Source organism: Lissotriton vulgaris, chromosome 1_1 (assembly GCF_964263255.1).
Source record: "Lissotriton vulgaris chromosome 1_1, aLisVul1.2, whole genome shotgun sequence".
In the NCBI taxonomy this organism is placed as follows: Eukaryota; Metazoa; Chordata; class Amphibia; order Caudata; family Salamandridae; genus Lissotriton; species Lissotriton vulgaris.
Window position 1 is genome coordinate 101,493,588 of NC_141685.1, and position 144,179 is coordinate 101,637,766.

At 46.6% G+C, this 144,179-nt stretch overlaps 1 protein-coding gene and 1 long non-coding RNA gene across 3 annotated transcripts; both read left to right on the forward strand.

Moving 5' to 3' along the window:
* Positions 1 to 9,775: 9,775 nt before the first annotated feature.
* LOC147737592 (uncharacterized) lies at positions 9,776 to 86,449 on the forward strand. The gene is made up of 3 exons (XR_015299748.1): positions 9,776 to 9,887; positions 56,473 to 56,651; positions 86,138 to 86,449. It is a non-coding gene; the product is annotated as an uncharacterized LOC147737592 (long non-coding RNA).
* A 939-nt stretch (positions 86,450 to 87,388) lies between these two features.
* On the forward strand, positions 87,389 to 88,983 carry LOC147737593 (uncharacterized). 2 transcript variants are annotated; one of them, XM_086934948.1, is made up of 2 exons: positions 87,405 to 87,616; positions 87,692 to 88,983. In XM_086934948.1, exons 1-2 carry the CDS (start codon positions 87,440 to 87,442, stop codon positions 88,631 to 88,633), a joined length of 1,119 nt encoding a protein of 372 aa, XP_086791074.1. In that variant the 5' UTR covers positions 87,405 to 87,439; the 3' UTR covers positions 88,634 to 88,983. The 2 variants fall into 2 exon arrangements, with proteins under 2 accessions (XP_086791068.1, XP_086791074.1); XM_086934942.1 differs by having other exon boundaries at positions 87,389 to 88,983.
* The last annotated feature ends 55,196 nt before the right edge of the window (positions 88,984 to 144,179 follow it).

The window sequence follows — 144,179 nt, forward strand, 5'->3', positions numbered from 1 at the left end:
ATTGGTTACTGAGCCGCCCTGCTGGCTCCCCTTCTGCTCCCTTGCTGAGAGAGCTGCATTGGTTACTGAGCCGCCCTGCTGGCTCCCCTTCTGCTCCCTTGCTGAGAGAGCTGCATTGGTTACTGAGCCGCCCTGCTGGCTCCCCTTCTGCTCCCTTGCTGAGAGAGCTGCATTGGTTACTGAGCCGCCCTGCTGGCGCCCCTTCTGCTCCCTTGCTGAGAGAGCTGCATTGGTTACCTGTAAGGAAGAGATCCTTTTTCAAAATCTGTTGTCTCACTTACAGTGCGCTGAATGGCAGAGGCCCTAACTATCTACAAAAGAAACTCACCTTTCATACACCGAACAGAGATCTCAGATCCAGTACTCTAGGCCTTCTACAGGTTCCTCGTATACGTTTGAGTCAGACTGGTGGAAAAGCTTTTTCGTATCTGGCCCCAAGATACTGGAATAAACTACTGCTGTCCCTAAACAAATTCCATATACAGCACCTTTAGGAAACCACTAAAAGCATTCCTGTTCGAACTCTGTTCTGACTTTAAGTCCTCGGGCCAAATTTCTAGGCGAGCGCTGAGATGCCCCCGGGTGAGTCATGCGCTATAGAAATTAACTTAACATAACAACATACATAACATGCCTGAATGTAGCTAAACCAGAACCCCTAAATGTGCGCTGCCAGCTTTGCTCAGTTTGACTTCTAATTATTATAGCAGCGCTTCAGCACTTGACAGCTCAGGAAGCCATAAAAATGTGTGTCTTTGCATTTCAATACGGTGATGCAGACCACCACTTCCTTGTAAATATGCCCCTTAATGAGAACAGCCTGACCTATTTTATCAAGAGACAGAAAATCTTTTAATTTCAGAAGATGCACCGCCTTGATGTAGCATTGCTCCAGGAAACACACCTGCACCTATTGAACATGATAAACTCAGAAGGGATTGGATGAGTGCGGTGCTACATGCCAGCGGGATCCAGACCACCCTTAAACGCCCATCTACTCCTTTGGAACATGGCGAGAGTGGGTTGGACATCTTATTTCACAAATCTCTGGAGGTTTGCACACTGTGGACATGGTGGGACAAGCCTGGGCAGATATATATTTTGCCAAGGTTCAGATTCTCAAAGAGTCTTTGTGTTTGGGCTTTTTCTATGCCCCGGCGGCTGACCAAACTCCTGCTCTCCTTTGGACAGCCAGGGTATTCATGAGGGGGGTGCTGAAATATGGCACCTTGACAAGTCCAGAAACCAAACGACCAGCCACTGAGACCGTTTCATCCTCTCTGACATTATTGATGATCATGACTTGATGGATCCATGGTGATGGACGCACCTGAAGGACGCGGACTATACTTTCACCTCCTGCGTCCATTGTAAACCTTTACTCCTTGATCCTCCCAAACAGTACCTCTGATCATGATCTTCTGCTACTCGACCATAAACTTTGATTGTTGAAAACCCTTCAGGCCCGTTGGCGTATGTATACAGCACAGTATAAAGCCCCTGAAAACAAACACAGACGGTTCCAATACCTGAGCCAGTACTTGGAGGAGAACGCTGGGTCCATCTCCTCTGCACAGGTGCTCTGAGAGTGCAGGAAGGCCGATGAATGATTTGGCTGCCTACAAGTGCCACTGTGAGGCATAACAGTGTTGGTTGACTGTCCTTGAGTTTTACCTGGCTCAGACGTATAACGCATTGCTGACACCTGCTCTTCTCAAGGAGCTGCTTGGGGCCAAGTATGATCTGAACTCCCATAACACAGTGGAGGACCAGAGGGATACGCTCTGTTGACGATATAGTAAGGGACGGTGAGTTGCCCCCTTTGCTACTCTCATGAGTGATTATGGGCTGCCACAATCGCATCACTGACAGTATCGACAGCCTATGCATAGCCTGCGACACATGCTGGGTGCTCCCCCTTATGATCTTAAGGCTGCCCCAATGTTTTTTTTTTTTTTTTTTTTTTTGGAAAACCTTTATTGTGCATTTATAGCAGTACATATACGGGCCTACAACCCTCGGGCCGGCCACGAAAAACTGTAGCAGCACTGTCGCAAGCAATACAATGACACGGTAGCACATAACGAACATAGGCTATGATCATGAAGTTACACCATTAATTAACGTGATATCGCGTCACAGGAGCTGTAAGGTTAATTTTGAAAGGTTTTTTTTTTCTGCAACAATTAAAGTCCAACATTGCTGTTCCATTATAAAATACAAGATAAGGGTAGAGAAATAATAAGACAGGGCCCGTGCAGGTGTAAACACATCGGTGGCGGTATGTTCACCATATAGATAACGATACAAAATCAGGGTCCCGCAGGCAGCATAGGGGTCAAGTACGACCAACAGGGGTATCAGGATCAATAAGCTATCTGGTGTGCACCCCCAGCCACCCGCACACAATCGCAACACAGGCCCAAGGCAGGAAGAAAGAGAGAAATCATAGAAAGGAAAAACAAGGCACCATAGAAACCGAAAATAAGAAAACCCTACCCCCCACCCACCACCCTACACGCATGCAGAGGCTACGGCCTACCCCCCCCCCCCCCAGCAGTGTGTCTGTCGCCCAGTAAACCCGAAATTTAGCGTAAGAAAGAGAGAGGAAAGAAAAAGGAAACACGATAGTGACTGAAGTATGAGAGTAAGAGAAGAAAATCCAATCCCACTCCCATAAACCAGAAGCCCGGAGGAGGGCCAGCAACATTATTACCCCGGCTCCCAGCCCACACCTAACCTCCCACCCGACAACCACGACCCACCAGAGACCATGTCAGATGTAGCACAGAACAAGCAGTTATACCAACCATGTAGCCTCCCAATACATCGAGGGACAACCCAACCCAAAATGCAATCAGTTAAATAAAGAAAGCCGCAGCAGGGACCCCTCCATCCGCACTCACCCCAAGACCAACCGCAAGCCGAACCCCCATCCCTCAAGCAGAAATCAGCAGCTGTGCCCACCAAATACAACCCCATGCTGGTCAATACAAGACGTCGTCAGAAGTTCCAAAATAGGTCGAAAGTCCCGATGTCCGGCAGCTAGGCAAGCAAAGTCAGTACAAAAATACATCACCCCTGGCCTGAGCGTTGCAGTCCGTCCGAAAATGGCCACCTCGGGAACCATGCCGAAGGCGAAACAAAGGGACAAGATGGCCGTCCCCAACGAAGAGAAAACCTGGAAGAAAGAGGTGCAGGGCCCCGAACTACGGGGGGACGACTGACAAAAAGGGAGGGCTTCCCAGCACACACAGGAGAGGATAACACCGACTGGGGAGAGGATGAAGTTCCAGCAGCAAGAACAGCAAGGAAGTCCAGCCGTCGGGGTGTCAGCAAACCATGTGGAAGCAGTAATGGCGGAGGCTGAGCATCAGAGTACAGGGTGGAGAAAGACAATGTATCCCCCTTCGCGTCGGCAGACAAGTCAGCAACACTGTCGCCAAAAACCATTAGCTCCGTGGCAGGCGCAAGCTGTAACATAGTATCCGGGCCATGGATAGTTGCAGGCAGCTGGTGTCCCGGTGCGGAAATCACCTCCTCGAACTTGCGGCTCAACTCTCTAGCAATTCGCCGACATGTGGAACCCAGATCCACAAGAGCCGCCAGGATCTCCATACGAGTCGGGGCCCGCTGCGGGGCCTCACAATCCGGCATTTGGGTCGTTGTCCCCGGAGAATAGGAGCGGGGCGGTGCAGGCAAGGCAGAACAGCCAAAGGACAAAGAAGCAATCATCTCCCCAAGTCCGCCATCTTCACTACGGCCATCCGGAAACAAAAGGGAGGGGGAGAGAGACGATCGAAAATCGGGATGCTGCAGGCGGGGGCGCCGGCAGGGGAGCAGATCGCAATTCCGAGTGGCAAACAGCAAGCGACCCCTCGCCGCTGGTCTGAAGGCGGCCCCCGGCGCAGGCGGCACCGCCAGCCGGAGCCGAGGCAGCCCTCCAGCCGAGCCACTCCGGAAAACAAAGGGGGTTAGGGGTCCCAACCCGCCAGCGCCCACCGCATCCAAGTTCGGAGAGCCCCGGGTGAGGAGGATGACCCCGCCGTTGCACTCCACCGGCAGCGATTCCAGTTTGAGGTACGGTGCCTTCCGTGTCAGTCCTCCCAACGCAGCGTCATCCCGCAGCGGCCATCAGAGCGAGGTCCAGGGGGACACAATGGCGAACGGCTCGAGTTACCGTATCGTCGTCCACACGGCCAGTAGAGCCCTCGGAGGAACGCGGTCGTGATCTGCGCGTTAGCGCGGTCGTGGCGCCGCGGCTGATGATCAGGATTGATGACAGGATACCGGTGCAAGAATAAGAGGCTCGCGGAGCTGGGAGCCTACACGTCCGTCCTGTCGGCCATCTTGGCTCCTCCCCCGGTTGCCCCAATGTTGAGTTATACTCTGATGTGGAAAGGATTCAAGGACACTATGGGCCCGATTCTGATGCGGTGTGGAAAGCTTCCAGACCAAATGGGTTTGGGAATGGTTTCCAACCAAATCGGATCGAGAGAGTCCAACCAACCGAGTATGATGAGTCGGGATGCTTCCAGATATGATTTAGTTGGACTCCCATTGACGTCAATGGGAGCCTATGTTCCTAACCTCATCTTAATCGGGCCCGAGGTCGGAATGCTTTCCTAATCGCATCGTAATAGGGCCCTCATTGGTAAGACACGTTCCCGATCCGATTTGGACATAGCAAACGCCATTAGGAGGCCTTCCTAACCACATCAGAATCAGGCCCTAAGGTGAGATTGTATGTTACAGCTGTGGACAGCCTTTTTTAAAGCACTGCTGCCTACAATCTATGCTGTTTGCTGGAGCAGAGGTTGGGCCTCTCACTCTCTGAGCAGGACTCCCATGACCTTTGGAAAGATCATGGCAGTATACCTCAGGAGGTCAGGTCGAAATCAGTTATTTCAAGTTCCTACCCCACTGGCACTGACGCCGGAGTGGATCTATAAAGCACATATGGCAGACGATTACAAGTGCTGGAGGTGCTGATGGTGTAGCGCACTCGCCTGTGACATTTTGCATTTCCGGTGGACTGTACAGTACTTTGTGCTACTGGGCTCCGTTTGGGCAACTTAATGACCAACCAAGGGGTGGCACCGCAATTCATGGCCCGTCACACTTTGCTTCACAAAATGTCAATATTCCAGGATTTAACACCCCATGGTAACAGTAAGCTGGCTACAACCTTCATAGTGGGAGTTGTTTTTTTGGGGGGCGACCACGGGGCCTGGCACCCTGACTTTTCTCTCCTGTTTCCATGTCCCTTCCCCTCCTGTTCCCCCTCGTCCTCCCTCCATGATCTTCTGCGGGATCTTCTAGGACTCATCACCTCTATCTGGAGATGGTATTTTATTGATCATTTTTCCAGTTATCAATGCCGTCTCACCAGTTCTAGATAACACAGTATCTTGGATTCTGCTGAATTGATAAACTTCAATCCCTGTTATATGCTCATTGTGTATGAAAAGTCCCCAAAAAAATTGATATTTAAAAATGTTACAGGGAGTGGTGTCACTTAACATTTTACTTTGACAATTCCAAAGGAAGAGACATTACTGAATTTATAGACATGATCAGAACAAATGTAAAGTGATAAAATTAACAACCAAGTCTCACTAAAATTGACATTCAATTTAACAATCCACTGAACTGTGTGCAATACTCATGGTGAAATATAAGAAAAGTTTTGCCACTAAAATGTGGGACAGAGAGTCTGCTCTGTGCCGAATAGTCACTTGTGAAGTTCTAGTTAATCCCATATTTTTGAAGAATGAGCCAGGTTTGAGGGACACTTCAGACCGACCTCCAAATGTGTGTGTCACTCGTGATGAGTGAGGTTTGAGGGCTATGATGTATGCACGATCAAACTAATGTTGCATTACGAGGCATTCAAGGCTGCTTGCATGACAATGCTACAAAGAGTTGACACACTCACTAATCAATGGTGTATTGATGACGAGCGTACTGTGATATAGGGGCCTATGTAAAGGAGTAGAATATTTTCGAGTAATGAAATGCCCCTCCCCTATTCTTCAGACCTGTAACACCCACTCATTTTTATGATACAATGCAAACTGTGTGAGACATTTCTGGTTCATACTTGATATCTCTATCTTAGGAATTAGTTGTTTCAAAGATAAATTGTTTTTTTTTGTCAGTGCATCTTTGTTGAAAGACTGTAAACAAAACGACAAAGCCTGGAAGAGGCCGCTATCTTAATATTTTAGGAGACAGTTGTGAGAAGTTGGCCTGATATGCAGTGCTCACTATTCTAGTGATCACTATGTATCAGTCCAAACAACCCTTATTGATGATTGGTTGTAAGTCAACCTATAGACCAGCTATCCTAGTAGCGTGGACAAGAGCAGTCTTTAGGCTAGACTCTAGAGGGCGTGTTAAGCCAGCTGTTATACCATCACATATACCCCTTGAACACCAAGTGAAAGGACACCACACAAGTTGTTATGAAAATAAAAGTATATTTATTTAGAACACAACAACACTGGACTCTTTATGAGGACAGGGTGCTAAGCACAATACAAAGCTCTTAGGAAAATACGCAAAGTTGCACAAGTTACACAAATGCCCTAGGGGCACAAAAAACCATATACTCTAAAAGTGGAATGCAAAATTAGTAGCAGGTAAGTACTACGCTAATAGGCTTTGGGATCGCTAGGACTTGACTACTGAACCTTCAGATTACTAGCAGGAGGCCTAGGGAGATCGGGTGCAGAGTGTGCACTCTCACGCGGGATGCGGAACAAAGTCTATGGTTGCTAGGAATTACAAAGTTAGTGTTATCGGACGAATCCGACTAGGTCGGGCTGAAACGAAAAAGGACCTGGACCCTTGGATAGCAAAGCTATGCTGGGGCACCGAAATGCTGAGTTTACCTAGCCCAGGGGCTGCGGCTGCATAGGTCTGGAAAGACGTCGGGAATCCTCGTTGCAGTCTATGGAGCCTGAAAGAAGAAGTTGCTGGCAGGCGACCAGTGAAGAGATTCGGATGGATCCAAGCCTGTATCGAAGATGGAAGACACCTGTAAGCAGAGGGGACCAAGTTCTGAATCACTAGCCAGTGATTAGATGGGCACCAGGATGGCACCGGATGGAGTCACCTCGACCAGGTGAGTGGGCGACGCTGGGCTCTGCAGTCTCACGGACCAGGAGGCATTGTCGGCGACCAGGATGGAGGTGCGAGCTGTCCCACGATGGTATCTGCTGTCGACGTCGCTGGACCCAGATTGGGGCAACAAGTCTTGGCAAATGCAAGCCCACGCGGTGGACTCAAAATGGCGTCTGGAGTGGACCAGGAGGGTCCGGGGCGCTCCTCTGTTGGAGGGGAGCAAGGGCCAGCCTGGAGCAACCAGACCAGCAGTGTTGATGTCGTCGTTTGTCGTCGGGAAGGCCGCAAGCCAGCGGGCTAGTAGCCAGACAACGCGGTGAGCAGCAAAGAGCAGAAGGGCCCCACGCAGATCTCGTGGAGGCTGGGAGGCTGAACTTCGGTGCTGGAGCTGCTCAGGGTTGGGGCTTCTCAGACCCCAAAGCACTCACTCGAGGATCCCTCGGCGGTCGTGCTAGGCAAGCGTCGTGCAGTCTTGAAGATGGCCGGTCCCTCGAGGTCTCGTCGCACCCATGGATCTCAGCTGAGCTGACGATGTGGGTAGAGGTCAGAGGTGCCAGGGAAGCCGGGTCTCATCGTGCTGGTCAGTCTGATTCCGGAGGAAGGACGTGCAGCAAACCGCAGTGTTCTTGGATGGTGCCTGCGGGTGCAGGGTGACTACTCCTTAGTCACAAGGGAGAAATCTTGAGAAGAAGTCGAGAGTTCCTTTCGTAGAAAGTAGTTTCAGGATTCAAAGATGATCTAATTTGGAAGGGGGCCCGCTCCTATCTTTATACTAGGAAAAGGGGCTGGCACGCGACTAGGTCCTGCCCACAAGTGGGACCAGGAAGGGGGGTGGTTACACCCCTCTCCCATGCCGGACTTTCCCCAGCTCAGGGGCTGGTGTGCCCCTGGAACTGGTTCTAGCCGGCAGATGCATAGTGAGCACCGGGGTGCCACTTGCAGTCACCTTCCTCTAAAGCCCTGCCTACCCAGGATACACAAAACCCTGTCTGGGATAGTGCTAGCACCGCCCCTGACAGGAAACCCTTTGTCCAAGCCTCCCTCGCTGGAAGGACTCCCAGCAGCAGGAGGTCAGACTTGTGTCTGTGGTGGCAGCATCCATTTTGTGATGCTGAGGCTCGAGTTAACTTTAGCCGGGGTTCACAGTTACATACATGTCGTGTCCCTCTAGAAGGGTGGAATGCTAACCCCGTCACCAGAATTGGCGAGGGGTTAATATTCCAATTCGTATGACACCTTACTCGACATGTTTTGATAAAGCGATACCAGAGTTGGCATATAACCGCGAGGATTATAATGCACTTAAGAGTATATGGTATGCGTTATCATGGAACAGCTATTAGGACTTGGTTCCGCAAGCTGCAAACGGGCTCAGCTCATGCCAGAGCACCATCTCACATGATTCCAAGCACTCTGCCTTCAGGATTGTTAAGGCCTGCCATAGGAGTGACTGATAGGAATCTATGTGTCCATTTTTAGGGATAGATATAGGTATACTATACCTAAAGCAAAGGGTGATTACACCACTTTGCCCCAGCTGTCGTGCAGCCAGTTGTGTCAGATTTAGATGGCCAGCCAGGGGTGGCATAATACATGCTGCAGCCCCTGGTAGGCCCTGGGTACACCTATGCCCTGAGTTACAGGATCTGATAAGGTGGCCCAGTACCAATTGGTAAATGCACCTAAGGTACACGTGTCAATTTAGTGAGAGAACAGCAAGGCTGTGGGTCTGGTTAGCAGGCCCACAGCCAGAGAAGTCGTAAACCAGTGAAGCAAAAAGCAAAAATCTGGGGTGATCATAGGATTGCAGACCCTACTCTCCTACAACAGTTGTGCTCTTAAACCAGAAACTCAAAACCTAATTAGAACCTACAATTCAGTCTTGTTTGAGGATATAAAACAGTATCAAATATAAGGAATAAGCCACAGACATAGGAAAATTAGAAATAAGCTGTTCCTTCAATTGTCGCTTTGACACAGATCTATGCCTCATTGTCACTGATCTGGTGTTTAAAACTCCATGGTATTTACCTCTGTTTTCTTTGCCATCTAGGACTTTGTGGATGTGAAAAACTGCAAATAAATTATTTAAAAGAATAAATAAGCTGCCTAGTTTAATTGCAAAACTGACCGAAATACTTATATATTCTTTAAAATACCGATATATTCATTGAAATACAGATATATATTCATTAAAATACAGATATATATTCATTAAAATACCCATATATTCATTAAAATACAGACTGTCACTTCCATTTGTCACCTTTCTGTAAATACTCTTAAGTCCTTTACGTCAGTGTTTGGAAGATGCTCATCTGAAGTGAAGCTATAAATACTTTTTTACAGCAGCCAAGTGTGAGGCCCTGTACTTGAACTGTCTGACCCTTAAAAACATTCACGTCTGTGACATCTGAAATCCCAGGTCTTTACAGGTATAACTGCTTGTTTGCGTGAAATGTATTCACTGCTGGAGCCTGGAGGCGGCGGTTCCGTCAACGGCCACCAGAGGGCGCTCCTCGCCTGCTGACAAAACTCACTGATTTGCCCCCTGTATGAAAGGGAGGAGGGTTTCCTCTTCCGGGTTAGCGGCGGCAGAGACAGCACCAGCAGCAGCGGTGACATCCTTTCCGGCCTCTCCTGGTGTGTCCAGCCTGCTGCAGAGAAGGAAGGAGCCCTGTCTGGTGGGCAGTTACCTCCATCTTCAGACCCTCACAGACCCCAGGAGGAGGAGAGAGCCTGGACAGTTTTCTGCTCAGGTAGGAGAGCTGCCAACTCACTTGCTGCTCAGCCTGAGTGGGGAGGAGGAGAGGAGAGGCCTGTCCAGGGGTGCAGAGGAGGAGAGGCCTGTCCAGGGGTGCAGAGGAAGAGAGGCCTGTCCAGGGGTGGAGAGGAGGCGAGTCCTGTCCAGGAGTGCAGAGGAGGAGAGGCCTGTCCAGGGGTGCAGAGGAGGTGAGGCCTGTCCAGAGGAGTGCAGAGGAGGCGAGGCCAGTCCAGGGGTGCAGAGGAGGAGAGACCTGTCCAGGGGTGCAGAGGAGGTGAGGCCTGTCCAGGGGTGCAGAGGAGGGAAGGCCTGTCCAGGGGTGCAGAGGAAGAGAGGCCTGCCCAGGGGTGCAGAGGAGTTGAGGCCTGTCCAAGGGTGCAGAGGAGGAGAGGCCTGTCCAGGGGTGCAGAGGAGGTGAGGCCTGTCCAGGGGTGCAGAGGAGGAGAGGCCTGTCCAAGGGAGAGGCAGAAGAGGTGAGGCCTGTCCTGGGGTGCAGAGGAGGAGAGGCCTGTCCAGGGATCCGAGGAGGTGAGGCCTGTCCAAGGGAGAGGCAGAAGAGGTGAGGCCTGTCCAGGGGTGCAGAAGAGGAGAGGCCTGTCCAGGGGTGCAGAGGAGGTGAGGCCTGCCCAAGGGAGAGGCAGAAGAAGTGAGGCCTGTCCAGGGGTGCAGAGGAGGAGAGGCCTCTCCAGGGGTGCAGAGGAGGAGAGGCCTGTCCAGGGGTGCAGAGGAGGTGAGGCCTTTCCAGGGGTGCAGAGGCCTATCCAGGGGTGCAGAGGAGGAGAGGTCTGTCCAAGGGTGCAGAGGAGGAGAGGCCTGTCCAGGGGAGCAGAGATCGAGGAGATGAGGCCTGACCAGGGGTGAAGAGGAGGAGAGGTCTGTCCAGGGGTGCAGAGGAGGAGAGGCCTGTCCAGAGATGCAGAGGAGGTGAGGCCTGTCCAGGGGTGCAGAGGAGGAGAGGCATGTCCAGGGGTGCAGAGGAGGTGAGGCCTGTGCAGAGGTGCAGAGGAGGAGAGACCTGTCCAGGGGTGCAGAGGAGGTGAGGCCCGTCCAGTGGTGCAGAGGAGGAGAGGCCTGTCCAGGGGTACAGAGGAGGAGAGGTCTGTCCAGGGGTGCAGGGGAAGTGAAGCCTGTCCAGGGGTGCAGAGGAGATGAGGGCCGTCCTGAGCGGTGCAGGGGAGATGCCTGTCCAGGGGGAGCAGAGGAGGCGAGGCCTGTCCAGGGTGCAGAGGAAGTGAAGCATGTCCTGTCCATGGGGTTAAGTGCAGGCGAGAATAGAACAAAAGAGAGCAACCCTGCCTTATGATATAGTGGTCCCAAAAATGGGATCCAAACAATATAATCGGGGTGATTTATCTAAGAGCCAGCATTGCACATAACAAGAAACGGGTCAATCCAAATTTACTCAAAGAAGATTTTTTAAGAATATATATATATTTTTTCTATTTTTTTATCTTCTTTGAATTAATGTAGCAAAAGGTACAAAAATTGATTGCATTGTTTAAATCCACATTATATTTGGAACATCAAAGACACACATGATAAGGGGAGAGATAAAAAAGAGGAAAATTCATCCTATGGCATAGCCTACCCAGTAACATACCACACTGCATTCATACTCTCAAGCTTACTTATCACTCAACCTAGTGTTCTTTCATTCAACTTTCATTCATTCATATAGTCCTGGTGTTTGCAACACAAAGATGGTAAATTTGTTGCATAAATCAGAATGTTATTCCAGGAGGCAGATGACATATAGAGGAGTCCTGATGAATATAGGTCAATATGCCGAATTCCTGGAAAACCCAGGCCGACACACGTTTCGGTGACTGGCCAGTGGGGCCACACCTTCGTCAGGGCTAGGGGTTGTTTACTGGGAGGGGAACAGGTATAAAATCTGGAAATAAAAACAGTATCTTAGATTGTTGTTCAATGTACACAATACAAGTTTAGATTATACAAACATGCATTTTCTATTTGTTTAATACATTTTACATTTTTAGTCAAACATTGGTTATTAGTATGATAACTGTGTGGTTGACTTCTTGTGGCTGTGCAATGCCAAACTACCTAGTGACACTCCCAAAGACAGACTCCCCGTCGGGTGAGGTCTGTTAGAGGCAACTTGATAACCTTGTCTAAGTGAACCATTGATTACATTTCATGACACCTCTTATATTCAAACTATTTAAGCTTCCCTCATACATATACACATTCATTCTGGCGCGCATTGACTGAGTTTCCGCAATTGGAACTCTGATCCATAGAATTGGATTTAACTGTTGTTATAGCGATCAGTTATAGCGGTCAGGAGTTTATTTTAGGAGACCCAACCTCTATTTAGAAAATATCATTCACAATCTAGTATTATACTTACATAATGTGTGTCAGAGCAAGGGGATTACTGGCATAATTCGTTTGGAGGGTAGAGATTTTCAAACTTAACAAGGAAAAAGAGAACACGATGTATTTAAGCATAACATACTATTCCTCAATCTTAAGAAATGTAACTGGTAAGACAAAAAATATTGAGTGATATATTACCTATATAGGAATCCTATTATTAGGGGAACAGATACTCGTGGCCAGAAGACCTAAGGACAAGGAGGATAACGCTCTCTGGTTCCATTCATACTGGGTACTGGGTACTGTAGTCCTGTAGTCAAGATAAAGTTTAATTCAATTAGAGCCTGATGGATTTGATATTGGTCAGGGCACTGTTTCAAGTAAGGAAATCACAAGACGACATGGGTTTTTTTTAATTTTCTTTTTTTTAAAAAAATAAGTTGTAATTCAACCCTCCATTTTTACTTTCAGACACAGTATTGAGATATGGACTCCAATGTTTAGTTTTGAATACGTTCGAAAACGGCCTGAGGTCCTGTGATCCTGTGTTGCAGGAAGAGATAACAGTGCAATTAACGATTTACCTGAGGGGTTCTTGAGTCTGCTCTCCGATGAGAGTGTATAACTGATAAGATTCCAAGGGACAGGTATGTGGCTTTCGGTAAGGATTCCTGACAAAAAAGAGGAGGGCTGGTTATGGCCATGATCATACTAGGAACGCTGTCTATCCTGAAACCTAAAAGGCTAAAAACCAAAGGTTCCGTTACCTAAATGGTAAAACCGTTTACCGGAGAGCAGTTAAGATCGTTCTCACGGAGCGCTGTGTAGTAGGCACAATTCCGTAAATGGCGGGCGAGTGGTTGTGGGTGGGGCGTTGCACCGTAGTTACTGCTATGTGAGCGGCGAGCGAGTGGCTGTAGATGGGAATTCCTAACGGAAGATAGAAGACCAATTATATATATATAATTTGACTCGCAATCTACAGGAGTTTTGCGTAAGCAGCGGGATATCGGAGTATACACATACCTTAGAGTGGTAGTGGATCGTCCTTCAGTGGGATTCCGTCGACTCCACCGGTCGACCGACCGCAATGGAAGACAGGGCTCCACCTGTTTGGTGCCTGTTCTCATTTAACCCCTTAAGTGCTGCCTCGGGGCGTTGGCCGACGGCAGCACTACCTCCCCAGTGCTGCGCACGTCCATTGGACGTTCATTCAGCACTAGTTCGAATGGACAGCGCAGCACTGGGGAGGGAATTGCGCGGCAGCTAAGGTGTTAAATAAGCAGTTCTCCGCGCCTCTGGTGAGAAGGATCAGCTGTGCTAGGGCAGTGAACATAAATGACAGACCTAATTCTTTCAGTTGGCGGGCGGCGGCCCTCTTGAGAGAGTAAACTCTTATTTTTTTATTTTTTTAACAAAATTGGGTTGTTTCGGTTCACTATCTATATAAATCAAGTTTTAATTTAAATGGTCTTGATATTTGCATGACGTATATTAGGAAAAACACGGCACCAAGGTATGCCATAGTTTTGTTTTCACTTGTGCGGGCCTCATTTAAACATCGGGGAGCCAGTCCATTGTGTTAGTCCACTTCATAATCACCCATATAATATTGGAAATAAGTCCAATATAAGAATTCTGCCAGATAATAAGATTTTTTCTCCCTATTTGCTTTGGATTTCTTAAATCCTGTAACCTGAGGTTGTTTTACAAGAATGCCTGGTGCCAAGGACATTCTTCGTTCAGTCCCTTAGTTACAGCATTCAAGAAAAAAATCCAAAACACTTCTCGTTTTTTTCGTAGGCCCACAGGATCAGTTCCTGGGCAGGCCTTTATTTTTTCCAGGATGAACCAGCGAAGTTCCAGTTCTTTGTGTTCTTTTTCTAGCCAATGTGCTACAATAGGGGCTGCGATTTTTTTGTTCCTGATGTTTGACTTATGTTCCCCTATTCGCACTCGACATTCTCTGCCTGTTTCCCCGACATAGGGGAGATCGCATGGACACAATATCAAATATATGATATTGGTGGTACGGCAGTTGGTCATAGTGGCATTACGTCGTACTGATACCGTACGAGTATTGGTACTGACAGTTTCTCCCACAATGGCCTGTGGGCAAATATGGCATGTCCCACATTTGTGGTTGCCATATATAGGTCTTTGATGTTCCAAATATAATGTGGATTTAAACAATGCAATCAATTTTTGTACCTTTTGCTACATTAATTCAAAGAAGATAAAAAAATAAAAAATATATATATATTCTAAAAAATCTTCTTTGAGTATATTTGGATTGACCCGTTTCTTGTTATGTGCAATGCTGGCTCTTAGATAAATCACCCCGATTATATTGTTTGGATCCCATTTTTGGGACCACTATATCATAAGGCAGGGTTGCTCTCTTTTGTTCTATTATCAGATTCTTTCCCCCCAACAGCCTGCCCACATCCTTAAAACCCATTGTGGAACCCCCTTCTTTCACTAATTAAGTGCAGGTGAGGCCTGTCCAGGAGTGCAGAGGAGGTGGTACTGTAGTGTAGTTCCTATTATCTCCATAGGCATCTGCGCATTGGAATAACATCAACAACAAAAGACCAGTAACTGAGGTTACCAAGGGTCCCCTGCTGACAACATTAGACTTAAGGGGTTTTGCCAGCTAGCTCAGAGGTCACTAGAAACTTTCTCGAATGTAGGATGAGGTATTATAGTGCCTATTTAGACAAGAAGAGATTTACCTTCTGCCAACCATAAAACATGACCACTTTGTATCTCCATGAGTTAGGAGTAAATCTCCAGTCGTGAAAAACAATAGAATCGGTTTTACTCACTTAAATATGCATTCTTAGTTTCACTCGAAAGTGTAGAGAAAGAGAGACGGGCGTTTTCAATAAAAGGTGTTATTTATTGAACAGTCTGTTTTCTCACACAGGAGAAGTGAATTGCCATGATAGCAATACTTATAATAAAATATAGTGCATACAGTAAAAAGAGTATTATAAAGTAATACTGTAAAAGCATGTTATCGTTTCTTAGCCATAACATGCATCTAAAACATATCCTAAAATCTATACAATAGAAAGCTAACAAAAAATAGCTAAGCTAACTCAACTGATTTAATCTACCTTATGCCTACCCCGTGTTCCTAACCTAAGTTGTGAACGGGAAAAGATAAGTGAGAACCTCAGTTAAGTTAAATAATTTCTCTGCCAGATTATTCTAAAAACCAAGAATCATTCTCTGTGGCTAATCATCTCCATACCTTGTTTCAGAATGTGAGAGACTGGAATCTCTGAACTCGATATCCCGGCAGCCGGCTGTGGCAAGCAGGGAACACCGGAGCTGGATTTTCTCGGCTGGAGAAAAAGGCAGCTTCTCTCTCAGTGCGTCAAGTAGGAGGGTCGGCTGGGTTCAGGTCTCGCATCTGCTGGGCTTGGGACGAGGTCAGTCGATCAGCTCCAGAAAACCACCTCGTGTTTGACTGGACCAACCTGGCTGCTTTTATACTAGTTAGGTGACTGGTTTGACGCACAAGGTTGGACATATGTACGTCACTAGGTGCTTGAAGTGCGCAATGCTGTCCAGGGGTTCGGGACAAATTAAACATGAAGTGCGTAATCCTCTCCAGGGCTTCTGGACAAATCAATACTGGAGGATTAGGAGTTTCCCCTGAGGCTACCGTATGTTTGTCATGTCCCAGAGCCGGTTTGTATTCTCTAGGGGCCATGTAGTCAGAGTTTTGTTCCTTCTCTTGGGTGATCTCCCTCTTTGTTTAAATTGTTTCTCCCTGGGTGTAGTTTTTTTATTACTTTCCCATCTATTTTTAGGAGTATTTGAAGTGTTTTTTACAAACGACTTCTCTGTGCTATCTGGTAGTTAGGGTTTTAGTGGTTTCCCACCCAAACTATCTCTACCCAGTTCTTCATAGCATTTTTCCATTATTCTGGCTAGTTCCTGGGGCTGATCCTCCTCATCTATTTCTCTCAACCTATGGCGGATTGCTACAGATGCTGCTTCACCCCTTACATTAGCTAATAATATAGCTGATACCTGTTTAAAATTTTTCAGTAACTTCATACCTAAATTTAAGGCTGCTTCAGGGCCATATTCATTCTGAATTTGCTTCAGAATGTCTGGTATTACCACCATAGACGGAACACCATGTGTTTTTGTATAGATTGAAGCAAAGACTGTACCCCAAGTGTCGCAGTCTTCCTGATTTGGTGCAATTCCCATTGGTAGACAAATGGTCAGAATTCTGTGTTTTTAATGAGGTGTACTATCAGGAAAAACTGCCTCTATTTGAGTGATTTTTTGTGCTAGCCAAAATGGTATTTGTTCCCGTTTAGTAGGTAACTTTCCAATTACTGACTGAATTGTTTGTGGTGTAATTTTATTTGTAGTCCCCTGATGAGGGGTCTGTTATGGGAGTCCTATTGTCGGGTGGACCGTCAAAGTCCTCATGACATATTGGACTAATTGTCTGTGAATTTTAACTAGTTCTTCTAGCTGGGTAATCACCTCTTCTTTAGACATTTTCCTTACGTCCGGATGAGGTGTGTAGCCGGCTAAAACTGGCCAAGTTGCTCCCGGTCTCCCTAGTGGACCGGGCCTTGTTATGTGTTCACAGTGTTGTAGGGCGCCTTTAAACCAAAGCTCGTGCTGTTGGTAAGTTAGTGGAATCTCAATTTCCTCATGGGGAACGTGTTCCGTTGGAGTATCACCTGGTTCATAGTATTGAAACTCTTTTGTTATTTGATTTACTTCTGGGAATCTTATCCAGGAATAGAATACCTCTGTCTGCCGATATTCGTGTGCCTCCACTACAAATATGACTGTCCCGCCTTTCGGTGTTACACCGTTGTTTATTAATTTGTAAGTCAAAATTTTCCTTATATTTATTGGAATAAGTTTTGCTTCCGCATTAGTTTGTAAAATGCTATCATCAGCTTCTATTAACCGTCTAGCAAGATCTCTCGAGTTGGTGATTTCTTCGTCCGACTGCATTTTTTATTCAGAGTAGGATTCAAGGGAACAGAGATTAGGTGCACAATATTTTGGAACACTGTATCCTTCAACGCTGAATAAACCAAGAGCGTTCCTGCAGGAGTTTTTTCGTCCTACTCGACTCTGGCGGATATTTCCCTCTTACCCACTCCAGACGTCTATGGAGTATTATGGATAATATAAGGGGTTGAGTGAAAAAGCATGAGCGAGTAACCCTATTTCTAGCGTTAGATTATCGCCTTCCTTGGAAGGGTTTAATGAGTCGGCGAAACCGCCACCTCCTCTCCACAGTTGCGTGGCAGAAGTCCGGGCATACGAAGTATGTTTTTTGACCCCCTGGACCTTTTTGCTTCTGGCCTGGCCTTCTCAGCAATTGCCTGTCTTAAGAGGAAATTGCCGAAATAGACTAAAATAGCCCTTGGATACCCCCTAGCTTTGACTAGGTGTCTTAGAGTAAGAGGGACATGGTGGGCTCGTTGAAAGTCCCAGTTCTAGCTAGACAATTCAGGGAGAGAGTCACGAAAAAGTTGTATTACGAAAGAGCGGGAGTCTCCCCCTTCAATTTCCTCAGGGATACCTAGCACGTGTAGAGTATTCCTACGTAATCGATTTTCTATGTCCTCCAGCTTCCACCTCACATCTGATAGTTTAGCCTCATGCGCGTCAATCTGTTCGTGATTTTCAGCCGTCTCAGACTCAGAGACAATTCTAGACTCTAAATCTGTCATTCGATCACTAAATGTCCCAACTTTTCTTGAGAGTTTGCGCACCACCCCTTGAGCCTAACAGAGAGCAGCTTGGGCCTTGCGCCCATCATGAGATGTCTCCTCTCTGTGCGCCGCTATAGCTTGAAGTACAGTTTCAAATGTAGGTGAGGTTGAGCTTTGGTATGTTCGGGAGTCCGAATGTTGTGTTATATTTACAAAGCTTGGCGGTGTTAATGAGGCTGTGAGGTGATTTGATGGCGTGTAGTCCCAAGCTAGCTCTGCTGTATCCTGATGGCTCTTTCTGCGTTTTAGGACAGTTTTTTGGACTGCTCTATTCTCTTTTGCACTCATTTTGTCATCACTTAAATCACTCAGAGGAGATCCTGTTTCATCAGACCACCCAAGTTCGTCCGAGAATGAACAAAAAATCGCTCGGATCTTTATCTCTGTCCGGGTCAAAATCGATACATCTATTGTTAATTTTAGCTGACATAGAACTCATTGGCTCCGTCTGGGGCACTTCTATATGAATTGTGCTGTCAGGCATTTTGCGATCATCTGTATGCACCTGAGTATCTATAGGGATAATGTCATCGATGGCTATGTGGAGGGGAGTAGTAATTTGTTCAGCCAAGTCCGCAGGAGTTCCACCCCCTTGTACCTCCACACCCCCTATCCCATTCATGCTTGCTTCAACCCCAGCTGCTGTATCATTATGTGTAGGGCTTACTGTGTTAGCGTCAGTTGTCCCCGTTATCACAGTTATCCCAGGGACGTCCGCGTCGCTGCTTTGCTGGTTACTCTGCTCGTCCACCGCCTTCGCCCCCTTCAGGGCTGCTGGTGTCTGTTGAGTTCCCGGCTGACTCCTCCCACCTCGACCCGGAAGAGTTTTCGCAGGCGTCTTGCGGAGGAGGTCAACGACAGAGGGGGCAGTCAGACTTCCCGTCCGCGTAGAAGTTACACCCTGCTTCGGTGTCTTAGCTGGAATGTTTTCGGTAGCTCCTGGGGCAGGCTCTGGAACACCGCCCGCTTGCCTCACAGGCTCCGCACCGTCCCGGACAGCCAGTCTTGCCGCCCTTGCTTTAGCAGCCGCCACCGCCGCCGCATTCTTTGGTGCCATGACGCTTTCGCTGACAGCCACGGCACCCCTCCGCTCCGGAGCTCCGACAAGGTACGTCTGACCAGCGGTTCTCTGAGACTTGTGGCTGCCGCTGTACAGGTATCGGATCACTACGAGACCAATTAGGGATCCTAGCGTTGCAACTTGACTCCTGATCAGCACTTTTGTGTCGTCTATGACCACGTTCTCCAGAATCTCCATTGCTCTGTTATGGGGTTATTGCATTAGTGTATACTCAAAAGTTCGGTATAACTTCAGCGGCGGGTTTGGAATTACTTCTCAATTTCATTTTAACCATTTATGCTGCAGAATCCGCATATTTTCTTAGACCTCAGCACTGGTCTGTGCGCACTGCAGTCTCACACGACTTCCCAGTTGGGAAACCCAGTGATCACTCTCCTCCAGTTCTTAGGAATTCCCACCACACAATTCTTGGGGAGAAATTAGACCTAGGTCTACCAAATGCTGATGCAACTTTTCATTTGTGCAATTACTCAAAATGTGTTCCTTCATAAACAAATTATAAAGTCCAGTAAAATCATGCACATTGTGTCTAGTTAACCAACCATCCAGTGTCTTTACTGAGTAGTCTACGAAATCTATCCAGGATTGGGTCTGGGTTTTGTGAGCCCCCCTGAACCTAATTCTATACTCCTCAGCAGTGAGTCCAAAGCCCTCAATCAGAGTTTTCTTCATGAGGTCATAGGACCCTGCTTCTGGCCCAGAAAGGGCCAGAAGTCTGTCTCTGCAATTACCAGAGAACAGTTCCCAGAGACCTCTCCACTGGTTTTGGGTTTGGCAAACATACCAATCTTGAGAGAGATCGCTATGCAGTGACTATAAGTCGGTTCGAAGGAACAGAGAAAGGGATATGAGGGAGGAGACCTGGGAAGGCCTTGATCAGGCGGCTAGGACATACAATAGCAGAGATTTTTAGAAAGCAATAAACACTCCCTATTTCAAAAATACTAAGGATCCGACACTGTAGGTGAAGAAGCATGGGTGGCACACTGTGAATTTATATTCACCTCAAACACTGCTCCTGTGGTGCCCTCTAGTGACACAGATACTAAATTGCAGTTTGTTTTTTTTTTCACTCTCAGAATTCAGAAGAGGGTTGGCGGCCTGTGGTTGCTGGGAAAACCCCAGGACCTGATGGGGTGCCGATAGATCTTTTTCAGGGAAACCAAGATTTGAGGGCTCTGCTGCTAACAAATGTTTTTAACAGCATAGTTATAGATGGGCCTCCACCTTCCTGGAAGCATAGTGTAATTATTCTGATATACAAAAAAGGGGACTGGGAAGCCCAAAGAACTATAGGCCTATCTCCTTATTGGACACAACTGCCAAACTTATGGGTTGGTTCGTTTTATTCAGGCTGGACGAGTGGACCCAAGAAACATCTTAATGCAGGTGCAGTATGCCTTCCAGAGGGAAAAAGCCACTACAGACCAATGTCTAAACCTGTCACTATGTATAGACAAATATACCAGATCGAAAGACGGGAAAATCTACATGGCTTTTATAGACGTATCAGCTGCATTTGACTGCGTGAGCCATCAGAAACTTTGATATTTATTGGAGGAGATGGGGATTGATCCACTTATAATTAACTTTATCCGCCAACTATATTAAATGCCACTGCATGTGTCCCGTATGGCAAAAATGGGAAATGAACCCGCCCCTTTAAGATTGCTAGAGGAGTTAAGCTGGGATGTGTCCTCGCCCCGTTTCTTTTTTTTCCAGATATACAAACAGGGTTGAGGCAGCCCTCTCGGGCTCATCCCTGGACGTGCCCGTGTTTGACACCAACCCACTACCAATGTTAGCTTACGCCGATGATGCAGTGTTCATTGCAAGAATGGGGGAAGCTCTCCAATGGCTCATAACAACATATGCATCATTCATGGCTTCGCTGGACCTTAAAGTAAATGATACAAAGTCTTCTGTCATTATAGCAGAGTCTGGCAATGCTGATAAATCCCCACACTTCCATATGAATTGCCAGAAAACAGAAGTGGTAGAGTCCTTCCCATACCTGGGAGTCTTATTTGATAAAAATCAAACTTGGGAGAACCTGGTATCGGGAAGAGCCCTAGGAATGGAAAGGAGTCTGAAAGCTATTAAGGCCTTCTCCAAAAGTTAGACGCTAGCCCCCTTGACCCAATTAAAAACATTTCTCAGGCCAAAATTAAGGCAATAGCCACATAAGGGGCAGGAGTCTGGGGTATGGCGCCTACCGGCTGTCTCCAAAAACTTGAAGATCATTTTTAAGTCCCTAGTGTTTCTACCTTCCACTTATTCAAATGATATCTTACATATAGAATTGGGGTTACCTTACATGTTACATACCATTAGACTAGCACCAATTTAATACAAAACATATTTAAAGATTGTTTAAAATTAGACCATTACAATAAGATCAGATGGCTGAGTTATGTGGAATCAGAATTAATGGCAATTTGGTTGTGAGAATTATTTAAGGATTAAACGGTATGCAGGAAGATTTCAAAACAGAAATTAATTGAGATTTTTATGCGGAGGGCTCATTATCTTCGCAGGGAAAGGAATTACAGAAAAAAGACTGTCCTTGCATATCATCTGATTTCCCCTAGACCAGAGGGAGGATATTCCTATCTAGCATGAACCACTACGTGCTGGATAGGAACTATTGAGATTTTGTCTGACTCTCCTCCCCTTGATGTTAGGTTATACGGAGAGAAGATTCAAACACTCAGATTAATGCTGTGTCCCTGCGTCAACCATTCCCCCCCAATCTGACCTGCACCTAGTCTTGTTTTGTGGGTTTTATAAAACAGGATGAGAAGACATTATCCTTCCGATTTTAAGGCGCCCCAATTTTAAACCATGCCAGGTGGCACGTTACTTCTTTAAATCTCTGCCTGATCCCGTTGTCTGTTTTTCGGTAGCCACCTGTTTGTGGGCCTGTATGAAAAGGAGAAAGGCGCGAGGTTGGTTTTAACTAACAATTATATGCAGAGATGAGTAATTTGATGTAAACTGACTGGATTCGGTCAATGAGGCACATGATGCACTTTATGAGATAAAATGTCCTGTAAAACTATTTGATGTTCTTTTTAGATAATTCTACTTGCTCTAGGATTTTAACTTGTTATGAACTGGGGCTGGTTGCTGATCACTGATTTAAATTGTGCTTTTATGATCTGTATTTAAGAGATTGAATAAAGATTTTATTGATTGATTTTTTAAATGTGTGTCTCAGAGTCTCACCCTTCTGTGCTCCCTCTCCCTGCTGCTTAGAGCTGCTGCAGCAGTGTCCCTGTCATGGCATTGAGGCGCTCATGCTAATCCAAGGGCCGGGAGCAGTGTCTGTCTTCAGCGCATGCGCAGCTGTTAATGCAAGTCCGTCTTTAACCCCCGCTCCGATGCGGGAAGCAGTGTCTGTCTTCAGCGCATGCACAGCTGCTAATACAAGGCCCTCTTTAACCCGCGCTCCGTGGCGGGAGGAAGTGTCTGTCCCCAGCGCATGCGCAGCTGTTAACCCATCAAGACCTCTTTAACCCGCGCTCTTAGTTCAGTCCTGGTGTTTTCTGTTTTTCTGAATGGAAGACGGTGTGGACGGTCCCAGTTGCGTCCCCTCTCGGTTGGACTCTGTAGGCCGCGCTTCCCTGCGGGCCGCTCAATGACACACTCTTACAGTTTTATGTGCTTCGCTATGTAGCAGGGTTTCCGTTCTCCCACAGAACTGTGCACAGAGATCTAGAACCTGGGTGAGTTAGGGTGACCCAAAACTCACCTTAGTTTCAGAAATCCCTTTACCAAGCTAGCTACAGTGTCTCATCAGTAGTAATAACTTACCAATGACTTAGACAATCCAGAACATGAACTTAGGGTACCTCAGGTATCGTGGAACACATGAACACTCTTTCGTTTTATAATCATTGCAAACCGAAACTGGGAGGCAAAGAACACACATGCAAGTTTGAAATGTTTATTTTTCAATGCAAAGTTCTCAAACGCAGTATTTTATATAATATCAACATACATATTATAAAAATCAGAGTTAGCAGCATAGTCACTAATCCATAGTAAGCAAAAGGTGATAGCATGTTATGATGCAAAAATCTATAGAATTCTGTATCACCTATATTTTGCGCACCCTATTTAGCATATTATATTATATCTAAGAAGGTCTCATTTGGGTTCTAGCAGGGCGGGCCCATACCTCTAAATGTCAGTAGGAGTAGATCACATCAACAGCTACCAGCTCTCTGCATGCGAAGCATCAAGTGTGTTGATTCATTCCCTGTAACTCTATCTTAAACCCGAGTAGAGCCCAATGTTGGCAGCAACATTATTTGAGTTATGTCTAATGTGGTGCGAGGATCAGGCCTTCAGCAACCTTGTGTTAGGTTATTCTTAAAGGGTGCAGTTCTCAGTGTGCAGACATTTGTACCAAGTGTACCAAGCACGACTGATATCAGAGCAATAACATATTATTCTCAAATAAATCACATCTTTCGTCTAGGTTGAAAGCTACAATAACAATTAGGTGTTGTGTGCAAACTGAAGCCAAAGGAAAATATGGTGTTTAAACATTTAATAAACATATGCTAACTTAACACAATATATAGAAACGCAGTTACCATATGCCACCCCCCCAATGATCCGAGGACGGTCAAAAAAGGAAATATAAGCCAATACTATATGAGAGGCAAAACCTGAAAGCAGAGTTCAACAGTGTTGAGCCAAGCTAAATGTATATAAGTGTATATATGTTTTCAATAATAAAAAATATGTATGAATGCCTAAAGTGGGCACACAAAAATATAAAATCCGAACTTAAGGCCAACTACAAGTCCACAGGCCTAGAACAAATGAAAGTCGAATGTTCGTAACAAAAAGGCACCATTCAGAATTACTAAAAAGTCACGTGCCATAATAATGAAAGTCTTCAAAGTCACTCATGGGTTGAATGAATATGCAAAATAGGTAGCTACAGCTTCCAACATGAAATCACTGTCATCATCCGAAAACAGTTCAGCCATCCAATTAAGCAATGGGAAAGAACATACGTGCTCCTCCAGCACTGAATCCTCTAGCAACATCAGAGGACAACTCAGTGGGTTCTCGAGAACGCTACGTGCCAGAAAGTCATGCGCCGCTGCGGATATGTCCCACTGACCCATTAGTCCATGCATCGCTGCCAAAGCCTTAACCCTTTCGCCATAACAAACCAACTCGTGAGCAACTACGGGGCTCAGCTGATCAAAATCGACGTCAGGTGAAGTCGGTAAGCAGAGACACAAATCAATGGCCCAGTCGAAATCACAGCTCAGGCAATGAAACACAGGCTGGACACATGTGAAATAGGAAAATCGGAACGATAATCCAAAAGCCGTGCTTAAAGTCGCAAGCGGCAAGGAGCCATAGTAATCAAGCATCCGGTTGCGAAACTGCATCAGTAGGGGCTGAGCGTTTCCTTGCGCAGGATGGGCATCCATGTTTTATAAAGCAAAATATCACCAGAACGCCTGCAGCCAAAGCCAGCAAAACCGGGAATCCGCCAAACAGGCTTGCGAATATAGAATGAAAAAACGCAGGGATAATACCAAATACTTTTTCAAACGTAGTCACGAGACCACTGCTAACCAATTTAAAAAAATGTGCTGGACCGGTTGTGGAGGAGGCATTGAAGATTTGATGAACCAGCTCGGAGAAATGAAACGGCAAATCAGTATTTAAAAGTGCCTGCACCTCTGTGCGTGTGTTAGCTATGTGAAGGACATACGTTTCGTGGGCCGAGCTCAGGGCCACTTCTTTCTGAGACAATAGGGCTCTTATACGGCTCAAACCATTGAACTCCGTTCTCAAGGTTGGTATTCGTGGCCAAATGGAAACATCTGAATTCCCATGCGAGGGGGGATATAACACATTCTTGCAACAAACCACACGTTCTGATACAGTAACCACATAGGCAATACCGACCATTAACCCACAACACATTTAGTTATTGAAAAGGAAATAACTACCGTTGGACAATAAAGTGAAGGTGGGAACTATTGCAGGAACCGGTGTCCCTTTCAAAACACAGGCTAAATTAGGCTTGTCCTGATTACAAGAACCATGCAACTGGATGTGTCTGCATATCAGTGAGCGGTCAGGCGACTGTGTGCATTCTTCACCATTCAGATTCACTTCCTTTCCTTCTTTCAGACATCTGTATGTATATGGTAAAGACCATGTCTCATGGAGGAAAGCACTGCCAAATGGTTCATATCGCCCTATAGCAATATATTTCATACAATTTGTAAATTTATACAGAGCAAAAGGTAATGTAATAATACCATGGATAAGCCATGTAGCAGCAGTTACCTCAGCTACAGAAAAGGGCAAGGATTCTAATTTTTCAATGTGTAACATAGAAAATGATACATCTCTCATTGAAAGCATGCGCTGTTTTTCAGTCAAATTAAATGGGGCAAATAGTGATGAGACGTTCATATAACTCCAAGGCACTCGACCAGACTTCAAAGTCTGTAGTGTCCAAGCAAACTGCATTACAGAACGCAATTGATTTTGATCATGATAGAACACGGACACTTCATCATGTACAATGTCAACAACAGAAGACACAATATTGTTCAACGTGTAAATTCGGGAAGAAAGCGTGTTTATACTGTTATCGACAACTGCAAGCACTTTTTCTAAATTTGCTTCATCAATTGCTCTCAGGCGCTTAGCAGCCTCAATTTGAGAAACTTTCCAAATTTCATTGTAAATCGCATAAATCCATCGTTTAGATCTACCTTTAGCTGGGCCTTTTATAAAATCGTTCAAATCCACATTTTCAGTTAAATGAGACAGATGTAGTTTAACTGCAGCTAAAGTGGAATGTTGTAACCAATTCTGACACAGCTTTCCCACAGAATAAGTCGTGACAGTATAATCTTCCTCAAAACGGGGATCAGGTCTGACTTCTGTGAACCCTCCCGCCAAACCCAGAAAACGACGTTGGCAAGAATCAGCACTCCTATGCCACATCAGCCAACCCTTGGAATCCAAACTGGAAATGTTAAAGGATGAATTGTGCAACAGAGCTTGCAACTCATGAATGGACAGTTCAGTATAATTACCCCAACCTGAATATTCCTCTAAATCTGGGATGGTTGGTGTATTTCATTTTTTTGAAGTAGCCAATCCAAAGCATGTTGTTTGCAAAATGGATGAATTTAAAAACAACATGTGATTCGGGATGAGACATGCACGGTGCAAAGCCTCAGTGCCTTGTACCTGCCAATCTCTGGTACCCCAAACCGATTTAAGGTCAATTGTTCCTTTACAAAACTCGTAGCCATCTACAGCCAACCTGTCTAGAAAGGACTTCGAATACAGCAATTTTGTATCGGTAAGTCTAACTTTGGACATGGACTTTTGTGTCATTTTGAAATAAAATGACTCAGGATTTGATTGATTAAAGTCTGTGAAATAAGTGTATTTTTTCAAAAACGTATTGGAGCTGCCTCCTAATGGAGCAGGGCAATGTTCCCATTGTGTATAATTTACAGCAACCCTCCTTGAATTTGTCTTATGCAAAAAATGATTACCATAATGTTGAAAACAAAACAAATCACCATAATTAATAGAATCTAAATACAGATCCTCAGCATCGAAGGCAGCATAGTATTTCAAATCAGAGAATAATGCTTCTACGGCCTGAATATCCCAATCATCAGAAAGCATATTTTGTTTAATCACATCTCCCATGTTTACTCTAAGCGCATTCGGAACATTAATCACTTCAGTGGGCCAATGTATTTGAAATCTAACCGCATCCCACACAATCCCATCAAGGACAGGTCAAGCTGTAATGCTGACTGTATTTATGTTTCGTTTCAGTCTGTGCGCTGAATGTGAAGAGGAAAGAGGGGCCAATGTTCCATTAAGGTACCGAATTCCTGTTCTTTCTTTAACGTAGTGACCATCGATCAGGCGGAAAAAATAAAACACAAAACCAATTGACATAAAAAGGTAAAATGAAAATAGGATCAACCAAATGTATGTCCATGGGGGGATTAAAAAATGTTTTTTAAACAACTTGGCATACTTTGCAATAGTTGAGGGTTTCTTTGAAAGTTCCGAAACAGTGTCAAAAGAGAATCTGGATTGGTTGGCCAAACCGGTCTGTAAATCAGGCATCGATAAATCAGCAGGATAGGTGTAGTTCAACTCATCAATGTTAGTAACAGGAATAGTATTTAATAAAGGACTGGATATGGCAGGCATCTCGAGGGACACCTCCTGTTCTGCACCAGATGTAATAGCCAGCACAGAGTGCCTCACCATGGAAGGACAGGATACAGCCGGTGTCATGCTATGAAGAATCGGCCACCCTGTGTGTCTTGACATTGTCAATAGAAATAAATCTGTTTTCCTTACGACCTGGAAGTGGTGGTAAAATGACTGTTCTTGTGCCCTTCACTCCAAGAACTCGAACCGGTGCACGATATGAGGGACCAAACTCTTTCTTGTTATCGATCTTCTCTCGAACCAGTTCTCCAACTTGGGGTAGACAGCCAACTACCGGGATCTGCAGCGCATCATCCGATGTGGAGGGCAAATGTTCCTTTGCAAGACTGTCTCTGGTCTTTTGTAGATTCTGTAAAACATCGCAATGTTCATCTACGTCAAAGGCCGTGGCCTGGGCCTTGCAGTCTAGCCCATCGAGGTCAGGGACATACATCTTGATACCAAAGAGCATTTCGTACGGTGTCCGCCCACCCAGAGACCTTCTAGGGAGATTATTAAGCGCACGCTGCACGCCATTGAGGTGGGTCAGCCAGTTTCTGCCAGTGCCTATAACTCGAGCTGTCAAAGATTGCTTTAAGTCGCGGTTCATTCGTTCAACTACACTATTGCCCTCGGGCCTGTAGGGACTCAAAAACTTGACTTGGACCCCCAACGAAACCATAGCATCCTTATACGCCTTAGAGGCGAAAGCCGGACCCTGATCCGAATAGAAGGTATCACAGGCAAAAATTCCCACAAAGACTCGTAAATCCTTAATGACAGTCCGTGAATCAGCGCTCCGATGTGGCTATACCCACACAAAGCGTGTGCATGAATCAACTGCTACTAAGATGTATTTGTATGCAGTATCAGAAGAAAAAGGACCGCAGTGATTCAAATAAACGCATCCAAGCGGTTTATTAGAGATGTACAACTGTGTCTGAGGCGGACGCGCAGCAGTTGAAGGTTTAATCTGCTGGCAAATGTCACATTGAAGGACATAATCGCACACCTGTTTATACAGTCCCCGCCACCAGAACCTCTGTTGTAGCTGAGTTACAGTGGCTGAGACGCCCGCATGCGCAGACGCCACACCTTCATGAGCCGCTGTAATCAAAGCCGTTCTGCGATCCGAGTTGGGAACTAGACGCTCGCCAACATCAGGAATTTTCACATAAGGAACCTTATCGAGACTTAAGTGGTATATGTATTTAGAAGGGAACCCCGCAGGATATTTACCTCCCTTCTCGTTTGCAGCAACAACTGCCAAGATGTCATTATCTATTTTGCTTTTGGACCTCGTGACTGCTGCAACTAAGTATTTTGATACCGCTGACTTCGCTGCTTCATCAGCAAGCGAATTACCAACAGCGTGGACCCCCACGCACTGATGGCCGAGAGTATGAATCACAAACACGAGTGGCAACTTCTCTTTAAGTTCCGCCACTCGGACCCAGATCATTTTATGTTTTATTGTGCTACCTTTGGAATCACGAAAATCATTCTGAATCCAAAAGAACAAGTTTTCATTGTAAGACTGGACACAGTAGTAAGAGTCACTTACGATCAAAGTCGTCACACTAGGATCTGCGTACTCCAATGCAAGCATCAGAGCACGAAGCTCTGCTAATTGTGCGGTGCAGTCTCCAAGCGTCTGCGTGTGCACGACACTGGACTTGAACTCATCGTTCACCATGGCACCGACCACAATGGAGCAAGCGGAAACGTAGGCATGTTTAGAGCCATGCGCAACCTGCACCGAACCATCAGTCTAAATGATGCAATGGAAATCCTCCAACGGCCGCATTGCTAAAGGAGCAGGATGAACAAATTCATACTGTAAATACTCCTGCGACCCTAAAGTGGTGTCAAAAATAAACGTGACATCCTGGGACGTCAAGGATGCAGCCCATTGAATCCACCGAGGGTGCAAAGCTTTGGAATTAGGTACACTGGCTTTCGTAACCGCCTCTAAGGCAGGGCACGGGGTAACAACCAACATGCGCTTCCCTTGTAACAGGGCACGTTCCTTAAGAATTGCCATCTGCACAGCCGTTAAAACTTTTTCCACAGTGGAAAAACGCAATTCAGCCAAAGTGTACAAGTGTGACTTGTAAGCAATAGGTACTGTATCTCCTTCATTAAAAGTCAGGTACGTGAAACCCACCGCCCCAGGGATAATTCTTATCACCAAGTTGGTCTGGTTATCACGAGTCTGTAAGTATTCAGAAGCGAGCAAATCAGCCTGCAAAGACTGCAGAATGGCTGAATAATCAGGCAGCCAGCATGATTTGGAGAAACATGGTTGTATCAAAGCATACAAAGGCTTGATACGCTGGGCATATTCCGGAATGTAAGTCCTCCCGAAATTCAAAAAGCCCAGTAAAGATTGTAATTTTTTCAGTGTTGTTGGAGAGCGCAGCCGTGCGCATTTCTCCAGGAAGTGAGGTACTTACCCCTTTCCCTCGTTGTTCAGCTCGTAGCCTAGAAACAACACTGTGTACTCTGCAATGTGCGACTTTGCAAAGTTAAACTTGTAACCGATATCTGCAAAGTTACAAATTATGCTATTTACTCGACACAGATGCTCCCAAAGATCGTCGTCTGTGAGATAAATGTCATCCACATACGAACAAGCAACTGGGTCGATGCCCTCCAGAAGAGAGACAATGCGGGCGGAGAATACCCCAGGACTATTCTTATAGCCCATTGGGAGACGCCAAAACATTTTTTGCACACCGCCGCATGTAAAACTGGTCCATTGGGAACTTAGACCATCTAATCTATGTGCATAAAAACCATTGGAAATGTCAAGCGTGGTTTTGAACCGTTTACGCTCAAGACTATTCACTAAAGCAGAGCCATGAGTATTCTGTACTGCGCAGTTCCGGCAATGCGAGTTTAAATGCCTATAATCCAAAACCAAACGATATGAGCCGTCCGGCTTGTTTACAGAAAAAAGGGGGTTATTCATCGGTGACACACACGTTTCAATTACACCTTGATATTCCAATTGTTCAAGGATAGCCGCGACTGAAGTTTTGGCTTCACGCCGTATGGGATATTGAGGTTGAGGCTGCGGGTGAGACCGTAAAGGAATCTCGTGGCTTGGAGACAATTTATCCCAGCCACACTGATTGCGGTACACAGCCGGCGCAAGCGCCAGAGCCCACTCTTCTGCAAAATGCAGCGCTTCCACTCTCGATACAGTGTGCGCGAAACTGGGGAGGATCACCTCCTCCCCTCGCGGAGCTGCGAGAACAAAAGGTGGGGGACAGTCAGCCTCCGAAAGCAAAATGTCATACGTAGACGAAAGATTTTCCCAAAATACCCCTTTTACAGTTCGCTGCATGTCACCTTCAATAAACAGGACAATTTCAAAAAGACGTTCAGGGGGAGCAACATGCGTATCAGCAGTTTCAATCACAACATAAGTGTCAGTCGCTGTCACCTTCAACAGTGGACGGAGGGCCTCTCTCACTATGGTAATCTCTGCCGCGCTGTCCAGCAAGGTCAGAGCCCATGTCAGATTCTGAAGCCGCGTTCTCACTATCTGGGGCATAACGATGCGCTGTCAGGGCGGCGACTTTCTTCGTGGCAAACTGTGGTCTCTTGGGCGTAGCGCCTTCCTGCTGCTCTCCACCGTTACGCGGGCGGGGCTGACCACGTCCTTACTGGCCACCCCGTCCCCTGCCGCCCCCTCCACCACCGGTTGACGGAGCCGATGAGTCCTGAAAGGAACGAGGAGAGCGTTGGTCAGAAGCCTGAAACCTTTCAGGTGATTTAATCATCGCGCGGTCGCGCAAATCATAAACACGATCCGACTGCGCAGGCAACGGAGACGCAGGAGCAGAAACCTGTGTTTGTTGTTGTTGCTTACCCTGATTCTGCTTTTTAGGCCAATTCTGTTTCTTGGACTTAGGTTGACCACTAGTTTCCGAAGACTGACCCTGGGGCTGCTTTTTCTCTTTATCAGGAAAAGCCTTAAGCCCCTTTGCATTGCGGCCAACTGTTTTATAAGTAGCCACAATAATCCTTGCCAACTGACGGGGTCTTTCGGCCTCGGGAATCAACGCCAAAGCGTTAGCAACCTGAAAGTTCACTGCATCTCCCTTGACATTCGCAAGGATCAGATCGCAAACTACATCAAAGGTGCCACACAGGCGCATACCCAATTCGACCGCCGACTCCGGTCCGTGTTCGTCTTGAACACGTTTAAGGACCGCACCCAGATTGGTCACAGACGGGGTGCCGTAGCACCTCGAATAGACCGCTGCAAAAGTCTTACCCCAGGTCTCACAGTCAACAAACTCAGGTGCCAAATCTTTCGGTAAACTTAGTGTAAGAATCCGGTGCTTATCACCGGGATTCGTATTAGGAAACACAGCTTCTAGCTGGCCGAATTTCTCTGCAAGCCAGAACGGAAAATCATCCTTGTCCTGCGGCTTTTTGCCCATTACGGAATTCACCATGACAGGATTGATTTTCAAACCAGCCTGTTCTGCACGAAGCTGTGTGCCCCTAGGGGCTACGTCTTGAACATTACGGCTAGTGTAATGAACAAGCGCTCTAATCACTGCCACTGCGACTTCATGAAGTTGCCGCAGATCAGCTATGCCACATGTGGCTCGATTAGGGTGAGGAGTGAATCCAGCCAAAGCGGGCCAAGGTGTGCCCGGAATGGACAAAGGACCCAACCTCGGAGCGGTTAAAGCGTGTGGTAGGGCGCCACCAAACCAAACTCCATGCTGCCAAGCATCAGTAGGAACCTCCAGTGCTCTGTACGGAGCATACGCAGCCGGTACAGCCATAGCAGTGTAGGAGTGGAAAACACCAGAATTAGCGTTCACCACCGGAAATGTCACCCACGAATAAAAAAGTTCGTACGGGCAAGCATGTTCCGCACTCACCACTAGAACAATAGCCAAGCCTTCCATAGGGACATTATAAGCCCGCAAGTGGTCACGCACCGCAATGCGACTATGCTGCGGGATGTCCACGGCTTGTGCCATGTCAGCACAGGAAAGTGAAAAAACAAAGAATACTTTGTAGCACAACTGGGTAGTAATTCAAAGAAACCGTTTTTAGATAGAATCAAGCTTGAAAAAGACCTATTTCAAAAATAGGTAGGTTTTTCCGACACTGCCGTTTTCCGGAAACGGGAATGTAGGTGTTAAGGTTTGAATGATATACTACTCGAGTGTCATGATATAAGGCCAACAACGTATGGGCGCCATGTAGCAGGGTTTCCGTTCTCCCACAGAACTGTGCACAGAGATCTAGAACCGGGGTGAGTTAGGGTGACCCAAAACTCACCTTAGTTTCAGAAATCCCCTTACCAAGCTAGCTGCAGTGTCTCATCAGTAGTAATAACTTACCAATGACTTAGACAATCCAGAATATGAACTTAGGGTACCTCGGGTATCGTGGAACACATGAACACTCTTTCGTTATATAATCATTACAAACTGAAACTGGGAGGCAAAGAACACACGTGCAAGTTTGAAATGTTTATTTTTCAATGCAAAGTTCTCAAACGCAGTATTTGATATAATATCAACATACATATTATAAAAATCAGAGTTAGCAGCATAGTCACTAATCCATAGTAAGCAAAAGGTGATAGCATGTTATGATGCAAAAATCTATAGAATTCTGTATCACCTATATTTCGGGCACCCTATTTAACATATTATATTATATCTAAGAAGGTCTCATTTGGGTTCTAGCAGGGCGGGCCCATACCTCTAAATTTCAGTAAGAGTAGATCACATCAACAGCTACCAGCTCTCTGCATGCGAAGCATCAAGTGTGTTGATTCATTCCCTGTAACTCTATCTTAAACCCGAGTAGAGCCCAATGTTGGCAGCAACATTATTTGTGTTATGTCTAATGTGGTGCGAGGATCAGGCCTTCAGCAACCTTGTGTTAGGTTATTCTTAGAGGGTGCAGTTCTCAGTGTGCAGACATTTGTACCAAGTGTACCAAGCACAACTGATATCAGAGCAATAACATATTATTCTCAAATAAATCACATCTTTCGTCTAGGTTGAAAGCTACAATAACAATTAGGTGTCGTGTGCAAACTGAAGCCGAAGGAAAATATGGTCTTTAAACATTTAATAAACTCATGCTAACTTAACACAATATACAGAAACGCAGTAACCATATGACAGCTATTCTCAGCCCATGCGCGGCCATAACGAGCATACATCCTGCGCATGCACAGCTACAGAACATCAGAGCGGCTCTTGTCCCGCGTGCGGTTTGTTGTCACGGGTGTGTCCCCTCCAACCAGGCCGACACTGTCCCCCCTTCTGCCCGGCCACTCCCCTCTCGAACCCACAAGAGAGGTAAGGAGAGATAAGGCCTAGAGGCAGCAGTGGAAGCAGTGGAAGAGCATTAACGTATGAGACCTACAAGGGTGTGGTGTCTGTGGGGGCGGGGCTTGTGGCAATGGGGCGGGGTCTGTGAGTTGGGGGCAGGGCCTGTGGAAGTGGTCAGAACAATACACCTACTCAGCCTGGAGGCATTGACTGTTTTGTGTTCCTCTCTGGAGACTAGTCTGTCCTTACGCTTCAACTGTGGAATGTGTTTTTTGGGAACCCTAATCGCTCCAACTTTAGTTTGTATTGTGTAATTTTTGGTGGATTTATACTCTGTAAATATGTTACCATAATATCTAATCCTATATACTTAGCTCTATTGTGAAGCGCTCTGACACCGCTGGGTAAAGTATGCGCTATAAAATAATACCTAAATAAATCCAATGCCCTGCGACCAGGCTGTTGGAGGCTCGTCGTGGCCTTGGGGCTCCCAGTCACACGTCCTCAGGTCTGTAGACTAAAGACTATTGCACCTTGCAACTCAGAATTGGCAATTCCTCAAGCTCCGGCGGGCTGCTTTTGGAGGCTTCAGGCATGATTCTGAATGCCGCCATAGTCGCCGAATCTCAAGTTGCACATTCTTACCTTTCTCCTGGGCCACTGCAACCACAAACTTTACCCACTTGCTGCCCGCATCTCTAAAATATGTTTTTGACACAAGTGTGTCCACATGAGCATCTTTTAATTTGGCTGATCTGGGGTTTGCAGCAAATATTTTTTTTTAACACTTTGCGTGCGTGCGTCGGCCAACGGCCGTCGCAAACACTACCTCAGTAGTGCTGCGCACGTCCGTTGGCCGACACAGCCCCGCCTGCGCATTCGAAGGCCCACACCGCAGAGGAATTGCCGCCGCAGTAAACGGGTTAAAGCCATGCTCTTGTATTTACAATCAACAGAAGCTTGTGCAGTGAGTGCTGTTCCTGACATCCCGTTCATTTTGTGGTAGTGCCTGGATCAGTCTTCAGCGCATTCCTTGCTCCCAAATGGTGCTTCTCAGGCCCTAGACTCTTGCTGTGGTTCAGTGGGCTCCTAAATCAAGCTTTTGAACTCTTCATGAGTGCAAATAAGCCCATTCGAACCCGAAACCCACTGCTCGCACAAAACTTTAGCACGAGCCCCTGCCGCCTATCTCCTTGCACGGAAAGCATCAATCGATCTGGAAGACCAACAACGTAATACTCCAGCCCAACCTTCTGCGACACCTGGCCTGCTCTTTGTGCCATGTCCACCACCGCCATCAACTCTCTCCTTACTCCCTGCGACCCTCTCCAATGCGAACGGGGCTCTTGGCTCAAAACTTGAGAAGGTAAACTTTCAGCTGAACTAATCTAGGGCTCTATCTAATTCGCGCTCCATCGTGATCAGCGTGAACCTTTGACTTTAACATGGTCCAGCATGACCAGATTGCCTCGGTTGGCGCTTTATGTTTTTAGGTGCTATATAGAAGTTTATACTTTAAAATTCATATCTCCGGTTATACTGATTGGATTTTTGTCTTTTGGGTTTCGATTTGTTGATGAAACTGAGCTCTATTGTTCTAACCTGGTGTAGATTTTGTGTGCTGTTTACACTGTTTTACTGTTTGAAATGTTGCACAAATATTTACACATTGCCTGTAAATTAAGCCTGACTGCTCCGTACCAAGCTACCAGGGGGTTGACCACAGTTTGATTTGGGGTTTGCGTGTGCCTTATCCTGACTAGGATTGTCAAATTCTGAAAAGGAGCATACAGTTATAACTAGATTCTTTCATCAATTATACTCAAGCATGTAATTAAACCTCATCTCCTTTGCAAACTATGCAAAATATTATAAGATCCACCAAATCATAAAATACAGCGCAGAGTCTTGTGATTTCTTTTTTCAATGTATTCTTTATTTGTACTCAAATGCATCAGCCCAGCCAACGCGTTTTCAACATGGACTTCATCAGGGTTGGAATAGTCTTTTACAGAAGCTCACCAAGGTGCTATTTCTGTAATCAGATGTAGTATAGATATATAGGCAATCACCGTATCAATCATGATTGATTTAATTCCTTCGATCCATATTGAAGTAGTTTTATTGAAAAACACCAAGTTGCTTATTCTTATTAAGAGATGCAATGTCAATAAGCTGGTAATCACCATTGCATCCAGTTAGATAAAATCATGATAGGATTATTGCCTTTGATAAGTCCTAGCATGTAGTCTCGTTGGGTATGCAAAGCCATCTATCCGATCTGATAGACAGACGGTCTTGCATGCAACGGTGATTGGCTATATATCTATCCTACATCTGATTACAGAAATTGCACCTTGGTGAGCTTCCTTGCACCTGCTTCACTAATGATTGCTGCTCCTGTGTGGGCATAGGGTAGGCTTCAGTGAGCTCTTACCCCTTATTTTTTTTAAAACTTTATTTTGCATTTATGTGTGAGTAAAAAAGTACACTAGGACAAGTAAAATCCTTTACAAGTACAGGTAGACATAATACACACTGTCAAGGGCTCAATCAATGCCGCAGAGTGATCACATGTTACATAAAGCAAGTCCCTCGGCTGCTAACATATTTTCTATTACAATCGTTCTTGACTCTGATTCACATAAACAGTGTTTACAATCATGGCATGGGAATACATCCTCTGTACCGACATCAAAAAAGGAGTTTAGCATCCGGTGTAGTTGATTATTGACATGTATCTCGGGACAGTCTAAACCACCCCTGTTGGGACTATGCCCTGTTCTTTCCAGGTAGGGGGGGTCTTGCCGCTGCACCTCTAGGTATGTTCTGAAAGTTCCCCAGATATCTCTGGGCCTGGAGGTGGGGGGGACCGTTATTGCGTATAGGTCGCTGTGTGTGGAACAGGACGCCATGCTCTTCAGCCATCCCTTCACTGAGGGTGCTGTTCTGCCACCCCAATGAATGGATACCTTCCTTTTGGCCAGAAGTAAGCTGATGACAACAAACCTGCGAATTGCTGGTGGGAAATGCTTTACATATCCCAACAGGGCAATCTCGAGCAAGGGGGTCATCAGTACCTTAACCAAGCCACTCACTATCTTATGTATTCCTACCCAGTATGAGTGTTTGCGTGGACCGGTCCAGGCGAGGTGGGCGAAGTCTGCATTTGGAGCGTTGCATCTTGCACAATGGTGCGGTCTGGCAGGGTCTATCCTGTGGAGTCTGGAGGGCGTAATGTATATCCTACAAAGAAACTTAAAGTGTATTAGTTTGTGTCGGCTATTAAGGGAGACATTTTTCATAACTGTACAGCAGGCAGCTCACTGTTCGTATGTGATCGGATTACCCAAGTCGGTCTCCCAGGCAGTGCGTACTCTGTCTACGATTGCAGCGCATGCCTTATAGAGCTGGGATATTAGATGTACCCCTCTCTCGCTGCTAATCACTGTCGTGAGTGGGGGGAAGGAAGGAGGTACCAGAGGGTAGTCCAGTAAAATAGCTCGCAGGGCAGAACAGATTCATAGAAGGACTTATCTGTCCATGAATGTGGCACCAGGGAACAAGGACTCATCATCATGATCAAAAATATGTCCTTCTGGAAATAGATCGCCTATCTTAGCAATGTCAAATTTAGCGCATGTCTTCTGTATGAGCTTTTTGCTAGTTATAGGTATCCATTTAGGGTTCGGGAGTGGGAGATCAGAAGAATAAAGCAATGGTGTGTGTGTTATGCAACGCAATTTCTCACATGCCCAACTAGTGGTCGATGCTCGTTGGATATCTTTGGGGAAACCCTTCGGTAATATCGCTGCTAAAATGTCCGGGAGGACTAAGTCAGACTCTGGTCGGAGGTGTGGAATTCTGGCATCAGGGTAGTACCATGTCTGTCTGTGCAAAACTGCACTGTGCAGCTAAATAGTACAGTTGTAAATCAGGGACCCCAAACCCACCTCTATCGTAGGGGAGTGTCAAAACCCGCCAGTTTACCCTGGCGTATCCGCCACCCCATACTAAACTTATTAACCCTTTCGATGCGGCCGCGATTCCCCTGGTGTGCTGTAAACAGCACGAACAGGGGCGGGCCGTGACGAACCCCAGCCGTCATCAGCACACGAGCACAGTAGTGCATGACGGCTGGGGTTCGTCATCAGCATTGAAGGGGTTTAGTGTGATCGAAGGGTTAAAAATAATTTATTCATGAGAGGGATCGGGATGTTTTGAAATAGATATAAAAATTTAGGAAGCACAACCATCTTAATGAGGGAAACTCGTCCAGCCATAGATAGTGGGAGCTTTAGCCATTTCTCTGTTTGAGTCTCTAATTTGGAAATAGCTGTCCGTAATTGCGGCGGATGATCTGCTCTGTTTCTAAGTGTATAAGTATGGCCATGTATTTAACCGAGTCAGTATTCCATTTCAGGGGGAATTCCAAGTCCCACTTGTCTGTCCTGGCAGTGAGTGGAAAAATTACAGATTTGTTCCAATTGATTCCCATTCCGGAATGTCTGCCAAAGCGCAGAATTTCCCGGATAAGGGGATCCAAATTAGTCTGGGGGTTGCGTACATATAAAATCGTGTCATCTGCATACAATGATACTAACAATGGGCCAGTGGTGAAGTGTAAACACCTATGAAGGTGTTTATCTTGGAAGTGCCGTATTGGTGGGTCCATGGCTAAAATGAACAACAGAGGCGACAACGGGCAGCCGTGTCTCGTGCCACGTGAAAGTGAGAAGGGAGCCGTCAATGTACCATTTAGTTGGAGTCGGGCCAGCAGTTGACTGTATAGCAGGGCAGTCGTGACAATGAAACCAAACGGCATCCTCATGCGATCCATGATGGATAAAATAAAAGGCCATTCAAGGAAGTCAAATGCCTTTTCTGTACCAAATAGGATTGCCGCATCAGGGATTTTCGGGTTAATTCTATGCAGAGTGTTAAATAATGTGCGTAGATTGAAGGCTGTTGAGCGATTGGTTATGAAACCAGACTGGGCCGGGGAAATGATAGATTCAATTAAGAGAGACAGGCGACATGCCAGAGCCTTTGCCATTATCTTGTAGTTTAGGTTTAAGAGTGATAACGGTCGATAGGAACTACATAGCAGGGGGTACTTGCCAGGTTTGGGGAGAAGAATGATGACTGCCTCAAGCAGGGTTGAAGGTAATATCTGCCTCTCCAGGGCTTCTGCATATACTTTAAGGAGATGGGGAATCAATACATTTTTATAGGCCTTATAAAAACCCACAGTGAAACCGTCAAGCCCCGGGACCGAGGAACTCTTCAGGGCAGAGATGCCTCATCAATGCTCCCCTCAGAGATAGGCTCAACGAGAAAGTCCTGCATGAACTTCTCGAGAAAAACTAAAGCGACCTCGGACAAATAACTCTTCTGCTGCGCCTTGTCTTGACCCAATCTAGTGGTGTATAAATGTTTTAAAATAGGACATAAATTTCCCCTGGATATCCAGTGGGTCAGTGATCTGCTGTCCCGACGAAGTTCTCAACTCGGGGATGTATCCCTAAAGTTCATGACACGGGCAGTGATGGGTCTGGGCGGGCATCCAGGATTGGGCCTTGGACCTAGTGATCTATGAGCGCGTCCTATCACAAAGCCCATAGTGAAGACTTCTGTACAAAATAAGTCTATCAGGATTGTTTCTACCAAGGTGTCCATGCGACCAGTGGCTGTCGATTCCGGAACACCCAAAATGTGCACGTTATTTTGGCGACTGCGCACCTCTAAGTCCTCTTTCTTGATCGTGACGTCTTTGAGGTAACGTTCCATTCGGCCGAGCCTTTTCAAGGATTGCGCTGTTCCATCTCCTAGATCTGATGTATGCGATTCCACCACGTCGAGTTTTCTGTCGTGAACTTGGATCTTCGATCCCAGATCCGCTGTGTGCTTATCTAGGTCATCAAAGCGCACATCTAGGGCTCTGAACCCCGCTCTCATCTCTTGTAGCAGGGAACCTAATTGGTTGGTATCACCCTCTGGTGTTGTGTCTTTCTGGCCACCTTCCGTCATGTTGTCAGGGGCTTCTTGGAATACTTTGGTGACCTTTTCGAAGGGGAGAAGGCGCTGTTTGGGATCTATGCTGCCCATACCGCAGTTCCACCCGCCAAGTATTAATTAAGCCCAGGTGCAAGTAACTGGCAAAGAGAGATTAGGCAAGCAGAACTAATCAGCAAGGAATGGGCATCCAACCCGTGTTTGTATTTTCCTGGCAACAGGGGAGGTTTTGGGTATTTCACTATTGTCTCCCATAATGGAGCTTGTGGTGCAGCAGTGGTCAAGGCACAGTACTTCCACGAAGCAGGTTGTTTGAAGACCAGGCAATGTGCAGTGGGCAGTTAATGTTTCAAGTTTGCTGCAGCATAAATTGGTTGCTGGGGCGGAGACACTGCTGAGGTTTGGATTCAGTTGTTCGCTCCGGGAGCAGCGCAGACACTCCAGGAAGCGTCACAACAATGGAGCCCTGCGGGAGAAGAGAGGGAGAACAGCGGAGGCCGTGGCCGAGCGAGTGCATATGCGGGGAGGAGATCCCAAAGGGCGCTTTGGAAATGCTGTACCAGGTGTCGACGGGGGAGCGATCACAGGCACCATCCCTGTGTGCCCCTGCGATCAGCGCAGACATAAGCGTGCCGCGCTCAGACCGCCGTAGGTCAAACGGACCTCCCGCCAGTACCGAGCGCTGCTTTGCCCAGATTGTGGCCGATCAACAATCCGGCCCGTGGCCCGGTGACTCGTAGCACCCCAGCTGCTGGCTCAGTCCCTCCGCTGCCTCACCCGGAGTCTCCTCATATCGTCGATGCCGCCATCTTGAAAGTCGTCCGTCCGCCTGGAGTCACCGATGTCTGCCGTTCCGGTGGTTTTCTCGCAGCACCGCAGGGAGACTTTTAATCAGGATCCCTTCCGCTGCATTATGGCGTCTTTTCCCTGCCCGGTAGCCTCGCTGGATAGCGGGACATCACGTTGTTGCAACAACTGCTGGCGGAGCTTCAAAGCCGAGCGACCATCTTGGTATCTGGCTTGGCCACGCCCCGAGCTCTTACCTCTTCTTCAACCCTGGTGCCACTGTGCCTGCTGCGCTAATACTAGATGTGCCTTTATTCTCTGTCCTAGGAGCATTTTGCACTTTAACCCCTAACTTTCAGTGCCCTGAGAGTTGGCTGCACTGGGCTGTTTACATTTATGTGCCCTCATGTGACTCCGTCTGCCCTCATATGAACCATACATTAGATAAGACCCTTTCAACTCTGCGATCCGGAAGGGCCTCTTTGAAACCTGATATGCAGAGAATATATATAAGAAAACAAAGCAAGAGAGAAAATGGGGATATAAAAAAGAGTGAATGTTGTAGAAAACAGAATGAAAAACAGCATAGGAGAAACAAAGGTTATGAAGTGTGTGTGTGATGAGGGTGACCAGGTGCCCCGGATTTACCAGGACAACCCCGGTTGTTTCAAATTTCAAGAAATTTGTCTTGTGTCCCTGTTTTCATAGGGGGCTAACTGAAAGAGGCACATTTTTATGTATTCCATTGGAGGACTGGCTAGTTTCTGTTATCAGAAAGCAATTTAATTAGCAGGTATGAAACAGTGTTTAAAATGGCATTTTATTTATTTCCTCGGCATTTCGATGTTGATAAGCACTGTCTTCCCATACCCCTCAGTTGACGTAAAATAGTCGTCCTTCTTTTAGAGTTTTTAAAATATACAGTTTTTTTGTTGTTTTCAAAATCTGGTAGTCTTATGTGTGACCAAAATAGCAAAAGAGATAGAAAGATAGAATAAGAGAATGTGAAAACTAAATGAGAAATAGCATGAGAGAATGAAATAGGGTAAGAACCAGAGCAAAAGAGAAACACATTAACATGAAAGTGACTGCAAAATCAAGGGACTTGTAGAATAGAGTGAAAAAGTCAAAGGTTAGCATTTAGAATTTGTGAGATGATGGATATCAGCCAGAGATTGTCAGATATGATGTCCCCCTTATTCAGAGTGCTTAAAGGTGCAAACTCTGCAAGTAGGGTGGAGAGTGAGAAAGATGAGAATGGAGAGCTAGAGGAAACCCAAAGGTATCAGAACAGAGTGAAAAAGAGGATAGAAAGAGGGTGATGCAGACAATGGTTGAGAAGAAGAGCAAATAAGGCAAAAATAAAGAGAGAGATAAAAGGATACAAAGATGAGATGAGAGATGAACAGAGGGATAAAAAGAGCAGCAGAGCTAGAAGAGAACAAGATCAAGAGAGTGAACATACAACAGACAGTGAGACATAAAAAGTAAAAACAAGAAAAAAAATTGAGAAAAAAACAAGATTGAAAGAAAAAAAGGCTGTTGAAAAAGAGGAAGAGAGTTAAAAGAAAACAGTGAGATAACAAGGGAGAAAGAAAGTGAGACGCTAGAAAGAGAAAGTAAGAGATAAATTAAGACCATGAAGGTCCACTTGAGTGAGGGAATGAGAGGCTGAAAAGGATAGAAGAGGGACCACATTCGTGAGAGACATGTAAGGAGAGAAAGTAAAGTGGACTGAGAAGAAAGGCTGCAGAGAATGAATTTGTGATGTTAAAGGTTTTTTTCTCATAAATGGACGTACTTTTCATAAATACTATAACCAGGCGCAGGTAGCAATGTCTTTTGCACGGGGATTTACTAATGAAAATCAAAACCATTACACCACTTGTAGGTGGTGGGAATAAAGAAAAATCAGCAATATTGATCCATTAAAAAATTTCAGGATAAACAGTTTTGAAGTTAACTCACAATAGAATGGTACATCGACTTTCAGTGCCAACTAGTTCTCACAAGGAAATACTGTCTGTACACTGCTGTTTTAGGGAAAAAGTACGTCACAGAGTGATCGCAGGCACATCTGTGAAGTATAAATAGTCCAGTAATCATGATCGATACAAGACTTTGATTGCCAACGTGCTGCACTCCAAAAAGTAGGCAGTCGAAGTAGTTACAAATGGAGGCTGCATAGATTGAGAGAGAGAGAATTTACTAACTAGCCTATGGCTTAACTGGAAAATCCTATCATAAATTGATATCTTTGAGCGTAGAGGTAAGGGCTGAGGAGCACATTGGGTGTCAGTGAGTACCCGTAAGTGGATTGGATCACTCATCAGTGAGGCAGTAAAACCAGAGTCTCAGAAAATGCAGACCACTGGCATTGATAACATGTGAGGTTTTTTTTAAAAATCTTTATTGAAATTGAAATTCAAGGCATAAGTTGCAGTCCCAAGGTTACATTTGAACTTTCATCTCTTAACCGTATACCCATGTAGCTTATGATCATAGTATCTACTGCTCAGTCGTACATATAGCAAGCCGGTTTCAGACAATAATGCGTAGTTTCGCAACCATGCATGCATAAATCAATTCTTAGAGCACATTTTAAAGGCCTTCCGTTTTGTACAGTATACTATATTAACCATCATAACATGAATTCTTAAAACTAAAAAGAGTTATCACAATTAGGTAGCCATTTAACGTTCACACCGACTTTCCAGCCACTCCTCCTGCTCCAGGTTACGCAGCTCGGTAAATCTGTATTCAAACGACACACTGTCTGATTCAGTAACTTTAGCAAACCATCACCCAGCTATCTACTCATCCTCCCCTTCAGAGTCTAAGTCTTCTTCTTCCGGTAAGGGTTCACAAATTTCTCCTCTATAAATATTTCATGCTGTCCATACCTTGTTCCATTTGCGGGGGCAGGCTCTGAGCACAACCACCGCTCTTTCTGTAACCATCAGCATGTCCATATTTTTACTCCACATATTAGCTGTAGGCAGTTCTGGTGCTCCCCATTATTGCGCAATGTCTCGTTTAGCTACCATCATGGCCAGGGTAGCCCATATTAGTCCATATCTATCCAGATCATTGGGATCCCAGATGTTCAATAAGCATTTGCGAGGTTCTGGTAAAACGGAGATCTTAAGCGTTTGCGAGACAGTGCACATAACCTGTCTCCAGAATTCCTGTATGTGCGGGCAATCCCAGATTGTATGGTACAGTGTTCCCTCCTCCCCGCATCCTCGAAGACAAAAGGGATGTGGTGCCCTGTGTATTTTGTGAAGCAAAGTCCTAGTGTAGTAAATGCGATGTAAGATTTTAAGTTGCACTAATCTGAATTTTGCTGAAATGCCTACTTCTTTCGGGGAGGCTAGTGCTTCGTTCCATTCTGACTCAGTAACCTCACCTATTTCTCCCACCCATTTTTCTCGTAGTTTTATTGTAGGGTCCCCTAGTTTTTTTGTTGTTTTTTTTGTTTTGTTTTTAAAACCTTTATTGAACATTTGCAATCAAATACAGACAAGGGCCTACAACCCCCAGGGCTGGCCGCTAATCATAGGATCTCAATTCAAAGCGTACCGGTTGCAAAGATAAATCGATTTAAACACAGGATAGGAGGTTTTCATTTTTAAATAATAAGTAGAAGAGTCAGGTATCGCACAGTGTCTCGGATCACAGAGGAGGGCGAGCAGAGAAACAACGTGTTCTACAGAAACTCGCTATCCACTGAGTCAACGAAGTTGAGACATGAGTCATCAGGATAAATTAGCACATTTTGTTCGCCGACTCCATCAGTACTGACCGCCCCAGAGCACCAAAACTCCGAATAATCAAGGTGCAGGTATAGCGACCAGGATGCAAGAAAGCTGAACCCACTACACTAACCCGAAAAAGAAAGGAAAAAAGGACAAGAAAAGAGAATGAAGAGAAGAGGCCATAGAACAAAAACAAAAACGAACACCCATCCCCCCACCCCCCCCTACCCTGCACCCCTGCTGATGACTACGGCCACCCCCCTCGCAGCGTGCCTGTCGCCCAATAATAGAACCCAAAATATAGAAGGGAGAGAGAGAGAAAGGCAAAAGACCCTACTTGTGAGGGAAATCGGAGGAGGGCATGTTACTACGGACTCCCGGTCTCCTTCCCCCGTCATGACTAACCCCGCCCCGGACTCCGTTAGATCAAAAAAGACACAGTCCCGTTAAACCTATGTGACAGTGAGAGACCCAAATAACAATCTCAACCCTGGCCCCGTCTATCAAATGCACTAAAGTCATTGATTAAAGAAAGCCATGACCACGAAGCTGAAAAAAGTGCGGCAATTCTCAATACGGATGATTGGTGACAATGGCGCCCCTCCCCGTCTCTGAAGCCAAGTTGTAGCCCATCCGCCATCTTGAGAGACCGACAGGGGAGGGGAGTCAACAAGGTCCAAAACAGCAAAGGATAAAAAGTAGACAATTCCAGAATGGGGATATCTTGCTAATGTTCCAGGGGATACACAATCGGGGGTTTCAACGGCTCCATAGGGCGATCGGGCACAGTACAGTCAGGTAGATCTAGTATAGTAGGAGCAAACACCGCTTCCAGCGCCGGGTCAAGACAAGTCTCCGAGAAAGATATTAAAATGCAGGCTGATTGCCGGGGCGTGGGTATCAAGTCAGGGTCCGCCCTCAGAACTGTGAGGCCATCAGTCGCAGACAACAAACTGCAAGTCCGGACTGCAATGGTTCCCCTGAGTGCCATGAGTGCCTCCAGCACCGTTCGCAATGACGGGCCAGGTCTAGCCTGCTCCGCTAGCTGCATTTCTTCCTCCAGCATGGTAGTCCCCACGAAGTGGCGCCTTCTCCGGGGCAAAATTAGACGGAGCAGGAGTAAGCCATAAGGGACTGAAGTTTAGCATCAATAATACGCAGCGAGGCACCGACCCGGGGGGATCGACGAGCGATTGCCGAACCCCCGGTCAGGGACCCCCGCGACACATCACCGTGCGTCACTCATCTCCTCACCTACTATTGGGACACCAGGCAGTTGGCAGTAGCATACCAATCAAAAGTCCGAATGTTCCGGAGAGCAGACCCTACCACATTCAGCAGTCCGTTGTTGTTCAACTCGGACCCGGCAGAGCTTGCACTCGAGACCCCGGCGTCCCCGCTGGGTTAGGCCTCACACAACCATCGACGTATCTCCGCTCCACGACTGCAGAGAAACTCCGGGACTGCACCACCAGAAAGCAGGTCAGATCACACACACGGATCCGGTGCGGAAAAGCAGGATAGTCAACAGGATAACAGACCGAAAGACGGAGGTCGGCAGAGCCGGGAGACTATGCGGCCATCTTGGTTGGTGACGTAGCTCCTCTACCGTCCCCTAGGTTGTTGATCAGTTTTTTATATGTGAGGGAGGTTGCGCTTTGTTGCATATAGTCCGTTAGCAGCCTATCCTCCAGTGGTGAGGACTCTGGTATATCAGTGCCTGCTGGGATCGCCTGAAGCAGTGCGTGTCTTATTTGCACATATCTAAACGTCTCGGTTGGGCCCAGGCCATATTGCTGTTGGAGCTGCGGAAACGCGATCACCGTGCCTTTGTCCCATAAGTCCCCAACTGTGGAGATTCCTATGCAGTCCCACTGCGTAAATACCTTACTGGACCGTAGGTTCCCTAATGTCTTTGTGTCCCATAGTGGTGTCAGTTTGGTGATTTTCCCCTTCCAACCTAGCCGCGTTTGTGCTATGTGCCACAAGGCCGCTGTGTGTTGCGTCGGTCCCAACAGTCTCTTGACTTGCGATTTGTTATATAATACTGAGAGCATGCAGTCTGTCCCTAGCTGCGACCAGTCCGCTCTATATGCTGGGTCATCTCTTGGAGTATGTATCCATTGGTTTATTATTTTAAGATGGGCTGCCCAGTAGTATAGCTGTATGTTAGGTAATGCTATATCTCCCTCATACCAACTCTTTGTCATCTTATCATATGCTATACGTGCCGGGCCATTATTCCAGAGTAGGTTTGAGACCAGTGCTGCGACTTGCTTGAAATATCTCGGTGCAACAAGATATGGGGTGTTTTCCAGCACATATAGGAATCTGGGAAGTGCCATCATTTTATAAAGAGCCGCACGCCCGAGGAGGGTCAGTGGCAAGGTCGCCCAGTGTTTAACATCTGCACGAAGGCGTTCCATAGGTGGCTTCAAGTTCTTGTCAAAGAAGTCTGTGGCACTATTCGTAATGACAATGCCTAAATATTTAAAGGAGTTTGGCGCCAATGCAAGGGGCAGTCCGCCTGCAGCACCGGTTCCGGACCCTTTAGTATGTAAATCACCGACTTGGACCAGTTCAGGGTATAGCCTGACGACTTCCCATGTGCGTTACAGAGATTCAATAATGCTGGGATCCTGTTTTCAGGCTCAACCATATAAATGAGCATATCATCCGCATACAGGGATATTTTATCTTCCCACCCATCCTCGCATTTGATTCCTTTGAGCAATGGTGTTGTTCTGATTAGGATCGCCAAGGGTTCTAGCACTAGGGCAAAAATCAAGGGTGACAAAGGGCATCCCTGCCTTGTGCCCCTTCCCAGCGGGACGTCTGCGAGACGTGACCATAAGCTACCACCTGTGCCACCGGTTTCGTATAAAGTAGTCGTATCCATGCTATGTACTTCGGTCCAAAGCCCATACGTGTCAATACCGCAAATAGATATTCCCATTCCACTAGATCAAAAGCCATTTTGGCATCAAGGGAGAGAATCACTGCTTTTTCTAAGATAAGGTGTGCTCGTGCCATCACCCCATGAACCCGCCTGAGATTCAGTGCTGTACTCCTGTGAGGCATAAAGCCTGATTGATCAGGGTGGATCAGTGTTTGCAGGTGTTGTACCAGACGGTTGGCCAGTAGTGTTGCCAGAACTTTGGCCTCCACGTTAAGTAGGGAAATGTGGCGGTACAAGGAGCATTCAGACGGAGGCTTACCCGGCTTTGGTATGGCTACAATCGTTGCGGTGCGCTGGTCCAGCGGTAGTTCCGCCTTTTCCAGGCTTTCCATGTACATTTCCAGTAGTGGTCTACTGAGTGTTTCGGCCATCGATTTATACCATTCTATGGGTATTCCATTGGGTCCTAACGCTTTTCCTGATTTCAGTGCCTGAATTGCCAGTTGAATTTCATCTTCTGTCGGGTTGACCTCTAGCTCTTGCACTGCCTCCTGTGTGAGCCTGGGGATGTCAATGTTTTCAAGCGAGATTGACGCCGCCTGAGCAGTGACGTCATGCTCTGGGGTATATATCTCTTGGAAGTGGCGTGCTAAGGTGCACACTATTTCTTCCGTATGCGTCTGCAACTTTCTGTCATGTGTGTGTAGCCTCTGTATACCTCTATTACTTCCCCCTCTCTTATCTAACCACGCCAGCATTTTCCCAGCTTTGTCGCCTACATCAGTGGTTCCCAAACTTTTGACTCCTGAGGACCCCCATTGAGTCACCACTGGAAGCCGGGGACCCCCCAAGCAATTTGTATGAGTTAAATTTTAAACATTAAAACAGTAATTTGAAAAAAATACACGTGTGCACACAAAACAAATACTCAAAGTACTAAGGATGTTGGTGCCAGATGTACGACCATTTCATTTAGCGCCTCACAATTGGTGACACATTGCGAGTGCCAAATTGCGAGTCGCTAAATGAAATGTACAACAGTGTGTTTAACACTGTTTGGGATTCCCAATGGGGTCGCAAATTGCGAGGTTCATTAATATTGATGAGCCTCTCGCAATTTGCGAGCCCATTGGGAATGCAAGCCCTCGCAGCGATGGTGGCCTGCTGGGCTCTGCAGGCCACCATGTCTCGGACTGCTTTTAAATAAAGCAGTTTTAAAAAAAATGCAGCCTGTTTACCATGCATTTAAAAAAAAAGAAAATGAAATGTTTTCATTTCATTTTCTAAGGGCAGGCAGAGGTCCCTTGGACCACTGCCTGACCTTAAAAAATAATTTTGCATGCATTTGCAAAGGGGAAGGGGTTCCCTGGGGTCCCCTTCCCATTTGCGAATGCATTACCATCTACTTGAAGTAGGTGGTAGTTGTGACTGTTTTGCGACCGCAAAACATTTGTACATGTTTTTGAGGCTGTCCCTTCCAAATAGCAAGTTGCAAAACCTATTTAGAGAGTCGCAAACAAATTGCGACTCGCGAAATAGGCTATGTACATGGCCCAATAGGTTTTTGCATGCGCAAACTGGTTCGCGAACCCGTTCGCACATGTAAAAACAGATCGTACATCTGGCCCTTAATATTTTATATTGAAGTAATAGCCCTTCTGTCACATGTATTTCATTTGTTTTGTAGCATCGCTCATACCATTGTAGAATGTCAGAGCTCTTTACATCACACACATATAGAGACATTGAATCATACATGTAAATCAGTGTGTATATAAAATGTTTAAAGAGTGCTTGGTCTGGAAAAATACAAACTAAGGATTCAGAGCATAACACAGTGCCTAGCATTGACTTTAACATTAACAATGTATTTCCACCAAAATATATATTTTTAGCAGCATCAGATAAATGAATAACTGGGACAAAATATACGTTACTAACTGGTACCATGCAGTTTGCAAGCAGCTCTTTGATGACAGTGTATAGGTCCCTCTGCTAGATTACGATTGTCACTTATGAAGTGCGCAGTAATAAAGGAATCTCTGTGACAAAAGCAGTAACCACGAGCCTAGGCACATAAAATGCTGCTTTTTAAGATGCATGTTACACGTTCTTTGCAGTAGGCACATTAACCCTCTGTGCTACATTAGTTACATCAAAGCTGCCACTGAACAAAACTCTCCTCACTCTCCAGCAGGTACATTAATCACTGACATTCTCTTGACACTTTTATTGTTGCTGGAAAGCTGCTAATTATACAAGAAATGTTTCTGTGCTTTTAAAACTGTTGCCTACGGACCCCCTGGGAATGTGTCACGGACCCCTGGGGGTCCGCGGACCACAGTTTGGGAAACACTGGCCTACATCATATATTTTATGTGCTGTGCTTGTGATATAGCCTTGGACTTTCGTTTTAAGGTGGGCCTGGTACTGCTACTGCCGTAATTGTAATAGGTGCGCTGTTTCCGGTGTGGGATCCGCCATGTGGGTATTGTTCGCGTTGTGGAGTGTCAGCTCGAGCTCTGTGAGCTCTCGCCGTGACTCTCTTTTGTGCCCTGTAATTGCTGCTATTGCTTCACCCGGCAGGACCGTTTTGTGTGCTTCCCACAAGACCGAGGGAGAGGACACTGATCCCGCGTTTTCCTCAAAATAGTGTGTGGTCACTAATTTAAGTTCCTTCCTGATCTTAGGGATTTTTAAGTAGTTCGGGTATAGTGGATAAATTCTAGCACGTTTCTTTTCTTTGGTGGTGAGTGACAGAGATATTGGTGAATGATCAGATATGCCTCTGGGCAGGATGTCTATTTTGTCTATTTTCCCCAGTCCAACCCCTGGAACAAGGAATAGTCTATACGTGACAGGCTATAGGCTATTGTGTGCAGCGGAATAATATGTGTATTGTGTCGCTGTGGGGTGTAACTGTCGCCATACGTCTGCAATGCCCATTGCCTCTAGAAATCCAGGGAACATTGCAGTTCCCCGAGGGCGTTCTCTAATGGGAAATGTGTCCAGTGTTGGGTCTACTATTGCATTGAGGTCCCCTCCTATGATCGTGTCGCCCTCCGGGAGGTCCAGAAGGAATTTACCTAGGGCAGGCAAAGCAACAGAGTGGAGTGCCGGGGGGATGTAAACGGAAACCACGTTGAGGGGCTTCCCTTTTCATTGTCCATGCAGTGCTGCGAAACAACCCTGATCATCCGTCTTGCGGTGTTCTACCATAAAAGGTGATGTCTTTTTCATGAGTATCCCCAACCCTCGGGAGCCTGTCGTGAATTCGGCATGTACTGCCATCACATATCCGCGTCTATCAAGCGCCTTACATGCTGTCCCCGTGAGGTGTGTCTCTTGAAGTTATACTAGGTTGGGGCCTTGGCATTTAATTGCTTGCAGAACCAATCCCCTCTTTATTTTATCTCCCAATCCTCTGACGTTCCAAGTAAGCAAGCGCAGGTGGGGTACTTCAATTGTTGTAGGCGCGCCCTCAGTGGGTGCAGCGTGTAACTGTTGGCCCATTGGATTGTCTGGGTAGTGTTCTAGCTGCCATGTTACAGGCCTCAGTGTATATGTAGCGTTCTATGTTGAGGTGTAGGAATAGCTCGTTACTCGGTGCGTTCGTGTACCATGTGGCGTGAGTGATGACCATCAATACTAACATTAACTTCAAAACTTCCACTCCATCCCCCCTCCCTGCTCCCCTGCTCCACGGACTTACCCCCGCCCGCTTCCCCAACTTCGCAGAGTGCTTTAACCCATCCCTAACTATCTTACTTGCTCGTGGGGTTGGTGAGTCTCCTACAGGCACCGGCTCTGCCCACCCTACTCCGCTTCACCAAGTCTAGGTTCCAGTGCATTGCATTCAGTCTGTCCCATAGTCATCCAGTCTTCGGACAGGGGCCGGTTGTCCAGAGTCAGGCGGATTCTGGTCAATGTTGGATTCTGCTTCTGATATTCCACCTTGACTCGTCAAATTTTCGGTCTGCGTATACGTGTGTTTGCCATTACGATGGTTTTGCCGACCCCTGTGTGAACGGCGAGGCTGTCCTACCTGTCTCCAGCCGTCAAGCCAGTCTTGCGCCACTTCCGGCTTATCAAAGAACCACGTCTTCCCATCGGCTACTATTCGCAATTTGGCAGGGAACAGCATTGAGTATGGCAGTTCTTTCTCTCTCAGTGCCTTTTTCACCTCATTAAATGTTTTCCGGCGTCTGGCCACTTCCGCTGTGTAGTCCGGGAAAAATGCTAGTGTTGAGTTTTGGAGCTTAACGGGTGGCGACACTCTCGCTGCCTGCAAGATCGCATCCCTGTCTCTAAAGTTGAAAAGTCTAGCCAAAACAGGCCGCGGTGCTGCACCTGGTTTTGGTGCCTCGCCAGGTACTCTATGTGCCCTTTCCACCGAAAAGAAGTGCGATAGTCCTTTAGGCTGCAATTTAGTTTTGATGAGATCTTCGCCGTAGAGATCCACTGCTCTTTTCCCTTCTGTCTCCGGAATACCAAGGATGCGTATATTATTTCTTCGGGAACGCCCTTCTTGGTCGTCCAGCTTGTCTTTCAGTAGCCTGGTGACTTTCTCCATGCGTTCCATAGCTATTTGCAATTCTGAAGTGTCCTCTACGAGAGATTTCGTAACCACCTCTACCTGTGACACCCTCTCGTTATTTTTTGAAAGTCTGCTCGCAGTAGAGTAACTTTGGTGGAAATGGAGCCCACTGTCGTTTGCACATCAGAGAGGGTCTTCATTATGTCTTCCAGCGTCACTTTCTTGGCCCCGTCTGTGTCTTGACTAGAGCCCGTGGAATTGCGCCCATTTACTTGCGCTTGGCCGTGTTGGCTATAGGCAAATTTATCCAGTCTGGCCTGTGTTGACCCACTTCTGGGTCCCTTGCCCGCCATGGCCCGAAGCCTGTAGACACTGGCCCCAGTTCCGGCCAGTACTGTCGCCACTGCACTGCAAGTATCGTCACGTCTATTTTGTGGGCCAGGGAGCAGCGGCGCGGCGTGGTCCCAGCGATCTTGTGCGGCTCGTAGCGTTTCCCCCTCTGGTCACATTGGCTTTTTTCGGCAGGGGTATCCAGTACACCGTGTCCGTTTTGTGCTCCGAGGAATTGCCAGCAGCTTGTCCGCCACTTTGTCTCTCCCCCCACACTGATCGTGCAGGATGTCTGTTATGCGCACAATGTGAGCCTTATCCGGCTGTTAATCCGCCTGCCCGGCAGGGGTGTTTGTGGCTTGTACTGCCGCTCCTTGCCTGTGCCTACTGTGTGGTGTTGAGGCAATTCACCGATGAGGTGTTGGGTGGTGTCAACCCCGATTTGCCCCCTGCCGTTTTGCCCGCACCTACTTATTCCTGGTCCTTTAGTCTTTAGGGAGTACGCCGCGTATGTAACTGCCGGTTTAGTAATTCTGCTACTCGCGCTTTTCTGAATTGTCCGACTGGAGTCCGACTGGAGTCTCCCCCGCCCGGGACACCCTTTTTCGCTCCTCTTTTGGGCCTGGGTTGCTTATTGTTTTGGGGGGCTGTAGCGATAGTCGTCTGTCCCCCGGATGCTCTCCTATTGCCACCTGCATTCCCGGCGGGACCCCGGGGGTCCCGTAAGCACCGCCGATGGCCGACGCTATGTGCTTTCACTTGCGCCGTTGCCGATGGTGCCGCAGGGTCTTCTCCTCTCCCTGCTTGCAAGCACTCCTCTCGCTTCACTCACGCCGGTCAGGTCTCACCTTCGCTGGGGCACCCTAAGCACTCCAGGCCGGGGCCAAGTCGTCGCCGTCGGCCCAGTTTCACTTTCGATCTTTGCGGCAGATTTACGCCCTCGGTGGTATCCCCAGGACCCCGGCAGGCGTCCCCGATTGTCTCTGCCTCAGCGGCGCCGCGGAAGCCCCTGCTGTATCCTTTTGTTAGGGAGTGTCTTCCGCTCCAGCCCGGTCAGGGTAGGTCTCCTCGAGTTCACGCCGGCCAGACCTCACTTCTGCCGGGATTGGGCCTTCACTCGAGGCCGGTGCTTCACTCCAGCGGCAGGCCCAATTTCGCCAGTGTTCCATGAGGCAGTTTACAGCCCCCGATTTTCTTCTGGGTTGGCTCGGATGGTGCCGCTCTGGTACCGGACCTGGTTTCCGCTCCTTCGGGTGGGGAATGTGACGGATTAGAGTGTCGGATTTTAGAAAAGGCCGTAATGCCTCAGGGAGCTCTCACTTTACGCTACCGCCATGCTTGGCTGCTAGCCACGCCCCCCCCAAAACATGTGAGTTTTAATTGCGATAGTGTCCTGTCCCTCAGGGCCAACTAGCCCTCCTGTTACCTCCAGTAAGCCCCATACAGCTGGATTGCTGAGAGTGTTCAAAGGCCACGCCACCTTTTTACACCATTCTGCAAACACGACTCCTGGCGCACTGCTGCTCAGGGGATGAAGTTCACTTTAGTCCTGAGGGCCTCAGGACACAACAGGACCTCATTGCCCCATCAGGAATGCGTCACAAGGCACGTTTGCAAAGTGGTGTAAAAAAGGGAGTGGCCTCGGTTCACCCCTCAGCAATCCCACTGTGTGGTGCTTGCTGGAGGTACCTGGTGGTGTAGGAAAGAAGGGTCCCAGTAGAGCTATTATACATTTGCTTGCATTTATTATAGAAAAATCAGATGTAATGACATACAATGTCAGTTAATCACAATGCATGATCCATATCATTTGGTCAAATAAAAGTGCCCCAAGAAAGGAAACGCGGGAAGGCTGCTACTGAGAGCTCCGTGACCGTGTTACCAAGATGCGGCAATTCTGAAGCGATCGCTATGACGCCCCGCCGAGTTTTGTGTTAAGGACACTCCGACCTTCATGGGCTATCTAGATTAAGTGGGTCCATGTCACGTGATTTCATATCTCTTCAACGAGCCACGCTCATTCGCTGAAACCGGCAGAGGTCTCTTTCTCAAACTCCGTGTATTGTGACACAAGAGACACGGCACATCGGAGGCGATCCTTAGTGACGCACCGCCGTCACTGCTAACCTTGGGTGATAATAGAGATTCAGCTTAATCACCCGATGTGAATAATGAGGATATAATCCTGCCACTTGCTCGGACTGAGCAGATACTGTAGTGCTCCTTTGTTGACTACCCTGTCCTGATGAAGACCCCGATGTAAGGCTAGACAAACGCCTACAAGTGTAGCGTGGGGTCAAAACGTCGACGGCTACTTCTATGTTCTGTTCGGTTGACACTACCCCATTATTCTGAACTCTTCGGTGTCAACAGAAATAGTTTAAACCTTTGGGATATGTTATAATCCCCCAATTTCTTTGGCTCAGGGATCTGAAGCCATGAAACTGTATTGCATTCAAAATTAATATTGCAATATATAAGTTGTCACGAACTTTACTCCCTCACTGTCCTTTTTCCTTCACAGCATCACGCTATCCCACTCCATTTTCCTTTCTTGGGGCACTTTTATGTGACCAAATGATATGGATCATGCATTGTGATTAACTGACATTGTATGTCATTACATCTGATTTTTCTATAATAAATGCAAGCAAATGTATAATAGCTCTACTGGGACCCTTCTTTCCTACACCATATAGCACCCAGGTCCCATGTGGATTCCTCGGGTAGAACCCCCCTCTTAGATCAATCAGGAGGTACCTGGTGGGCTAGTTGGCCCCTAAGGACCCATAAGATGCAAGGGGACTTCATCCACCAACCCAAAACGTGCCAGAAGTCGTGTTTTCAAGTGGTACAGGGACGGGGCGAGCCTACGGCGAGATCCAGCTTCGGTTTTCTTTTTCGTTTTTTAGGAGGGGGCTGTGTGGCCCGCCATCTCTTAACATTTTTTGAGCCCTGGGGATCTCATCTCCCAGGGCCTGAGATTTAAAAAAAAAACAGGAAGGGGGCCCCGGCGACCCCATCCCCCAGGGCCTGGTCTTGTGTTATTTCTTTTTCTGCAGGGAGGGGTCCCCATGCCCCTGGGTCACTCCTGACCCCGGGGACCCAATCCCCCAGGACCTGGCCTTGTGTTACAACATTTTGCCGGGGGGTTGGGGGGGGGGGCAGCGTGGCCTCACTCCCCTGAGCCAACTCTAGCCCCGGGGACCACATCCCCCAGGGCTGCCCTTCCATTAAACAAAAAATAATCAATAAACTAAAGGGGTGGGGGCTTTGTGGCCACCCTCCCTTGCCATTTCTGGCCCCAGGGACCCTATCCCCGGGTGCCGACCCTCAATTTGGGGGGAGCCCCAATGCCCCCATGGTCCCTGCCGGCTCCTCACCTCCTGCGGGAGCCATAATTGCTTTTGGGCAAGGGGAGCTGCTAAAATGAAGCTCCCCTTGCCCAAAAGCAATTCTGCTTTGCTTCTTGGAAGCGAGAGCAGGTTTCCTGCTCTTGCTTCCAAGAAGCAAAGCAGAGTTTGCTATGGCATGGCGGGAGACATTGCATCTGGCCCTAGGGGGTGATAGTTCCCAGGCCATCAAGGGCTCTAGAATTGGGGCTGCGCGGCCCCCCTCCCAACGAGTACAAAGCCCCTTGGAGGTGGTAGACACTGGGGCCCATGGTGTCACGAATTCACCCACCTGTACTCCGGTTTGTTCCTTCCTTGATGCTGCTATTACCCAACTCCCTCTGAACTCCACCAGAGAGGCAAGGATAGGATTCACTTGCCGCCCTGATCGAGCCCCGGGGGAAGGGGGAATAGGTATGAGAGAAAAGAGAAGACACACTGGATTCTTGTAGACCGACTTGACAATTCAGTCGTGTAGAATGTCTCTTGAGAAAGGCAAAGTGTTACTGGGATTCAGTTTTCAGCTCGTGTATAATCTGATAAATGTACCCGATTAATCTGAACACCCTAAATCACTTCTTTAGGTCAAACATCTGCTTTGGAACTCTTAATTAGGTATACCTGAATTACCCTTGACCTTTTCTCAAAAGGATTCCTGAAACTAAAAGAAAGAATAAACAAAAAAACACTACAGATGCACTAATAATCTGTGATTGCTCAAATTAACACAAGAGTTACTGATTTCCTTTACAATATTTTGCTCCGTAATTTCACACTAAATATATATAAATAATAATAACAATCGAGCTCTCTGTTCCCTTTCAGTCTTCTAATCAGACTAAAGGTATTTACACAAATGTCTGTTTTACTTTAACATTCTTCACTTACTCAATGTCCTTAAAGTCCTTGGATTGTTTCAGGAAGAGTTTCAAAACGTTCTCTTGATTTATAGAAGGTCAAGAGGTCTGCCACAGCTTTCATTAAGTTTAAATTCTTACTGGTATGTGTTCAAGCATGCTAACGCTTTACCATTCAGAGCGAGGTGTTGCTTGACAACCCTTTGTTGATTCTTTTTTCTTTTCTCTTTTGCAGGAAATCAGAAACAGTGCCGGGAGAGGATTTGGAGCCGGAAATTCAGAAACAGGAAGGAACGTCTGAAATGTGCTCCGGGGAGCAAGAACACATCCGAAGACACTGAGTGAAGACAGGGAAGGAAGCAGGGTGGAGCGCTAAAGAGCTTCGGATGATCTGCCACCAAGGTCCGGAGTCAGGTGAGTGTTTAGGCACGAAGCGAAGCATCGGGAACCAAGTGGGTGGGGTTTAAATAGCTTTGGGTCTCAGGTTTTCTCACGTGTGCATGTGAAGGTGATTTGGGCCTTAGATCTTTCCCAAGTAATTCACGTGTACATGCCAAGACCGTTTACACATGCAGGAAATGCCTCCCGCCCCCCCCCCCCAAGGTCTTCGTATGTGACAGGGTTTTTCCGGATGCAAGGCATGGAAAGATCTGACCAATCTTGGAGTATGTACATGTGTTTCTGTTTCCAGGATCTTTCTGATGCATCATAATCCTTCCAGTCAATTAAATACTGTAATTAACCATGTATACATTTTGCATCTATTTTTTTTTTTTTAAATCTTTTTATTGAAAGTTTTTACTATTACATACAGGACACGGCAATATTACTAACAAAATACATCACTTTGAGAGAAAAAGCAAATAAAGCAACAACAATAATAAAAGGAGCATCACCCAATTGAAAAAAAATCCAGCTTCTAAAACATAAAACTAATCAAGCAAGTTTCCATTCTGTAATATTTCCATATAATCACTTGTATCTCTCAGAATATTACCCTCATAGCAATTAATACCTTATATGTTGTCCTAAATCACCCGAATTTTACTCACATCTAGGTTTTATTCTATTTCACCCTCCTTCCATCGCGTAATAGGATCCCATATTAGCTTACCCAGCTTCCTTCCCCTTTTTCCTTTCCGTGCATAGATATCTTTCTCCACATTATATGTTGTTATTAATTTGGCCAACCAATTATGAAAGGTGGGTGGTATAGGGTCAATCAATGCCGAGGCTATACATAATCTCATAACTGATAATGCTACAAATAAAAATTCCCTTCCGCTCGATAATTGTTTGTCCTCCAGATTTACTCCTAATAGTATAGTTCCGGGAGTTAACACAATTTCGGTTCCTAAAATATTATTTATGAAACCTTCAATATCTTTTTTTAGTGAATATAAATGAGGGCACGTTGCAAATACATGTTTTAAATCAGCTTCCAGACTTCCACACCTATAACACTTAATACCCACAGTACCTCCCCATTGTGCTATTTTTGCAGGGGTATAGTATAAATGATACAACGTTTTATAATGTTGCGCCTGCAAAGTTGCTGAGCATAACAAAGAATATCCCTTTTCTAAAGAGATACCAAAGCTTTCCCCGCTGATATTAAGATTGTCTTTCCATTTTTCGTTCCATTTTTCGTAATCATCCTGTTTTGATTTTATCAATTCAGCATAAAACCTCTTGATAGTACAATCTTCCCCTATTTGAACAAGTTCCATAATAGGTTCGCGCCTAAAACCCAAAGCACCTCCCTTTTTATTCAAAAGGAAACTCCTAATTTGTAGGTATTTAAAAAATTGCCTGGTATCTAGCTTAAATCCAGCCTGTAATTCTGAGAATTGAAAAACCCCCTGATCCCCCATTACATCCCCTATGCTTCTAATTCCCTTGTTTTCCTACTCAGTAAATGTGGAACCCGTGAAAATCTCTTGTGGAAGATTTGGGTTATGTGAAAATCTGCTATACACATTATATTTCCCCAAGCCTATTCTTTTAACAAAACTTTTCCAAATTGTACATGCTGCTATGAGCGTCTTAAACTTTGTCCTCTTGTAGTAACTAGCCTCTGTAAACTTCAAAAACACATTCTGCACTTCTATTCCCAAAGTTAGTCCATAAATTGCCAATGTTCCAAATTTGCTCCAACCTTCTGACTCTGCCCCTCCCAGCAAGCCAATCATATTTTGGAGAGCTGCTGCCCAATAATAGAGTTTTAATTCTGGTACTCCCGAGCCTCCCCTCTCTCTCTGAAGTGTCATAAATCTGAGGGCTCTTCTCGTTTTCCCCTTTGCCCAGATGAATTTATTAATTATCCACTCTAATTTTTTAAATATTTTGACATCAAATAACAAAGGTATAACTCTAAATAAATATAAGAATTTTGGGAGAACCAGCATTTTTATTATATTCGTCCGCCCCACAATTGACATGTGCAAGTTATCCCACCTGTCCAGGTCTTTCTCAACTTTCTTAATTAAGGGGGTAATATTCTTCTCTACTAACAAGTCCAAGTCTGCCAAGATAATAACCCCTAAATATGTGCCTACCTGCGTCACTCGATTATCTATGCAGGGAGTAAAAGAGTTTTTAATTATCTGCGTTTTTGATGTATTTAATTTATAACCCGATATCTTTCCAAATTTCATCGCCTCAATTTCCAGATATTCTATAGATTCAGTAGGATTTGGAGTGATTACAGCAATATCGTCTGCATAGGCTAAGATTTTACAATGCCCGATAATTGTTGTTAGAGGTATAATCATCTCAGACGCCTCTATTCTACGGATTAGAGGGTCCATATATATAGCAAACAAAAGCGGTGAACAAGGGCACCCCTGTCTAGAACCCCTTTTTATTCGAAATTGCCCCGTATTCCCACCATTCACACGTAAAGTTGCTACCGGATTTAAATATAAAGTCTGTACTGCTTTAAGATATCCTTGTTTAATGCCTGTTCTTTCTAAAGCATACCAAAGATAATCCCAGGAGACCCGATCAAATCCTTTTTCTGCATCGAGTAACATTACTGCCATCGGGTCTCCTGTGACTGTTGTAACATCAAATAAAGTTATTACTTTACGTATGTGGTGAGTGGTCCCTCTTCCCGGTATAAAACCATGTTGAGCACTACTAACTATTTTGTGGATTACTCTGGCGAGTCTTGATGCCAATGCCTTGGAGAACACTTTCACGTCTGCATTCATTAAAGTGATAGGTCTGTAAGATCCTGGTTCCTCCGGATTTTTCCCTTTTTTTAGTATTACTATCACCTCAGCACTTCCCCATGACTTGGGTGCTGATATACCCAACTGTGCCAGTTGCATGACCTTTATTAGCTCTTCTTCCAACATATCCCAAAACACTTTATAAAACTCTATAGGTATTTGGTCAGGGCCTGCTGCTTTACCTGAGGGAAGTTTCCATACTGCCTCCTTAATTTCTTCTGTCTGCAAGACTCCCTCTAGACCATCTGCGTCGTCCTCCTCCAATATATCTACCGGGATCTCTTGAAGATACTCCTTCATATCCTCTTTATCTCTTCAAATATCTCGGCCTGCTAATTCATCATCATATAACTTCTCATAAAAAGTCCTAAATACTTCCCTTATTTCATTCGACTCTGTATGCCCCCTACCTGATGTATCCCTAATTTCTCTCACTATTCCCACCGCTTCTTGTTGCCTTGTCCGGGTAGCCAAGATTCTCCCTACTGACTCACTCAATTCGTAACACTTCTCCCTTTTGGTATTGTAAATTTTCGCTGCTTTGCTAGCTATATCGCTCTCTGCCTCGCCTTTTGCTTTCACTAGTTCTGTCAGAGCCTTATCCATTTGACTCCCAGTCAAAGCACATTTTTCTAGATTCTCCTCTGCCTTGAGTACCTTCTCGGATAGCTCTAAATTCCTCAGCTGCATCTGTTTTCTTTTATAAGAATTATAGCTCTTCGTTTCCCCCCGAACCCCTGCTTTAAAAGTATCCCAGACCACCCCCAATTCCGCAGTATCCCTATTAAAGAAAAAAAAGTCGCTAATCCATTTATTCATATGTTCTATATATTTATCCTCTTTTAACAGCCCTCTTTCAAAAGTCCAATTTGTATATTGTCTAGCACTTGTTTTTGTTACCATTGTAAGTACTAAGGGATTATGATCGCTAAGGATCCGTGGCAGCCTTTCAATATTTGAGTTCGATATGGTAGTACTTGAAACAAAAAAATAATCCATTCTTGCACATGTTCGATGTGGGGCTGAGTAATATGTAAAACCTTTGTTATCCAATCTCTTTTTCCCCCATACATCTGAGAGAGCATTATTTAAGACTAAACTATGTAGTGCCTGATTAACTCTCTTTTTCCGACCTTTATATTTTCCAAAAGAACCCAATCAAACCCGTTTTGCATCTATAATGCGATTTTCTTCATAAGCAATATTGTCTCCAACTAGAACAGGTGGAGGAGGGTTATCTTTTCGTTTGGACGGATGTAATAACTGATATTTTCCTACTTTTCTGGTGTTTCAGCTAGTAAGCTATAAAGTAATTACTCATCACAGTCCCTTCACAGAATGCCTAACAACAAAACACCACATTCAGACTACCTATCTGAGAAAGGAATAACATAAATAACTAAAGATACTATAGATCATAGCTCAGAGGGTATGTATAGCAACGTCCTCCGACGAATCAGAATCAAATATCAAATCAGGTCAGCAACCTCTTCCGACGATCAACGCACACTTACGCGAGCAACGCACCCTGGTGCGAATCAATATCAAATCAACAACGTCTTTCGACAAATCAATATGAAATCAGCAACGTCTTCCGATGAATCAATATGAAATCAGCAACGTCTTCCGACAAATCAAATATCAAATCAAGTCAGCAACGTCTTCCGACGTTCAACGCGCACTTACACGAGCAATGCACCCTGGTGCGAATCAGCAACGCTTTCCGGTAAAACTCAGTACATACCTCTTACGCTATGTTGGGTTGGTCTACCAGCAATTTAGGTATTCCTGCTTAGGAGCCGATTTCCCTTCCGTATCTACAATTACTCACTAGAGGGGAACTAGCACATTCCTCTGTAAGCACTTGGTAACAGAGGGGCCCGACCTTCCTCCACAGAGAATAAGGACAAATTATATATTCTCCCATGTAGTCATCCCTATTCATGAGCAGCACACCTACCCATCATCAGTTACCTGTAAGAAGGGAATCACCCATCCTTCTATACGACAGCACCTGGTTAAGATGAACCCACACTCCTTCTTAGTGACAACAAACAAATGGAATTAATGCAAATTGGGGTATTTTATTGCACATTGATGAAAGGACATAGAAATAAATGACTTATTAATATACATACACACATATAGAACCTGAAAATAAAGGAATAATTAGATCAAATTAGTCATACATGGAACACCTCACCATATTATTAGACATCTGCAATCTGAAGACAGGTCCATCTCTCTTTCCCTCTTCGGTTGGGTCAGGACTCTCTGTTCCACAAACACTACTGCACGGCTGCACCGTGATGCTTTACCAGACCGCCAAAACCACCAGACAATCATCTCACCCTCACTTGGACCCGCTTTCACTAATATAGAATGTAGCTCTCTCTCGAAGCTTCTAGAAGATCCCGCTTACCGTTCTCATGAGATTCCTGTACTTTCCGTACCTGGCACACAACAGCAGCTGGCCAAGCGTTTGTTATGGCTCCAGCGCGAAGAGAGCACATTCCTGAATTTGAATTTAAAATATTTGTATAGCGCAGCATTCACCATGCGGTTTCTTGGCGCTGTCGAGGCAAATTTAGTAGCAGAACAAAAAACGAATGGAAAAAAGAAAATTAGGGTCAGAGCCCATTAAGAAAAGGCCTGGGTGAAAAGAAAGGTCTTAAGATCTTTACGAAAAGGGGAGTAGTGTTTAGCCAGACGCAAGTGATCGGGGAGGGAGTTCCAAAAAGATGGTGCTAGGACTGAGAAGTTGACTCCGCCCCATTTCTTGCGTCTGTACCGGGGGACCTGAAGGAGAGATTGTGAGGATGAGCGAAGCTCACGGGCAGGGATGTACTCTTTTAGCAAAGAAGAGATAAAAGCAGGGGCAGTCCCCTGGCGCGCCTGAAAAACCATGCAACCGGTTTTGAACAGGGATCGCTCCCTGACAGGTAGCCAATGCAGTGGCTTTAGTAAGGGAGTAGAATGATGGGAACGGGGGAGGCCATACACCAATCTGGCCGCCTGGTTTTGAACCAGCTGGAGCTTACGCAGGCAATACGCTGGGATGCCGTTGTAAAGGGCATTGGCGTAGTCCAGCCGGGAGACAACCAGTGCGGACATGATTAACTTAAGTGCAAGGGGAGAGAAGAAACGAGAAACAGAGCGAATAGTTCGAAGAACAAGAAAACAAGGAGAAACGACAGAACTAATTTGTGAGTGAAGGTTGAGATGATTATTAAGTTTAATTCCCAAAGTCTTAACTGAGAAAGAAGGTGTGGGGGGGATCCTAAAGAAGAAGGCCAGAAGGAAGAGTTCCAGGGACTGGAGGAACCACCCGTAAGGACCAATTCTGTTTTATCAGGGTTCAACTTCAGATGGTTGTGGTTCATCCAGTCCCTGATAAAAATCATAGTAGACTGAAAATTAGAAATAGAGTGAGGGGAAGAAGACAGATTAAAGATAAGCTGGAGGTCATCTGCATAGTTGAAAACAGTGACCTCCAGTTGCTGAAGTGCAAAGATCAAAGGATAGATATAGAGATTAAACAAAAGAGGGGAAAGAGAAGAACCCTGAGGAACACCACAAGTGACTTTGAGTTGGGTGGTCGAAAAGTCTCCCAGCCGGACCGCCTGGGTGCGGTCCCTCAGGAAGGACGAAAGCCAGACCAGGGCTGAACCCTCGATCCCCGCCTCTCCGATAAGAACCGATCTTTGCTGATTCACTACTAGCGAACAACACATTGAAACTAAAACATTGCCTTTCACCTAAAGAGGCTTAGCAGGATGGTGTCAGAAAAGAACATGGCATCGCTCGAGCATAGGCCTTTAGGCCAGAAAAAGAGCAAAAAGCAGCATATAAGGGGACATAAAGCTGTCAAAGTCTATAGGCAAGCCCTACCAAATAGGTGAAATAAAGGTCGGGAATGGACAAACACCATACATGTTCGAATGACAACAGCATATAATGAGATGGTGGTGGGCAACGGTCATAACTGAGCCAAAAAAGCACCAATACCTCAGTCACTACAACGGATCATGTGGTTTGAGCAGAGATACATGAAAAACTGGGTGGATGGCATATTCCGAGGGCAAAGTTAATCTCATTGAAACTGGATTCAAAATGTTATTTATGGGAAAGGGGCCAATGAACCTAGGTTTTAGTTTCTTGGGGCCTTCAATCTGGATATTTCTGGTTGATAACCAGACAAGGTCCCCTACTTTATAGGGTGGTGCTGTTGTTTTGTGTTTATCGACTGATAATTTGACCATTTTGTTTATTTTTGGCTAAACTACGCTTGGCTTGTTCTTGAAATTCTCACAGCAGGCATAAATCTGGAAGGATGGCAGGAATAGATCGTGGATGTAAGCCAGTTATAAAAAAGAAAGGGGAACAGCCAAAAGCTGCATGATAGCTATTGTTGTATGAAAACTCTGCCAGTGTTAGGATCTCATCCCAATGAGATGATATGATGGAGGTTAGGCAACGTAGACTTTGTTCAAGGTATTGATTAACTTTTTCTGTCTGGCCGTCAGTCTGTGGGTAAAAAGCGGAGGATAATGCTATTTCAATTCCTAAATGTTTGCACAACTGACTCCAGAATTTTGAAACAAATTGAGGGCCCCTGTCGGAAATTATTTTACTGGGAAGGCCATGTAGTTTTACAATATGGTTTAAGAACACTTCACTAAATTCTGTAGCTGTTGGTAGTTTTTGTAAGGGAATAAAGTGCCCCATTTTAGACAAAAGATCCAAAGCTACTAAAATTGCAGTGAAGTTATGGGATTTAGGCAAATCTGTGATGAAGTCCAAACTGATAGTATGCCAGGGAAGAGGAGGTATGGGCAATGGTTGTAGAAGACCTTTAGGGGATGAATGGGAGGACTTTTGTCGTGCGCACACTGGCAGGCTTTTATATATTGTTGGACGTCCTGTCTGATGTTTTTCCACCAGAAATGCCGCTGACATAACTAAAGTTTTATTGACCCCTGGATGTCCTGCTGTACTAATATCATGATTCGTAATATCTGTTGTTGCAAGTTTTCTTGAGGGATAAACAGTTTATCCTTTTGGAAGAAGTAACTCTCAAATATGGTGTTTTGTTTCTGAGCTAGCCATTGCTGTTCATTTAACGTCTGAACACTCAATTTAACTTGGCCTAAAAAGGTGACCGCTTGTGTGACTGCAACTATTTTTTCAGAAGGAATTATACTTTATGAATTCTTTGTTTCGCTAACATGCTTTTCACAAACTAATCTAGACAAAGCATCAGACAGGAGTTGCTTTTGTCCAGGGCAGTATGTTATGACAAAATCGAATTCCCCAAAAAAATTAACCAGCGCATCTGTCTGGGAGTGAGTGCCTTAACTGTGGTGAAAAACTGGAGATATTTATGGTCTGAAAATATGGTAATTGTATGCTTTGCACCCAATAAATGGTGTCTCCATTCAAGAAAGACTGCTTTAATTGGCAACAACTTGCGTTCTGCAATGGTATAATTCTGTTCAGCTGGTAACAGTGTGCGCGAGTAGAAGGCAATTGGCTGTAAATGTCCAGTTGCAGCATAGTTTTGCATTAACACGCCTCCCAATGCAGTTTGGGAAGCTCAGCCTCGACAAAGAATGATTTATCAGCGTCTGGATGAATCAAAAAAGGTACTGATGTAAGAGCTTGCTTCAATTTAAAAAAAGCTTTTTCAGCGTCTGGGTTCCATTGAACTTTCTCACCCTTTCGAAGTAATAGAGTGATAGGTGTCACTATCTCAGACAATTTAGATATGAAGCTACTATCAGAATTGGCAAAACCTAATACTCGCTGCGTGTCTTTTACAGAAGAGGGAGTGGGCCAATTTAAAATTACTTCAACATGTTTTGGGTCCATAATTATTCTTTCGGGAGAAAGCCAATAACCTAAACATTTGACCTTATTTGTGTTAAATACACACTTTTCAAGTTCTACATAAAAAGAATTGTCTCTTAATCTTTGTAGAACTGAGCGAACATGTGTAGTATGCTCTTCCTCAGTCTTAGAGAAGGCCAGTATGTCATCAATATATACGATGACACAGATATCAAGTAAATCATGTAGGACTTCATTGATGAAATACTGAAATGCTGCCGGGGCGTTACAGAGACCAAATGGCATTACTGTATATTCGAATAGACCATATTTCGTGCGAAAGGTGGTCTTCCATTCGTCTCCCTCCTTAATACGAACATGGTGATACGCACTACGTAAACCCAATTTAGTATAAATACTTGATCCTTTGATTTGATTTAGCAAGACTGAGCTAAGAGGTAATGGATAACGATTTTTAATCGTTGCCTTGTTAACTGCGCGGTAATCTATGCACGCCCTCAGATCGCCAGATTTTTTAGCTCCAAAGAAAAGTGGAGAAGAGACTGGTGACGTAGAGTGTCTTATAAAACCAATCTCTAACAGTTTGTTTAAGTATGTTCTCAAATATTGGTTTTCAGGCTCAGGTAAGGCGTATATCTTACTACAGGGTAAGACTGTACCAGGGATCAAGTCTATCCTGCAGTCGTACACTCTGTGTGGTGGTAATTTAGTTGCTCGGACAGGATCAAATACATCAGCATAGTCTTGAAATTCGGTGGGTAACTGTGGAGAATCTTGTTGTAAGGCAGAACAAAATAATGGAATTATGGGATCTTGAGTTTCTGAATAACAAACATTTCTGCAATAGGAGGAGTCTAAAGTGACAGTTCTTTTAATCCAATCTATTTTCAGATTATGTAGTTCTGACCAAGGAACTCCTAGTATGACACCAAAAGTGGGTGTATCAATTAGATCAAAAACAGTTTCTTCAGTGTGCCCATGTTCTCCAACTATGGTCAAAGGTTTGATATGAAACTTAATTAATCCAGAGGCTAAAGCTGAGCCGTCTAAAGCTCTGACTGGTCCTGGTTCAGATTTTGCAGCTCGAGTTATTCCTAATTTACTGGCTAATTCCAAATATTAAAAAATTGCCAGTAGCCCAAGAATCAATCAGAAAAGCCAAGCTGTGTCTTTCTTGAATTGTTATAATAAAGGTTACCCTAATTGTAAAGTGCTTCGGAGTACGATTAACAATATTAGTGGCATACTGTGAGATCTGTACTGAAGTTGTTCTCAAAGAAACAATCTCTTTTTTCTCTGAGAAATCTAGTTTTCCGACTCGCTCAATGGTTTGTCTGTTATTGCAATAGCTTTCTTTTTGTTAGTTTTAAACTGGATAATCCTGAGCAAAGTGACCTGCCTTGCCACAATGAAGACACAAATTGCCCTTTCGCCTGCGTTCTTTTTCTTCTGTTGAAAGTGGTCTTTTCAGACCACCAATCTGCATTGGTTCCACATGTGTGTTCTTTTCTTCTGTTACTTTTTTCCCAACTCTAAAATGCCAAGTTCTTAAATCACTTCTGGGTTTTTCACTCTTTCGCTCTCCCAATCTGTGATCTAACGTAACCACTAGATCTAAAAATTCTGCGTAGTCCTCAGGCAAATTAACAATGTGTGCCAAAGAATCTTTTAATTCATCTCTAAGACCTGATGGAATAAAGATATTCTTTTCTCCTCCGGCCAGTGTGTTTCTGATAACAATCTGTTGAAATTGGTTACATAGGTTAAAAGATTCTTGGACCCCTGGCGTAGATTTAAAAACTCATAAGTGGCATGGTTCCTAGTCTTCCCTATGGTCCCCGCTCACCTGTTGTCCGTGTGAATGATGCGGACGTCTCCCCAAGTATTGTCTGTGTCATGGTTCCTATTCTTCCCTATGGTCCCCGCTCACCTGTTGTCCGTGTGAATGATGCGGACGTCTCCCCACGTATTGTCCGTGTGAATGAAACTGACGTTTGAATCGGTTCCAGAAAACACACTTCCGGCCGCAATGAGTTAGCGGTTCAGTCAACGACCGGAAGTCCGTACACGTCACCAGCGCTTCCGGGGATGGACGCTTATCATCGGCGATTCCCTCAGAGAAAGCGCTTTGTGTACTTTCTCGGCATGCTTCAGTATCGGAGCACCGTTCCAGACATAAAGAGGTTCGGTGAAACCTCATGAACTACCACACGTTAACAACTGTTAACGACCTTTCCTTGACTGCGCAGGAGCGCTTTGGTTATCCTTTTGATGCACAGGAGCACTTGACTTTTGGCACAGCCACGCCGTTGCGCTTTTGAGACTTTTACAGTGGAAGCGCAGAAGCGCATTATATTTCCTTGGTTTGCGCAGGAGCGTTTTACTTTCCTTTGGTTCACCCAGGAGAACCAGACTTTCGGCATAGCAGCGCCGCTGCGCTTTGGGACATTTACAGTGACAGCGCAGGAGCGCTTATATTATCCTTTATATTATTTCCATGATGGCAGCAAGGCCAGATAAGGAGGCGGTAAGCTGGGTTCCATATGAGTGTATGACAGATGTGATTGTCACATCAGAGAATACCGCTGACTTGTGTTCCCTTTCCCTGTCCAGCTGTTATCCCGGAACCACCCACCAGAGGAACGCTCCATTACCCTACTCATCAGCCTTCCAGTCCCAGGCCCCTTTTTGGCTATCATCATCACTCACACCCTTATTCTGGTTGGCTCTGTAATCACATCAGGACAGGGTGTGTGTGGGGACATTAGCTTGTGTCGTCTCTGTGAGGACTCACCACAAGAATAAGGTACTTGTGGGGACACCCGACAGTTATCAGATGTTTGAATAAAAACTTGTTTCGCAAATAAACTGGACATAGCTGTTTAAAAGGCAGCTAGATTGTGCAATAAAGTATCATTTGTGTCAACCAAAGGCTAGCCCAGGTGGCCGCTACACCTCCTAAATAAGAGATGATGAAAGCGATCTTGGAAGTGTCGGAAAAAACCTGCGGTTTACATAAAAAATGTAACTGGCATTGGCTCATAAAAGTAGTAAAATGACTACTACCACCAGTAAATCGTTCCGGGTTTGCCAAGGGAACTAGGGTTCGAGTTACCACGGTGACTTGCAGGTTCTGATCAGTGTTAGGGCCTTATGTACTAGGGGAAAAAAAGACAAGGGACCAAATTTACCGGGAGTAATGATAGGTTCAGTTTCTCCTGGTTGTGGGTCTCTCCAATTAGTAAATTCTGTTCGTGTTCTATCCAGCTCTTGTCTAAGGGCCTGGTTTTTCTACCTTACTTCCTGCATTTCTGTGGTTAGCTTCAATACTAAAAGGGTTAACTGAGACAGATCCATGTTGTCCTGTAGTGTAGTTCCTATATTTCCAATAGGCTCTGCGCATTGGAATAATATATCCTATAGATTTGACGTAGGACTGAGGTCAACTAGGTCTCTATCGAATATACTAAACTTAATTGTGTGTGTGCCAGCTAACTTTGAGATCACTAGAAACTTTCTCGTATACACAAGAAGGGATTCGTTTCTGATAACCGAATAAACATGACAACTTTGTTTCCCAAGAATAAGAATATATCTCTCAGAGTGTCAATCGTGCATGCTTAGTTTCTACAGAGTTGCAGAATAATAGAGAGACAGGCGTTTTCAATAAAAGGTTTATTGAACAGTCTTCTTTCTCATGCAAGAGAAGTGAACTGCTACAATTGTTAGGCAGACTTCAAAGTATAATGAGTACAGCGTAAACAGTAATATGAAATAATACTGTAAGAGCATTATATGGTTTCTAAGCCATACAAAAATACATACATAAATACACAGGCTAAAATACCCCCTGGTGCTTCTAAATTACGCCTACCCCAATGTACCTAACCTAAGTCTAGTACGCTGGAAGAAGTAGGTATTGTGTAGCATAGGTTTTAGTTTTCTTTGCCAAGAATCTACCAAAGGTTTCTCTAGGGTCTAATCAGCTCCATACCTTGGTTAGAATGAAGGAGGTCTGGTATCTCAGTCTCGGGACTCGATTTCCCAACACCCCGCAAGGGGAGCTGGAAACACTGGAGCTGGATTCTTGGCAGGAGCAGGGCAACTTCCTGATCAGTGCGTCAGCTGGAGAGTCGGCGTCCTTCGGCACTTGCTGTAGCGAGCTGCGTCGGGCAAGTAGATAGTCGAACTGCTCCGAACCACCGTAGTTTGCCACAGCAAGTGAAGGTATATTTATACCTTGAAGGTGTTTAGGAATGCCATAGTTTTTTTTTTTTTTTTTTTTTTTTTTTTTCCAAAACCTTTATTGCACATTTGCATAGCACACAGCGGAACGCCTACAACCCTGCGGGCCGGCCGCTATCAAGGATCAGTGCATAACGTGTTTCCAGTAAAACAAGCTGTGAAATTATAAAGACATTGAGGTCGCAACAGGACATACTGGAGTATTAAAAGTGCATGTTGTTCAAATATTCAATGCGGAAAGTGAGGTTTTGGTGGAGGTTTTTTGTACATTTTTGGGAAAACAACAAACAGAGAACATTAACAGTAGGAATGGTCATTAGGTCTGGCATGAATCAGTGCAACATAGATAACCTTCGTCCCTCGGGAACATGGAAATTCGGGGTCCCCGTTCAGTACTGGCGTGTCTTCTAGTCCCATAAACCCCCCTCCCCCAACACTTCCACCGTGTAGGTGCCCAGAGGGTGCCTCCGGCACAAGCATGGCCGCCTTTTCATGTCTGTAACCCGTCTAAGTTACCCTCCTTCCCCCTCGTCATCGGAATCTTCCAGGTCCTCCTCCCTCAGGGGCTCACAAATTTCCCCTCTGTATTCGTTCCATTTCAGCCAAATTTTATTCCACTTCGCCGGGCAGGCTCGGTTGGAATAGACTGCCCGTTCGGTCAGCATCACGCGATCCATGTGCAGGCACCATTGGGATTTAGTTGGGAGATCCGCTGCCCCCCAGCGTTGCGCTATGTCCCTCTTCGCCACCATTATCCCTGCCGTGACCCAGAGCTGCTCGTAGCGGGACAGATCGGTGGGTTCCCAGATGTTCAGTAGGCACCGTCGTGGGTTAGGCAGGATAGAGTAATTGAGTGCCTGTGAGAGAGTGCGGTGTATTTGTTTCCAGTATTCCTGAATCTTGGGGCAGTCCCATATGGTGTGGAAGAACGTGCCCTCCTCCCCGCACCCTCGCAGACAGTAGGGGTGGGGTGCTCTGTGTATGCGGTGCAGCATTGTTCGCGTGTAATAAACCCGGTGCAAGATCTTAAATTGTATCAGCCGCATGCGTGCTGAGATGCCAACCTCTCTGGGGGACCCAAGAGCCTCGTTCCACTCGTGTTCGTCCATGTCCTCAATTTCCCCCTCCCATTTCTCTTTCAGGTGTGATGTAGGGTCGGGGGTGTTATTCAGTAGTTTACGATAAGTGAGGGACGTAGCACGTTCCAACATGTAGTCCGTGAGTAAGCGGTCCTCTAAGGGTGAAGATTCTGGCATTGGTGTGTTGGCTGGGATAGCCGCAAGCATAGCGTGGCGTATCTGAATGTATCTATATAGTTCCCTGTCATTGAGCTCATAGAGTTCCTGGAGGCGGGCAAAAGGCACCACCTCGTTCCTGTCCCACAGATCGCCCACCGTAGATATACCTATTGTGTCCCATTGTGTAAACCCCTTGGTATTCCTGAGGTTGCCCAGTGCGCGAGAGTCCCATAGTGGTGTCATTTTCGTGATTTTCCCTTTCCAGCCTAGAGCCGTCGTCGCTGCATGCCAAATTTGTACTGTCAATTTGGTGGGGCCGACCAGGGTCCGTACCTTGCGGTGGTCGTACAGCGGGCCCAACATGCCCTCCGCGCCCAGCTGCACCCTATCGGAATGGTATGCCGGCTCAGTGTGTGGTGCGTGGAGCCATTGATTAATAGGTTTGAGTTGGGCAGCCCAGTAATACAGTTTTAGGTCTGGAAGCGCAATTCCTCCGCTATACCAGTCCCTGCGCAATTTGGGTTGTGCCACTCTTGCCGGGAGAGCGCCCCATAGGAGGTTGGAGACCAGTGCTGCCACCTTTTGAAAAAATTTGTGAGGTACCGGGTAAGGTGAATTTTCGAGGACATAGAGGAAGCGTGGCAGCGCCATCATCTTATAAAGGGCTGCCCGACCCAGAAGAGTCAACGGCAGGCCCGACCAGAACTCGACATCTCGCTTGAGCCTATCCATGGGCGGTTTCAGGTTTTTATCCATAAATTCCGACGCATCTTTAGTAATGTGTATGCCTAGGTATTTGAATGACGATCCCGCCAGTCGCAATGGACACGTATCGTCTAGAGTCGGAGCCGGGCTCCGCAACACATACAACTCCGACTTGGACCAGTTTAGCGTGTAGCCGGAGACCCTGCCATATGAGTCGCAGATGCGCAAGAGGGCCGGTATGCTCTCCTCAGGTTCTGTGAGATACACAAGCATGTCATCCGCGTATAGAGATAGGCGGTCTTCCCAACCCCCGGTCCCTGGAACACCCTTGAGTAGGGGAGAGGCCCGTATGAGAGTCGCCAGGGGCTCTAACGAGATGGCAAACAGCAGCGGAGACAATGGGCATCCCTGCCGTGTGCCTCTTCCCAACGGGAAGGTGTGCGAAATATGGCCATTTGCCACTACATGGGCCATCGGGGCCGTGTAGAGCAGTCTGACCCACGCCTGGAAGCGAGGTCCAAATCCCATCCGCTTCAGCGTTTCGAAGAGGTACTCCCACTCCACCAGGTCAAACGCCATTTTGGCATCTAGCGCCAGAACGACCGCCGGGTCTGTGATGGCGTCGGATCGAGCCAGGACACCATGGAGCCGCCGCAGATTCTGAGCAGTGTTCCTGTGCGGCATAAACCCGGACTGATCCGGGTGTATAATCGAGGACAAATGGGGCAGGAGTCTTTGCGCCAGGAGTTTGGCCAGGATTTTCACCTCCGCATTTAAGAGGGAAATAGGTCGATACGAGGAGCATTCCTCCGGAGGCTTGCCCGGCTTTGGGATTGTTACAATAGTCGCCACACGCTGATCTAGCGGAAGGGAGCCCCCCTCCAGGCAATCTTTAAACATCCCCAACAGGTATGTGCTAAGGGTGTCCGGCATCACCTGATACCACTCCACCGGTATCCCGTTCGGACCCGAGGCCTTGCCCGGGTTCAATGCCGCAATGGCCCTCTGGACCTCGTCTGTTGTAATGTCAGCTTCCAAGTCGTTCGAGGCCTCTGGGGATAGGGTCTGGACTGCGATCGGCGCGAGGAGTGCCCTGGCTTCCTCCGATGTAACCTGACGTGTTGGGGTGTATACTTGCTCAAAATGGGTCGCTAGTAACTCCGATATATGTCTCGGGTCGGTGTGTGTCACCCCCTGTGCATCTTTTAGGCTCTGGATCCCTCTGGAGCTGCCCTCACGCTTATCTAGCCACGCCAGCATCTTCCCTGCCTTGTCCCCCACCTCGTAAACCCTATGCTGAGTGTCCGCGATGTGACCCTTAACTATTGTACGTAAGTGGTCAGTGTAGAGTTGCTGCTGGAGAGTAAGTGCGTGTAGTGTGAGGGGAGAAGGGCGGGACTCGTGGGCCCTGGACCGTTCCTGCATGGTGATTTCCAGGTCCGTCAGTTCTTGTGTTAGCTGCCTCTTATGTCCGGTTATGGTATTAATGGCTTGACCCCGCAGAACGGTTTTGTATGCCTCCCAGAGCGTCGCCTGGGAACGCACCGATTGTGAGTTTTCGAGGAAGTAATGTTTCGTGGTTTGTTTCAGTGCCTTGCGAACCTGTGGGATCTTGAGACAAGAAGCGTGTATGGGATAAATGCGCCTACGTGATTTCGTCTGTATAGAAAGCGTCAGTGTGAGCGGGGAGTGATCTGAAATACCTCGGGGGTGAATCACCGCAGTGTCTACGTGGCTAAGGGCCTCCCCCAGGGATAGAAAGTAGTCTATGCGCGACAGGCTACCGTGCACCGCGGAGTGAAAGGTGTACTGCTGCTTGCCTGGGTGTAGGTGTCTCCAAATGTCGGTCAGTCCCATGGCCGTGGTGAAGCGCCGGAAGTACGTCTCCCCCCCATGCTGGGTCGGAGTGGGGTATTTATCCAGATGTGGATCCTGGACAGCATTAAAGTCTCCCCCCAAAATGATCGCACCTTCAGGGAGAGTCAGGAGGAAGTCCCCTAGTCTCGGGAGGTGTACTGAGTGCAAGGCAGGTGGGACGTACACGGACACTAGATTCAGGAGTTTCCCTTCCCACTGCCCCTGCACGGCCGCGAAGCAGCCCTGGTCGTCAGTTTTGGTGGATAGGGGCAGGAATCGTGAGTTCTTTTGCACGAGTACGCCGGTTCCCCTGGAGCCGGACGTGAAGGCAGAGTGAGCCCACATTTTGTATCCTCGCCTATCTAAGGCCTTAGTAGCTCCCCCTAGCAGATGTGTTTCTTGTAATAGGGCCACGTTAGGACGCAGGCGCTTCACAGCTGTTAAAACCAATCCCCGCTTTACCTTATCACCCAGGCCCCTCACATTCCAGGACAGTACGGTCAATGGCGGAGAGTGTGCATCTGTAGGGTTCAGATTCCCCGTCTGTACAGTAGTACTAGCCATCGGGAAGTATGGGATAGACGTTGTGGCGCCCCGGAGATGGGACTGCTCTGTTGGCTGCGCCACAGCACAGCGAGGCGACCAGAGTCTTCATGGGGGCATAGTGTCACAGGTTATCATTCTCAACAGTGTCCCCCGAGTTCCAGCGGCCCTGAAACAATGTCCTCGACCCTTTGTACCCATTCCTAACAAAAACCATTCAAAACATTCCCCCCTCCCTGCCCCCCTGCTTAACGGACCTCCAACTGCCCGCCACCCCAACTTAGCAGAGTGCAATACCCTTCCCAAAGAACACAGTACTTGCTTGTAAGGGGGAGAGCGCCTCCCCGGGTTGGCGGCTCCCCTGTAGGCTCTCGGGGTTGCCATGCCAGAGTCAACGTGCTGCTGTGAAAGATCAGTTAGTGCCGGTGGTCGGCGAGGTAGTGCAGTTCAGTGGTCGTCGTTGGAGTCAACCAGTGTCGCCACCCCCTTCAAAGCCATGGGAAGGCGAGCGTTCTGCGCCCTCCACGCGCCCCGAAGCCTGTGAGCCATTCCTGCTGTCTCCTCTGCGGTCCGATTCATGTCTGTTCGTCCTGCGCTGTCTCCCCACGGTGTGCCAGCCCTCTAGCCAGTCCCGGGCCGTGTCAGGGGAGTCAAAGAACCATACTTTCTTGTCCGCCACAACTCGTAGCCTGGCTGGAAATAGCATGGAGTAGGGTAGTTCTTTCTCCCGTAGAGTCTTCTTCACCTCCAGGAATGTTCTCCTCTTTCTCGACACCTCCGCCGTGTAATCCGGGAAGAAGGCGATTTTGGAGTTTTGGATCTGGATGGTCGGCGCCACTCTAGCAGCCTGCAAAATGGCGTCCCTGTCCCGGAAATTAAATAGCCTCGCCAGTATCGGTCGCGGTGTGCCTCCGGTCTTGGGCTTCCCTCCCGGAACCCGATGGGCTCTTTCGACCGAGAAGAAGTTTGATAGGCCTTTAGGCTGGAGCCGAGTTTTCACCAGGTCTTCCACGTACAGGTCAAGGGCCCCCGTGTCTTCCGATTCCGGAACTCCCAGAATGCGGACATTATTGCGCCTTGAGCGACCTTCCTGGTCGTCCAGCTTGTCTTTCAGGAGTTTGTTGTCCGCTTGCAGGCGCTCCATTGCAATTTGCAGTTCAGACACGTCCTCAACCAAAGATTTCGTGACCACTTCGACTTGCTTGACCCTTTCGTTCATCTTTTGTAAATCCGCCCTGATTAAGGTGACTTCGGTCGCCGTGGCCCCCACAGTTTCTTGCACCTGCGCCAGCGCCGCCAGGACATCGTCCAGTGTGGCTTTCTTCCCCGCCTCCGCCTCCGCCATTTTCCCTCCAACGGTTTTGCGCTGGTCTTGTGGTGGCGAGCGTCGATCATATGCAAATTTGTCCAGCTTTGCCTGGGTCGTAGTGGTCTTGGGGCCTCTGTGCGACATGGCGTGGTCCTCGTCGGGCCGGCACAGTGACTTCCCCGGTCGCCCGCGCCGAGTAATGGCGGCGGTGAACCTGGAGAGTCCTTCGTCTGCCGAGATTCCTGTAGCGCTGAATATGCCCGAAGAGGGTCAACAGGTGGTCGGAGGGTGGGCACTCGGGCTTTGGACTCTTCGGAGAGAGGTAGCGGGGCCTCGGAAGGAGGTGATCGTTGAGCCGACACTTCCGGTCTGTCGGACCCGATTGTCGGCTGCTTCCGGCTGGGTTCAATCCGGCTGTAGCTCCGGGGTTCCGTGGCCGCGTGTAGGCCCGGCCCCTCCTCCGCCTCTGGCCCGCGGCAACGTGCTGTTTCGGGCTTTCGCCGCACCGGAAAATTCCGGAGATGGTCGCTGCACGGTCTCTGGGTCCGGTTCCCCTTCTGGAGCCGGAATGGATCAGGATATTTGTGCGGATTGATGCGGAAAGCCGCCTTTACCCGGGAGCCTCCCTAAGCTGCGGCCGCCATCGTTGGCTGCTAGCCACGCCCCCCGGAATGCCATAGTTTGACGTAAAGTCGGGCATATGAACGTCATAATTAACCCCTGGGGAATAGTTTTCCATTGTAAGTAACTGAGTTCTTGGAGAAATCAATATTCAAGCAAGGGGAAGTTCCCTAACTGCTTAAGCCGGTTTTCCAAAAAATCGTTATGACGTTTGGTACGGGTGGAAGTAGCCATGCCTGTATTTGGGTAGCATGGGCTTTGATTTCTATGCCTATATAAGGGCAATGTGAATTGTACCTATATAAGGGCATGAATCGGGAAAATTTACTCAGGGCCTAAAACACCACACAACACCCACTCCACTTTCCCAAGTACGACATTGCTAAGTTCTAAACACATAAAAACGTATCTAAACATGATATGTTAAAAACCCACCCAAAATACATAAAAAATGCATTGGAATTGGTTGAACACAAAAAAAAGCATTTGTGCTGTACGCATTTGAAGCTATGTTTCATTCAAAGCAGATCATTTGATACTTGAAAATGCTATCCGAATGAATCACGAAAATACATTTATGAAATGGCTCTTAAATACAGAAGAAAAAGTCGAGACCAATTCATGGCAGAATATATAAACTTGTTGAATGTGGACAAGGTCAAATATTGTCTTACTTGGAAGATTTTTCAAAGAATTCTGGTTCTCTATGAATAGTTCTACTTTAAGCAGATTACTTGTTGCCAAAAAATTATAAAGTACAAATTTGGAAAACAAAAATTAATCATAGAAAAAAAGAGTTCCAAAGTTAGAAACTTTGTTTTGAAAAATTTAAAAATGAAGGTCGAATTCAGAGTCTCTCAGACATTGTGTGCCAAATCAAAAGTCAGTGTGATTGTTTGGGGAAAACATCAAGCCTTCTAAGTCTGTAAAGAATTTGTCTACCATTGTAGGGGAAAGCTGGATTACCTCGTTAAGAAGGTCAATTGCACATAGATGTGAAGCATCGCCGTCAGCGTTTGTAGCATTAGCAATGTTCGAATTTGAATTTGAATGTGTGCCACTTTCCTCTCATACCTCAGCAGTACCATGGTGCCTCTGTGAGATCTCAATGAATGCTGTCATCAGGATTTGTAGCCGTTGGGGACAACACAGCGCATGAGCCATTACTGGTCCAAGCAAAGTATCAACAAATAATGTTATCCCGAGCACTCTTTGAAGCGCGTTCAACTATTTTTGGAATTTAATGGTGGGTGCCCTTGTCGTCGCACGTAGCCTAAACGTGCCTTTACAAATCAAGCGAATGTTGAGGTTAGAAGCACTAGCCTCCAGACCGGGCTCTCCAATCACAACGAAAACGATGTTTTCTCTTTGAAGATCATCAATCTTTATTCAGTTCAGAACTATTTTAAATCCATATAGCTCTGCAGCGTTATATTTTCATTTATGCCAACATAATAATCTTCTTATGTCGCACTACAATCAGTACATTAATCCACTTTATGGAAACACCCAATGCATTTCGGGTCAAACAACAACCATGACCCTTCGTCAGGGGTCTGAAAAAGGAAATCAAACAGGACCAAATTAGTCACCCTTAATAATAGCCAACTGTACAATGCTGTGATTAATCATCTCACCAACAACCACAAGGGAAAGGAAACCGGAAAAAACGTGACGAACGAAAGTTCCAAAGCACCAACAGAAAGAATCGCCAGCTGTTAAGTCGAAGTTAAACGAGCAGAAGGATGCTCCACCTTAACAATGTGCAAACCCCGTGTTCCGCTAGCTTCCCTCCCAAATATAAGCTCAGGTTGAACAATATCATACTAAACAATGATTCAACAAAGGACTTACGAACGACTTACGAACACCATTGGTTGCGATCGCGGTCATGTGACTCATTTTTCATCCTATTAGAACAGTTGTAGCTAGGATGTTGCAAACTTCAGAATCCACGGAAGCGCGAATGCGTGTGTGACCCATGACGCAGCGTTATCCCGGGGACTCACTTCCTGGTTTACATCGCCAGCGGTGAGAGACGACCGGCGCTACATAGCGGACTACTCTGTATACTAAGTTTGGGCCACACAATTAAAAAGAGAGTGACCATACCGGCACTAATGTGAAGTATCCCCCACTAAGTTGGGAAGATGCATTGGATACCCACGCCCTGAGGGAATTCTTAGCACTAATTGATAGTGTGAATTCACCATCATTGTGAGTGGATTAATTCTCACGACGCTACAAAACTTTGGGAATACGGATACATAGATCCTGGGTCGTTTACTGAGTAAGCTCACCACCATTGAGAGTGGATTAAATTCTTACGGCTTCTACCCTGAGACATGGATACATAGATCCTTGGTCGATTACTGATGACGACCATTTGATTCACCATTAGGGTACTTTTATACGTCAGGTACGGAGGGTGCTCCCTAGTCCTGAAGAAGACCCGCAAGCAGAGGCTATCAGTTACCCCAAAGGCATTAAGTCGGGTCGAAACGTCGACACCCCTAATAATACTCCCTGGACCACTTAAAAAATCTAGTGTTAAACGTGTTAAATAAAATGAATGAGATTCTGACACACTAGATTCTGAACTTTGAGAGTGGACAGGCCTATATTGTGTGAAAGTATCGAATCATTATATCCACTTGTATAAATTGTCACCAATCCTTTCCTTTTCCTTCTCTCAATCACATGCGCCATCTTTCGAGCACTAACTCTATGCACGTCCCTATGAGCACCCTGATATTCGTACCTTAAAAAACTTTGTAAATATTGTAAAAAAACGAGAAAACTGGATTTTTGAACCTTTGAATTATAAAAGGGTAAATGTATTGTTTGGCATAAATAAAATGTACTATATATTTTTCTATAAATACGTTACAATTGTTGGGCTCTGTGTTTGTATGAATAATTCTGGATCTTATCCAAAGAGCAAAATTTATTTGGGCTCAAAGTTAGCAAACTAAGGATTACTCTTGTGATATAACCACTGAATTGAATTAGGTCAAGGACCACTGTTTTTGTTAAAGCATTGTACCCAGGTCCAGGACCGGTTTGGGATACCCCCTTTTCGATAATAAGTGTGCCCTGAGGCTGGCATTTCAGTACATCCCTGAGAAGTGAGCTTTGAGTCATGTAGTGTTCCTGTTATACCACGTGCAATTCACCCTCCAAAGACTGAATGATTCCTGGTTGTGAAGGGTGGCTGATTCTGATAAGGTGCTTGATAGTTTTCCAGAAACTCATGGTTCGAGGCATATGAGCTGCAAAGTAGTACACTGCATTAGATCGCAACCTGGTGTTGGGCTCGGATGATTGCAGGTTGTTGTCTTCTTGGAAGAAGTCTTTGTTAGTCCCGACAGGTGACTCCTCCCTTGGGCAATACTCCGCATCGGCATCGGCTCCATCCTCAGATTGTTTTTTTCCGCCACTGTGTTCGGATGAAAGTTTCTCCGCTCCGGCCTGTAACTTCGACGCGCAGAACTTCATAAAACATATGCTACCTGCCTTCGACATCGACTGCAACACCTTTCGACAACGAAGTTTCCATTCCGGTCATCCAAGTGGGCCCTTGGGCCTATCGACGCCGTGCGTCCTGCAGCACATGGAAAGGACTCCATTCCGAAAATGCCCGAAATGTCAAGCAAAGTTCCCACATAGCGACCGCCACGAGGTTTGTAACTTCTGCCTGTCACCGGACCACAACGAGTCGACCTGCACAGCCTGTGCTTCCTTCCGCTCGAAGAAAACCATCCGAGACCGGAGGGCCCGTCGACACAAGATGAGGAGAACAGCTCCAGCACCGGAAGACATCTTCGACGAGGTTCCACTCGTTCCCGATGAAGACTCACCGGATCTCCTGATCATCTCCGAGGCAGATGACTCCGACGACTCCATTCCATCGGGTCAGCGCGTGAGTACTACTGCCCCGGCCACACATATGCCCAAACAGAAGGCAAAGGTCAGCACTCTGCCTGCTGGGCCCAGTCGAGACCAATCATCTACTTCGAAAGTCCCGCCTTCAGGCTCTACCCCCAAGAAATCTTCCACGCCAAGAGTCTTCCGTCGACTCAGAAAAAATGTCCTCCGCCTTCCGGTGCCTCGTCACCAAGCAAGACTCTGTCGGCACCGAAGCCAAAACACCCTTCGGCTCCGACACCCTCAGTAAAGCAGAAAAATAATGCAACTGCAAGCAACAAAACTATAAGCATCCCTAAACCTAGAAAGGTAGAAAATGGTTTGGCAGCCACCAAACATGACTTTCCCGTCTCCCTCCAGGAATTGTGGTAACAAATCTATAGCCCTTTCGCTCAGTCACTCGTGCTTTCTCTCAGAGAAATATATAAGGAATACACAGCGGACCTTGCAGGCAAATGAAAACAGAGCATTAGTACTTCTTAATACTTTTAAAGACAAAAACTTGGCTGCTTCTGTTTTTATTGTATATACCATCTTTATGTTTTTTTTATAGACTGTGCTGTATCTTTTTGACATCCCGATCTGCAGCAGGACTTCCCCGATTGAGCAGAGTAAGTATGTCAAGCCCCACATCCAGAGCTGTAGGGGCATATTAGCAGACTAGTTGTTTGGAACCTGGCTATTTTATTTAGCCACTTATGTGTTGTCATCACAAACATTTCTCCTGCTTGGGGATTTTAATTATCGTGGAGAAGAATTTTTAGATATGGAAGTAGCAAAACTATTATCAGACTTAAAGACTTGAGGACTGCAACAAAAGATTACAGGCCCTACTCACTCGGCGGGCCATAATCTTGGACTTAATCTTCACCTCTACTGCACTGACTTGTGAAGCCCATGCCTTGACGTGGACTGACCACTCATTAATCTTCACCGCCTCTACTGCACTGGCTTGTGAAGCCCATGCCTTTGACGTGGACTGACCTCTCATTACTCTTCTCCGCCTCTACTGCACTGACTTGTGAAGCCCATGCCTTTGACGTGGACTGACCTCTCATTAATCTTCACCACCTCTACTGCACTGACTTGTGAAGCCCATGCCTTTGACGTGGACTGACCACTCATTAATCTTCTCCACCTCTACTGCACTGACTTGTGAAGCCCATTCCTTTGACGTGGACTGACCACTCATTACTCTTCACCACCTCTACTGCACTGACTTGTGAAGCCCATGCCTTTGATGTGGACTGACCACTCATTAATCTTCTCCACCTCTACTGCACTGACTTGTGAAGCCCATTCCTTTGACGTGGACTGACCACTCATTAATCTTCACCACCTCTACTGCACTGACTTGTGAAGCGCATGCCTTTGAAGTGGACTGACCACTCATTAATCTTCACCACCTCTACTGCACTAACTTGTGAAGCCCATGCCTTGGACGTGGACTGACCTCTCATTACTCTTCACCACCTCTACTGCACTGACTTGTGAAGCCCATGCCTTTGACGTGGACTGACCACTCATTACTCTTCACCACCTCTACTGCACTGACTTGTGAAGCCCATGCCTTGGACGTGGACTGACCTCTCATTACTCTTCACCACCTCTACTGCACTGACTTGTGAAGCCCATGACTGCCACCAGCTGCGAGGCCCAGTAATACTTGTGAATGCTCCGGACCGCCGGTCCATCTTAATAAACTCCCCACTGCAACTTACTCAGCGTGACGCACCGCCATCCCACAACAGAAGCCGAAGTTCTGGTGGGATCTTAAAGGACGTTTTTTGCACAATGTACAGGAGACCCTGGAGGGCCATCACTTTAAATAGGGCCACCCGGCCCAGTAAGGAGATCGGGAGCGCCCGCAAGTGTGGGGCATCCCAGCGAAGACGGTCTCATTTCGGGAGTATGTTCCTGTCTGTGCTCTCTTGTAATGAACACAACCAAATATTTAAAGCCATGTAGTGCCACCCTAACTGTGCACCTAGAGAGCAGCCGCAGGGTCCCTGCCACCAGCAGGAATATTAAGGTCTTCTTCCAGTTGATATTATATCCTGATCAACAGGAATACCCCATATGAGAGGTCCTGGTGAACCCAAACATGTGTGAAGAGCATAGGAGACAAGGAACATCCCTGTCGGACGGCAAAGACTCAGTAGACTGTATTATTGAGGCGCATGCTCGCTAGAGGGGCCTCATACAAGAGCTTAACAGCAGCGCCACTGGTTCAGCTAAGGAAGCTCCTATTGCATGTGGTACTCCATTAAGGTGTCGGAGATTTAAGCGCATTCCCTGGTGTGGCATAAAGCCCGATTGAGCAGGATGAACCACTGTTGCAATTACTGTCCGCAGGCAGATCGCCAGGGCGTTCGCAAGGACCTTAGTCTCAATATTAAGCGGGGAGATAAGTCTATAAGACCCACACTCAGTTGCTGGTTCGTCCTTTTTGGGATGACCGCCACCTCAGACATTCTTTGGTCCTCCGGGAGACACCCTTATTTTCAGACAGTCTGAAACATACTCTGGAGGCACTCCCTGATTTTATCCATCATGATTTTATATAATTATAACGGGAGCTCATCAGGCCCGTCGCTTGCCCTGTTTGCAAGGTTCCTATTGTCTTATTTATTTAGTCTACTATCAGGTCTTGGTCTAGTGCGTCTAGGTCCTTATTTGTTAGCATTGGCAGGGTCAGGTCTTTCAGGAATTCTCTCCCAGTATTTCCGTTCCCTTGTTGTCTGTGTCCTCAAGGATCCAGTTCCGTCCTTTGTCTTGTCTCTCTAACCATGTAGCAACTCATTGGCTTTATCACCGACATTATAGAGACATTGCATGAGTGCCGGCTATTTTCCATTAGTGCTCTTAATGTGGGCTGCTTCAGTTGATGGTGTAATGGGAGAGAAACTGATTCCCCACTTGCCAAGCGAACCTCCAGGAAAGCACATTCCGTGTCCTGAGCCTCGCACTTCAATTTACGTTCCATCGACATTCTCCCAATCAAGGCTTGTGACTGGCCTCGAATCACTGCCTTGAATTCACCCTATAGCATGCAAGCTGATTCAATAGGCCGCCCATTCTCCCTAAAATTGAATTCTGCTCTATCTCTCATACATAAAGTGTGGCAGGGTATGCTCAGACGTGAGTCCCTTGCTCACTTTGCCACTGGATTCAAGCAAGCCCGGCCGAAGACGGCTGAAATGCCAGAAACCGGTCCCTAAAAGCTTGTTTCCGGTCCAGGGAAGGCATGGCTTGGCAGTTCAGGCTGGACTGTTCCCATGAGGCACAGGGTCAGACTGATTTGCATATGGCCATGTCTGAACTGGGGTGGCAGAGTGGGCTAAAGAACGGTGATGGATTAAACCCAGATCTGTGGACTGGGTGTGAGTGTTTGATTGGTTCAGATGCTCCGTCCATCACCCCACCCTTTTGTACCACTTTTGGCCGCCATAAGTGTGGCAGGGTATGCTCAGACATGAATCCCTTGCTCACTTTGCCACTGGATTCAAGCAAGCCCGGCCGAAGACGGCTGAAATGCCAGAAACCGGTCCCCGGAAGCTTGTTTTCGGTCCAGGGAAGGCATGGCTTGGCAGTTCGGGCTGGACTGTTCCCATGAGGCACAGGGGCAGACTGATTTGCATATGGCCATGTCTGAACTGGGGTGGCAGAGTGGGCTAAAGAACGGTGATGGATTAAACCCAGATCTGTGGACTGGGTGTCAGTGTTTGATTGGTTCAGATGCTCCGTCCATCACCACCCCCTTTTGTACCACTATCTCTCATACAAGCTTTGAACATCTTGTCTTTTAAATATCACGGATCAACCATTGGGGGTTGGATGAAGTCCACAACCGGACCATCGAGTTGCACCTCCACCAGCGAATGGTCTGAGATTCCCCCTGCTATGTGCGTAACAGCTCTAAAATCAACTTTATGGACAGTCTCGGTGAAAGGATGGTGCAGGCATGCCAGACTACCATGTGCTGCAGATAGGTGCGTCCGGTTCTGATACCCTGTTCCCCTCTAGGGGCATTTAGGAGTATCATGAATATAGTATAGGTGCAGTTCTGTCACTCCAGTCACCCCAATGCGTATATGCTCTGTCGTAAGCGTCTTATCCTTCCACTGGATGAGTCAGTCTTGTCTGGGTCTCTTTCCCGTTTCCCGGCACTTGAATGGCACGCCCGAACACTCGAGAGAGCAGTGACCCACCAGCAGGCTTTTGTGGAGCGCTTTTGTCCTGGATATAGGGCTGCATACAGTAGGGCACTCACTCTGTCTTTTCTTTGCCTTTGCCTGAAGATCAGCAGTTCCAAGGTAGCAGTCACACCTGGCCTGTTGGTAAGTGCAGCCCCTCTGGAGGCCCGACCGTCAGCAATTGAGCCCACATTGTGGCCGGCTGGACCACAGGCGTAAGCTCAGACATGGTGTTCGACACTGGAGTAGTTGTAGTCCCTCATGGGCCTCCGACACAGAGTAGCCAGAAATTCAGCAGCTAAAAGCCCAACAAAGGCTCTCCAGAAAGCTAGTAGACTCAAACCCTGTTGTGTTAGGAATTTGGCAAATGCAACCTTGAACACGCCGTTGGCAGCACACAATCATCCAACTGGGCCTCAACAATCACGTTGTCGTGGAGTTTTATTTTCTGCCTTGAATTGTTGGGAGAGTCTTGGCGGGGGAGGAGGGAGTCCCTCAGACTAGCTGGTCCTGCTGGATGGCTTTCCGGCCCGCCCTACAAATAACGAGGATGTGTCGGACCTTGCTTCTTCCAGGACAGCCTTGTCCTCCTGCTGGATAGTCAAACTCCCTTCCCTTTCTTACCAGACAGGCAGGCTTCTAGGCAGACTTCTAGGCTCTTCAGGACAGGTACACAGCTTCTCCATTAAGTAATTCAGCCTGCAGGTGATGTCCCCTCAACTTAGATAGACTGTCAGGCTGACACCATCCCTGGTGGCACAGCAGGCACCTGGGTACTTTGTAGAGCACATTATTCCTTGGTAACAGAGGACTTTGAACTAGGGTTTAAAAGAGGGATAGATGGTCCCACTTCTATACACAACTGGCAGGCAGGAGATGCATTCTAATCTGTCGCACTCTCACATTGCTTCTATGCTACGCACACCAATACCCTAAACACGCACTTGATGTTAGTGCAAAGTCTGTGCACAGGTATAGAAATGGAGCATTCCATGGGTGTGTCAGTAGGAAGCCACTCCACTGACCATGATGCAAAGATCTCATGGTGCATTGCCACCAGCGCTCTAGTTGGTAAACCCATGACAGTCCTCTGCCTTAAATAAGGGCACACTTGGTGTGACCCTCCAGGTCAAAAGACCGGTTCAAGACCTCTCGTAGTCCCTTGTTAGAGGTTGCACATTACTGCGGTGGCAGAAAAATCTCATGTAATTGTTTTGTGGTAGATTAATCCCAGTAACATGCAGTTACAAGTTTGACGCCATGGACTGGGGAGTTGCCATGAGGAACACATTCTTCTGCCTGTCAAACCACATGCCATTCACTATTTCACAGTGTTTTACTGCTTTTATTTACCACTAGTTTTAAGCAGGTGGTAGATAAAAGCATGTGGTTGGTTGGGGAGAGAGGGGTGAAGCGGGGGAGGGAAGGGTAAAGAAATGTCCAACAAAGGGAAGAATTGTGTTTCCCCCAGTTTGTAAAAAAACAGCATATGTCTTGGCTGCTTCTGCTGCACCCAGAGTCTTGTGCGTCTTTTCAGTCTAATTTTCCTGTCTGGAAAAAAATGGTGTCCTGTTTTTCTGCACCCGGTACATCCAGGTGCAGAAAAACCTAACAACTGATAATCAGGTGGAATAAAATGAACACATGAAAGTACTCCTTAATGTCATTGCTCTTGATTCATACTCTGGACCATAGTTGAGGGATATGTTTAGGCATAGTCCTCGCAGCACAGAATAGATTTGCTTGAGGCAGAGGCCAGAGCTCAAAAGTCAGGATACCAGATACAAGTTGGTGGTAACTCAGGGCAGGGGAAAACGCCTGTTGTCCATGGAGGGGTCATTCCCGTCCCAGAATTCTAGATTAAAAATTAATTAATAGTATCCTTTTTTAAATATCTGTTTGGAGCCAGTCCGTATGACTTTAATGTCTGTCTTTGGGGTTCTATGGTTCAAGTCCATAGGGTGCATGTATCCTTTGTGAGCTTAATAAAATGTTGAAAATTCTATAAATCCTCACTCCTACATCCAAGTACTCTCAGGCTACTATTCTACACTCTGCTCTGTATGAAAAACAGCTCAACATTTTCAAAATTCTGCAACTCTGCATTGATTTGGCTTGCAAATTATATTTTTGGAAATTTTCATGTATTAACTATTTAATTTTAATACTATAGGTGATTGAAATTACTGACGAAGAAAGCAAGATTCAGCACCAGGCAACTGAAGTCAGTGCCATAAGAAGGATTATTTTGAAAAACTGAAGGACATCCAGCATTCTACGTTTAAACAATTTCCAAAATCTAGGTGTGGCGAGGAAGTGGGAGCTGAGGAAAGTACTATACTGTCAGTGAAGTCTCTAATTTAGCATTTCATTAGTCCAGAGCAAAGCCATATCTGTGCACAGAATAACCTTCATCTAAAACATCATGTAATCCCAGAGAGGAAGCACACACTGCATAAAAGAGAGTTATAACAAAAGGTTTCTTCTGCAGACCATCAAAGAAAAGACGCTGAGAGAAGACTCCGAAGCTGACACGTTAACAACCAAAAGATTGGAAAATCACCTTTGTTCAACAACCGTTTTTAGCCAGTTATGCAAGTTTGAGACTATCTGCCTCGGGATAGAACACCGCGACCCACTCTGCTCACTCTTGCGAAAACCTTAAAAATTCACCACTTTATTGTGTTCATGACCATCTCAGATTGTTTCCTTTTTATTGTGTACTGTTCTGTAATTCTATGTAAATCGCCTCAACATTATCTGCTGTGCATGAGGGATATGTAAAACTGTTAAAGATAAAAATGGATTAAATGAGCACAGTTGCGCTATAGGTAATGTAAATAAATCCTCGTCTTCAGAACTACAAACCTTAACCTTACACCAAACATAGAAAGGGTAAAAGGAACTGATGTTCTGAGACTCGTGATCCACAATAGTACTGTGCACGTTCTAACGCCCTCAGTTACTGCCATTACATCAGTGCAAAAAGGTACTTATCAGTTTAATCATTAAATATCAGACTAACACCTTATCACTGCATTGCTAAGAACCTATACAAATAGATTTGAGGAAATCTTCAGTCACAAAATAAGTTGCTGCCGGAGAGCCTAGACCTAAAGACTATTATCTGCTAGAAACATTTCGACATATGTTACAGGGCTGCTTCCAGACATATTTTGCTCAATTCAAGTGTTAAGAAGATTACACACAATTTCTTATAGAGATAAATGCTGAACATTATCTAAACAAGCCTGACTCTAAAATCAGGTTCCCTCTTACCGTGGCATATAAGCAAGAGAAAACGAAACATAGAGATATTAACTCTAGGGATACACCTTATAAAAACATTGACTGTGCGAACAAATTCAGTGTTCAAAACCGCCTCAATCAAGGTAAAATAACCTAAGTTGGGGAAAAAAGTTACATGTGCCAGAAAAGATACAGCCCTAAATCTTATCTCACAGAATTTGACAGAATGCACACTGGGGGAAACCACTTTCAGTGCAATGTATGCCAAAAAAGTTTCAGACGTAAATCTTATCTAACTGAACATATAAAAATCCACACTGGGGAAAACCCTTATCAGTGCTCTGAATGCCAGGAAAGGTTTTGTAACAAAGAAAGCCTTTCTCAACATGCAATAACCCATTCTGTGGAACAACCTTATCAGTGCTCTGAATGCCAGAAATGTTTCAGTGTAAAAAGTAGTCTCACACGGCATAGAAAGATCCACACAGGGAAAACGCCTTATCAGTGCTCTGAATGCCACAAATGTTTCAGTGAAAAAAGCGTTCTCAATCAGCATATAAGAACCCACACTGGGGAAAAACCTTATCAGTGCTCTGAATGCCCAAAAGATTTCAAACTTAAATCACTTCTAACTGCACATTTGAGATTCCACACTGGGGAAAAACCTTATCAGTGCTCTGAATGCCAGAAATGTTTCAGTGACAAAATAGGACTCACTCAACATATACCAACCCACACTGGGGAAAAACCTTACCAGTGCTCTGAATGCCACAAATGTTTCAGTGTAAAAAGCAATCTCACTCAGCATATAAGAACCCACACTGGGGAAAAACCTTATCAGTGCTCTGAATGCCACAGATGTTTCAGTGAAAAAATCAGACTCACTGAGCATATAAGAACCCACACTGGGGAAAAACCTTATCAGTGCTCTGAATGCCACAAATGTTTCAGTGAAAAAAGCAGTCTCACTCAGCATATAAGAATCCACACTGGGGAAAAGCCTTATCAGTGCTCTGAATGCCACAAATGTTTCAGTGAAAAAAGCGGTCTCAGTCAGCATATAAGAATCCACACTGGGGAAAAGCCTTATCAGTGCTCTGAATGCCACAAATGTTTCAGTGAAAGAAGCGGTCTCAGTCAGCATATAAGAACCCACACTGGGGAAAAACCTTATCAGTGCTCTGAATGCCACAATTGTTTCAGTGAAAAAAGCAGTCTCACTCAGCATATAAGAATCCACACTGGGGAAAAGCCTTATCAGTGCTCTGAATGCCAGAAATGTTTCAGTGAAAAAAGCAATCTCACTCAGCATATAAGAACACACACTGGGGAAAAACCATATCAGTGCTCCGAATGCCTAAAATGTTTCAGCCGTAAATCGCATCTCACTGGACATGTGAGAATTCACACTGGTGCATAAAATTATCAGTGCTCTAAAGGTCAGTAAAGATTCAGAGGTAGTGATGGTTACAAGCGCCATAAGAAAACACACCATCAAAATAATTCAGTGCTCAGCACGCCAGAAAAACATCAATTTTATACTCAATCTCACTCTACATGAGCAGACGGACACACAGGAAAAACATTACCAACGCTGTGAATGCCAGAAATTCCTATTTGACAGGCACATCCTCACGAACCAAAAGCGACTCCATACTGATGAAAACCTTATGAGTGCTCTGAATGCCAGAAAAGCTCCAGAGAAAAAAACGCTATCTCACCATGAGAAACTCCACACTGGAGAAAATCCTTATGTCATAAAAGCTTGAATCTGAAAGACAGTGTTATGCTTCATGAGAGATCCCACTCTGGGGAAAAACCTTATGAGTGTTCGAAATGCAAACAAAGTTTTGGTTACAAATTACTTCTAACTTGTCATGAGCGAACTCACACGGGGGAAAAAAGCCTTATATGTGTTCTGAATGTCAGATAAGGTTCAATCACGAATACAATGTCATTTCACATGAGAGAATTCACACTGGTCTAAAGCCTTATACAGGAAGGGAAAGCCAGAAACGTTATACTCAGAAAGGAGATATCACTAAACATAAGAAATGCATCCACACCAGGTGAAAAGTGAGGCGTATCTTGAGTTGCAGAAAAGCTTCTAACAACCTGACTTTACATGAGAGAGCACATATTGTGGTTGCAATAGAATTCATCAAAAATCTCTTACAGGATAACTTAGGCTGCCCGCATGCAACCTCCAAAGAAATTTCAGGCCTGGAAATATTTTTCTTTGCAACAGAATCCACAATTTGAGTATCTGAAAGTTACAAAACTCTCAAGGTCTTTACTTTACACAGAGAAGTGTTAGTGCTTGCAAAAATCAACTAATTGCCCTAAAAATCACAATAATAATATCTTAAATTTTACTCCACCCAAAAGGTTTCTACTCACCCTTGTTTCTTAACATATGACTGATATCTATTTTTTCATGATAAGATTAAGCCTATGTGGAGTTCTTCAGTGAGGAACTCCGCAAAGTGACAAAAAAACTCTGGCGGTCTACGTGGAGTTCCGCAAGCAGCGGAGTGTGTAAGGGTCATGCCGTTAGTGGTGATTTCATCCCATGTCGGAGGATCATTTGGCCCTTCTCTTCCAGGAAGTTATGGATCTCTTTGCCAAGGGAGCTATCAAATGTGTCCCTGTGCCAGAAGTAGGTCGGGTTGCTACTCCCACTACTTCTTGGTACCGAAGAAGGACAAAGGCCTGCATCCTATCGTAGTCCTCAGGGACATAAACCGCTTCCTCCGAAAGGAGAAGTTCAAGATGTTAACCTTGGCTCAGGTCTTGTCTGCCTTCGACCCTGGAGATTTGATGGTAGCGTTGGACTTGCAGGACACTTAATTTCACATCCTCGTCTTGCCTGCCCACCATCATTACCTACAGTTCACGGTAGGCCACACGCATTTTCAGTTTCCACGCTCCCCTTTGGCCTTACCAGCCCCCCCCCCCCCCGGGTGTTCACGAAAGTGATGGCGGGGGTCGTAGCTCATCTGCGCAGATCAGGGGTTCCAGTCTTCCCCTCTCTCGACGACTGGCTGTTGAAGGTGAGCTCGCCCAGGCTGTCGTCTCCCACCTCCAGACTACGACAGACTTCCTGCATTTGCTGGGTTTCACAGTTAACCTGCTGAAGTCGCACCTGATTCCCTCCTATATGCTCCTTTTCATCAGAGCGGTTCTGGACACAGCACATTTTTGGGTCTATCCTCCCTAGCAAGTCCAGGCTACTCAGGATATGATACCGATGTTTCAGCCTCCATCCCGGGGTTCTGTGAGAATGACTCAGAGGCTGCTGGGCCTCATGGCCTCCTGCATCCGGCTGGTGCATCATGCCAGATGGCATATACGTGCTCTGCAGTGGGACCTGAAGTTCCAGTGGGCGGAGCACCAGGGGAATCTTTCCGATGACTTTGAGATTTCAGAGGGGACTGCAAGTCTGTTGCAATGGTGGTTCAGGAACCAGGATTGGGTCAACAGCAGATCCCTCTCCCTTCCCCAACCTGAGTTCACAGTAGTAATGGATGCGTTACTCCTGGGTAGGGGCAGCCATGTGGGAATGGCGGAGATCAAAGACCTCTGGTCTCTGGCGGAGTCCAGGCACCACATCACCCCTCTGGAGCTCCGGACGATTTGTCTTGCACTGAAGGCATTCCTTCTTTCTGTCAAAGGAAGAGTGGTGCAGGTGTTCACGGACAACACCACCGCCATGTGGGACTGCAACAAACAGGACAGGGTGGGGTTGTGGACCCTATGTCAAGAGGCTCTTCGCCTTTGGACATGGCTGGAACATCAGGGCATATCTCTGGTGGTTCAACACCTAACAGGTTCACTGAACGCCAGGACGGACGAACTCAGCCGCCAGTGCATGATGGATCACAAATGGCATCTTCACTCGAAGGTGGTGCTAGGTCTCTTTCAGTAGTGGGGAGAGCCTTGGTTAGATCTATTCGCCACCGAAGAGAACGCTAAATGTCAGCAGTTCTGCGTGTTAGAGTTTCCAAGGCGGCTTTCGCTCGGCGACCCTTTTCGTTGCGAGTGGAGTTGCGGCCTCCTGTACCACTTCTGCCAAGATTGCTGAAGAAGATCAAACTCGATCAGTCCCAAGTCTGGTACCCCGAGCTCTTGAGCATGGCCAACGATCCTATTGTTAACAGATTTTTGAAGTGCATTACTCTTCTCTTTCCTCCTTCTTTCGTAATGCCCTAGTGGGAGTTGAATCTTGTCCTAACTTATCTTATGTGTGCTCCCTTTGAGCGCCTACATAATTGTCCTCTTCGCCTCCTTAGAAGACTGCTTTTTTGCTTGCCATCACCTCTGCTTGCAGGATGAGAGAGCTTCAGGCTTATCTTCCAGACCTCCCTTTCTTGCTGTCCATCCGAACAAAGTAGTCCTCCGTGTAAGCTCTCTTTTCTGCCCAAAGTGATTGCCTCTTTCCACATAGGTCTGACCATCAGATTACCTACCTTTTTCCCACCTCTGCTGTGTTTTTCTTTGCCAGGCGCACAACATATAGACTGTTCACACACTTTCTGTAGTATGCTTTGTTCTGGGCAGATAAACTCTAATCCCCCACTCTACTTCTATCCTCGTGTTAGTGCAGCCCGATGTAAACAGTAATTGTAATGTATTTAGATTTACATAACACTTACTACCCCATACGAACTTTGAAGAGCTTTATCGGCGAGTAGCACACTACTCCAGGATCCAAAAATGATTAGTGGTGAATTAGTATAGGGAAATATAAAATGTATATGAGAGCTGGACATGTTGGTCTGTTAGTTGGGTTAAAAAAGATTGTGGGGGGATAGAAGAAGGAAGGTTTTGCATTTATATAGAGCTTGCTACCCCTGATGAAGTGTTGAAGTGCTTTTCGGCGAGTAGCATGCTACTCCAGATCCCAAAAAGATGAATAGACAGATCAATTATGGTGGGGAGGTTGTTTTATTGTATACACACAACTGTACACAAATTAATACAATTCCATTGTAAAGTTGTATCCAAGAGGCAAGTATAGTCTCCGATAATAATGTATACAATACTGATAAGTTTTAAGTTGGCTTGCCATCAAGACTGATGCCCCGTAATGTTGATGCAAAGTCATCTGTGCTGGAGTATCTTAGACTCTTGTTGAATTGTACCATCCACCTTGTAGGTACTGCTATTTGTATCAGGTCCACGTTGTAGGCAGACACAAACGCCTAAATTGTGCATTATTTTTATTAAGCATAATAAGCATAATGTAAGTGAGCAGATGACTGTAAGCACTGTACAAGCTGTATTAGGTGCTTATAAGTAGAGTGACATAGAGGGCAATAAACACTCACTAAATCTTTTTTATTATTATTAACAGTCCTCATAAGACCATACAATTCAATACGATGTACAATTAGCCCATTGGGGAACAGTTCAGGCATCATCTGGGGATTATATATCCGAGAAACACAAGTGTCTTTCATGAATACAAATTGACTACTCCTCCAAGGACTCCACTGTATTATTGACACAGGCAAAAAGGCAAACAAGCAGTCAGGAGGCGCACTGATTGTATACCCCCACCTGATAGGATGGTGACAGACCCCAACCACCTGCAGGGGAAACGTGCCACCTCACTTAATAGCTGCCAGACGCTTTACTATGTAAGCAGACTGGTGGTTTACAACTGCGCCTACGTTGGGGCACCACATGTTTTTTCCAGCATAATCTGGTGTGCTCCCCCCTGTGTGGGATGATAGCACCCACTGAAAACTGCACCGTTGTGTAGTCTGGGACAGTGCACCTTGCATGTAATTCTGAACTGGGCCTTTAAATACGGTACTATTTTGTGTGCTTTTTTAATTCAGGTATAAAAAGAATGCGGTACTACTTGTATACTAGGGTAGGACAAGGAAGATTGAATTTCTATGGTGGCAGAAATGTTTTTGTCAAAGTGCTTTATGCCCTAAATACTCTCCCGTACCCTGAACATAATGAGATTACGTAGATTACACCTCTGCGTGCCTAATGCTGCCATTTGCATTTCAAGACCAGTGATTAATGTGGCTTTATCAAGTTTAAAGCCATTAGGCGTTTCCGACCTGTCTGATACTTGCATATGGAAAAGATGGGTCATTTGAACCTAAAGATAGATAAACATATTCATAGGTCACGATTTATGTCTGCATCTAATATAAAACTGTAAATTAGGAGAGGTGATGGGTGAGAAGTTAAAGGCAGCCGCTAATCGAGCTGCATTTGTACATAGGCCTTCCTATATTATGATATCTATGCGTGCTTAAGTCTTTAATTGTAATGAATACTTTAATACCCAGGCATGAAGTCATCGTCGAGCTGTTTAGATAATCTACCTGTCTCACCACCTCTTCCCCACTGCATCCTTAACCAGTGGCCTAGCCAGTGTGCCTTGGGCCCCAAGGCAAGAAAGGAAATGTGACCTCTGCCGTTTATTTGGACTGTGGAAAACAGCAATAATCATTGTTCTGTGGGCCCCTCAGGCCTCTGTTTGAACTGTGACAAACAGCAGTTATCAGGGTTCAGTGGGCCTTTAAGGCATCTGGGACCTGGTGCCACTGCACCTGCTGCCCCAATGGAAAGCTAAGCCCCTGCCCTTAACAGCTTCTATTCTAGCCCCGCTGGAGAACCGAAACAGCCAAGTACTGATCTGGCCATATATGCAGGCATGCAGCCGCCTCTTCCTCTGAAGGGATTTAAGTCGCATGAAAGCAGCATGCGGGAAACAACCATTTTCTGAGGTAAAGTCAACCAACACCTCTTCTGTTCCAACCTGAATCCATTTAAAACCAGGGACGAAAAAACGGTTCATCGTCATCCCTTGCTTATCAGAAGGGTAAAACAGATTCATCTAACATTACAGTGTACCACATAACAAATTGTGATTCTGTTTACAAATTAAAACTAGCATGCATATAGAAAGGGCAGCCTTTGGCCAAAATAGCTATTTTCCCTACCCATACTTTTAACAAATCTTATACAAAAAATGCTAATTACATTATCATCCGGAAATAGTCATTAGCGCCTACTCATAACCAAATGCCATTTAGAATTGTCTTTCACTTCAAGCTTTCAAAGGTATATTAATATAAAAGCAGTATTGAATTTTTTGATGTTGTGTACTCTTACCAGAAACGTTTGATTAACCAGTTATAAAGTCACGTCTACCTTAGTTACTTTACAGTCTTCTTTTTTTAATAGTAATTATTTCACATTGTTACTGAATATGCATGGCTAAACACTTGCGAGACCTATTGGCTATGACAATGCTTGTTATTGATTGAGTAAATTGAGCAGCAGAACTTCTGATTAAGTCCTGAAGAATGCCGCAAACACCTATTTGGAGGGTTAATAGGCTGAAACAAGTTGACCTCTTATTGACTCTAACAGTGCATATATTTCTCAGACAGTGTCCTATTTTTAATCCTGGCCCAGGGGTGTACAAATAATGGAAACCACTTACTTACCCTTTAGCAAGTTTTAACTTTCACTCTGCTGCCCCCACTACCCTGAGCTCATTATTGTGGTATTTAGTATACCTTTCTCTATAACAAAATATGCCTTAACTCCTACCTCTCAGTGAGGGGGTTGTTTCATGGTGCAAGGAGATTCCCAATAAGGAAGCATGCCAACTATGGTGGGTGAGGGAAATTGTCCTTTTAAAGGGATATTTCATCTTAGCTAGGTCTTCATTTGCAACAGTAATCCTCAGAGACCCAAGGGTTTCTTGATTGTGGTAGAAATGCATTTTTACCCCTTCATTGTACGTTGAAGCACAGACCATTGCATGAAATGTGATCTATGTAGGGAAAATACTCTGTGCCCTGACAAAATGTGTTAAAATAACAGAAAGTTGATCATCGCAAATATAACTAGAATGTTAATTCTAGCATATTTTTGATACCACAAGGTATAAGAAATTTGGGGATCTTTATCTGATATCTTTATCAGTATGTTATCTGAAATTATTGAACATAAACTTTTCCAAGTATCATTTCGAAAGATTAAGGAATTGGTCTTTTCTGAACTAACCCCAGTGCGTATGACTACAATAATCACCTCTCTCAAATTAATATATTGCGCTTGTTTTAGTGAGAAAGCTAAATGATCTAGGAGAAACCAGGAACTGGCATCAGTATTTTTCTTAGGAAGCTTCAAGTTAGAGAGTGAAAACACTTTTTAGAATGCCCCAAAAATTGTGATAAAGATATTTCAATATGTTTGATAAAAAGAATAGGTACATTTCATGACAATATTGAAATTCTGAACTAACAGGAACAAATATTTACACGACAGGTTCATGTACTAATAATCCATTTGGTAAAAAGTGGCTGCTTGTAGAGTCAGCACACTACTTTGTCTGTGATAGCTTTTAAATAAAGGCATTTTTAATGCACCCCATTTTACTTTCAGATTCACAAATGTCCCCTTGGGTTACTACCTCCTGTTACTGTTTTTCAGTCCACATATGGTTTCAAAGTTCAATACATACCTTAACAATGTATTAAATATTCAGAAGGGAAACTATTAACATTCCCCTTCCAAATTCTGAATTGTTAAATGGGCTTAGTACATTTCAAAAAGGGGTTTAGCATTTGCAAACTCTGTGAATTACTGAACCAGTAGATTTTTTTAACAATAAAACATGAGGAGGGAGGGAAGGGGTGGGGGGGGGGGGTTTACCACGGAATTGTTCGGATAAAATTGAAAATGTCTAATTGTTGAAATTGATACTGAGGGTATATGTACATATTAGACTGTAGAACTTATGACTGTGATGTGATACTTGCATTTGTACTTACCTATCCTGCTAATAAAAAAGATTTTTTTTTTAAACGATAAAACATGAGGCAATTTTTCTCAATTCCCTCCAAATTAAGTTTGCTAATATTGTTAGTTGAATGATAACCGGTGCATGTACCTATTTAGTGTTAGTGTTGCTTCAGATCAAATAAAAACCATCACACATAACTCTTACACAATACTTAAAGACAGAATTTCTGACATCCAGCGTTAATGTTTTGTTAAATATATTTGCAAATGTTGACACTTAAACAGGAAAGCAGCTAAAGCAGCCTCTGGACATAAAATAGGATGTAATCATAATCTTTGATACATTTTCTGAGTTTCAGGAACAATGTGTGTCTTCTGGGTTTACTCTAAACCACTATAATAAATATATGCAATGCTTTTAGATTTGATCTGTTTGTACTGGTTTCCATTGCAGACAATAGTCTAGATTTAGACCAAGGATCAATTCCACCCATGGCTTTTAAAATCTATTGATCAATGATCTGTATTAGTGTTATCGCAACTAAAACTGTAATAGAACTGATCTGAGAGATGGACCTTCAAGTATTATGCTCAGTCAATTTATTGAACAAACTATGGAGTTAAAATCTGAATAGATTAGATCCTCAAGCATTGCCTGACCACTGTATTTTACATCAATAGATTACTTATCAGCACATTTTCTCTAAGTACAATCCAGTCATCTTCTATTTTTTGCGGAGCTCATGCTGGGTCTGTTAGAACTCTTTCAAAAATATGACATTTAAATGTCCCAAAAATCAGGAATTCTAGTTTCAAGCTTGGTCAAACCTTAATGAATGCTACACCAAAAGATGCCTTTCTGTTCCTACATTTTATTGTGCACCATGATTCAGAAATGGCATGTTTTTGCTTTCAGAGGTAAAATTCTAAACATATTTATTGTTATTGCCAGCCGAAAAATTATCACTACTTGGGAAGATAGCAACAAGTGGTCTTGTGATGCTTGCTGGAATGGGAAGTGTTTAATCAAAAAGTGGATGGAATTCATGTTTAGGAGACAATTTTTACAAAAGTGTATGAATTTTGTATATATTTCAAATTGTTGACCTCCAAAGTGGCCTAAATAAATAAATTGAATTGAAATTCAAGTTTATCATTTGAATCCTATTGTTGTAAAAGATGTGATTTTGAACTCCATGAGGCGGTTCCTTTCCAAAAAGCATTCAGGTTGTAATCATGAGTCAAATAATGCTGAGGAGGTTAAAATATTCAAATTGAATTCTAATTACATATGAAATGTTCATTGTTCAATATATTTCTCTTAGTATTTTAATGTGAGGACTTTATTGCTTAAGCAAAATAATTAGTATTTGTTTTTCTATATGTAGGAAGCATTACATTAATGAAATCACTGTATCCAACCTTCTTTGTTTCCTTTCCTGTTCTTTATGAACGTTTCTATTGTTGAACTTTAAAGATTTCATAAATCAATTGGGGGGGGGGGGATCACTTGTCCTGCATAACCTGGGTATACAGGTGAATTGTATGTCCCATGGTAAAAAACCCTCATGCACGTGTAAAGTTGTTCGTATTAGCGGTATATCTTGGTTCTCCGCTCCTTTATTCATGTGACTGCATAATCATCGGGTTAATCGATATCGAGGTGTTTGCCCTAGGTTAAAAGCAGTAGTGACCAGTGATAAGTGGTGAATATGAGGTTTAAAATAACTCGGACAGCCAGATAGTTCAATTTATTGTCCTGGATTCGAGTTAGGAGTGAAAATATTGTAGATATGCGTAGGGAGAATGATTAGGATTCTTACGCAATCAATTTTCGTGTTCTAAAAGGTCGACATGTTTCAGCCCTCTGTTGCCTAGGTAGGTCGGTCGGGCTTTCATCAGGACCATGTGGTATGTGTGTAGTAAAGTGACGTATTAGTCCTCTACTTCATGGAGGTCAATTTGTGCCTTGGGATAAAAAAAGTGTAGATAACCAAGGAAGGGGTAGTGGGACATAGTGAATAAAACATTTCAAACTGTAAATGCAACTTTAAGAATGGCAATACTTTATCGATCACTCGCTCTGCGGTCAGCCCCCACAGACTCACACACCGGTCTTCACGCTCAAGTAATGTGATTGTCCTTATCATGTCTTGTAAGTTTACTGGCAAGATTTCCCTACTCATTAACTATTTACAACCAAGTGGTCCACAATATTTTTGTCCATGTGTTACAGGTGTTGTGTGGAGTTATACGTGGTTCTCATATAGAGAAGCGATCGTGCTGCCTCTATTTTTGATTCGCAGTTTGTTAATAAGCGCGCTAGTGTAGCTGATTGATAAACCACAAGAACTGGTTCTCATATAGAGAAGCGATAGTGCTGCCTCTCTTTTTGACTAGCTGTTTGTTAATAAGTACGCTAGTGTAGCTGATTGATAAACCTCAAGAACTCTCGAAGTTCATGCTTATTTTGTGCTGTCAGGAACGCACAGTAGTTCCTGTTGTATGTACATTTTGGCCATTATCACGTTTAACAGGGCAGGTCACTAGATGTAGTGTTATGGACTAACCCGACCTGATATGGTTTAATACGTTCATATTCATTGCTCATTTTAACAACCGCTTCTGTCCCTAGGGCATCTGTGCATGTCCCCAATTATTATTCTTCTATTACTTGCTGGCGTTATACAAAAAGTCTTAAGTTTTCTCCATTCGCCATGAGCGCCATTCTTTTCGGGGTTTCCTTAACCTCTCCGCGCTGCTTGCTGCGCGTCTACAGGTGCCAGGGAGTCGGGGGAGGGGGCGCCTTCTAAGGATAAATATTCTACAATTAGTAAAAGATTGTAATACTTATCCATCTCCATTCCGGCGCCAAACCCGCTCTCACAGCTACCTGTCACTCGTGGCCTCCCGCACTCCTTGTGCTGACTCTGCCGTTCCTGGTCCCGGAGGATGAGTTCATATCCGGGGCTTGCTCTAATACGTTCGCGATCTGTAGATACTGAAAAGAGACTACATGCATCTCTCCACTACATAAAATTGACAGTGTTGTTTTTCTGGGAATTGTTTTGCACTCACGACTGAATAGTGCTCTCAACTGGAGATTGGCTATAATTACAATAGTCACATAATAATGAATAGGTTCATAATTATAGTAATAATTACAGTAGTAATTTCAACATTAATTTCCAATTGCGACAACTTGGTGCCCCAAATTTGAGGTTGGTAACCGTTGCAGTAGTGACGTAATTAGCTCAGTATTTTTGGGTGACGCGTCGGGATATATATTATGCACCTTGGCTAATGCGGTAAAGACTCGTCTGGTTGCAGTGGTTTCAAGTGGTACCTATAAATACACCAGGAAATCTTGGTGGTACTCACATGCCAGATCGCAGGTATTGTGATTGTTCTAACTGGGATCTTTTCTGGTGACATGTGGGTCTTTTAGTTTCTGGTGGAAGATGTTTCTGGTCATCTACCTGTTCAGGATCACCCCACCCCCACTGACCATGCTCGAAACCTAGGCATCATCCTCGACTCCTCCCTCTCCATGCGTCGCCAAATTAACGCCGTGGCCTCCACCACCTTCAACTGTCTTCGCATCCTCTGTAAGACTTTCAAGTGGATCCCCGCGGACTGCAGGAAGACCGTCACCCATGCACTTGTCACCAGCAGACTGGACTACGGCAACACACTTTACACCGGGACTAACAAAACCCTGATCCACAAACTACAAACCATCCAGAAAGCCGCCCCCAGACAAGTGCTGGGTGCGTACCGTCGCGAACACATGACCCCACACCTCCACACACTCCACTGGCTGCCTGTGGAAGATAGGATCACTTTCAAGCTCCTCACCCACGCATACAAGAGCCTCAACGATGCCGGCCCAACATACCTCAACGAACGACTCTCCTTCCACGTGCCCGAAAGAAACCTCCGGTCAAAGAACCTCGCTCTGGCAGAAGACCCTCGCATCCGCAGAACCAGAACAGACGGGAGGGCTTTCTCCTTCATCGCGGTGAAGACAAGGAACACGCTCCCTGTGAGCATCAGACGCTCCCCTAACCTGGAAACCTTCAGGAAAGACCTCAAGACCTGGCTCTTCAAGTGACGCGGAGCAGCAAATCTCTCCTCCCCCTAGCGCCTTGAGACCCTCTCGGGTGAGTAGCACGCTTTAAGCCCACTGATTGATTGATTGATTGATTGAAATAACTAATTCCTAAGATAGAGATATTAAGTATGAACCAGAAATTTCCCACAAAGTTTGCCATGTATCATAAAAATGAGTGGGTGTTACTGGGTTGAAGAACAGGGGAGGGGCATTTCACTACTCAAAAATATTCTACTCCTTCGCATAGGCCCCTATATCATAGTACGCTCGTTATCAATACACCGCTGATTAGTGAGTGCGTCAACTCTTTGTAGCATTGTCATGCAAGCAGCCTTGAGTGCCTCGACAGTGACATTATTTCTGACATGCATAGATCAGAGCCCTCAAGCCTCACTCATCACGAGTGACACTCACACATTTGTAGGTTGTGGCGAGGTCTCACGCAAACCTGGCCCATTCTGCCAAACTAAGGGGATTAACTAGAACTTCACACATGTCTATTCGGCACAGAGGACACCCTCTGTATCGCATTTTGGTGGCAAACGTTTCTCATATTTCCCCATGAGTAATGCACACAGTTCAGAACAATGTTAAATTGAATGTCTATTTTAGTGAGACTTGGTTGTTAAGTTTATCACTTTACAGGTGTTCTGATCATGTCTATAAATTCAGTAATGTCTCTTCCTTTGGTATTGTCAAAGTTGAATACTAAGTGTCTTTTTTAGATATCTCAATTCTCTATTGATTTTTCATATACAATGAGCATATTACAGGGATGGAAGTTTATCGATTCAGCAGAGTCCAAGATACTGTGTAAACTAGAACTTGTGAGAAGACATTGATAACATGAAAAACTATATATTAAATAACCGCTCCAGATAGAGGTGATGTATCCCAGGAGATCCCGCAGATGATCAGGGAACGAGGACAAGGGTGAACATGAGGGGAAGGGACATGGGAACAGGAGAGAAAAGTCAGGGTGCGAGGCCCCATGATTGCACCCCAAAAAGCCAACTCCCACTACGAAGGCCGTAGCCAGCTAACTCTTACCATGGGGTGTTAAATCCTGCAATATTGACCTGGTCTTGCCACAGGTCGTGCCAGTCCTGATCAGAGAGTGAGAGGCACAGCCTCTGCTCCAACAAACAGCATAGATTGTGGGCAGTGGTGCTTAAAAAAAGGCCTCCTAACAGCATTTTCTGCGTCCAAATCGGATCGAGAAAGTGTCTTTCTAACTGAGGGCCCGATTATGATGCGGTTAGGAAAGCATTCCCACCTAGGGCCCGATTGTGATGCGGTTAGGAACATAGGCTCCCATTGAAGTCAATGGGAGTCCAACCAAATCATATCTGGAAGCACCCAGATGTATCATACTCGCTCCGTTGGACTCTCCCAATCCGATTTGGTTGGAAACCATTCCCAAACCCATTTGGTCGGGAGGCTTTCCACACCGCATCAGAATTGGGTCCAAAGTATACTTGAATCCTTTCCACATCAGAGTGTAACGCAACATTGGGAAAGTCTCAAGATCATAAGGGGGAGCACCCAGCATGTGTCGCAGGCTCTGCATGAGCTGTCGGTACTGTCAGTGATGCGATTGTGGCCGCCCATAATCATGCATGAGAGTAGCAAAGGGGGCCAACTCACCGTCCCCTACTATATCGTCCACAGAGCGTATCCCTCTGGCCCTCCACTGTGTAATGGGATTTCAAATCATACTTGGCCCCAAGCAGCTGCTTGAGAAAAGCAGGGATCAACAATGCATTATACATCTGAGCCAGGTGAAACATGAGGTCGGTCAACCAACGCTGTTATGCCTCACAGTAGCACTTATAGGCAGCCAAATCGTTAATCGGCCTTCCTGCCCTCCCACAGCACCTGTGCAGAGGAGATGGACCCAGTGTTCTCCTCCAAGTACTGTCTCAGATATTGGCACCATCTGTGCTTGTCTTCAGGGGCTTTATACCATGCTGTATACATACTCCAATGGGCCTCAGGGGTTTGCAATCGTCGAAGATTATGGTCGAGTTGCAAAAGATCATGATCAGAGTTGCTGTTGGGCAGTTGAGAGATTTAAGTGTTTTATTTGGGGGAGAAAGTTTGTGCTTAAGACTGGTCACAAACCATTAGTCGGTATTTTGAGTGGAATCACTATAAAAGATCTTACCCCAAGAATTGCACGATTGAGTTAAAAATTACTGCAATACAATTTCACCATTGACTACATATCTGGTGGTAAGAATATATGGGCAGATTATTTATCTCGTTCACCCATAAGTTTTACAGATTTTCAAGAAAATAGTGATGAAAATGATGAAGAATGTTTGATTGCGAGTGTTGACATTTATCATGACACTACTTTCAGTGAGCAGGAGTGGTTTTCTGTATCCTTAAAAAATACAGAATTGGAAAATGTAAAAGTATGTTATGTCCGGTTGGCCTAAAGAAAGAACACTCCCGCAAAATGTGCAACCTTATTTCAAGATAGCTGATGAGTTGTCTATTGAAGATAAAGGGATGTTAGTACGCGGAGACAAGTTCATCCCACCTGTTTCGTTGAGAGAGAGAATCATCATGTATGGTCATGAGGGACATTTGGGTCAAACCATAACTAAGAGAAAAATCAGTTATAGTTATTGGTGGCCCAAAATGGATTCTGATATTGTTGCTAGTGTCCGTAGTTGTGTTGTGTGTGCAACAAGTGACAAAAGTTTAAAAACTGAAGCTGTTCCTTTACAGCCTGTTGACCTACAAAGCACAGTTTGGTCGAAGCTGGCTATAGATTTCATTGGCCCTTTTGGTGCACTCCCAAGGAAACTAAGATTCGCTATTGTAGTGGTTGATTACTATAGCAAATGGTGGGAGGTAACGTTTGTAGAAGAACCAAATACTCTCAATGTCATTAAGTTTTTGAAAAACTTGTTTGTAATAGAAGGATTCCCTAAAGAGATTGTTTCGGACAACGGTGTCCAGTTTATTTCTAAAGAGATGAGAAGTTTTCTTGATAATAAAGCAATCAAACATAGGTGTGTGGCTTTATATCACCCTCAGGCCAATGGCCTGGTAGAAAAAATGAATCGCACATTAGTTGAATGTATTCAATGGGGAATCCAAAATAATTTAGAAATTTTGCAAAGCTGTCGAAGAAATGTTGTGGTCTGATAGATGCTGTCCAAATGTGGTTTCTGGTATTTCACCATTCGAGGTCTTACGAGGATGGCCACCTGCCTCAAGACTATGTCCTGCTTGGTTGAGAGAATTTCAACACAAAAATGATCATAAGTTAAACATGGACAAAGCTGTGAGACCCAAGGTGGAAGAATATCAAAACAAAATGAAAAATCATTATGATGCTATTCACAGGGTAAAACCTGTAGAAAACAAACTTAAGGTGGGTGACTGGGTCCGCATTAAGGATCCTAATCATGTTCCTAAAGGGTTGTCAAAATTCAAACCTCCGGTCAAGATCGAGGTGGTGACAAATAATGCAGTGAGAACTAGTAGAAATGAATGATGGAATAAGGGAAGCGTTGTCAAGGTGCATTTGCATGATGTTCTTTCTCAGGATCATGATGTTTCTTCTCATGATTCCAAGACATTTTTCCATACTGTTCCTCCTACAATTCCCTCTCCTGATAGCCACGTTGCCAAACCAAAGTCTAATTCCTATCCATTATCTGTAAGTAGGACCGGAAGTAGAAATATAGTCAAACCCTCAAGGTTTCGTGATTAATGTCATCAATTAACTACATTTTTCTTAACTATAATTCCTTACAATTTCTTTCATGTTTTGTAATATTTCCTTGTTTTAACTACAATTTATTTCCATTGGTTTTAGGTTTTTCATGTCATCTAATATGTTATTGTTATAATGTTAATCTTCCTTCTAATTATTTTTGTTTAAGTTATTTACTTGTGTATAAGGAAGGGAGATGTTGTGGTGATCTGGCTGCATTACATCATTACTCATGTCATGGGAATCTAGATTGTATTATGTTTTGCCTGACTGAGGCATTCTATCTGATACAGTTACTTGGGATCTGCAACAGCTGTGACCAATAAACCTGCATCGTGAAGTACCTATATTTGATGGTTTTGTACCTCATTACATACTGTTTGGGAGGATCAAGGCATAAACGTTTACAATGGATGCAGAGGTGAATGTATAGTCCGCGTCCCTCAGGTGCGTCAATCACCATGGATCCATCAAGGCATGATCATCAATAACGTCAGAGAGGATGAACCGGTCTCGAGGCTGCCTGGTCGTTTGGTTTCTGGACTTGTCAAGGTGCCATATTCCAGCACCCCCTCATGAATACCCTGGCTGTCCCAAAAAAGAGCAGAAGTTTGGTCAGCCGCCGGGGTATGATAGAGCCCACACACAAAGACTCATTGAGAATCTGAACCTTGGCAAAAATATATCTGCCCAGGGGGGTCCTGCCGTGTCCGCAGTGTGCAAACACCCAGGGATTTGTGAGAACAGATGTCCAACCCACTCTCCATATGTTCCAAAGGAGTATATGGATGTGTAAGGGTAGTCTGGATCCTGCGGACATGTAGTACCGTACTCATTCAATCCCTTCTGAGTTCATCATGTTCACTAGGTGACAGGTGTGTGTCCTGAAGCAATGCTACAGCAAGGTGGTGCATCTTCTGAAATGAGAGGATTTTCTGCCTCTTGATAAAATAGGTCAGGCTGTTGTCATTAAGGGGCATTTTTACAAGCCCGCTCTCCACTTCTGAAATGCAGGGCTACACCGTATGTACAAGAATACTGTGCAGCCCTGCATTTCTCCCTGTGCCGGTGCTAAATTTAGCTGCCTAGCGCCAATGCAGCCAGCCTTGCACCATAGTGTGTTGAGGGGAACAGGCCTGACAAGTACGACGCATCAGGGGTTTGAGTAACACATTTCAATGTGGGGATTCGCATCACCGTACTGAAATGCGAAGTCACACATTTTTATGGCTTTCTGAGCTGTCAAGTGCTGGAGCGCTGCTATAATAATTAGAAGTCAAACTGAGCAAAGCTGGCAGCGCACATTTAGGGGTTGTGGTTTAGCTACGTTCACTCTGATCCGTCACGTGAGACATCCTGTGATTCAGGGCAAATCATTCAATATCCCTGTTCCTAACAAAAATGAATGTGTCCATCTGTAACGCAACTGGGGCTCATATAAAGCACTATGATCCCGATACATCTGGGTCGAGTGCGAGCTTAATAAAACTCCGAAAACAATGCAGGGGACAATCCTATTCTAACTCTAATGCTAACCCTATGAAGCACCCTACAACTTTAGGGCTACTTACACAAAGACGGACTGTAATCCAAGTCACAGAGTTTCAAACCCACTACTTCCTGAAGTAAGCCTAAAGGAGGTTCTGGCGGTGGCCGACCAAAAGAACCAGTGGAGACCAAGTTGCGTGACGTTTGGGTGGTTTCTTAGGGTCAGCTCAAACTGCAGCGATTTAGGGAACGCAACTCTTCCCCCTTCAAGAGTTTGACATCAGCCGTTGTACTAGTGATGTATGTACTGTCTAATTATTTTAAGGGGCTGAGCAACCCCTGGTCATAAGCACTCAATGCCCATGCTCTTCCAGAACAAGGGCTGCCTGTCCCCTGACAATACTCAGCATTTCTGTAAGGAACCAGTTACGTTTCAGCCCCACACGGGACCAGACTAGTCCTTGAGGATCTCTAGGACCAAACACTCTGGGACTGTGATCGGGGTCGATCAGCAACCCTAGTTTTGTTGCTTTTGCCTGAAGTGCTCACCCCATGTCTGATAAAGGTGGGTTTATGAGAGAGAGTTTATTGTTCACTCACCTGTCGCATACAGGTGCTGCTGGAGAGGGTGTAGAATAGGGTGGGTTTGCAGGTATGATGAGGGACGGCTGACCTTTCTCATGGAACTGCCCTGTTAGCAGATATATGTACACACTCTTGCTAGCAGTACTAACGGTGCCACACAGGGCTTGGCATCACCTTCACTGGGTTCCTTTGTAAAGCGTACATGTTTCTATTACTTTCATGTTTTACATCTCAAACCTTGATTTCCATACCTGTGCTGAATATACTCAGCCAGCAGCCCATCTGGACATGGTTGGAGGGGGCCTGATCCGGTCACTTATTGCAATTGTGAGGATGATTAAGTGGCGATAAACAGGTTTGACATTGAAATCCATCAGCTTTGAGTCTCTGTGCCCCCCCTTTAAGATTTGACTAGCAACAGTGTTACATCAGGCCCCTCACACCTCACCGATGAGGAACACCCTAGACCAGTGGTCTTAAAACCTTTTAATGCCACACCCCCAACCCCACAGCGATCGTCGGGACCCCTCAGAATTTTTCACAATTATTCTATTCAATTGACCATGTTTAAATACTTCTAGACATATTTAAACATTGCAGTTAAGTACTGTTTTAAGAATGCAATCAAACACATGATTGGCAAACATAATATTCTGGTCAGGCAGGCTTTAATATAGCCTTAAGGCATGCTGCCGAGGGTCTGCGTCTCAGGCCTGTAACCGGTTCAGGGCGTTTAACGACGGGCATATCCATACGCAGAAGGCCTATAAGGCAATTAGAAGATTCCACCCCTAGGGTTAGAATGTTTGTTAGGAATGGGATTTCTGGTTGGCTATGGCTTGTGCCAAAGTCAGGCAGAAACCACCATTCTAAGTCAGGGCAAGGAAGTCACCCTCCAAGATAATCCCTGCTCACTCTCTTGGTAGCTTGGCACAAGCAGTCAGGCTTATCTCAGAGGCGATGTGTAAAGCATTTGCGCACACACCCACCAGCAACAACATCCCAGGCCTCCCACAAAAGGAACTCCACACAAGGTTATATAAAAATAGCCTTTGTATTATCAAAACACATCATAATCATAATCACAGGATTTACATTGTGCCAACTGGCACGGGCAAGATTTACAAGGGATTATATGTACACAGGACAGGGCCACACGGACCACTGTCAGGAATAAGCACTTGGTAGAACAAGAACATAGAACAAGCAGAAGCTTCACACATGATGCATAAAAACACATTCAGAGGCATAGGCTAGAAGCTTTGCACATGATGCATAAAAACACATTCAGCGATGTCAGTGAAGACACATGACACATAAGAACACATTCAGCGGTGTACGGAAAGCACATGACGCATAAAAACACATTCAGCGGTGTCAGTGAAGACACATGACGCATAAAAACACATTCAGCAGTGTAGGGAAAACACATGACACATAAAAACCCATTCAGCGGTGTCAGTGAAGACACATGACACATAAAAACACATTCAGCGGTGTAGGGAAAATACATGATGCATAAAAACACATTCAGCGGTGTCAGGAAAGCAACTTTGTACATGATGCATAAAAACAAATTCAGAGGTACCAGAATACAGGGTGCGCAAAACATACAACGCACAGTACATTTCCTAGCACACTAAGAAGCACATAAATGGCAGTGTCAGACAATATCAGAACCAAGGTAGATCAGGGAAAGACAGTCGCCTTGATTTTACTAGACCTCTCGGCGGCATTTGATACCGTCCCACACCACCGACTCCTGGAAATCCTTGCAGCCAAGGGTATCCGGGAAAAGGCATTAGGGTGGCTGCAGTCTTTCATGCAAGACAGAACACAGTCAGTACGGATGGGTGATTTTGTTTCCCCTCCGCAGAACATCAAGTATGGGGTCCCACAAGGGGCCTCATTGAGTCCAACCCTATTTAACGTGTTTGTCTCATCACTAGCCGAAATAGGGAGAAAGTGGAGTGTTGGGATCTGCTCTTACGCAGACGACACCCAACAATTGATTTCATTAGATGAAGAAGACGACCCTAAGGATAGGCTACTGAACTGCCTGACTGAACTAGCCAATTGGATGCACAACCATTGTCTCAAACTAAACGCAGACAAGTCTGAGATTTTGCTGTTTGGTAGACATACACACCTATGGGACAACAGCTGGTGGCCCACCACTCTGGGCACCGCTCCGATCCCAACATCAACAGCCAAAAATTTAGGTGTGATTCTAGATAATACCTTGAGCATGAAAACCCATGTATCTACAATTTGTGGCAAAGGCTTTGCACTACTCAAGATGCTCCGGCGAGTTTTTCCATGGATCCCCACTGAGTGTAGGAAGATACTGGTCCAGTCCTTATTAATGAGCAGGCTGGATTACGGAAATTCCCTGTTTGTGGGAATGGCGGACTATCTGTTTGCGAAACTACAAGTCGTACAGAACGCTGCAGCAAAGGTAATTTGCAATAAAAGAAAGTACGACCCAGCCAAAAGCTTCCTGCGTGAGCTTCACTGGCTACCAATGAGACAGAGAGCTATCTTCAAGCTAATGTGCATAACGCATAAAGCATTGCACAACACGGGCCCTTGCATCCTAAAAAATGAAATCAGATTCTATGCTCCCACGAGGAACTTGCGTTCCCGTACGGCTGCTAGAGCAAGCAACACTCGTGTGAAAACAGCTAGGATGGGTAGACGGGCGTTCTCCCACCTGGCGCCAAACAACTGGAACAAGGTGCTGCAGGAACTCAGACTAACAGACTATTATTTGTCCTTCAGGAAGCAATTAAAAACATTTTTTTTCCCAAAATCTGACTAAACATAATCCTCACTCTGTTATCTGTTAACTACTCACTACTGTCAGGACAGCGCCGTGATATCCCATTGGGGATGATTGTTTGCGCTTTATAAATACCATTGACATTGACATTGACATAAATCACAATTAGGGTCCAGGTTGCGCCACTGCGCCAAACCCTAAACGTAGCAGCTGCCCACTACTTGTTGGGCAGCTGGGGACAAGAACAAGGCCTAAACGCTGCAGCTTGCACTAAGTGTTGCGCAGCTGGAAGGCCAAGGGAGTGGTGAAGGAGTGCGACTCACTCCTGAGTCCAAAGTACATGTCCCTGGGAAGAAAAACCTAAATGGTGCAGCTGCCCACTACTTGCTGGGCAGCTGGGATCAAACTGTGACAGGGCCCTCACTAGCCCTCTGAAGTAAACTGCGCCCTCTGGATGGAGCCATCTAGCCTCTGAGCCAACACTTGGCCATCGGTGGAGCCCTCTAGGCTCTAAAACAATGTTCCCCCAGGGACCTTCTAGGCTCCTAAACATAATGGTGCCTCGTGGGAGCCATCTGGGCTTGGGGAGCGGCCCACTGCCAACCGGGGCCGCTCTACCCTTCAAAATGCCCCCAGGAATGTAGGAGTCCCACTTGGGGGACTCGAAGGACAACTATGCCCGGGTGGAGCCCTCAGGCACCAAGAATAATCGAGTGCCCAGCTAGGGGAAGGTCTGCCCTCCCTCTGCACTCACGGAGGCCCCCTTCACTCACCGGGCTGCTCGGGACTCTGCCTCCTTGGGCGGCGGTAGCGCTCGGCGGGGCTCTCTCTCCTCATGGGAGCCCTGCCTTCACCATGCGCCCGCTTCGCCCGGTCCAGACTTCTACATGGGGCCTGCGAGGCTCCGGGCTCACTCTTCTGCCGGGGCTCCCTCCAGGACACGGGATTCCCGCAACACTTCGGCTCCTTGCTGCTGGCGGCCCCGGGGCTCTCCCACTTCACAGGAGCCCCGGGCCGACATCCCGTCCTCTCTCCCTGGGCTTGAGGAGGCGGGGTGGGCTCCCGACCTCCTTTCAGGATAAAACAACTTCCGGCCGCACTTCCGGGTGCCGGCGTCGGCGGTCAGAATCTCCGGTCTCCCTCTGGGCAGGGAGACCGGCAAGGCAGAGAAATGGCTTCCCCCAGGCAGGGGGAAGTGGAAGACACGCACTCCAGGCCCTGCCCCCAGTCAGGCAGGTGCGGGTCTGGCTTCGGGTGTTGCGGCGGCGCCATTACTGTTTCTGGGCCAGTAACGAGGGGTGGGCACATTAAATAAAAATAGAAACGGGGTGGGCACCTGCTAGGAATCGCAATAAAAACGGCCAGAATGCAGAGTGGGCACCTGCGAGGAGCACAAAAGGGCAGGAGCGCTTCCCTCAGGGAAAATGCCAGCGCTCTGCCCAGCAATAGAAATAAAGCGCTCACGAGGCGCTGGGGGCACAGCAACCTCAAAGCCCCCCCAGGAAGGATCCCCCTCAAGAACAAAAAGGGGTCCCAGAGGTCCTGGGCATCAGGAGGGCATGCAGGGCTCAGGGGCCAGCACACAGGGCAGGAGACAGCCCCCATGGCGGTCCCTCCTGGGCCCCACCAGCAGCAGCCCCCTCCTATTAGGACCCAAGCAGGAACTCCAGATATCCAGGCATCCAGGAGCTGGGCAGGGCCCAGGGAGGCAAGCGGTCCCCTGGGCCCTAGCAGCAGCACGCCCCTGGTAGATTCAAGTCAGGAAACAAGAAAAAGAACATTTAACATGAGGTCACAGCCTCTTTTTTTACAGACAATTCCTTTGTCTAAAGGTGCAGGCAAGGGGCGAACCAGATACAACTGGTTCCTGAGCACTTTGTTTTGCTCAGCCCCTCTGCCTATTCACAGGATGGGTGGGGTGATCAGTCGCACCACAGGGGGCGGAGCCAGCATTGTGTGGGGAAAGCCCAGCCCTATTCAGGTACCAGGTGCACCCCTCCCTCACATTACACATGCTGATCTCCCATTCACCACCGGGGCAGACCCATCCTGACTCCTGGAGCCTGGCACACCAGCCAGCTCCAGCCAATCACACCCCAGCCAGTCATTTTACCTAAATTACACATGTAGGCCAACTTCTAGAAGTGGCACTTCTACACTAGACACAATCACACCGCACACATCATCGTACATCATTCAATCACACGAGTCCGCACATACCAGACTTGAGCCTCCACTCCCCACACATCAGGAACTACCAGGGAGACATACATTCCCCATGCATTCCTATGGGAAGGCAGGCCAACCTCACCACACGCACACACTTTACCCTGGGACACAGTGGTAAAGTGCGCAGAAAACAAAAATCACTATCACCAGGTCACAATTATGAAGCAAAAAGTTTAGGGGTGAACCTGCCAGAAGGGCCAAGTCCAAAAATGTTCTAAATTAAAAAGAGAAAAACATGAAGACAAACATTGGAATTTTGGAGCTCCGTACTTATACCAGCCATTACAAGCCCGGAGCTGCTTCAATGGAGCTCCCAACATTCTAATGTTCTAATAACAGGTGCAAGTACCCAGAGTGAGTTTATTTGAAGTGGGGGTGGAGGTTTTGAAGAACATTTGACGTCCCATCCCTTTTGACACATACTCCCAGCTACGATATAAATGACAAAACATGTTAGTGATGGCCCACTGGAGAGCAGCTTACTGCCGCCCATTATTTTCAGCTTAAAATAAAGCACTGTTATCAGTATACTTTTTTTGGCCCGAGCCTGGCGCCCCCTCTGGGATTCCCTGAGGCACACCCCCACTTTGAACACCTCCACCCTAGACAAACATTTCAAGCATTCAATTTTAAAATCGCGTAATTCATGTATACAAGGATTTTTTTTTAAAGACACAATTAGTGCTAAAAAGGTGTGTTAATCTTGCTAAAAAGTGAGTTGTCTTTAAAGTGTCTGGAGAATGAAAGATTGCCGAACAAGTTAAAAGCCTTGGTTGAGAAGACAATCATAGCATTACTTTAAAAAGCTGGAGAGGAAGACTTAGACATACATTTTCAAGCCGTAAGTAAGAACAATTAGTATTAGGTATAGAAAAAATGGTCAAATAAACTATACTTGGTGATCAAATGTTCATGAGTTCATCGTGGGGCTGCATAACTGTACGACCAGAGAAAGGGAGGTTTGCGGCCCGTATTTGCCCAGTGATTTGGCCGCTCTGGTGGCAAATTTGGTGAACCGAATGTTCAGCTTTGTATTTTCAGAGCTCATGGTGGCTATTATCGCCTGGCGACATGTAGGAGCACCGAGTTTGTTCCATGCATCACGCAGTAAGTTCCTTCTGTCATTGAGCAATGCGGGACATGCGCAGGCTAGGTGCACCATTGCTTCAGAGTGGTAACCGCATTTTCTACATTCGGTATTGAAATTTGGGTGCCGCCATTTAAGTAAAAGCTCTAAAAAAGGCCATTCTCCCAATCTCAGGACCATAAATTTTAACTTCCAAAAAAGTGCAAACGTGCATGATAAATAAAATGATTCAACGCCCGGTTTGTAGTCGGGAATACCAGCCCAGGCATATTTCCTTCTGGACAGTTTTACCCTGTCTGAATGAATGGACCATAGCCTGACACTTCTCTTAATAACAGTCTAACGCCAGCTGTGATGGATTTGTTCCCCAGTATTCCTTGACGCCGAGAAGCTGCAAGAAATGTTTGAGATGATGCTGATGTTTTTGGCTGGATTGGCTGGTCAATATTTAATTCCAATTTGATGCTTGGAGGACCCTTCACCCTGGGGACACACAATACACATTCTTTTATGTTGCCCACCACAGCTTCTCCGGCATTGATTACTTACTCTTGCCAGCCTCCCAACTGCTTTACCTGCAAGAGGTCCGCCACCTGGCGAGGGGCGCATCTTACCACTCGCCGGTATGGGCAAGATTGGCGCTGGGAGAGTGCAGGGTTGACATGGTGGCGCCTATTAATCCATGGTTCCTCTATGTGACCCATCTACTCGTAAGGACCTGTAGAAGGCGATACACCATTACTTTGGTGAGAACCTCGGGTCGGTTGATTCCCCTCAGATGCTTTGGGAGGCATTCAAGGCCATTGTGCGAGGGGCTGCCCTTTCTTTAGTGGCGGAGATCAGGAAGGAGAATTCCAGGGACATTGAGGTGATTGAAAGGGATGTAGTACAACTGGAGGCGGAAGTGGAGAGGGCGGGGGCCCAGACACGGAGCATCTTTTGTGTCCAAAAACGGATGAGTACAAGGCTCTCGCCACTGAGCGTGCCAAGTCCTGGGGTAAAGAAAGGGATGGTAGGGTGTATGAATTGGGGGATAAGGCCGGGAAACTTCTTGCATGGCTGGATAAGAGGGAGGGAGCCAGTTGGCTGGTGCCTGAACTCAAGACATATTCGGGTGAGAAGGTCCGGAACCCAGCCCTTATAACTGGTGTATTTGTGACACATTTCTCAGCGGTGTACACATCACGCTCGCCCCTCGGGAGGGAGGATTCGGTGGATCTCCTTACAGACATTGGTCTTCCGTCCCTATCGGAGGATGACCGGGGCTATTTGGACAGTGCTTTAACTAACGACGAGATTGCGCAATCAGGGCCCTTAAGCCGGGAAAGGCATCGGGACCCAACGGGCTCCCTATCGAGCTTTACAAAATGTGTCCAGACAAGTTGGCCCCACACCTGCGGACCATGTTCGAAGATAACAGAGTGGTGGGAGAGCTGCCGCCCGACCAACGGTTTGCCTCCATTATAGTTATCCCGAAGGCCGGAAAGCCGAAAGGCAGGTGCACATCCTATCGACCCATCTCCTTGATCAATGCCGAACCAAAAATTCTCGCTAAGCTTATAGCAACCCGCCTATCACGAGTGCTCGCCTCCCTGGTGTACCATGACCAGTCTGGATTCATGCCCCACTGCAGCACTGCTTTAAATATGAGATGCGTCCATGGGGTGATAGCACTAGCTGGCACGATACAGGAAGACGCTGTCATCTTGTCTCTGGATGCCTCAATGGCCTTTGACACCATTGAATGGCCTTACCTATTTGCAGTAATCTCTCAATTCGGATTTGGGCCACAGTTCATCACTTGGGTCAGACTCCTCTACTCCGCCCCTCTAGTGCAAGTGGTGGTTAATAACAAGTGCTCTGAACCCTTTCTTCTTGGTCGGGGCACCAGGCAGGGATGCCCGTTGTCGCCCCTGCTCTTAGCCCTCTCCTTGGAGCCCTTGGTCACCTGGCTTTGGCAGGTTTTGTCCGTCAGGGGTTTGCGGTGGTCGGCGGACTGGGAGGACGACATTCTGCTCTATCTGGCCCCCCCTTATAAATCTCTCAGATGTGTCTTGGACATTTTTACGTCCTTCGATAGATCCTCAGGTTACTCTTTCAATTGGGAGAAGTCTCTTTTCTATGTCTTATCCGGCGGAGCCCCATTTCTTCCTAGGGACTGTCCAATACAAGTGGTGGCCGATGGTTTCCGCTATCTAGGGATCTATGTTCTCTGGTATGAGAGAAACCTGCTCTCACCCATGCAGCGTCTGCGACGAGATATTGCAGTTTGGAAGACCCTACCACTCTCGCTGCTCAGAGGTGCTGCTCTTTTCAAGATGATGTCCCTTGCCCGCTTCCTTCATGCCCTTCAGAATTACCCCGATCCAGTCCCGGCATGCTACTTCAGGGAGCTAGAGGGATTACAGAGGCAGCTGCTTCCCTGACATTAAAAAATACTATTGGGCGGGACGTCTCGCTGCCATCAACGAGGGTATGTATCAGGCCCAGGGAGACCATGGAGAGATGGTTAATACGAGGCAGCTCTTACAACCGTGCCCTCTATTCTAATCCCAATACCCTACATTTGACCGGACCAGCATCTCACTCGGTCCAGGGGTGACACGCAGCTAACAGGAGTCTGGGATGGGAGCGCAAGTTGACACTCGCGACCCCCCCTCTGGGACACGGCTCAGCTGGGAGGTCTTCATTCCTCCAAAGGCTTTGACAAGTGGGACCTCATCGGCATTTCTCGGGTGGGTGATCTGTGGGTGAAGGGCCGAATCCTCAGCTTTGACCAGCTTAAGCAGCAATATGAGCTGGCGGACATGGAGTTTTTCCGATACTTCCAGATCCGTCATGCTTTAACCACCACCATTGGCGACGGATCCACTCACCCTGACTCCTCCCCACTGGAAGATAGGCTACTGGATGGGCTCCTCCCGCAGAAGGCCATCTCTTTGACATACAAGAAACTTATTAATAACACACCAGATGGCTTACTTAAACTGCGTGAGACGGGGGAGGCAGATGGCCTCTTACTTGATGATGAGGATTGGACTGCAGCAGTGACCTCACCAAGGGATGTAGCGAATTCCGCACGTCTCCGCCTGATACAACTGAAAATCCTTCACAGGGTTTATATTATGGGGCCGCAGGTGGCTTACATGGGGCGGGGTGATGATGTAAAATGTAGGCGAAAATGTGTGAATTTTTGGCCACGTTCATGCATATTCTTTGGGAGTTTGAGTACATTCAGACTTACTGGAAAGAGATCCATAAGGTCATGTGTGAGGTCCTGCACAAATGTGTCAGTCCAGAGACAAAAAGATGTTTGCTTAATGTGTGGGAACCCACGGATTTGGTTGCATCCGAAAAGTTATGAATCACGCTCGGGGCCACGGTGGCCAAGAGAGACATTGCCCAATTATGGCGGGCAACGACCCCCCCCACTGTCACAATGTGGAAGCGAAACATGGACCTTCTCGGCGTTCCTCCCCCTCCCATCCGCCCACCTCCTTCGGTAGCCGGTCTGGCTGTGTATCATCAGTGCCAGTATGTGTCAGGAGGTAAGTTTGCAGAAGGGCTCAAATGTCCCGTGGGTAAGATGTAGCTGGCATATAAGCATGGGCGGATTTTGCGGATCCACGATCCGTGGATTTTGCGGATTTGCGGATCCGCGGATTTGGGGCGGGGCTTCCATGCGAGTGCAGTCACTGAATTTGAGCATCAACTAGTGTGTATAAAAGGTCTGAGAAAGATCAGTTCAGCAGATGAAGAGAAAGAAACCCCTGGTCACAAGAACAGCACGGGTATTGTGCTCGTGAAAGTCAAGGATGCAAAGGCCTCTATCCAGCATCACAGCTGATTTTCCACGGTAGAGTTGAGAAGAAGGCACACCTGTCCAGCCTCGACGACGCTCACGATTGTTTTTGGGCTAATGAATGAGTCACTGAATTTGAGCATCAACTAGTTCGAGCGACCATGTGTGTGTTACTATGCAATCGCCCGAAGGGCGCAGGGGTCCCTTGAGTGAGCTGTCCATCATAGTGGGTGAATGGCGGGAAGACGGTGCAAACCGCGAGTGTGTGGGCGGGGCCAAACGGGCAGGGCTACCATGCGAGTTCACACATGCTTCTTGTGTGTATAAAAGGTCAGAGAAAGATCAGTTCAGCAGATGAAGAGAAATAAGCTCCTGGTCACAGAAACAGCACAAGGATTGCGCTCGTGAAAGTCAAGGATGCAAAAGCCTCTATCCAGCATCACAGCTGATTTTCCACTGTAGATTTGTGAAGAAGGCACACCTGCCTCGACAACGCTCACGATTGATTTTGGGCTCACAGGAAGGGCATGTTGTAACTATTTTAGGATGGCGCCGGCAAGCTGCCAGCGCCATCCTAAAATAGTTACTAAATTAGCTTCAACAGGAAGCTCTAATAGATAAAATAAAGCAGGTGCTCGCACCTGCTTTATTTTATCTATTATAGCTTCCTGTTAAAGCTAACTTAGTAACTATTTTAGGATGGCGCTGGCAGCTTGCCGGCGCCATCCTAAAATAGTTACAAGTTGACAGGCCAGCCAGGCTTCAACTTTTGCCCCCGGAATCCGCCGCTCGCGGATTTGCGAATTCACGGTAAATTCGCGGGAGTTCGCGGATCGCGAATTTACCGAAAATTCGCAAAATCCGCGAGCGGAACAGATTTTGCGCTCATACTTATTGGTATAAGTTCAGCATAAGTATGAAGCTGGTCTTGAAAGTGTATAAGATCGTTCAACCACTCCGTCTTTTTGCTAACAAAAGGGCCAAAGAAGTGTATTTTCGGATCTTAACAGGCAATTGCTCAGTGTACCCCAAGAGCGCCACAAGGGGGGTCTCAGGCACGTGTACCCCGGTCATCTTGTCCAAAGCGCTAAGGGCCTCCCTCCATTATTTTCGGACCAGTGGGCAATCCCAGGCTAAGTGTCCAAACCTAGAAACAAGTAGGGTCTGGCGTGTACCACAGTAAGGCTGCGCCTTATCAAGCAATAAACAAAACAATTTGCCAGTACTGTGAAACGAATGGCTACACTTTACATTTGGAGAGCTATCAGTCGCTCTCTCAAGATGACCACTTTTTCAGTCAGAGAAATTAGAAGCAAAAAGGTTTCCCAAAAGGTGGTTGTTTATTGAATTTAAATTTCACTTTTTTCTGTTTATTCAAAATTTTTTGTTTTTTGGCTTTATGTTTTTTTCAAATATATTCTTTCAAAGAATCATACAATATATACAACAATACACAATTAGTTAGGAGGAGAAGCAAATAAATGGGCCAAGAGAAAGTACATGAAACATTTTAGACAACATTTAGACATTAGACACACAATTAGACAATAGACGGCAAAAACCTTAGGTAGTATACAAAAATTGGGGAGTAGAGGTTGTTGGCAATATTTACAGCTATTTACAACTAGGCGACGATGTTTTTTCGTCCTATATTCAAGGTATCCTAGGGGTTTACCTCAAAACAAATGAAAAGCTGTGGCTATTTTTTAGTCATTAGATGAAAAAATCAACATTGTAATGAAGCTTAACACAATTCAAATCATTTAGCGCCTACACTTGGCCTCGATTTTAGACAAAACCGCCACTCTAGTGGCGCCAACAGTCCACTACCACCTCAATAGGTCGACGCGTTTCAAATCCTACATTGATGTGTAGGATTATCTTCAGGACCAAACAAACTCAATCTGTGAAAAACAAATAATAAAAGCTCTGTCAGTGAAAACTATAGAAAGACTCTCATTCACACTCTACATCCATCCACTCTCAGTATATTACCTGTCACTTTACTGACTGTGTTTATAGACGTGGAGAATGCTGTGAAGAAATAAAACACTATGTTTTAGATGTTGAGCATCCAATTTGGTCATATAGAAATGAGATCTTATCGGTACTCACAGGGTAGTATTGTGAATATCCCCTTCCAATGAGTATGCCAATGATTTGCTTTAACTGATTCCGAAGTAGGGGCAGGCTCGCCTCGTGAAGTCAATCTGAAAAGGTGGAAACATAACGGATGCAATTATTCCGCTATGTGGCTCGAGCTACCTGCTACGTGAGCCGGAGAGCACCGTCGTCGAGTGCAACTCCGCTCGGTGGAACTCGCTCCATCACGGGCTCTGCTTACCTGAGGCTGCGTCTTTCTCCTCCAGTTTGGTTCGCGGTCGGCTAGAAAACGCGATACCAATGGAGCGGAAGCGCCTCTATTTACTTAGAATCATTTCCGGTTTACACGGGGGGGAATCATGGGATGTGTAGTTCAGATCTGCCGGAGATTTAGAGTCGTATGTGAGATACAGGATTGGGGCGATGGTGGCATTTATCTAAGTCTGTATTACTCATATTATATTTACAGACTATATAATTCCGACATTTCGTTTAAGCCTTGTGTGGTAGTATTAAATTTCAAGATTAACATGGCTTCACGTTGTCGCAATTTGGCCTCTACGTCTCCGCCTCTCGGGTCAGGATCAATCTTCGAGATAACAGTCCATTTCAGGTCATGCTCACCATGGAGCTGGTCAATCCAGTGTTGCACTAGTGGCGCAGTGACAACCTTCTTCCTTATCCGTGATTTATGTTGGGACAATCTTTGTCTTATTTCCTGATTGGTTTTGCCTATGTACAGCTTGTCGCATGGACATAGGATCCCGTACACCACGTTTTTTGATTTACAATTTGTAAAATGTTCATGCTTCCAGGATATTCCTGTATACAGCTCCATGGTGAGCATGACCTGAAATGGACTGTTATCTCGAAGATTGATCCTGACCCGAGAGGCGGAGACGTAGAGGCCAAATTGCGACAACGTGAAGCCATGTTAATCTTGAAATTTAATACTACCACACAAGGCTTAAACGAAATGTCGGAATTATATAGTCTGTAAATATAATATGAGTAATACAGACTTAGATAAATGCCACCATCGCCCCAATCCTGTATCTCACATACGACTCTAAATCTCCGGCAGATCTGAACTACACATCCCATGATTCCCCCCCGTGTAAACCGGAAATGATTCTAAGTAAATAGAGGCGCTTCCGCTCCATTGGTATCGCGTTTTCTAGCCGACCGCGAACCAAACTGGAGGAGAAAGAAGCAGCCTCAGGTAAGCAGAGCCCGTGATGGAGCGAGTTCCACCGAGCGGAGTTGCACTCGACGACGGTGCTCTCCGGCTCACGTAGCAGGTAGCTCGAGCCACATAGCGGAATAATTGCATCCGTTATGTTTCCACCTTTTCAGATTGACTTCACGAGGCGAGCCTGCCCCTACTTCGGAATCAGTTAAAGCAAATCATTGGCATACTCATTGGAAGGGGATATTCACAATACTACCCTGTGAGTACCGATAAGATCTCATTTCTATATGACCAAATTGGATGCTCAACATCTAAAACATAGTGTTTTATTTCTTCACAGCATTCTCCACGTCTATAAACACAGTCAGTAAAGTGACAGGTAATATACTGAGAGTGGATGGATGTAGAGTGTGAATGAGAGTCTTTCTATAGTTTTCACTGACAGAGCTTTTATTATTTGTTTTTCACAGATTGAGTTTGTTTGGTCCTGAAGATAATCCTACACATCAATGTAGGATTTGAAACGCGTCGACCTATTGAGGTGGTAGTGGACTGTTGGCGCCACTAGAGTGGCGGTTTTGTCTAAAATCGAGGCCAAGTGTAGGCGCTAAATGATTTGAATTGTGTTAAGCTTCATTACAATGTTGATTTTTTCATCTAATGACTAAAAAATAGCCACAGCTTTTCATTTGTTTTGAGGTAAACCCCTAGGATACCTTGAATATAGGACGAAAAAACATCGTCGCCTAGTTGTAAATAGCTGTAAATATTGCCAACAACCTCTACTCCCCAATTTTTGTATACTACCTAAGGTTTTTGCCGTCTATTGTCTAATTGTGTGTCTAATGTCTAAATGTTGTCTAAAATGTTTCATGTACTTTCTCTTGGCCCATTTATTTGCTTCTCCTCCTAACTAATTGTGTATTGTTGTATATATTGTATGATTCTTTGAAAGAATATATTTGAAAAAAACATAAAGCCAAAAAACAAAAAATTTTGAATAAACAGAAAAAAGTGAAATTTAAATTCAATAAACAACCACCTTTTGGGAAACCTTTTTGCTTCTAATTTCTCTGACTGAAAAAGTGGTCATCTTGAGAGAGCGACTGATAGCTCTCCAAATGTAAAGTGTAGCCATTCGTTTCACAGTACTGGCAAATTGTTTTGTTTATTAAGTGTCCAAACCTGGCACCCTCCGCTCCGCATCTGTCACAGCGGTCGGTGTTGCGCAGCCGGAGATGGTGCAGTCGGGCAGGTGTATAATAAAGTTGGTGTAGATATCTATAATGTGTGAGTCGTAATCTGCGGTTAGCTGAGATTCCGCCAGTCTGCCGACAGCTGTAGTACCACTGTTCCTCCGTGAGGGGTTTCCCATGTCCTCCTCCCACCTGGTCTTGGCTGGGCGGGGTCCCTCTTCCACTCCCCCATTGTAGTGGAGTATAGCCGCAAGACTACATGCTCTGGGGATTCTTGCTGTAGTAGGACGTGCAGGGGGCCGTGATGGGCGGTTCGTGGGGGAAGCAAGGCGTGAGAGCCCAAACGTCCTGCCCAAATCACACATAGTAGAAGAGTTCCAACTGGGTCGGGGAGGAGACACTAAAAAACTTGTCACTGGTGCGAAAAGTCCCTTGTGTGTAGAGTTGACCCCAAGTGAGCGAGAGAGCTGTTGCAACATCCAACAGCATTCCCCCTCTTGTGTAACGGGTATATCGTGCTGTCCTCGCCAAGGTGCCAGAGGTGAGTATAATCGCGGGTTCTGGAGCCTCCGTGCCAGGTCCCGTCAGACGCAAGTGGTGCATTTGACGGTAGTGGATGCCAGATGTCTAGGTAACGTGGGGACGCTCAAATATGCAGAGTAAGGACTGGGAGCCATGTGCCCATCCTCTACTGCCAGATGAGGCATGTATGGGGTGGGTGTATCCAGTAGGCCGCAAAATGAGCCTGAGCGCCGGTAAAATATAATGCAAGGTCAGGTACCTCCAGGCCTCCGGCATCAAAGGGACGTGTGAGGACCTCCCAGGCCAGTCTAGGCTGCTGCCCTCCCCAGGTTAATCGGATCATTTGTGATGTAATACTGTTAAAGAAATGGCGACTTGGAGCTTAAGGGTTGTTAGTGAACAGGTAGAGAAGCTTAGGTAAGATCACCATCTTGATCAAAGACACTCTGGCAGCCATGGATAAGGGAATCCCAATCCACCTGGTTATTTTGTCCGTCAGTTGATCTAGTGCGCGGCCATAATTGTCTCTCATCAATTCCTCCAAGCAGCGGGAGACACGGATGCCCAGATACGTAACCGATTCTGCGCACCAAGCCAGTGGATAGTCAGGTTCAAAAAACGGGGTGGAGTCAGTTAGGAGGAATATCTGGGATTTCCCTCAATTCACTGTTATTCCCGACATCCTGCCAAACAATATCAGTATCCGGAGGATTGGATTAAGGCTTATGTCAGGGTCTCTCAGATATAGCGTCAGGACGTCCGCATATAATGATATTAAAATGTGTCTCTCCGGGTAAACTAGGGCGTGCTCTTGATGGTGTTGTCTGATTGTTGCCGCCAGCGGTTCAATGGCAATAGCAAATAGGAGGGGAGACAAAGGCCACCCCTGTCGGGTGCCTCTGGTTATCGCAAAGGGGGCTGATTGTGCACCGTTAATCAGGATTCGTGCCTGCAGCCCTGAATACAACAGATTGATCCAAGCCAGAAGGTGGGGGGAACCTCATGCGCTGCAGCATGAAGGCGAGGTAGTCCCATTCCAGGGAATCAAACGCCTTAGTGGCGTCTAGGAATATTGCTACGGCGTTTGTCTCCGGATCCATGTCCTGCAGTAGCGCGAACAGTGTACGCAGGTTGTGGGAGGTGCCTCTAGTAGGTACATATCCTGACTGGTCCGGGAGGACTATTGGGGTCATCAGGGGGCTGATACGGTTGGCAATTAATTTTGCTAGGATATTCATATCCACATTTATTAAAGAGAGGGGCCTGTACGAATCACAATACTTAGCATCTTTACCGGGTTTGGTTATGGAGATAATATATGCTTCTCACATAGAGGGGCGGGGAAAACCAGTCTCCCTGGCCTCCTCGAATACGTGTCACAGGATCAGGATGAGCAGATGATGAAAGGTTTTATAGAATTCTGCCGGGAGGCCGTCCGGCCCCGGCGCCTTTCCTGACGATAGCTGCATTATAGCTGTTATTATCCTTATTCTCGTGATGTCGTTAAAGAAATTTTCGTTGGCCATCTCCCAACCACGCAATCGCTGTGTCCTCAAAAAAGGAATCAAACTCAGTGGAGTGGTCCCTTTGAGTCCTATACAGACTTATTGAAGCATCAGTAGGTTTCCTCTATATCAGCCGTATCTCTATGGATCTGGCCATCCTCATCCTCCACCTCTAGGACTGTATTCGAGAATCGCCGGGGCCGGATCAGGGACACCAATGCCTTACCCGGCCTATCTCCTTCTCCGTACTGGCGGACCCTATAGGACTTTCTCCTGAATTTACACTCGCTCTCCGCAGTATCCTGGTATTCATCTAGTGTGCTCCTGAACTGTGCCTGCAGCTCGAGCGTCGGTGGTGTCTGTAGTTAAGTTTCGATATGTTTGCGATCACCCTCGAGCATACGCAGTCTGGCCCTGATGTCTTTTAGGATTCTCCCACTCTTGGCAATGCACAGGCCACGGATGGTCACCTTAATTGCCTCCCATATTATGGAGTAGTGCACAACTGAGTATTCATTGCGTGGTAAGAAATCTGCAATCTCCTGCTCAAGCTCTTGTTTGAAGACCGAGTCAAGCAGGCAGAGTGAATTCAGTCGCCAGTTCAAAAAGGGAGAGCTTTCATGCGGGGTGGCAAGAGTGATGAGCACCGGGGAATGGTCGGAGTAAGTGCGAGGGAGATGGAGAGAGTGTGACAGCCACAGGATAAGCCCTTTAGTGATAAGCCACATATTAATTCTGGACCTGGAGGCCCGAGCCGTGGTGAAGCAGGTCCCTTCCCTCTGCAATGGATACACATGTCGCCACGCATCAACGATCTCATGATCAGCAACAATCGTTTCTAAAGTGGATTGGGTTGTGGACCAGTGGTGTGGTTGCGGGTGTGAGCGGTCAAGGGCAGGCTCTATGGTGACATTCAGGTCCCCTCCCCAAAGTAAGGAGTTTACCCCAAAGTAGCCTAAAAGATTCTGGGTCATCGGAATTGGGCCCATAGCAGGAGACAAATGTGAAGGTCTGTGCGGCTAATCTGCCCCAGGTAATGGAGTATCATCCCAACTTGTCCACCAGAGACCCAATAGGAGTGTATGTTGAGAATTTTCCTCACAAGAATGCATGTGCCTCGTGCGTACGATGAGTAGGAAGAGAAGCTGGTATAGCTGGCCTAGGGAGAAGCAAATGTAGGGGCAGTGCTGGGGTTAAAATGTGTTTCCTGCAGCATCGCGCAGTGTATGTTGTGTCGGTCCAGGTGGGCTAGGATGTGTCGGCGTTTGCGCGGATCTCCCAGCCTTCCTACATTCCATGTGAGGAACCAGTATGTTGGGTGAGTTGGGGGATCAGTCACGGCAGCAGACATGGCAATACATGTTCATCAGCAATGTGTGTCGAGTGGCGGTCGCGGATCGGTTTTGCAAACTGGGACTGACAGCCAGTGGCTTGTGGCAACTCATTAAACTGTACAATTCTGTGGCGATAAGTGAACCTCCCCCCACCCCCTTACACATCAGCAGCCCAATCCTCCTGTGGTCCCCTTCCCTCCCTCCGCAATTCCGTGTCCTGAGAGACACCATAACTCCCTTCTAAACAATAAGACTGAGAGAGAAAATCAAACTACCAAAACTTTTCTACCCCAGTCAAAACGTTCAAGCAGTGGGTAGGGTTCACCTGATGGGTGGGTTCTAGAGGGCATCCAATACCTTCTTGCAGAAGCGAGGGCGTTCAGGCCATGTTAGAAGGTCATCTCCTGACGGTTCACATTATAAGTCTATGGCTTAATGGGTGACCAGTGCGAGGATATAGGTGTTCTGAAGGGTTAAAGTCCTTACCAGCTTGCAGGTCACAATAAGGGGACAGAGGACTTACCAACTTCGCCCCGTCCCTGGCTTAATAGTCTCGGCAGGGCTGGGCAGGGGGGAAGGCGCATATCGGGAGTCCATACAGACCATCCGGTCAGTGTCTACGTCGCAGTGCCTCCCGTCCGCACCCATCGGCTGTGTGAAACAGGATGCATCCAGGAAAGAGCCCGTCGGAACGGCGAGTTCTCGTCCATCATGCAATCATTAGTGCAGGGCAGGTGCAGCAGGCACCTCCGCGGTCTTCCAGGGGGTGGAGAGGAGATGCACGAGCAGTCTGCTGCTTCGGCATGCTTTTAAGAAAGTCCTGTGCCTTTTGCCGAGTGTTGAAAAAATCCTGTTTCCCTGAGTGTGTGACTTTGAGCCGTGCCGGGAAGAGCATAGAGTAAGGCAGATTTAGCTGCTGCAGTTTCTTTTTGACTGGGTTGAACTTTCTCCTCTGTTCCTGCACTGCCATGGTAAAATCAGGGTAGAGAGAGATCTCCATACCCTGGAAACAGAGCTGCCCATGTTCCCTGGACAGGCGGAGGTTAGTGTTGCGGTCCTGATAATTTAATATCCTGGCTATTATCGGCCAGGGACTGGCACCTGGGACAGGTCGTGCAGAAAGGGAACGGTGCGCTCGCTCCACCACCAAGACCGACGAGAAGGCCTCTCTCCCACATAGCGTTACAAGGAGACTCTCCACAAAGTCCTCCATCCGCCCTGTAGCTGTCATCTCAGATACGCCAAGGATTCGGTGGTTGTTGTGGCGGGAGCGGGATTCCAAATCCTCATGCTTGGCGGCTATTACCTTGAGGATTTTTTCCATGTCAGATGTTTGAGACGTGGTAGCAGTGACTGAGTCCTCTAGGTCCGAAATACGGCGCTTCGCCTCCGTCAGCTGGTCCTCATGTTTGTCCACCCTGTGCGTGACTCCGTCCAGCCTCCCATTCATGAAGTCCATCTTGGATTCGATGGAGGTCAAGCTGGACTGCATGATGAGTAGAAGTTCCTTTAAGTCTGCAGTGAAAGGGGGTGGGGGTTCCACGTAGTCCTCCTCCTGATCTGCCTGCGAGCGGGTGACCTTTCGTGCTTCGAAAGTCAGCTTTGGTTGGCGTCTGTCCAGTTTCCCCATTTCGAGGGTTGGGACGCGTGTTACTGTACTTAAGCAGAAGGGGAGGGGGTCCGTCCACAATCAGTCACTGTTGCGCCACCCCAAGTGTATTCCGTGCAATGGTATTTCACGTAGTCGTCAAGTCCCAAGTAGGCCTCTGGGGCTAGAGCTGCAAAGAGGTACGGCGTCACAGCAGCGATCCGCCTAGAGGGATTTCTGCCAAAACAAGGCCTGTGTCCGGCCTTCACCGGCAGCTATGTCCTCCTTACAGCAGCGTTGTTCGAAATCGGTTCTCAGTTCCATCCTGGCTTATGGGAGGATCCAGCAGATGGGGGGAGGGGAGGAGGGCCTCGTCCTCAGCTCCCAGACCCTCAGCAGCAATGATGCAAGTTAGGCCGCCTCGAGGAGAGGCTCTCCCAGGTGGGTACCCCGATGCTCAAATGGAGTCTGTTCTGCCTCTAGGCCCTGCCATAGGACATGCCAATATGAAGGGAGGTTACCTCGGGTGCCAGGTCCATGCTTTACAGCCCGCAAGGCCACACGGGGAGCTCCCCCTCCACTGCCTCCACAGCGCTGACAGCCCAGGTCTCGTTGTGGGCAGCGCATGTATCAGGCCCAATGCGTAGAAGTCCAGCAGTGCTCTTTTCTCTGACTCTCCTGGGCGCTCCAGCAGCCCGCCGGCAGCACGCTGACACTTCTGGGCCGCTGGGGGAGGGAGGGGTGCCGCAGCCCTCCATGCAGTGGTCCGCTCCCGCACCGCAGCACCAGACCCTCTCCCCCGGTCACTCACGGGCAGTCTCCGTTCTGCTCCTCTCCCACAGCCGGGCAGCCTAGGGGGTCCCCTTCATATTAGAGACCGCGCACAGCTTCAGTGCGCGTCTTACCAGGGCCTCCTTTGTGACGTCTTCCTCCCGTCACGATGGCGCCACAGTCTTCGGGCAGGACTCCGGACTCAAGCAGGGGCAGCGGACACCATCAGCGCACTCCAGACGCCGCAGTCGATGCCTTCCTCGCGGCAGCCAGATTCCGCCTGCACTCTCCCACAATCAGCAGTCCGCCTCGGTGACCGCCATCTTGCGTAGCCCAACTCCAGGTGCAGGTAATGAATCCTCCGATTGATACTGCATATGTACCGATATATTGGCTCCAACACAATGCCGCACCGCCACGCAAGCCTTCTCAGTGCTTTGTTGTTGATTTTTGCACAAGATGACGCAAATGCTAGGCAGATGGTGGCCAGACCCGCAAGAGCCTCACACGAGTGCGGCCATCTTGACTGGCACCCTCTTAGCACCCCCCCTTAAAAAAAAATGTAAAAAAAAAATATTTAATTCCCAAGTCTAACCTCCAAGCTGCCTTCCCGGGAATTGCGCAGTCTATGGAAAGCTTCATAAACGCACCAGCCTCGACACCATGATGGTCTAATAGTCCAAGTTCAAGTCTGATTTGGGCTGGTAAAGAGGATCTTGGCAGGCGCAATGCTCGTTCAAAAATGTTGGTGGTTAATTTGTTCAGAGGGGTACTTAATGCGCCCATCATGATCTCATGCCCATATGATAGGGAGTTGGTTATCTTTGCCTTCATCACCTTTAGCAATGGGGTAAGGCTTGTGCCAAGTAGTTGTTTCAAAAGTTTCGCTGAGGCAACCTCGGGTGATCAGGCTTTTGTCCTTACTGCCTCCTTCTTTTTTACAAAGGATCATCTGGCGTCCCAAAAAATTCCCAAGTATTTTTAATGATATACTGTTTCAATGTTTTTATTACTAAAGAACCACACACCTCTCTGCTGCTTCCGCTTCCCAAAAGAAATTAATTTTGTTTTTGGCAAATGCAGATCAAGGGAGTTTATTGTTGTGTAGGAGGGCAGCTGATCAAGCAACCTCTGTAGTCCTACTTTTGTATGGCTCAGTAACACAAGGTCGTCAGCATATACCAGATTGCTAATGCGGGGTCCGTCTATTTGAGGGGGATGAGAATGGACATTGGCAAGTAAAGAAGATAGGTCTGAAATAAACAAGTTAAAAAGGAGTGGAACTAACACACAGCCTTGTTTGACACCACTGTTGGTCGAAATCTTCCTTGAGACATGGCACCCATCTCCTAACCACCGCCCTCCTCACCACAGACACCCCTCAGAACCACCGCCCTCCTCACCACAGACACCCCCCAGATCCACCACCCTCCTCACCACAGACACCCCCAGATCCACCGCCCTCCTCAACAGACACCCCCAGATCCACGCCCTCCTCACCACAGACACCCCAGATCCACCGCCCTCCTCACCACAGACACCCCAGATCCACCGCCCTGCTCACCACGGACACCCCCAGATCCACTACCCTCTTCACCACAGACACCCCCCAGATCCACCACCGTCCTCACCACAGACACCCCCCAGATCCACCGCCCTCCTCACCAAAGACATCCCCCAGATCCACTGCCCTCCTCACCACAGATATCCCCCAGATCCACTGCCCTCCTCACCACAGATATCCCCCAGATCCACCGCCCTCCTCACCACAGACACCCCCCAGATCCACCGCCCTCCTCACCACAGACACCCCCAGATCCAGGGCCCTCCTCACCACAGACATCCCCCGGATCCACCATTTTATCACCCTCCAGGAGATAACCTCCCATCCATTGAACAAATTATGGAAATCATCACACCCAACTCAGATGTATATTGCGCCCAAACCTTCCTTGGTGACTTCAACCTCTACTGGAATGACCCAAATCACTAATCAGTGATTAGCCTAAAAACCTTCCTGGCTGACCTAAACCTAATCCAAAAATGCGAAAGTCCTACCCAGAACCTGGAAGCGACCTTGGATCTAATTATCTCTAAAACGAATTCCATTCAACTTGAATCTATCATTCCATGTGATTGGACAGACCACCACTGCATCACTTTGCTCATCACTGAATCACTGTCCTCAAAAAATGTTCAAATAAAAAAAAACATACACTGGAAATGGAACCCTCGAAATATAAACCTGAATGAACTGACATTTATCAGCAATTACATCCTAACCCCTCCTGAGGACAGGTCAGATTTTCAGGACCTTACTGATCATTACACTAATTCAATAACAAACCTTCTAGACTCTATGGCACCCCTCCAACCAAAAAGAGTATCCACCAAAGACTCTGAGCCTTGGTACAATGGTAGTCTAAACGCTGAAAGATGCAATCTAAGATTGAGTGAAGGGTCATGGAGATTCTCCTCCTCGCTCGAACACCTCCAGCACCTTAGATCTCTAAGAATCATTTACAACAAACACATACATAGCTCAAAAGTAAACGTCTTCAGGAAACAGCTAGACAATGCCAGGAATCGACCTAAAAAACAGTTTGAACTTGTTAAATTGCAATCAAACAGGAAACCCAACCTGCTTTCTGGCTCTAATCTGCAGCCTAACCGCTAAGAAATTGCCGCCTTCTTCCTGGGAAAGACGGAAAAGATTGAAAGTGACTTAAAGACTTCATTGTAGCTCTTCCCGACACCTTCACACGCCAGCCCCCACCCACCCATGTTGCCTGAGCGTCCTACACACCCCCCCAAAAATATTGCTGCGTGGTGTTCATTCAAAACCTTTGATGAAATGACCATACGGCAAACCCTGTCAACACTTAAACCTTCAAAGCACTTCAGCGATCCGCTTCCTTCAAATCTCTTCATTGAGATTAAAACCTCTCTTCTCCCACTCTGAACCAAGATAGTAAATGATTCATTCATTCAAGGCACTATACCAGACTGCCTCAAGTCTAGACAGGTAAGCGCCATTCTTAAAAAAAACAGAGCGGACCACATTGATCTAAATAACCTCCACCCTATCTCTAGCATCCCGACTCTTTCAAAGCTCCTCTATAAATGTGCCCATACCCAGCTATGCAAACACAGAGCAATTTCAACTCTTAAATCAATACCAATCTGGATTCCTTCAGGGACGCAGCACTGAATCAGCCCTGACTCACATCGTTAACGACGTGTTACAAATGCTTGATCAAAATGAATCCTGCCTTTTAAGCGCCTTGACCTCTCATCATCATTTGATGAGGTCAAACATGACAGACTCCATGACTTACTGGAAGGCAGGATGGGGCTTACTTCCAAATGGGTATCTTAGGGAAAATCAAACGCTTCCTTCTCTCAATGACTTCAAGTCAGTTTTTCAAGCCCTAGTGTTTTCCAGGCTGCACTATGGAAAAGTAACCCTTTGCAGCCTTCCTTGGTCAAAGTTGATCCCTTTATGGTCAGCCTTATCTCAGCTGCAAGGCTTATTACTGGATCTGAATGCAATAACCACATCACACTTTATTTTAAATAACTAAACTGGCTCCTTTACGAGGCACAAATATTTTTTCCAATTGCCTGCATGACACAAAAAGCCATACACTCCAACACCCTGAGGTACATTGCACAAACACTGAAGCTGCCTGGTGGCTCTAGAACCTCAAGAAGCCCCACGTCTTTACTATTGAAACTGCAGCAATTCAAGAAGAAAACTTACAATCGAGCCTACTCTGGCAATGCCCTGAGAATCTGGAATTCGCTACCATCTTAAATCCGAGTTAACTCTTTACCTGCATCTTTCAAAAGATACGTGAAAGTGATACTGATGAAAGCATTCTTGCTCTAGCTCCCTTGATACTGTTATTACAATGGTTATTATTGCTTATTATTGGCTGCCTTACCTGTGTCTCTGCGGGCGGCTCCTCCATTGGAGGGAAGGGGCATCACCCCACTTAAATGCACCCCAGAAAATCCCCAGAGACGAAAAATACAATGATAATGAAGTTAATTCATTACCATTTATTCAACCCGTCCTGACTCAGGAAGGGGCGGGGCCTACGAGTGGCAGCAGTGCTGGGCTTCCTGTGCACTAATATATAGTGCGCATGTCTCTTTGGATGGCCGTTGTGCGATGGGCAGTCTAAAATGCGCATTATAAACCTCTCAACTCAGCCGTCTTAGACAGACGGGTTGAGAGCCTGCACACGCTTTTACTGTCCTCTGGAGCCCCAAGACACACTGCTCCCTCCAATCCTGGAGCTTCTCTCATGCTGAGAGCAGTGCCTGGATTGGTTAAGTAGGTTAGCTTAAACGTAGGATTTCCTTCTTCAGTCCTCGTAGAAATCTTCGCTCCGTCGATATGTTGTTGGCCAATGTCCCCCGTTTTAAAAAGTACAGGCTAGGAGCATTAGCAAAATCTGTAAAAATGAAAACCTAAAGCGGTTTCTGGAAAGCGGAGACATAATTTGTCTGCAAGAAACTTGGGCCTTGACCTCCACTCCTCTGGCTGGGTACTACGAACTTCAAGTACCTGCAACAAAAAGGAACATCTTCCGTCGACCAGCAGGCGGTCTATCAGTCTTTATAAAACATGAATGTGCCGTTGCCGCCACCACCATCAACGTGAATTCCCTCGGGCTTCAAGCTATACAGATAAAATGCTTGAGCAACACCAGCCATCCATTCAACCTGCTGGTACTTAATTGCTATATCAATCCCGCACAGACCTTAATGAAAGACCAGCTGGAGGCACTGGCACAAAAACTAGAAGATCTGCTAAATAAATATAAAGCACATCAGGTCATTCTAGCTGGGGACTTTAATCTAAAAGACTTAGATAAATCGGAAACTCTTCCTCGGGGATCAGGAAGAGGGGCCATCCTGCACTGGTGGATAAACTGACTTCAACCCACGCACTGAAAAGCACCCGCAAGCCTGCTTGGCAGCCCCTGCCCACTTTCCGGAACGTGTCAAGAATCGATTATATTATGATAACTGGAGAGTTGGAAGATAGAATGACTGACTTTGAAATCGAAAACCGGTAAGAAAGTGATCATAGGCCACTAAGAGCAACATTCCAGCTGGACAAACCGACTGCCGCCTTCTATAAATCATTGGGGAGACAAGTGGCGAGGAGATACATAGCGTTATGCGGAGGATCAAGTGGTCAAGCAAGACAGAAGGGAAACTTCAAACTTGGCTGGGCCAAGCACAGGAAGGAAGTCTGCACAGAGAGGAACCACCCATAACAGCATGGGAGCAAATCATCGAGGATCTTCATAGTAAACTCGGGAACCCCAAATCACAAAATACAATGACAAATGCGCAACCTAGCACTGGAAACACCTGCCCTCAGGATATACGAGAACAAAAAGAACTCCTACATAAGGCTCTCGTAGCAAAGAAAAGAGGGGGTAGTTAAACAGAGGGGGAATCGATACCTGCACTGAGGGCCTCCTTGAGGAAGAAGCTATGGGAATACAAAAAAGCCACCATGGAAAGCAAATGGCTTAAAGTTTTCTCCCTCCTCAAACAAAAGAACTCAGCACAACTATGGCCATTCATCAACCAGCTGAGCAATCGAGGACCAACGAGAGAAAATGGGTACCCAAAAAAGATTGGATCCAACACGTGAAACAGCTATATGCAATAGATCCCACTAATGAAGATCCATCAACAGACAAGGCGGAGCCAGCTGAGGAAGTCTTCCAGATCAGTACAAATCCAGAAGCTACACTCGCGAGCCCAGGAAGGAACGCAAAGGGTAACAGCTCCCAGGCCAATGCTGAGGACATCACACCAACCTGGACAAACACCCAACAGGTTATTAAAACTATTAAGCGCATGAGGAATGACGGCGTCCCAGGGCCCAACGGCATCCCAGCACTGGTCTTCAAATTGGCACCTGACTTCTGGGCGACTCTTTTAACTCCGCTCTTTAATCATACTTTCTTGTCAGCCACAACCCCTGACTCCTGGAGGGGCTCTATATTGGTTCCAATTTTTAAAAAAGGAGATCGTCTAGAACCATCGAACTACAGGCTCATCTCCCTGCTTGACTTGGAGCCCAAGGCATACGCACGCCTAATACTTAATGATTTAGAAAAATGGGCCGAAAAAGAAAACATAATTCCTATGCATCAGACTGGTTTTAGGTCCCAGGGGTCCACAATGGACAATGTCCTGGTGCTAGCACATCTCTCAGCCCAGGCAACCTCGAAGAACCACCCACCACTATTCTGCTGCTTTGTGGACTATAGCACGGCCTTCGACAAAGTGGACAGAAAACGCCCATGGTGGAAACTGGACAAGTGGGAGATACCACCGAATCTCCTGAAGGCAATTAAGCCAATATATGAGGGCACCTGGGTGCGGGTCAACACAAGCGCTCGGACTGTTTCTCCCAAAATAGGCACAGAAAATGCGCTAAAACAAGGGTGTGTGCTGGCCCCCATTCTTTTTCATTTATATACAGCAGACCTGGGTGAGGCCCTAAAAGGAGCCAGCCTAGTAGCCCCCAGACTAGGAGGCGTGAGGATACTAGTTCTACAGTATGCAGATGACATGGCTATAATGGACCACACGAATATCGGCCTACAAAGAACATTAATTGCTTTAAATAGATTCAACATCGCCAACAGTCTGGCTGTCAATCAAGGGAAAACAAAGGTCACCATCTGTGGGTCCTATCATCGGAAAAGGCAAGCTCCGTGGCAGCTGGGAAATACTCAAATAAACTCGGTGGCCTCTTACAACTACCTGGGGGTCTGGTTCTCGGAACGGGCAAAGGCCAATATACATCTAAATCATCAGGCCTCCAAAGCCAATAAGGTAACACACTTTTTAAAAACAACTAAGTCAGAACCTGATCAGCCCATCTGCCAGCCCAATTCTGATAGCCCTACGAGCAAAGCTTCTCCCTGCGATCTCCTATGGTCACCTGGCCTTTCCCGGGAAGTTGGATGTCATTCTCAACTCGGCCCAAGTGAAGGCATACAAGTTGGTGTTACATATACCAAGGAAAGCAAGAAGATCCAGGCTGAGACTGGAACTTGGCCTAGCAAGACCAGACTTGATTTGTCAGGTGGAGCTCATGAAGCTGTATCTAACGGTACTAAGGGCCTCGGCTAATTCCCTAAAGCACCATTTGAGATCGATTTTCGAAGGGCCAGCCTCGATATGGCACACCAGGCTGGGAGACGCAATCAAAGCTTTGAGCATCGAGGAAGAAAACATTCCGCTGCAGGACATCCCACTGAATGCATGGAAGAGAGCCGTCAACAAACAAGTTTATGAAATCTCTTTTGACCTCGACCACAAAACCCTTTGTCGAAGTCCTCATTTGGACCCTTTAAACAACTCGTATATGGTAGGAAACGCTCCATCATACCTAAGTGAGGCTCTAACAACCCATGCCCGAAGCAAAATTCTACACATGAGGCTGACCACGCTTGGGATAGCAGACTTCAAAACCGCATGGGCTCAAAGAGGGGAACCCACAGCTTGTAGGTTATGCAACTACACGAGGGAATCTTGGTTGCACCTCCTCTGCTGCTGTCCTTTTTTTGACAACGATCGACGGCGACTGTTGAGCCCGATTTGCCTCACTCAGAGCATAAAACGTGGTCCGAAGCATCAGTCTTGTGTTTCTCAACTACCAACACAATGACTCTAGCGAGATTGGCGAAATTAGTCCACCAAATTAGGCTAGCCCTAAAATTCAATAACGAAAACATTTTAACACCTGGGAATTCAATGCCCGAAAGAAGCGAACGATAGCTGAAGTAACATTGCCACGTCGTAGCATTGACATTGCCCACCCATGAAAGAAATGTCCGCCGTCAAGACTAACACCAAGGCACACATGGTTGGATAAAGGCCATCTAAAGGGGACTCAGATAGGGGCGTCGCACCCCCTCACTTTACTCTGCTTTCTTTTCTTTTTTAATTCGCCTCCTCCTTTTTAATTGGCACACCAGTGCATCTTTTATCAAGCAAAGCAGCTTATAAAAACAGTTTTCTGTATTCTTTTCTTTTACTGTAAAGATTTTAATTAATTGTACAGTTAATAAAAATTCAAATTCAATACAGGCTGGGAGGTAAGTCTTTCTCTTTCCTGGGGCCCTTCCTTTCCTGGGGCGCTGTTTATCTGGGTTGCATAGAGGGACTTTGCACCAGTTCCTTCGTGGTGGGCGTGTGGTTGGTTTAGGTGCCTTGGGTTTGTCGACGGTGAAGTGTACGCAGTGGTGTCGGTCCATGGTGGTTGCGTTGAGTGGCAGAAGTGGACGCTGTTTCCTGTAGCGAAGTTGGGGCCGAGGGTGTGTCCTGCTCAATGGGTCGGTGTGGCGATGAGTTGTTTGAGTCCGATGTTGGCGAGGTTGTCAGGAAGGGTGGTAGAGTTGGGGTTGTTGGGGTTGTCGAGGTGGAAGTTCAGGTCACCAATGAGTATGTAGTTCCTTGATGAGATGGCGTGGGGTATGATGAAGTCGGTGATGGTGGTGGCGAAGGGTGTCCGGGGGGTCTGTAGACGAGGGTTTCTCGGAGTATGGCGATGGGGGTTAACTGGATTTGGTGTTTGGCAGAGGGGAAGGTTTTGCTGGAAGTGGTGAGGTGGAGGGCAATGTCGAGGCCCCCTCCCGGGTGGTTGGGGGCAGTCCTTCCTCTGGATCTTGTCCGTTCAGGATGGCTATGTTGAATTCGGTGCTGAGAAGGCATTGGTCCAAGTCTCCGTGAAGAAGGCGATGCACCCCAGAAAACCCCCAGAGACGAAAAATACAATTACATTTTTTCGCCCCCTGTCCTGACTCAGGAAGGGGCGGGGCCTGTGAGTGGCATCAGTGAAGGGCTTCCTGTGCACTAGTTTATAGTGCGTATGTCTCTTTGGAGGGCCGTCTTATAACGGGCAGCCTGAAATATGCATTATAAACCTCTCAACTCAGCTGTCTTAGACAGATGGGTTGAGAGTCTGAACACACCTTTACTGTCTTCTGGAGCCCCAAGACACACCGCTCCCTCCAATCCTGGAGCTTCTCTTATGCTAATAGCAGTGCATGGATTGGTTAAGTAGGTTACTTGGGGCCCTGGATGTGATGTCGGAAAAGAAGAGGACCGGTGCAAGAAGGACCCGCCTGCGCAAGCAGTTGTTTTTTTCAAAAATGTAATTCATGTATTGTATTTATTTTATCCCCCCACACATGTGCCCGTCCCTCCAATTGCCATTCTTGCCAGCCACCACTGGTTTCTCTCACCCTAATCGTTTATGTAGCACTTTTTTGGACTAATAGGAGCTCTTCCCCCGCTTGGATTCTGCTACTTCCTGTATTGTTTATGATTGTCAGCCTTGCCTCTTTCGCTCACCCTGATAATTTGTAAAGCGCTCTGATACTGTCTTGTGTCATGTTCACGCTATGTAAAACTTTAAATAAATCAATTACTTCCACATTATGCTGTAAAGCAGCAGTTTATTGATATTATTTACTTTCTGGTTTTACTTTTCTCAAATGTTTTTTTGCTATTTTTAGTTTGCCAGTATTGACGCTGAGCTGCAGTCTGTTTAGTTGTCCCACCTCTACCTTTAGTGCTGGTTGAGAGAGTACACCAGCCTGGCTGCCTACGAGTTAAAAGCTGTGGTGCGTCTGTGCAGCGAGTGCAATGATGGTGCCCAAAGCGTGTTAGCATCCTTTCACTCTTGGACCATGCCCAGCACCCGGACCCCTCTCTTAAAAACCTCTCTTAAGTCAAATGGCTCTGTCATTACCTCCTGCATCTCGGCTGCCCTCCACGCTTTCAACCATAAAGTTAGGTCCGGTTCTTACATTTATTCACCTGCTCCTCACATGCGTAGCCCTGCTGTCAGCATTCCTTTTCAAGCACAAAACCTGCAAGCAAGATTTTTGAACCCTGTAATTCCCTTGACTTTCCTTAGGTCTCTAAATATGACAGCAGGGGAGAGGAGAGACAAAGTGGATCCGTTCTCCCTTTCCAGAATGAATTCAACAAAAAGAATCCACAATTAGATGTTCTTTTGGTGGTCCCTACAATGGTGGGGAGCACACTGTGTTCTCCAAATACCCCTCACACACCAGAAGGACCCTTGGTGTCATGCTTCATCATTGGGCTCTTCGCACCCCTCTACGGGATGCGGCGTGCTGCTAACCGGCGACTACGCTGGAGCACTTTAAATTTTTGGCTATGTGTGGTGCGTGTGAGGTTTCAGTGTGTTTTTATGTGAGCGGTGTGCTCTGAAAAATTAACAATGTGAAGTTTAAAAAGTACATGGCACGTGAGGACTACAAAAAACGTTAATGGGCCCCCGTGCTGGTACTGTTACAAAGATGATTGTGAGGTGTTTTGTATGCGCGTATGTGATCTGAATAAAGCCCTGGAGGACTGGATCTGCTCCCTCTTGTACTCTGGACTAAGAAGTAGACTCGTAAACACTAAAAAGGCCTTTGCTGCAACTGTCCAGCTGACCAGTGGCATGGACTGGACAGGCCCCGCTGTTGGTCCTTGACTGAGCCTGTATGAGGCTCTAAGTGCTTCCCCTGAGGTCCTGGGCTATAGAAGTGCACTCCTATTATGGAAGAAGACTTAAAGGACTAAAGTCAAAAGGTAAAATCTTTGACCAGCACAAATCTGGTTGGTGTATCCGACCTGACTTCCATCGTGGTCACAATCGATTTACGCCTACATTCGTCTTCCGCAACAATGGAGTATCATTGGTGTGAGAAGTTGGCCTGATATGCAGTGCTCACTATTCTAGTGATCACTATGCATCAGTCCAAACGACCCTTATGGTGATTGGTTGTAAGTCAACCTTAGACCAGCTATCCTAGTAGCGTGGATACGAGCAGTCTTCGGGCTAAACTCTAGAGGGCGTGTTAAGCCAGCTGTTATACCATCACATACCCCTTGAACACCAAGTGAAAGGACACCACACAAGTGTTATGAAAATAAACAGTGTATTTATTAGAATCACAACAGCCCTGTACTCTTTATGAGGACAGGGTACTAAGCACACAACAAAACTCTTAAGAAAATACTTCAAGTGCACAATCTACACAAATGCCCGAGGGCACGGAAAGTCTAGCGTTCTCGGGCGAACCCGATAAGGTAAGTCGGAAGCGATGGGGACTCGGGACCCTTCAATAAGGAGGCTATGCGGGCACCGAAATGCCGAAATTACCTAGCCCAGGGGCTGCGGCTGCACAAGTCTTTACAGACGTCGGGAGTCCTCGCTGACGAACCAGGAGCCGGAAGGAAGGAGTTGCTGGCCGGCGACCAGTTGAGATAGTTCGTAGAGATCCAAGCCTGGATCAGGGATGGATGACACCTGAAAGCAGAGGGGACCAAGTTCGTAACTACTAGCCAGTAGTCAGAGGGTACCAGGAGGGCACCGGATGATCGTCACCTCGACTAGGTGAGTGGGCGACGCTCGGCTCTGCAGTCTCGCGGACCAGGAGACGTTGTCGGCGACCAGGATGGAGGTGCGAGCTGTCCCACGAAGATTGATGCTGTCGGCGTCGCTGGGCCCAGGATTGGGGCAACAAGCCTTGGCAAATTGAGGGCCACGTGGTGGACCTAAAATGGTGTCTTGAGTGGACCAGGAGGGTCCGGGGTGCTCCTCTTTCAAAAGGGAGCAAGGGTCAGTCTGGAGCAACCAGACCAACAGCGTTGTTGTCGGACGTCGTCGAGAAGGCCACAAGCCAGCGGGCTAGTAACCAGACAACGTGATGAGCAGCAAAAAGCAGAAGGGCCCCACGCAGATCGTGGAGATGCTGGGAGGCTGAACTTTGATGCTGGAGCTGCTCAGGGTCGGGGCTTCTCGGACCCCAAAGCACTCACCAGAGGATCCCTCGGTGGTCGTGCTGGTTTAGAAATCGTGTAGGTTCTGATGATGGCCGGTCCCTCGAGGTCTCGTCGCACCCACGGATCTCAGCTGAGCTGACGATGTGGGTAGAGGTCAGAGGTGCCAGGGAAGCCGGTTCTCGTCGAGCTGGGCAGTCGGATTCCTGAGGAAGGACGTGCAGCAAACCGCAGAGTTCTTAGATGGTGCCTGCGGATGCAGGGTGACTACTCCTTAGCCACAAGGGAGAAATCTTGAGAAGAGTCTTGAATTTCCTTTCGTAGAAAGTAGTTCTTGATTCAAAGATGATCTAATTTGGAAGGGTCCCCGCTCCTGCCTTTATCCTAAAGAAAGGGGTGGGTATGCGACTAGGTCCTGCCCTAGGGGTGGGACCAGGAAGGGGGGTGGTTACACCCTCTCCCATGCCGGACTTTCCCCAGGTCAGGGGCTGGGGTGCCCCTGGAACTGGTTCTAGCCGGCAGATGCGTAGTGAGCACCGGGGTGCCACTCCGCAGTCACCTTCCTGTAAAGCCCTGCCTACCCAGGATACACAAAACCCTGTCTGGGATGGTGCGAGCACCGCCCCGGACAGGAAACCCTTTGTCCAAGCTCTCCTCGCTGGAAGGACTCCCAGCAGCAGGAGGTCAGACTCGTGTCTGTGGTGGCAGCATCCATTTTGTGGAGCTGAGGCTTCAGTTAACTTTAACCAGGGTTCACAGTTACGTACATGTCGTGTCCCTCTAGAAGGGTGGAATGGTATCCCCGTCGCCAGAATTGGTGAGGGGTCAGCATCCCGATTCGTATGACACCTTACTCGACATGTCTTGATAACGAGATACCGAAGTTAGCAATATGTGGTACGCGTTATCATGGAACAGCCATTGGGACTTGGTTCCGCAAGCTGCAACCGGGCTCGGCTCGTGCCAGAGCCCAATTCACACGATTCCACGCACTGTGCCTTCAGGATTGTCAAGGCCTGCCATAGGAGTGACTGATAGGAACTCGGGTGTCCATTTTAGGGTTAGATATAGGTATACTATATCTAAAGCAAAGGGCGAGTACACCACCTTGCCCCAGCTGTCGTGCAGCCAGTTGTGTCAGATTTAGATGGCCATCCAGGGGTGGCATAATACATGCTTCAGCCCCTGGTAGGCCCTGGGTACACCGATGCCCTGAGTGACAGGGTCTGACAAGATGGCCCAGTTCCAATTGGGTAATGCACCTAAGGTACACATGTCAATTTAGCGAGAGAACAGCTAGGCTGTGGGTCTGATTGGCAGGCCCACAGCCAGAGAAAGTCGTAAACCAGTGAAACAAAAGCAAAAAATCTGGGTGATCTTAGGATTGCAGACCCTACTCTCCTACATGACCCCCCCCCCCCCAAACGTTGGGACAATAAACTAACCTTGACCAGGTGAGTCTTCTTGTTCTAAGTGGAAATACCTGGAGAGCCCATCTGCATTGCCATGATCAGTGCCAGGTCTATGCTCCACTGTGAAGTCCATCCCCTGTAGGGAAATGGACCACCTAAGCAGTTTGGGGTTTTCACCCTTCATCTGATTTAGCCATAAGAGGGGCTTATGGTCGGTCTGAATCTTGAAATGAGTGCCAAACAAGTATGGCCTCAGTTTCTTCAGGGCCCAAACCACAGCAAAGGCCTCCCTCTCAATAGCTGACCAATTTTTCTCTCTGGGGGTCAGCCGTCTGCTTATAAAAGCAATGGGCTGGTCATTACCATCAAAATTCAGTTGAGATAGAACAGCTCCCACACCCAACTCAGAAGCATCTGTTTGGACAATGAATGGTTTGGAGTAGTCTGGGCTTTTGAGGATAGGTGCCGTGCACATGGCCTGTTTTAGGTCATCGAATGCTTTTTGACAGCTCGCTGTCCACTGAACTTTTTTTGGCATTTTCTTACTTGTCAGTTCATTAAGCGGAGTCACAATCGATTCGTAATTTCTGACAAACTTTCGGTAGTAACCAGTCAGGCCCAAGAAAGCTCGAACCTGAGTCTGGGTGGTTGGAGGAGCCCAGTCCCTGATTGACTGTATTTTGCTCTCCAGTGGTTGAACTTGGCCTCCACCTACAAGGTGGCCCAAGTATACAACCTGTGTCTGCCCTATCTGGCACTTGGTGGCCTTGATAGTGAGACCTGCTGCTTGCAGAGCCTCTAACACTTTCCTCAGGTGGACCAGGTGATCCTCCCAGGTGGAGCTAAAGACAGCAATATCGTCAAGATACGCCGCACAGAAGTCATCCAGCCCAGTGAGAACGTGATTCACCAGCCTTTGGAAGGTGGCAGGTGCATTTTTCAAACCAAAGGGCATTACCACAAATTGATAATGCCCACCAGGGGTAGAAAATGCTGTCTTAGGCTTGGCGTCCTCAGCTAACCTGATTTGCCAATACCCAGCTGTCAGGTCAAACGTACTTAAGTAGTTGGCAGAAGCCAATCTATCTATAAGCTCATCTGCCCTTGGTATTGGGTGGGCGTCAGTCTTAGTGACTGTATTGAGACCCCTGTAGTCTACGCAAAACCTCATCTCTTTCTTACCACCCTGGGTGTGAGGCTTTGGCACTAGAACTAGGGGACTAGCCCAAGGGCTATCCGAGGGTTCAATGACTCCCAACTCCAACATTTTCTGCACTTCAGTTTTGATGCAGTCTCTAACGTGATCGGGCTGCCTGTAGATTTTACTCTTGACGGGCAAGCTGTCACCAGTGTCAACCTCATGGGTACACCAATTGGTCTGACTGGGTGTCAGAGAGAACATATGCTGGAAGGATTGAAGAACCTGTTTACAATCCTTCTGTTGATGTTCAGAGAGGCTGCCACAAAAGACAACACCGTCCACTGATCCATCATCAGGATTCTGAGTGAGCAGGTCTGGGAGAGGGTCACTCTCTTCCTCCTGTCCCTAATCTATGGCCATGAGCAAGCTCATGTCCTTCCTGTCGACATATGCTTTGAGCCGGTTAACATGGAGCACCCTGTGGGGCTCCGGGGAGTGCCAAGGTCCACCAGGTAGGTGACCTCTCCCTTTTGCTCAAGAATCGTGTGGGGCCCAGACCATTTGTCTTTGAGTGCTGCTGGGGCCACTGGCTCCAACACCCACACCTCCTGTCCAGGCTGGTAAACAGTCAGCACAGCCTTTTGGTCATGCGAAGCTTTTTGGAGTTCTTGGCTGGCCTTAAGGTTTTCAGATGCCTTTTCCATGTACTCAGCCATCCGAGAGCGGAGACCAAGCACATAGTCCACTATGTTGGTTGCAGGCTTTTTGAGAGGTCTCTCCCATCCTTCCTTCACCAAACACCGGGGTCCTCTTACAGGATGCCCGTACAAAAGTTCAAAAGGGCTGTAGCCAACCCCCTTCTGTGGGACTTCTCTGTAAGCGAATAAAAGGCAGGGAATCAGGACGTCCCATCTACGCCGGAGCTTTTCAGGTAGTCCATGAATCATCCCTTTTAGGGTCCTGTTGAACCGCTCAACAAGCCCATTGCATTGTGGATGATAGGGTGTGGTGAACTTGTAGTTGACACCACATTCCTTCCACATAGCAGTCAAGTAGCTCGACATGAAGTTTGCACCTCTGTCAGAGACAACCTCCTTAGGGAAGCCCACTCTGGAGAACACTCCAACTAGGGCTCTTGCCACAACAGGTGCTGTAGTGGTCCTAAGGGGAATAGCTTCAGCATACCTGGTGGCATGATCCACTACCACCAGTATAAACGTGTGCCCTGATGCTGTTTGGGGTTCCATTGGACCGACAATGTCAATCCCCACTCGTTCAAAGGGCACCCCCACCACAGGCATTGGTATAAGGGGGGCCTTTGTTGTGCCACCTGACTTACCACTGGCTTGGCAAGCGACACAGGAGCGACAAAACTCCTTGGTATCCTCGTTCATGTGAGGCCAGTGAAAGTGTGAGACAAGCCTGTCCCACGTTTTCGTCTGGCCTAAGTGTCCTGCTAAGGGAATCTCGTGGGCCAAGGTAAGAAGGAAACCACGCTGAGACAAGGGGATAACCAGCCTCCTGGTCATGCCAGGCTTGGGGTCTCTTGCCTCAGTGTGCAGGAGTCCATCCTCCCAGTATACCTTGTGGGTACCTGTGGCGTTCCCAGCAGCCTCAGCAGCAGCCTGCTGTCTGAGGGGTTCAAGGGAAGGGCAGTCTAACTGATCCTTCCCCAAGTTTTCTCGTGAGGGTCCCCCTGAGTCCAGAAACTCAACTTGATCAAGTTTGAGTTCTTTAGGTTCAGTTTCCCGCAATTCCTGGAGGTCAGCCTCCTCTGAGACTTGATCCTCAACCTGGGGCAAGGGGAACGGCAATGCCTTAACCCAACTGCTCTTCTTCTTGGGAGGTGTCTGGTCCATTGTTCCAGGATCCAGCACCGGTTCAGTGGGGCATCTTCTGACCTGTGACCTAGTCACAGCAAGCACGTGTGTTGGCAAGCCTAACATCTCCATGTGAGTCCTGTGCTCCACTTCTGACCATTGTGATGACTCCAAATCATTGCCCAACAAACAATCCACTGGGAGGTCTGAACTAACAACAACCTTTTTCTGGCCATTTACCCCTCCCCAGGAGAAAGCAACAATCGCCATACTATGACTGGTAGTGACGTTGCTGGCATTGGTCACCAGGAAATCTGTACCTGGCATGATCTGTCCAGGGTCCACAAAGTTAGGCGTCACCATGGTGACACTGGCACAAGTGTCCCTATAGGCCTGAGCCATTTTTCCATTTATTAAAGGCGTCTGTCGGTATTTGCCCAAGGTATTGGGACTGACATCAGGGGACATATCCACATCCCCTGTACAGACAAGGACAGCCTGAGTGAGTGTGCCAACTAAGTTGTCACACCCCTCAGAACCCAAGGTTAACCCAACTAGTCCCTTGGGAGGTGCACTACTACTGCTGGCTGTACTAGGGGGCACAGGTGCCTTAGGGGCTGCAGTAGCAGGAGTCTGCCCTCCTTTCTTGGTGCACTCACTAAACCAGTGAGTTTTACTCTTACAGTATTGGCACCACCTTTTCGATTGGCCTTCTTGATTCTTCTTTTTCTGGGAAGCCTGACCCCCCCCCTCTTTGGGTTGTTGGGGACCTGTCGAAGACTTCTGGTCATTTTGCTCCCCTTTAGAATCTTTACCCTTCTGGTCTGCTTTCTTCTGACCACCTTGGTTCTGGCCCTGGTTTTGCTTAACCCTTGTTCTGACCCATCTGTCTGCCTTCTTTCCCAATTCTTGGGGAGAGGTCAGATCCGAGTCGACAAGGTGCTGATCTAACAACTGGTTCTGACAATTGTTTAAAATCTGTTCTCGCATGATCAAATTATACAATCCTGTGTAATCAGTAACCTTACTGCCCAGCAACCAGCCCTCCAAAGCCTTAGTGGCACAATCGACAAAATCAGACCAGTCCTGAGACTGAGTTTTCTGGGTATCCCTGAACAGCAACCTGTACTGCTCAGTGGTTAGGCCGAACCCATCAATCAGTGTGTTCTTCAGGACCTGGTAATCGTTAGCGTCCTCAGCTCTAGTAGTGAGGAGCTTATCTCTACCTTTACCTTCAAAGGAGAGCCACAAGATAGCTGCCCACTGACTCTGGGGGACACACTGTACAGTGCAGGCCCTCTCCAAAGCAGTAATCCATTTGTGGATGTCATCCCCTTGCTTAAAGGGGGGCACTATCTTACTCAGGTGTCTAGTGTCTAAACTCCTGTTTTCCCGTGGGGGAATGCTGCCACCAGTGGGGTTTTTCCCACTCAATTCTTGCTCTCTAGCAAAGGCGAGTCTCTCTTTGGCCAGGGCAAGTTCTTCCCTTTCGATCCTCAGATTGACTTCCCTCACTTTAGCTTCGTACACTCTCCTCTGAGGGGATGTCATCCCTCTTTGAGAAGAGCCTCGAGAGCCATTGGTTCGAACGGATCTATTAGAGTCTCTCGACAGAGACCTAACTCGTCCATTCCCAATGTTAAGCTGGCCTGAGAGGGGCCCCAGGGGTCTCCTAGTACCATTCTCGTGCCTGCTTAAGTTGTCCCTAGTTAGCTGGCTAACTACTACTGGACCTTTGTCTGCCTCGTCCTCAGATGGCTCCAGATCCTCATCCACCTCTTCACCTTCTGCGGAGAGATGGATAAGGTCGGGGTCACCTAAGGTTCCCTCGAGGGGGGGCATATTCCCTTCTGGATGAGAAGGGTCGGTGTTACCAGCCCTCCTAGCATCATAAGTCTCCAAGAGACCAATCAGAAACGGAA

Bases quoted from the DNA above. Each gene is read 5' to 3' on its own strand.
- LOC147737593 (XM_086934942.1), top strand. From the start codon at position 87,389: ATGTGCCAGAAAAGATACAGCCCTAAATCTTATCTCACAGAATTTGAC.